The 144,179-nt window shown below is 44.1% G+C and overlaps 3 protein-coding genes and 1 pseudogene across 12 annotated transcripts; 2 read left to right on the forward strand and 2 right to left on the reverse strand.

Moving 5' to 3' along the window:
* The first annotated feature begins 6,942 nt into the window (after positions 1-6,942).
* On the forward strand, positions 6,943-17,623 carry ALKAL2 (ALK and LTK ligand 2). 3 transcript variants are annotated; one of them, XM_053201327.1, is made up of 7 exons: positions 6,943-7,221; positions 8,157-8,422; positions 9,763-9,816; positions 9,898-9,978; positions 12,718-12,783; positions 15,837-16,789; positions 17,038-17,620. In XM_053201327.1, the coding sequence occupies exons 2-5, from the start codon at positions 8,191-8,193 to the stop codon at positions 12,780-12,782; spliced, it is 432 nt and encodes a 143-aa protein (XP_053057302.1). In that variant the 5' UTR covers positions 6,943-7,221; positions 8,157-8,190; the 3' UTR covers position 12,783; positions 15,837-16,789; positions 17,038-17,620. The 3 variants fall into 3 exon arrangements, with proteins under 3 accessions (XP_053057302.1, XP_026933556.1, XP_026933557.1); XM_027077755.2 differs by lacking the exon at positions 6,943-7,221 and having other exon boundaries at positions 7,228-8,422; XM_027077756.2 differs by lacking the exons at positions 6,943-7,221; positions 9,898-9,978 and having other exon boundaries at positions 7,228-8,422; positions 17,038-17,623.
* A 420-nt stretch (positions 17,624-18,043) lies between these two features.
* Positions 18,044-33,094, reverse strand: ACP1 (acid phosphatase 1). Of its 7 annotated transcripts, none has more exons than XM_053201330.1 (9): positions 32,954-33,094; positions 32,230-32,381; positions 31,874-32,082; positions 31,379-31,448; positions 27,661-27,734; positions 27,299-27,412; positions 21,298-21,359; positions 19,158-19,263; positions 18,044-18,987 (listed from the first exon to the last, which is right to left on the reverse strand). In XM_053201330.1, the coding sequence occupies exons 2-9, from the start codon at positions 32,288-32,290 to the stop codon at positions 18,910-18,912; spliced, it is 774 nt and encodes a 257-aa protein (XP_053057305.1). In that variant the 5' UTR covers positions 32,291-32,381; positions 32,954-33,094; the 3' UTR covers positions 18,044-18,909. The 7 variants fall into 7 exon arrangements, 6 of the variants coding, with proteins under 6 accessions (XP_053057305.1, XP_053057304.1, XP_014923014.2 ...); XM_053201329.1 differs by lacking the exon at positions 27,299-27,412 and adding an exon at positions 27,460-27,573; XM_015067528.3 differs by lacking the exon at positions 31,379-31,448.
* On the forward strand, positions 32,247-72,669 carry SH3YL1 (SH3 and SYLF domain containing 1). 2 transcript variants are annotated; one of them, XM_053201328.1, is made up of 10 exons: positions 32,247-33,085; positions 45,734-45,844; positions 48,667-48,780; positions 50,504-50,568; positions 55,410-55,522; positions 56,432-56,560; positions 58,394-58,562; positions 59,223-59,301; positions 65,332-65,388; positions 71,810-72,669. In XM_053201328.1, exons 1-10 carry the CDS (start codon positions 32,902-32,904, stop codon positions 71,998-72,000), a joined length of 1,212 nt encoding a protein of 403 aa, XP_053057303.1. In that variant the 5' UTR covers positions 32,247-32,901; the 3' UTR covers positions 72,001-72,669. The 2 variants fall into 2 exon arrangements, with proteins under 2 accessions (XP_053057303.1, XP_014923011.1); XM_015067525.3 differs by having other exon boundaries at positions 32,979-33,590.
* A 53,687-nt stretch (positions 72,670-126,356) lies between these two features.
* LOC106970839 (syntenin-1-like) lies at positions 126,357-127,538 on the reverse strand (annotated as a pseudogene).
* Between the last annotated feature and the right edge of the window lie 16,641 nt (positions 127,539-144,179).

The raw sequence follows: 144,179 nt of genomic DNA on the forward strand, positions 1-144,179 counted from the left end.
TAAATTTACCAAAAAAAAATGAAGTGATTTTCCTTATGAAGTGTTTATTTGCTTTAAAAATTAGCCACAGATTCTTTAAATGACAAACATCCTCAGCATAGTTAAGATTCAAGTCAACTTAAATTTCACCCATATTCTCAGGAATATACATTAGCAATTACAAGCATATTCTCAGGGTCAGCCCCACAAAAACACTTTATAAAAAATTGAACCAGACATTCAGATGGAATTTCTGCAGATGCCAAACATTTGGAAGCATCTGAGTGATTGACTCCATTTTTCACTTTTCATCTAAATGTTTTTGCCTTTTGCAGAGTAGATATTACCATAGCATATATCAGTTTCTCAAAATTAAATGCATTTTAAAAGATGGAGGGAATTATAATCGCCAAAACCTACATGTGGGACTGTTCTTTGACAAAGCTGTTAACGTAAAGGTTCAAATAAAAGTCAAAACTGTAAAGAGCTCTTTTACTTCTTGTACATGCAGATTATACTAGAAAACAGCGGGACCCAGGCAAGGCCTTGGGATTGGCTTGTTTTGTACCCACTGTATTCCATCAGTCTGATTTCAGTGTGCTGACAATGAAACAGCGGTAACAGCAGTCATGAGGTCTAAGACCTGCCCACTGCTTCAGCATCTATATGCTAGTTTTAGCAAAACAGATCCCTTGAAACTGTGTACTGCTAACACTCCAACTAGAAATGCCTTTAAAATGACAGCAATCGAGCCCAGGAGTGGCTGTGTCAACCTAGACCTTCATTGGATCGGTTATATCTTCAGGAACATTATGGTTATTGATAACATTTGATAACATTTAGTGAGGGCCCCATCTGAAGAAAGTCAGATATCAAAGATTCTAAATAATGACAATTACATTTGCTTTCTGCTATATATACATTCAGCTTTTATTTTATAATATAAATGAGATACAATATCAATTATTAAAATGTGCAAGGTTTTGATCTTAGTAAAGTCAAAGCAATTTAAAGACCTGAAAATAAAGTGCCCTTTTTAAAGATGGGATCTCTTGTCAAACTCAAATGTTCCCACTCTGTGGGGAGAAAATAATCACCCATTGCCATCTGCCAAAATCCTGTTGTACAAGATAGTGTTTAAATTTTTGCTAGAACACTATTAGAATAGGCCCTTCTTACCCTACTCTGTTTAATGGGCGCTTTTATAAACAGGTACTAACAGTTACGTGTGAAATGACAACAGTATAACACATTGCGTTGCATACATAGCAGCAAGAGTCATTATCACAGCATTCGGCTTCTCAGTAAAACTTAGCAAGAAAGTCAGGACGCCAGTGAAAGCGCATCACGCCCAATTCATGAACCAGGCGTCCACTAAGGATGGGGGGGAAAACCTGTTGGCCTTTCGACCCTTTGGATCTTAAAACCTTCGAAAAGGATCCATCACAGGCACCGTAACTACCATCTGACTGAGGTCGTTTGTTCATACAGAGGAGAACAGGGTCTTTTCTGAACACCCGAACGCGAGCTGAGTGGGGCCACAGCACACCAGTTACCAAGATTTCGGATCCACATGACGGCAGAAGTTCCAAGGACTTAGGAAGACCTCTCTGTCTTCACTCCTCTCTGACACCCGGGTGTTGGAAACGTGCCACGTATGCCTGCCGGTCCCCTTCCCATCTGCACTGCCCTCCGCCCTGGGCTCACCGAGAGGCAGCAGCACCCACATGTTTGTCACCCCGATGACATGGAGTCTTAGAAGACACGGATTCTCCCTCTACAGCCTGCACATCTAGGAATGCAAACCAGCGGCAGCTGAATGTGTGAGCGAATCGAGGGTTCTCAGCACACTGCTTGGCAGAGAATAGAGCTGCTTCTGTTTGACGTCCATTGAAACTCGAAGTTCTGTCAGAAACAGAGCTTCACCTGTGTCTGAGGGCTGCTGAGTGTCCTGAATCCACTTTGCCCACTGGATCGCACGGCGACAGTGGCAAAAAGAGTCAAATGTTTCCATGATCGTCAGAGGTTCTTACGAGTTCACATCCCTAACCAGCCATACATATATCACTTCACCCAGAAGCAGGTTGTGTTCTGCCTCACATTCCAGCAGTAACCCCCCCCCCCTCACTGGTGTGAGCCCCCACATGCTGCTCTGAGCCCTCACACTGGTGTAACCCACTTCATTGGTGGGAGCCCTCACACTGGTGAGAATCCACACTCACTGGTGTGAACCCTTACCAGTGCTCTGAGATCTCACTACTCTGATCGCCAGGTCTGTGGAAAAGCATATTTTTCTTACTCACACTGATTCCAACCTACCTGTTGTGATAGAACGGGCTTGCTGAGGGGCACTTGGCTGGATGCTGACCAGGGGAGCACCGGTCTGGGTGACACGGGCCATCCCCAGCCTTGGCCTCCAGGCCTTAAATAATTTTAATTTAATTTAATTTAATTTAATTTAATTTAATTTAATTTAATTTAAATAACCTTCCCCCCCAGGCCAGCTGCAGAGGACCCATAGGGACCTCCAGGCTCTTAGAAAGGACAGAGCCTGAGCGACAGCACAAATAGACCCCTCACCACCACTAACTTAAGGGAAATTAAGTTTTATTTCATGAAGCCAGTAAAATGTATGAATTGGTTGATAGAGTAGTTTTCTCACCCCCAAACAACTATGACTTGCTTTGAGAATATCTTTGGAATACAGCACTTTTATGGCACTTTGAGAGTGCCTACATGACACCAGTCATTACATATGTCACTTTTGATCAGGATATTAGATGCACAGAGAAAGAATACATGGAAGTGGGTACATTGGTGTGTTCCTCAGCATATATGACTCCATTTTGGTCATATATTCCCAGAGGCCATTTGGTCATGAATTTGAGATGGGCTGTTACCAAATAGGATGCTCTGTTTTCCCATGCTGGTGTAGGGTGTGGACATTTAAATGTACTCCTGTTGTTGCCACCAGAAGGTGTGATATTGGAGCCTCAAATGGCAGGTAAGTGTCACTAAGCTTTAACACCTCTTCTCTAGCTGGGTTTTGTGACTAAACCAGCTCCAGGAACAGTCAAGGCCGTGCTCCCTTAAAGCCTCCCCGCTAATAGTCTCTTCCTCTTGGCCATGGGACAAGAAAACTGAGCAAGAGTAAGCCAGTCAAGTTATAGAGCACCCCAAGCCTTCATACAAGACCTTTGGCTCATCTCTTGTGGACTTGCACTGCAGTGTGGCTTTGCAGACGCAAAAACGTGCATCGGAAAATGAAAAGGGGGGGGTGTGCTTCCTCTAGGTACGAGGGAAAGAATTTAGTAAAGGGCTGAATTCCATTCATCCAGAATAAATTGCTAGAGAGCACACACACACAATAACTGACTAGAGATGACACTGGTTACACTTGCACCAGAAGGATAGGTCCTGTTAGAGATCTTGTCTTCCGAAATGCTTCATATGCTTTCTAGCACATTCCTAGCACACTAATAACGTATTCTATAGCAGCAATAATAGAACACATGACAGTTAAGCATTAAGTTACATTTCTTTATAGCACATAAAGTTAGCCTTTATTAAAGATAATTGTTTTTCTATCTAATAAGATCTTAGATTGTTAAATGATCAACATAATAGTTCAATTCATGTAATAGCTCATTTAAAAACATGTGGTTAATATATATCTATTTTATCAGTTTTGAAGGCAGTTAACGGTCATCTCAAATAAATTTTATACCTTTTCAGGAAGAGAGAAAAGTCATTGTGTTGAAACATTGGAGCTTTTTACTGTTTATACACTGAAAATGTAACTTGCTCCTCTCACAACATAGATCTACAATAAAAGTAGGTTAAACACAACTCTTCCCTCTCTTGTTAGTTTTCTTTCTACGATCCAACATACTTTTGTCAAAAAGGAAACAAAACTAAATCAAATGTAGCAAGAGTTACTTTGCCAATGATGCTTAGAATACAGCGTTGCTGTCTTGTCTTTTGTCTCCTTCATGATGGAAAGTTGTTCACCTGCTGAAGTAGGGAATTAAATTATTTAATATGAATATATCACCTATTCTTGCACAGAAGCAAATGATAAAACTCATAGTGAATATTTCAGTGAATTGTCTTTAACTCTTTGTAGGAACACTGAATTTTTTGTTTTCAGACTATTTTTGGTAACAATCATAGAATTTTACAGCTTCAGACTTCAGAGACCATCCAGTCTAACCACTTCATTTTACAGGAAAGAAGTAGAGAGACTAAGCCATTTTTCAAATACAACTTCATATTTTCTTCTTCTTCTTTTTTTTTTTTTTTGTAATTTTGATGTTTTTATTTTATTGTTGAGAGAGAAAGTGGATGTGCACAAGTGAGGGAGGGGCAGAGGTGGGGTACAGAGGATCTGAAGCAGGTTCTGTGCTGACCTCAGAGAGCCCAAAGTGGGGCTCAAACTCAGGAACCAGGAGATCATAACCTGAGCTCAACCAACTGAGCCACCCAGGAACCTCACAGCTTAGCATTTTTGTGTAAATCAGTTTACATGTATTTTGCCTTAAACAGCACAATTAATTTAGCCAATCAGAATGTGTTAACAATGGCTATAATACCCATAATTCTGGTGAGTGAACTCCAAGGAGTTCTTACTGACAACACCATAAATTGAACAGTTCAGTAGACCTTATAAATCAGTGCACTTTTTTATTAAGTTGAGAAAGTCTGTAGAAGTGATTTATACAAAATCAGTGGTTCCTGGAGTCATTTCAGCACAGAGCTTTGCAAAAATGAATGAATTAAAACATGATTGTCTGATTCTTAATTGCCAGATCTCATGAAACTAAACACCAACCAGGCACCAGTTCTGCTGTGGTTTATGCACGTAAGTATCTACTGAGATGGGCTGAAGTGTTGGTGCATACAGTTGGGCAGTAGAATTGAGTCATTCAGGAAATCCATTTGTCCCATTGCAAACCGCAAAGAAAAAAGGGTAATATTAATTGCTAGCAAGGCCTCCTTGGTTGGATGGTCGGTTGGGGAGGGGGAAATAATCCTAACAGGAATTATTTAGAAAAATCTTAATTTTAAAATTATTTTTTATTTCTAGAAGTGTAGTCGACATATAATATTAGTTTCAGGTGCACAACACAGTGATTTAACAATGACATACATTAGAAAATGTTCACCTTGATAAGTGTAGCCACCATCACAATATAAAATTTTTACAATATGATTGGCGGCATTTCCTGTGCTGTACCCTTTCATCCCCAGGACTTATTTATTTTATAACAGGAACTTGTACCTTTTAATTCTCTTCATCGATTTCACCTGATTTTGTAAAATAGTATTTAAAAGGAAAGACGCTGTATAAATTTAAAATAATATGTGACTGAGCTAATTTCTTGTTTTTTTTTTACCATAGCATTTTTTTTTTTCCAAAAGCAGTTTTACACCAAAATATTTTACAACAGAGGCTTCACGCGCTCCTGCTGTTAGGCGGGTCTGGGCTCCTGCACCCCGGGCCAGTGCTGAGTGCCCACAGAGGGAATTTTTGTCACTAGGCGGCGCTCCTGCAAGAGAGTCACCCCCACTCCAAGGGAAAGGCAACAAGGAAACAAAATCCCATTTTATCTGCCTAAGAACTGTTTGGTATGAGTTCTCTCTCTCTCTCTCTCTCCTCTCTCTCTCTCTCTCGTATATCTTAAAAGAAACGTTCACATTTTAGTCATAGTGCTTGCCAAAAAAACAACACCCTATTTCCTTTTAAAGAGAGAATATAAACACATCCCCCCAAGAGATGCGGGTGGGGGTGTGGGGTTTAGATGATCACATTTTAGTATCTTCTGCGTCTATTCTATTTACCCGGGGCTCACTTGCGTTCCGGAGGAAACAGAACTAGTGAAGGGAGACAGAGACAGACGGAGAGATAGAGACAGAGACACACGGAGACAGACAGAGACAGGGAGATAGTGACACAGAGACAGAGAGACAGAGACAGAGAGCCAGAGAGAGCAGAGACACAGAGAGACATGGACACAGAGAGACACAGAGACGTGCCCGGAGACCCGGACGCAGGCAGAGTTCTGGGGGGCCCGCCCCCGCGACCCCCCAGGCCGGCCAGGGGTCCGCCCCCGGTGCCCCTCCCCCCCCCCCCCCCCGCGGCATCTGTGCGCAGCACCCAGGGCGCGGCCCCGCGGGTGGTGGGGGCCCTTAATCCCTGCGCGCCCTGCCTTCGGGTTCGTGCAGAGAACACCTTCCCGGTCGCATCGCGACTTGGAGGGCGTCCAGCCCTTGCCCAGAAAGCGCCAATAAAATGGGAAAGCGCGCAATTGATTGATAATACATTTTACAAGAAAAATATTACATTGTTGAAGCCTCCCCAAAGCGCCTGCCTGTCCCCAAAGAACCCGAACTTTCGGAACGACCTGGCCTGGGGGGGGCAGTGCCCCGGGGGCTCCTGCGGGCGTGCGCAAGCGAGGGGCGCGCGGCGCGGTCCCCCGAGGGAGGGTCCCGGCAGGTGCGAGGCGGGGAGGGGGCCCCGCGCGTCCCGCCAGGTGCACCCCGAGGTTCCTTGCCCCCGGGGCTGCCCCGCCTGGGACGGCGCAGGCCTGCGGGGTCCCGAGAGCGGAGCCCCCAAAGAGGGCAGACGCTAATCGACTTATTAAATGTGAGGCGATCAGGCAGCTCGTGTTTTAAGCCCAAGACCCACATTTAGACAAAAACAGAGCCGAGTTCCTGGTAAAGGCGTTTCTTCTCATCCTGTGACAAGTGACAGGAACGGAGGGGAACAGACTGGGGAGGGAGGGGGGCCGAGGGGCGGGGGAGGGGCGAGGGAGGGGCGGGGGAGGGGGGAGAGGCGGGGAGGGAGTGCAGGGTGGAGGGAGAGGGGAGGAGAGGGGCGGGGGGGGGCCCGGACGGCGGGGGGAGACAGGAGGGGGCGGCAGGGAGGAGGGGGGGCGGGAGGGAGGGGGGGTATCTGACGAAGATCCGCACGGGGGTTCGAACACTCGAGCGGCTTCTAATTAAAGACCCGCGCGGAGCCCTCGGGGACCCGCCTGACGTCGGCGCGGGGATAAGAAGCGGCGGGTCCAGCGCCCGGGGCGGCCGAGCCACCGCGTCTGCGCCCCGCGCGTCTGTGCGCTCCGCCCGCCAGGTCTGCGCGGGGCATGGAGTAGCGGGGCGCGGGGACACACGCGGGGACAGACGCGGGGACAGGCGCGGGGACAGACGCCGGGACAGGCGCGGGGACAGACGCGGGGACAGGTAATCCGGCCGTGCTCCGACGCGCAGGTGGACTCCCGGGCGGCGCCGGCAGGTGTGGGCCGGGGGTTTCCCGAACCCGACCCTGCGGGCGGCTGGAGCGGGGGTCCCTGTCGGGGACTCCTCGTCGGGGTTCGGGGACGTCCGGCCGGGAGGAGGGGGCGACGCCACACAAAGGCGCCGCTGGGAACTCGGGCGCGGCCCCCACTCGCCGGAGGGCGCGGCGCTGCCCTGGAGGGAGGACCCCAGTCCACGGGCCGAGTCCTCCCAGGATCACCCCTCACTCCCCGCGGGCCGGGGTCCTCCCGGGGTCCTCCCGTCTCCCGTGGGCCGGGCCCTCCCGGGGACTCCTCGCTCCCCGCGGGCCGAGCCTTCCCGGGGTCCCCCCGTCTCCCGTGGGCCGAACCCTCCCGGGGTCCCCCTCGATCCCCTCGGGCCAGGCCCTCCTGGGGTCCCCCCGTCTCCCGTGGGCCGAACCCTCCCGAGGTCCCCCTCGCTCCCCGCGGGCCGGGCCTTCCCGGGGTCCCTTCGTCTCCTCGTGCGCCGAGCCCTCCCGGGGTCCCCCTCGCTCCCTGCGGGCCGAGCCCTCCGGGGTCTCCCCCCCCCCCCCCGGTCTCCCCACGGTCTCAGAGGTTAAGAAAGTTGCGCCGATGTCTCCCGCAGCCAAGTGCAAGCGGAGGTGCCATTTCTCCCGAAAGTTGGGAGGGCGGGGGCAGGACCCGGGGCGGGGGGCGGGGGCGGCGCCCCGAGTCTCAGCTCCCAGCATCTCCGCGCTGGGGCCTCCGCGGGTCCCGGGGACACCGCGTCCCAGCCGCCGCCGCGGGCTCCCATCCGCTCGGGGTCCCGGGGGGTCCGCGGCCTCGGGCTCTGCCTGCCCCCCCCCCAAACCCCCGCCGACTTTCTTTCCCGCCCCCGCCCCCCACGCCCTGCCCCTGCAGCGCGCCGATCTCCCTGCGGCCGAGCGAGCGCACGATGCGCGGGCCGGGACGCCCCCTGCTCCTGGGGCTGCTGCTGGTGCTGGGGGCGGCGGGGCCCGGGGTCGCTGCGCCCCGGGAGGCGGCCGACGGACAGACCCTGCTGCGGCTCATCGCGGAGATCCTGCAGGAGCTCCGGAAGGGCCAGGCGGGCGAGGCCAAGAGGCTGCAGCTCGCGGGCCGCAGGGAGGCCTCGGACTCCGCGGTGGACCCCGAGGAGCAGCGAGTGGGTGAGTGCGCTCCCGGGGTGTGCGCGGGGCCCGGAGGGCCCGGGGGTCCGGGGCGGGGCCCGGGGGGATCCGGGGCGGGGTCTGGGGGGGTCCCGGGAGCCCCGGGTGGGGGTGGGGACCTTCCGCACGTGTGCGGGTCCGCCGCGTCTCCGGAGACACTGAGTCGTGTTTGCTGGGAAATACGGTCCCGGAGAAAACGTGTATTTTAACAGGATAAACCCATTTCTGTTGTTTGGGGGAAAACAGCTAGACAATGTGTTTTCATAAAGAGAAGCAAACGGGACTTGGGTGACCGACAGCCCTGCTCCGCTCCGCTCCAGGCGCGGGACCTGTTGCCCAGGTCGGAGCTTGGCACAGAACTGTCATGTGTCACTTCGGAAATGGAAATACTTTCAGCAGAGCGCTTTCAACTGAGGCAGAAGTGCTGTAGAGCGCCCCCCCCCCCCCGCACCCCCGCCAGAGGCACAGCCTTCCCAGAGTGCCTGCCCCGTGGGAAATTTCCAAAGAAAGCTTGCGAGCTTTTAATGCTTTCATGACACAATTAGGTCAAGTGTGATAAGGTCAGTTTGATAGAGGCTGACGTTCAGACCAAGTGGGCAGGGTCCGCAGGGAACGTTCCCCCGACCAGGAGTATCTGTGAGAAGACAAAGTGCAACCACACGCCCTCCTAGCAAAAGTTACCACCCAGAGCGGACGAGTGAAAAAGCAGAAACCAAGCCTGGAATCAGAAAGAGTGTCAATGGGGCACTGCCTGTTCCCCCAGTGAAAACTGGCAGCTGTCTTTCCCCCGGAACTTTACCTTTTATCTTATAAACCGAGTAAACAGCTATTTCCATGCATGTACATCAGCCTTGGCAACAGGTGGTTTTGAAAGCATTTAGTCCTTTTCCTAAATAGATACCTAGAAAAAGAGAAGTTTCATGACATTGTTTTTGGTTGCTGTTTGAAGGACTGGGTTTTCGTTTTAGAACTTTGAGAGCTCGTGGGATTTGATTCCCAAGCTCTCCAAAATGAGAGTGTCTAAAGCGACTTGCTGCGGGAAACTAACCGCCACCCACACACATTTCTTCACCCTGTAACTTTGCGGTCACTGTCTTTTCCATCAGGGCAGAGACCAGACAAATAATATTGAAGCTTTGTGAACAGTTAATAGTTTATCTGGAGAAAAACATGTCCCTGATTACAAGTCTTCACACAGCAATCAAGGGGGCTCCCATCGGCTTTATCTAGTGCAGGGTAACCTGCACTTTCCAGCAACTTTCCTCAACTTTCGCTTAGATCACGTGACAAAAATGCTTCTCTCAAGCGATGCAATAATTACCTCCTTTCCCTTCAAACAGAAATCGTCCCTCGAGATCTGAGAATGAAGGACAAGTTCCTAAAACATCTCACAGGTAAGTGTCCTCACCTCTCCCCTGTGCCCCATCCCTGGCGCCCTGCGAGCCTCATGACATGCTTCTCCTTCCATGTTCCAGGTCCTCTTTATTTCAGTCCAAAGTGCAGCAAACACTTTCACAGACTGTACCACAACACCAGAGACTGCACCGTCCCTGCATGTAAGTGACGGCATCCGGACGGCTTTGGGAAAACCAGCACATGTAGATACGATTCTCATGTCCTTCTGTCTATACAGTCCCTTCCTTCTAAATCTCCTGTGTGCAAATATATTTCCCCCTATTAACTGTGGAGTTAGGGCGAGCAGACCATAGAAGAAGGTAACTGCGTTCTGCAGCAGCTAGTGCCAAATGGAAAATTATTTACATTCGCTGGAATTAATCACCTCTTGGAACCGGCTGAGCTCTTCCATTCACATTCTTGTTTTGTATATGAATTCTGGCATGATGTCTGTGTTTGTGTCTACTCAGTATGACAAACGAGCGCTAAGAACGAGTTGCTCAGATGACTAGGGTGTAGTTCTGTGCCCTGGGGCATAAAGAATGTGTGTGGGGCCCCCTACCCTGACCAGAGACTTCCTTGTTTCCGTTAGGGATTACAACCTCATTATCTAAGGAAGGACTTCATCGCTGTTTCAAACTTTTGCTCTTCTGGCTGGCCTGTCGCTAACCCACAAATGCAGAGTTCGCGCCTCAATCTAGTGCTCCGCCATAGCTTTCTGATCATTCGTCTGTAACAAAATGTATTCTGTTTCTCCCAAAGTGGCTGCTAGTGCTCCTCACAAAACATAGAGTGATGACAAGTGACTTAGGAGCTAGTGACGTCTTCGTTTGCAGGGACTGCACCTTGATTTCATGTAAGGCTCACGGGAGGGAAGTGTGCAGACACCAGGTGTCTTACTGGCTGCTTTCGGAGACTGTCCGACCAGACTTTCCCGCCCTGCCTTCAAAAGACAAAATGTAAACACATAAGCCACTTTACAGGCAGTGGAAGTTTTTTTCTGCTTAGGCAGCAAAGTTTGCCCCAACAACAGAGCTGCCAGCATGGAGGTCCCCGTCTAGGCACGCGCGACGTGGCCAGTAAGACCAGGAGCATCACCTGATGCGGGAGGCTCCCTGTTGAGGCGGCGGGTGGCGCCCGGGGCCTCACGGGCTCAGCCGAGGCAAGCAACACGTGGGCACGCAGCTCTGACTTACTTTCCAGCTCTGTCTCAGCCCACCCATCGTCCAGGCCATTTGCAGCTGGCACGTGTTCTTTTCCCAGTTCCTTCCTCTGAAACGGCATCACGTTCCGTTTGAGAGTAGTTAAGTATTCCAGGGACCAGAAAACCTTCTCGTTTTTATTGTTTAAATGTGTGTATATTTTTATATTAAATCCCATCTTAAAATCACAGGGTCACAGGTTCTAAATTTGCAGATGGCCTCTGGGGCGGTCACTCCTGATCTTTCTTTCATTTATGGACGCACAAGCAGACGACCTGCTTCAGTTGCTTGCGCCCTGACACAGAGACGCCACCGCTTGACCTGAGGACACAGTGTGTGTCCACACCCACTGCCTCCTTTGGCTCAGAGCAACTCATCCGTTCTGCGAGGTGGCCGTCAGGGTTCATCACAGCTCCTCTGGGAGGCGGGGGCGGGAGGCGCGAAGCCCACAGACGCGTGCACTGGGCGAGCAGCTGCTTGCGCCGATGTGGCTTGCACCTCTCTCTGCCCACACAGAGATGGAGAAACGAATCCTGGGAGGTCAGGACTGAAAGGAACCAGAGCCTTCTTACTCAAAGTGTGGTCCCAAGGGGGCGGGGGCTCTTTGGAAGAGCAGAACATGAAGTTTCTCCAGACTGCACCCTCATAGGACCCCCAGATTATTTTAGGGTTGGAGAACATGTGGGTTGGTGGGAGGCGGGGGTGGTGGTCAACCTCATGGCCTCTAGATGTGCTGCAAACGGGAGCCCTTACCTTGAGTGCACACAACACTGCGTGCACGTGTGCTGTATTTGGGAATACTGCACCGGAGATGACTTGGTGTGCCAGGGAAGAGGAAAAAAATGCCAGGAACCCAGATGGCCCAGCCTCCAGCTGTTAGACCTTTCTTTTTTTCCCCCTTTGAGCACAAACTATCACGTCCTCTAAATATTTAAGAGCGTATTTGTAGGGGTAGGTTAACCGCTTGTCCAACACGTTGTGTAAATTCATTGTTGTCAATTTACTTGTTTATCAGAATTTCAGTTAAGAGTATGAATTCCTCCATTTCTGAGTAGGATTTTGAGACTCTTGAGAAGTAATTTATAAACTGCTGTAGCTTTTCCACAGAACTTCAAGCTGAGGAAAGCCCTTTACGGCCATGGTCACTAAACCTCACTTGGTCCTTCTGAGGTAGCACCTATGGAATAATTTAATAGGAAATTAAGTGAGATATTGTGGAAAATCAGCCTGTACTCAGAAATTAGCTCACTGCTTCCTTCTGTTATCCAGCCCAGGTCTTTCTGCTCTGTTACTTGAGTTTTGACCCACTGTCTTTAAGTAAGAGGGTTTTGTGTATGATGAACCCAGGTGGGGACCCAGCCTGCACATGCCCTGGAAGGAAGCTGCACAAAACCAAAGCCATTTTGAGGAGCTTGGGAGCCACCGCGGGAAGAAAATGGGCAGAAGACTGCATCTGGCCTCCCACAGGCTTCCCGTTCCATTCATCTCCTGCCCTGTGATGCTAAAGCCCCTGAAATACCATAAAAGATGAAATCAATGACTTAGAGCCCATGATTTCACATGACAGTCTCCGTATCACTTCCAGGGAATTCAAAATATTTAAAGAAATGGCTTTAGCAGCGGATATTCTTGTTTAAAAAAATGTTGTAAGGGTTGTTGACGTAACTGACAAGGGTCTGTGATTTATTTTCACTACAGACTATAAAAGATGTGCCAGGCTTCTTACCCGGCTGGCTGTCAGTCCTATGTGCTTGGAGGGATAAGGTAAGCCGACCACAGAGTCACTGGCACACACACCAAGGACCGGAGTCCGGTTTGCGATGTGAGAAATTCATGGGTGTTTAGAAACACCACCCCCCCCCCCAACCTTTGGCCTAAGTAGCCTTACTTTGAGTCCAGTGACACTCAGAATATCTCCAAATAACGGCCATCAGTGTAAGGCACCCCGGCCACCTGCACACAGTACCCCAGGCAGCTGTTGTGAATTTTTCCCGTGAGGGCTCCGTTGGCAGAGTGCTAACTGGAAACAAAACCCATTAGTGGACTAGTTTCAGCACGTTAGTGCATAAAACAGGAGGCACGTCTAAAATCACGCCTGTTCACTTTTCGGCTTTCACTCATTCACTTACACTCATAAATGAGTGTATGACTAACCATATCCATGAAACTTTTATAGACATTATCTGGCAAATGTTTGAGTTGGAGTCTATCATCATGCCAGTTAGCTTATAAGGAATAGCCAAGAATAACTATTCTCTTCATATGTTTCTTTCATAGGCTCCAACGGTAAAAATATAAATGCACATCAAGAGCTTATGAACTAAATTTTTTACCTTGGCCTCTTGAGGGCTGATGTGCGACCTGTAACACCAGCGGTCAGCCACACAGATGGCTGAAAGGGCTTATTTTCCTGATGCAAATACCGTGGGTTTCAGTCGCAGAATCTTACATTCACCGTGCGTCTTGTGGGTGCTGGGCATTTCAGAAGCCAAGTCTACCCGCACCAGACATGCTTCTGGTCCTCACATGGCTGTTCCCAGACAATTTATCTGCTGTCCAGAAGCATTAATAAAAAGGGGGTAGGATGCTGTGTTTGTCCAGGGTTACCCTCATTTGTCTCGTGTGAGGGGAGAGAAGTCCTGACGCTCGCTGTGGAAAAGCCGGTGGTGATAAGTTAACGTCCAGACAGTGCGGAGTGGCTGAGCCAAACCTGGGAGCCGGGACTGGCCAGGCAGGCACAGTCAGCCCCGTCCCCAGCACCACGTTGTCCCCGCCAAACGCCCACGGTAACGAGAGGAGCAACATGGGGGTTGGGTGGAGCATGGGGTTGAGCGGGGGATTACGAGGCCACGTTTTGTGCCGGTTCACTGACACTTGTGTGGCACTCTGCACTTGGGGAGAAGGAAAAGCATGGTTTTGAATGCCAGAGCTGAGAAACGTCGTGCCCTAACTTGACCTCACCTTCACTTCCATCTGAGTCCTATCTGGTTTCTTCCACTGCCCACAAGGCACACAGAAAAGGCTTCTTTTTTAAAGCAGTGGATGGACTCTCCTGTCTCTGCAGGCGATATGCTCGGGAAGAGGATGTTGTTGTTCGTATTAGGCCTTGCTTCATAGTGAGACCACCAGTGTTTGCAGAGATGAGCCAGGCACGTCCTTGGAAAACAATTTCCGTTCACTTAGGGGGAGGGAGACCAAATGCCCTGTGGCCATCTAATCAGGAACATGCTCCCGGTCTCTACACCCATTAACTGTGCCCCCCCGCCACAGTTGGTTGCTCCTAGAGGGGCAGCAGGGTGTCCTTACTAGAGCAAGAATGACTGTCGCGAGCTAAGGAATGACATGGGTGTGGAACTAGAACCGAGCGTGGTTCGACCCCTGCATCAGTCCCGGGATGGGCACGTCAGGGCTTTGGATACTCATGGAAACACCGAAAAGGGAGGGAGTCCTGGCGGGAGGAGCTGTGGTCTCGGGAAAAGTGCTGATAGTTGGTGTACTTCCCCACCCTGACCCACCGAGTCAGGGTCCGGCTGGATGGTGGGACAAGGGAGACGAGGATGGTGTGTGCCCACAGGTGTGATGCCCAAAGGCCACTGCGCCCACTGTCACACTTGTCACGGCTGTAACTGTGTTCATTTTGGTCAAGAAATGGGTAAAGTTGGAAAAACACAGACATTTCTGCTAACTATAATAATTTCCTAATACTTTTTAAAGATTAATTTCTGCTAATTCCAGAAGTTTTAAACTGCAAGAACAACGTTGATCACAACAACGTAGACAGGCAGGGCCCTGCGGGTTGGGTGAGGACATCAGTGAGACACAGGAGGGCACTCGCAGGACACACACTCCTGGTCAACACAGCTGCTCTGGTGTGGAGGAAGCGGGGCTCAAACACCTGTCTTCTGCTGCCCTGGCAGCTGCATGGGACGGACACGGCTGCAGAACAGGGTTCCTCGTCCGGCTCCAGACTTGTCCGGCCAGACTCCGGCCTTGTCTTCTCCGAGGCTGAGCCTGGAAGCAGCCAGTGTGTATGGGGTCCGAGCACAGGGACTCTTCACGTTTGTGAGCTGAGCACAAACCCCCTTGCCTCCTTCTTTCTGAAGCTCACTAACTAACTGATCCCCTCCAGCCAAAGGGAAACCACAGGCTCCCAGCCACTCTCCCTCATAGTCAGAGACCCACTCGAGACCCTCCCACACACACTTCATCACCTGGTGCTGCAGCTCAGGGAAGCTAGAACCCAGAGCTCTGGAGTGTTTCCAAAGAAATGTAGTTCTGAGCAACAAGGACCTAGTTCAGTCTACAAAATGCAGCCTACTTTCAGTAACCCTGAAGCTTACCATTATTTTTTAAATTAACGAATGATACACCAGTGGTTCGGGTATACTGCATGGAGTGCTAGAATAAAGAGTTTATTCTTGGTTATCGGTTTTGCAAATGCTCATGAAGATGGAAGTGTGAAGGCCAATCGACCGTGTCTCAGGACTGCCACCAACTAACTGTCAATCGGAGTGGTGGCCCCAGTTACCGAGGACTTGACAACACACACATCAGGAGTAAGGACTGTCTTCAGACTTTAACAAGCGTTTGGTCGTATTTAGGGAGGTTTTCACCCCTTAGCACAGTGAGCATGTAACAACCGTAGGACCCGGTTATTTTCCACAATAAATGGACTATGCTTTTTGGAACAGCGAAATATACATACATGCAGCCCTTGATCCCTTGTGTTTATAAACACATTATGTTACATAATTCAACATCTAGGTCTTCTAGAAGCGCTAAATGTGGATGGTTATATATGAAACCATGTTTTTCAGCCGTGAGCAGAGGGCAGAGGGACGGCAGCCCGTGAACCATGAGAAGTGCCTTGGGAACCAACAGGGGACAGAACCTACTACCTTCACGAACACATCCCCTTGTGAACAAGAGATTTATTTTTGCAGACTGACTCTTCCATAATTCCTTTAACTTGAGTTGTGTATGTCGACACTGTTGGCAGATATGTATTCAGCAAATCAGCGTACCTGACGTTAATACTGGCCACTTGTGATTTTGGAGAAAAAGAAGGAAGGATCCACGTTTGATGAGCAGGGCTACAAAGTGACAGAGAAAGCGATTTCCTTTTCCTAATTAGGTGAAATCTCAAAGAATATTTCTTTAGAAACATAAACAGAATCCGAAACTATATTTTCATACAGCATATGGTATGATTTAATATTTTTATTACTTTTACAATTAAATTCCCAGAGTATTATTTGGAATTGCATGAAAACCCACAAAAAAACGTGTCACGTTTTGGAGACAGTGGAGTGTAAATCTGTGAACATACCCAGGCTCATTTCATTTGTCCTTTGTACAATAAATGTAAGATAGTATCCAGATATTGTGCAATATGTAAATACTGTAAATGCTGAAACAAGTAATAAACAGTGTTTATTATAATGAAGTCTTAAAAGTGACTCTTTACCTCTGATGAGTTCACTGGTGGGAATTCATGATTTACAGACCTATGAAGAGATTGCAACACTGGCAAGAATGTCATGGAATACAAAAACCATGAATACATGAAGTGGCAAGGCTATGGATTCTTGGAAGGGACAATTAAATTGACTTTTTTTTTAAGGAGATGCTACTATGGAACCGTGACACGTCTTAAGATAGAGCCTGATATGGTGATGAGTATTTAATAAATATTTAAATAAGAATGCATTTCCCGCGTGACATGGTAATCATGAAAACACTAAGAGGTAAGACTTCCAAGCGGCTCTAGGTTTTTTTTTTTTTTTTTAATTTTTTTTTTTTCAACGTTTATTTATTTTTGGGACAGAGAGAGACAGAGCATGAACGGGGGAGGGGCAGAGAGAGAGGGAGACACAGAATCGGAAACAGGCTCCAGGCTCTGAGCCATCAGCCCAGAGCCCGACGCGGGGCTCGAACTCACGGACCGTGAGATCGTGACCTGGCTGAAGTCGGACGCTTAACCGACTGCGCCACCCAGGCGCCCCAAAGTGGCTCTAGGTTTTTACAGGTGATCTATTTTGAACAAATGATCGCATCCAATTTAACACAACTGAAATCAGCAGGAGTTTCTCTGTTCACATGACTTCTCGCCTGGATACAGCCGTAAGGACAAAGTAGACATGAGTTGTGGGATGTGTCTGAGGTTCATATTTAAGATACGTATTCAAACGGTAAAGAAACAAACTATAGGGATTCATTCATGATCACGATGGCACAGAGTATGACATTACTTTGAGATTATTCAGCAACTACTGACTGATGAGGGCAGAGTGTAACTCTGAAGTGCTCTTTCTCATTCCTATTTTCTAATGGTGGTGAATTACCTGATCTTTCCATCTCAATTCTTTCCTTTTTAGGGTATCATCACCAATTTCTCAATACATTTAACCTTGAGAGGTTCCTACTTGTCTGAGGAAAAGTTTTCAGGTAGGACTCTCTTCGGGTGACTCCACAGGGAGGCGGACACACGTCCTGCCAGGGTGGTGGGAGAGGCGGCCTGTACATCCTCCAGGTGGGAGGACACTCCAGAACTAAATGCCCCCCGCTCCGCCCCCGGCCCCGGCCCCTCAGGGCACCCTGATGGGGCAGCTGTTCCTCTACACTCGGTTCTACTGCTGAGCAGTGATCCACTCAGACTCTGGGTGAAGACCGATCGGTGAGTGGTGTTTCTCTCAGGACTCCGGACCACCAGCTACGAATCAGGGTAGAGGCCGGCTGTAGAGCAAGCTGTCACCCGTCTAGCCATGCCACCCAGGAGGGCTCCAAGGAGCAGACGGTCTCACTCCACGGGTGGTGGGGTCAGGCAAGGACATTTATGGCTGCAGGGGCCTCCTATTTCTTTCACAAACACTTTATCATAAGTGGAAGCAATACACTTATTTTTGTCATTTTACTTCCTAACACTGAAGATAAACATGCATAGATAGCATCACAGACCATCTGAAAGGGACAATAAAAGCACTGTTTTCTAATTCTTCACTTATCAATAAAAAAGCAGGCAGACTTCTATCTTAGTTGTATTTTTATAATCTCCCCAGTTTATTTTGAAAACAATCTTTTCTGCCACAAATCCATATGAATTTTAGATTAGTTACCTCAAAGTGCACAGAAGTTACCTGTATTTGTCTATAAATCAAACAACAAAGAAAGAATACTTAACGTATCAATATTTAAGCATTCCAACATAAAAGAACTTTTCCCAACTTTTTAATAATTTTTTCCCCACCTGAGCTCATCTACATTTGACATTTGGGTCACATAGCATTTAAAAGCAAAACCAGCATACAGTGACTTTCCTTCTGGATGGAATTAAATTTCCAGAGGCAAAATGGTTCAAATGGAAAGAAGTGGACTTCCCTGTGAAGTAAACTGGACAGACAGACAGACAAAAACTAGCAAGCATTAAATATTCTAAAGATGGACACCTAACTCTCTTTCCCACTTTCTATGTCAACGGTGTGCACTGTGAGCTGGGGTGAGCTCCCACGGATGGCCCGCTGGGCTGGATGGGGGCCCTGGCGAGAAGGGGTCATGAGACAGTGGAGGGCATCGTCCCCGTCGGTGGTCCGCAAACTCAGGGAGGAAGAGGCGGAGCTCGTGTGCCCACACGGCCTGAAGGGGATGCTGGAGGTCTCTGTGCTCTGGGGGTCGTGTCCCACGATTTTTTAACTGGGGCAAAGTGGGAGTTCAACTCGTCAGGAACGCTTTGTGTACCCCACAAACTGGATGAAACATTTCTATTTATTTGCCAAATACAGTAACTGATTTCCATCTACAAGCATTTAAGAAACAGGGTCAACCGAGGAAGCAGCTGTGGCCTCACTGTGGCTCCCGTGGGGCTCGCCGGGGGCCGGGGGCACGGGTGCGACATCAGCAGGCCTTCTCCAGGAAAGCTCTGCAGCACCTCACACACTGCTGGTAGACGGTCTCAAAGTCGGACTCGTTCCCCTGGAAGCACAGGGGGAAGAAGAAGTGAAAGCCGCATGACAAAACGCCCTTAGGAGAGCCTCATCTGGTGCGGCACACGGCAGGGCACGGCAGGGCAGGGCGCGCACAGGGGCTCATCTCTGTGCCACCGCCACACAGCAGCGTTACAACGGAAGGAGAGGTGTACTTACATAATAGGGGTCTTCAATAATAAGCTGTTTCTGTGGATCATAGCTCCCAAGGAGTTCAATTTTAGCTTTGCAGTTTTTAATTTGATTACTCTTTCTATTCAAGTCTCTGTAAAATTGAAACATGAACTTAGTTTTCTGATCTACGGTTTCAAGTTAAACAGGGACATCTGCTAGGGTTTTATGAAACATCCGTATCAAACCCCAGCAAGAGTGACCTGATTTAGAAAGGAAACCAAACCCTCGGTCGACCCGAGTGACCCTCCATATGCCAGGGTTTCTGACTCAGGCGAGAGGGTTTGCAACAGCAGCACATTCTCACGAACACTCTGACGCACGATATGCGCTGCGAGCCGGGCAACAACTACATATGCCCTGTGAAACACATGTTGGAACGATTAAATCAAAAAGCTCCTACTTCAGAGACTAAACAAGGGTGGCAGAACGGACCTCAAGGAGCCACGTGAACCAAGTGCCCAAGGGCCGCAGATCCCACCTCAGGCGTCCCGACACGTGCACCGGGTCTCCCTGTCTAGCCCCTGCTGCTGCGTTTACCCCTCCAGCCTCTGCCCAAGCTGCAGACACAGCTCTCCTGCCACCGCCTCCTCTGCTCCCACCGCGGCAAGAACAGCGGCGACTTTCCAGGCTGCATCTTGATCGTTCCTCCGTTTAGTTAGCAACCCCCACTGAGCACCTAGGATGAGTCAGACCCCGTGCTAGCGAGGGGGAGGCAGACCCCTACAGCAAGCGAGCGAGCTGGCCTGAAGCGTGGGCTCCGCCAGCTCCGCCCCTGCACTGGGTGCCCACCGACCCCCGGGACTGTGCCAGGAGACAGACGGCAGGAAGTTTCGGCCGGACACCGCTGATACGGTCAGTACTGTGTCAAGTGAGAAAAATGAGAACAAATCGCCGAAAAACAAAAATAGAAACCATGTATCTCAGTGATGTTCCTGATTCACGGAGACAACAGTAAGGCTGTGAATCCTATCTGTCCGCCACACGTGGAATACCTGTGAATTCACACGGACTTAAGGCAGTAGGTCCCCGAGGCCACACTGAGGCCACGTCCCAGCCCTTCCGTGTACTGGTGAGTGCTGACGGCAGCAGGCGGCTGCGGTCTTGGTTCTCAGCGTATTAACACGAAGTCAGTAAAGCTGGCTGTGTGACGACGGTCGCAGTGCCCTGGGCTTACAACTGGGAGTTCTTCATACTCTCTTGGCTCATCTAACCTGCAGTGGCTTCAAATTTCTAATGTGCATTGTATTCACTTATTTTGGGCATGACCACATTGTATCATGTTGTTTGTTAGGTGTAATTCTGTGTTAGCACACGCAGCCCACATTAGACCCTGCGGCCCCGGGGGCAGGCGGCATGAACGTTTTCTCCTCAGCGTTCCCCAGCACCTGGCACTGTGCCAGGCGCACACATCTCAAGAAACACCGAATTCCTTGCTGCCCAAATGCATGCATGTCCCCTGGGGACACGTAAGGAGATGGGGCACCGTGGGGACTGCGGCTCACGTGAGACCCACAACAGGCTCTGTTGAGGGAAGCTGAGCTCAAACCCCCCCAGCTCGGCCTGCGCCAGCTGTGAACCCGGGACCCACCCTCTCGGTGCCTCTCCGATTCGACGCGGAACGACGATGTGCAGGGCCCACAACGCACCACATCAGTTGGCCACTGTTACCTAATACCCCAGCCTGTCTGCTTCTGCTTTTCAATCAGTTACGGCAATCAACAATTTAAACAGAGTGAAAAGTTTCCTTGTTGCTGAGTTTCCTCAGTCTTCCTTGCTGCAGGATGGGGGACAGCAGGTATGGGGAGGTTAAGAGGAGAAACACAGTGAAACACCCGTGGCCCAGGAATCACTACAGCGGTGACAGCTTTACCCCACCCTCTGGCAAAACCAGCAGTGCCTGACGCGGACCAGGCTGTCCCTTATCTGAGGGCATGTCTCTTGGTAAACATTCCAGGGAGACAATTCTCAGTTACCTTCTGGTCTCTTACTATTGTAAACAGGTAATTGTATATATTGTGACCATCATTTCTATGAAAACTTTACTAAAAAAGTCACTTTAGACAAATTATCTGACCTATTATTAAATCGACAGTTGAATAAAAATACCCTTAAAACATGAGATTACCTTAGATTGCTTTCATCCATACAAAGTATATAATCAAACGTGGCAAAGTCTTCCTTGGTAACCTAAAATTAAATAAGAAGTCAAAAAACAGTGTTTATAACAATCAAGTCTAGAGGACCCAAAGCAGTACAAAAAAATTTTGCTGTGTTTGAATTTGGTACCCAATTAAGTTAAATAATTTAGGGTACTTTAAAGTTAGAGTTAACCTATTTTGTAATATTGTATCGCAAAGAAATTTTATACTATTAAGTTCCTTGGAATAATAGTATCATAGTATAATATGTAAACAAAGTTTATACTTCATCTGCGATTTCTTAGTGACAAAGTATAATTCACTTCACATATTAAAATGTCCTACGTCCAACCCCCCTCAGTGTTTTACTCTATTTTTCCTTGTGCAGGAACGCAATATCCTAGGCCCCAGTGACAAACACCAAACTACAGAGATGGATGGCTGTCCCTGTGGGGCCCTTTGCAGGGCAGGTAACACGCCAGAGGAGATATAAACCAGGCCAGGCCAGGCAGAGAGTTCTGGGGGAGGGAGGAAGATATACGTTAAGTAACGTGTTCAGAGAAGAGTCCCTAAGAAGGAAATCTGTGAGTAACTGTATGTAGGACTCGGCTCTCCCGTGAGAACCCATGATCTGAGCAAGACACAAGAAAGGATGCCACTCGGTACTTTCACTGATTCTAACCTGAAAACTTACAAGTTTTCCAACATCACACTCTATCAACGGAAGCCCACTACGACGTAAATGGGAAAATTATTTTAAGATTTTTAACTATTATAAATAATGATGCAATAAGAAAGAAAGGAACATAAACAGGTCACAAAATGAAGGTGAAAATAATTTCTAAGAATGTAATTTCTCAATAATCTTCCTCTCTAAAAAAATCCTCTAAAATACAGGAGTACCAGGAAACTCAAAAATAAGATATCAAAACCCTGGTTAAACAGAGCAATGATGCTATTTAACAGCCAGTGTAGTGAACAAATAATAAATATGCTCCTTATTCTGTTAAAAATGTAAGTTTTGGCTGTTAGTATGCACTTGATTAGTTTCTGATACAGTGTGTTACTCAAGTGCTGAGGACTACAAGTTGTTAACATTCCCAAGGTACTATGTTATTTCAAGTTCTATTAGAACAAATACTACACGCTATTTTCACAAAACGGTTTTATGAGAAATTTAATTTAGGATCAAATATTAACATTACTTTTAATTTTAGAATTATTGCAAGTGTAGATAAGACAGTCTTAGAACTGACATCTACCTATAAAATGCATACATGTTTAGATATTAAAATACTTGAGAAAGAATAAGAATACCTATAATTAATATCTTATAAAAAGCCATTTGGGGGCGCCTGGGTGGCTTGATCAGTTAAGCGTCTGACTTCGGCTCAGGTCATGATCTCACGGTCCATGAGTTCGAGCCCCATGTCGGGCTTTGTGCTGACAGCTCAGAGCCTGGAGCCTGTTTCAGATTCTGTGTCTCCCTCTCTCTCTGCCCTCCCCTGTTCATGCTCTGTCTCTCTCTGTCTCAAAAATAAATAAACGTTAAAAAAAAAAAAAAAGCCATTTGTGTGCTCCTGTGACGAGGTTTTGAGAGGCCAGAACCCCAAAAGGAGTCCCCGCCATGGGTTATGCATGGCAATATTTACCACTGAATATTAAATATTTAATACCACTATTAAAAAATGAAAATGGTGAAGAGTGGCCTATTCTGTATTTCTGCAAATCTCTGTAATGTCTGCTTCCTGGAGGACAGACAGGTTCTCCTCTGCGCGTCTGTTACCTGATGTGCAACGTGCTGAGTGCGAGTGCACAGTGAACCCAGCCTCACACAACATAAAGGAAGTATTTTCATGGCCACTATAGATAACTGTGGATGCTCTGTGATACTAAAACTCAGTAGTGGTAGTTTCTTAAAGGTTACTTGCAATATAGAACATGGAAACATATCAGTAAATTTTTATTACTTTGTTCAAGCCTACTGGTCAGTCTGACACCTTGAATGGACTCCTTAGCATGTCCATTTTTTTTTAAGTTTACTTATTTATTTTGAGAGAGACAGAGACAGCACGAGTAGGGGAGGGGGAGAGAGAGGGGGACAGAGAATCTGAAGCAGGCTCCGCACTGTCAATGTGGAGCCCAATATGGGGCTCGAACTCACAAACTGTGAGATGGTGACCGGAACAGAATCGAGAGACAGACACTTAAGCGCCTGAGCCACCCAGGCGCCCCTACGCATGTACCATTTTGACCTCATGGACACTTTGAGAACTTGAGGGCAGGGATTCTCAAAGAGGGGGGCAGATGGCAATGTCTGTGGACATCCTGACTGTTATGATGGAGAGGAAAGGGGTGCTCCAGTATCTAGTGGGCAGAGACCAAGGACGCTGCTGAACATCCCAGACCACAGCTGTCAGTACCGCCAAGGTGGAGAGCATACTCTAGATGATGCAGAGAAGCCTGGGCAAAGGGCCACTGCTGGAAAAGAGAAGCTCCAAGGACCAGGGAGCAGAGAAAAACTGGACACAAGGGCTGACGAGACAAAGACCCCAGAGAGCAGCGAACCTGACCCTCAGAAGCTTTCTTCTCAAACCATTTGCCACATTCTTAAACGACTCACGGCAAAAAGCTAAGAAGCCCCAGGGGGAGGCTGCAGCTACTGAGGGAGGTGGCAGCTGCCAAAGAGGGGCCCTCGGTACAGTCCTGGAAGGTTCCACAGAGGAGGGACCAGTCCCTCAAAGCCCAGCCTCACAGGGGGACCGACAGTCCATCACAGCCCAGGCCTCACAGGGGGGACCAGTCTACCACAGTCCAGGCCTCACAGGGGGACCGGTCCATCACAGCACAAACCTCACAGAGCCACGACCAGCCTGTGAGAAGGGTAGAAAACGGAGAAGATGACGTAAGAAACTTATGTTCAAAATACACGTAAGCTGAATCTCTGAAGAGAAAGCCGAGAAGAAAATGTAGAAAGAAAGTAACGAGAATTTTCCAAAACTAACAGAAACCACCACGAGGCAAATTCAGGAAGCATACTTTGGCTTACCATAGTAAAAGTGCTGGAAACAAAGAATCCATAAGGAAAAACCTAAAGACAGCAGAGGAAAATAGAGCAATTTCAAAAAACAGAGACAACTGATTCGATGAATCCAGCCAAACCATTAAAGCAGAAATACTATCAATATTTGACCAACCTAGGAGAGCAGAGAAGGAAGGAACATCGCCCGGCCGGTCTCAGGAGGCTACACAACCGGGACGTGTGTGCTGCTGGGTGTGCCCCCCACCCAGGCCTTCCCCGGCAGAACCCTGTAGGTGCTCACCGTGGCATCGCCGACCTAGAAACGCCGCGAGCGCCCATCCGCGGTGGGACGGACACGACTGCGGCGACTGTGAACGGCCCCGAAGCGAGAGCAGGGGACGACCGGAGAACCTCCCAGAGAGGAAGGCCCACAGAAAGAGCACACGCTACAGGTCCCACGGCCACAGACATAAAAGGTGGCAAGAATCTGAGCGGTGACCTCTGCAGTGCGGGGAGCGGCCCAGGCCCCGAGGACCACGGCCGGCCACGCACGGTCAGGGCTCTGCTGAGAAAAATGTCTAACAAACCAAACGTCCCCACAGACTAACCAGATGTGCATTCACACACTCAAAAACAAACGAAGCACCCTAAATACATTTATTAAACCCAGGTGGAAAATATTGGGAAAACTAAAATTTTAAGCAATACGACAGAATAGTTCTCACACAGATAGTGACAACCGCTAAAAGAAAGCCTGTAAACAATCACAAGATGCTAAAAGGTAACAAAGACCTGAGGGGATGCTAATTTGCAAAGCAAATCTCACCGGTGTTACCAACCAGACAAAAAAACCAAAATCATCCTTGAGAAAATTTTCTTAAAAGCACCAGGGAAAAATAAAAAAGCAAAACAAACAAACAAACAAACAGCAGATGATGTGTGAATATTATTCCTAAAACCAGCAATTACAATTCTCCTTTCAAAATTTAAAGTTTCTAGCTTTGTTTTTTAAGACATGTGTATTTAAATTCTTCATTTGTACCCCAAATTATATACTCGTATACAAAAAATAATCCAGTCTTAAAAACAGAAAACATGAAAGTGTGACGGCCCATAATTATGAAGGACTTCGAAATCAGCAGGTTCTGTCAACCCTGGAGATTAGAGGGACATGTGATACAAAAAATGTTTTCCTGGGGCGCCTGGGTGGTTCAGTCGGTTAAGGATCCGACTTCGGCTCAGGTCACGATCTCACAGTTGACGAGTTCGAGCCCCAGGTAGGGCTCTGTGCTGATGGCTGGGAGCCTGCTTCAGATTCTGTGTCTCCCTCTCTCTCTCTCTGCCCCTCCCCTGCTCATGCTCTCTCTGTCTCAAAAATAAATGAAAAACATTAAAAAAAATGTCTCCTGTCCAATGCAAATTCCATTTAAGAAAACGTCAGGCCCTTAAGGAAGTTAATAACTTAAATAGTAAACTGTTAAACACACAATCAGCTAAAAGCCAGAAATGAGCAGTTCACAGATTCCAGAGTAAACTTATCTAAGCCAAAATAACATGCATACCCCTGGCTTCTGAGACATCACTAATGCACCAGAAGTGTTTCTATGGCACTTTTGCGAATTTTCTGGCTCACACCTCTGTATATTTTTATTAAAACAAACAAATAAGCCAATGATCAAATTCCTGTTCTACCACTTTGAAGCTGGGTGACCTTTGATAAGTATTTTCTCTCCAGAACTCAGTTTCTTTATCTGCAAAATGGGTTTACCAAAGACTCCCTTCCCTAACAAGGTAATGGAGAGGACAAAAATTGAGATGATCAAAATTAAAAATACAATGCTGTATGGCAAAGCAATTTGAAAAGCTTTAAGTAAAGACATGATTTAGTATAACAATGATTAAAGAGTCTTTGTCCTGTCTTATACAAGGTTCTCCTCCAAACGCAAAGACTAAATTACGGCTCTCACACTGCCAGCCATACTTCTAAATACGTATGTTTGACAAGTGATTTTCAAAACATTTAGTGGCTTCTCATTTTAAAGGCTGTGTACACAGCCTGTACATTTTGTTAGGTTGGATACAAAAAGAAGTTAGAAGATTTAGCCAGATGTTTTAAAAATCCAATGAATTCTCCATAAAATAATCATAGTGATAAAGTAGCTTCTCCACGTAACAATGCATGAAGCATTTTGTACCAGAAATGAAGCAGATCTCTTTAGCAACTAGTCCTTGTGGTTGTGGAAGGTTCCAGAGCACACACCTGCAGCAGCCTGCTAGCGAGGGAGCACCACGAGCCTGCCCTGAGCCCTGACGGCTCACTGATGCTGTGGCATGGAACCCTCACAGTCTCCCCTGTGGTTATGCAAGAGTCCAGAACTGTGCAGCTCAGCTAGCCGCTTACCAGTTCCAGGGGGCTACTCAAATAAGTTAACACGTCAACTCCACTTCCTCTGTCACACTGGCCGTATTTCAAAGGTACCACAGCCTTTACTGGCTTCCACACCGTCTGAGTGGACACAGGAGGGTTTACTGCCCAGCACTCCAGACTCTGAACCGAGGAGTCCAACCGCTGGGATCAGTACCACCCCACATTTCTAAGACACTTCACATAGAAAATACATTGTTGTATATGTTCTAGTACTTTATTCTAGCAACAAACTTGGAATGTAACCAGACTAGTCACCAGGAAGATCTCAGAAAATAAAAAGGAGATTCTAACTCCAGCCCTTAGGAAGGGCTCTCTCCAGTATCAATTGCGTGATGATACGTGTATTTCACTAAGTAAATTCCAAGATCATGCACATCTTTCAGAACTGTGGAGTTAGCAGCGAAACAAGAAGGACACACTGTGGCTACTTAAACGGGCCTCAAATAACTGCTCATGCACACGCCAGTGTGGTTAAGCCTCTCACGACTTCACAAGTCACGGGACACCAGTAATAGAAATTAAATGAGAGCTCTGCTACCTGTCGTGCTTTATGGGCTGTGCTAATGCCATGATTTCTGAGGCAGCTCACAGCTCTTGGATCTGGTGACCGGCCCACGTTCCAGTCAGAAACAGCGCCGCTGTCAATGACCCACTGCAACACAGAACACACATGTGCACTTTCAAGTTCCGATACGGTACCTGCCGGGCAACGTGAGTCATGGGAATACCATGCTTCCTCATGCAGTTCTGCCCTCGATAGTCAGGAGGGTTCCCTATTTCATATGTGGATGTCGCTGCACTGTCTATCCTCCACTGCAGGAGAAAAAAAGAATTTTTTTCACAATTTTCTGCCCCAAAGGCATTCGGGTTGGCCTCTTTAAGACAGAGAATGGTACTTACGTTATCTGAAAGATTTTGCTCAGTTACAAGCTTTCTGAAAACTGCTTCTGCCATGGGTGATCGGCAGATGTTACCTTGAAAAGAGGGAGCGCAGAAAGTGGGCATCAGGTCTGACGCAAGGGCAGATGCTGGATCCCCGCAAGCACTTCACCCCGACACCCAGCAACGGCACCTCCCCCAGGAGAGACCGCTGAATGGCAGGACCTCTGGGGAACAGCCGGTCACCTCCATCTGTCCAGGTGCTCAAAGTACAAATAGCCAAGATGTCAGAAAAACAATTACCGCCCAAATCATCGTTTTCCAGGTTGCTATCAGTAGCCCAGAAGTGAGTCGTGAAACCGATGAAGTGGGTTGCAAGGAGCCTACTTTAAAATGAAATACAGTAGCATTAAAGATACGGATATCCAAGTATATCACACATAAGGAGGGATCCTGTTTCATAAGATACACAAACAAGTGGATTCAGCCATAACGGTAGTTCAGCACAAGATTTCACTGCGCGGTCTGTTGCAGGGCCTGCCCCAGTGCCACGGAGCCGGCCGGCTGAAGCAAGGCCGCTGCCCTCCGGGCCAGCAAGTCTGCTCGGAACTTCCGACATCGGCTGCAAGCTCAGGGACCTCCAGGGCCACCCTCGCTTCAGAGCAGCCAGCTACAGACTCAGGGTCCCCACAAGTGCAATAATTCTCTAGAAGAACACGAAAAACTCAGGAAAATGCTAGACTTGGGATTATACGTTTATAACAAAAAGATTCAAGGCAGAACCAGCCAGAGTTAGAAAGCAGAGGGCAGATTCTGGAGGAGTTTCACATGTGAAGCTTTCTGGTCCTCGGGCACGTGTCACTTTCTCGTCATCCGTGTGGGACAATACCCAGGGCACTGGGGCTTAGCTCACCAGAGCTCCAGTGCCAAGGGCTCACTGAGTGTCATTAAGTAGTCGTGACTGATGAAACTATGGGCCTGAAGCTGAACTCATTCTCTGGCCGCCCCCCACAAGTGCTCACACCCCCAACCAGACTCCCCCTCTCAGTATAAACTGCACAGGGACCTCCTGGAGTAACAAAACACTATTACCGTAGGGAATTCCAAGAGGTTGTACGTTACCACCCAGGACCCGGGACAAAGGCCAGGGAGGGCCTAATTCCTTACTACACTGGGGGAAAAGATAAAAGACATAAGATCTACTCTCAAAATACTTCTACATGTGCCAAGCAATGTGTTACAGAAAACTCAGAGTTAGCTATAGCAAAACAAGAAAACAAATGTGGACAGACAAGCAGTATACCACCGAAGCACAGGAAATTAAAGATTCTAAAAGCATAAACAAGATAGTAAGAAATTTCTTACCAGGAAAAAAAAACAAAAGGAAGATTGGAAGGGAGGAGAAGGACCTTTCCGGGCATTTAAGTTAAGGGTTGTATGAATAAGAGAGCAGTGAATGTGTGCTGGAAGGCCTGGTTACAAGGACCTTAACTGTGCCCGGGAGGTGGGCCCAGCAGGTCCAGTGGGAAGGAACGTCCAACAAACATACTCGGCACGTGTCCCACACAGGAGCCCAGCGCTGTGCAGGGCCTGAGGACAAAGGCTCTTCTCACAGTCAGGCAGACAGCTGCAAGACACTCAGCCCACAGAGGCCAGCACGGAAACACTAGGACTAGACAGGAACTGAGTTAACAAAACACACACCACTTGACGCATATTAGAATCTTGGGGTTTGTGTTAAGCATGTAGAATTGGATCTTGTAGAGTGTTGTGAAGCACAACTAATTCCCCATTACATGAAACCGACACTGACTTCACTACAATCTTCTTCAGTTTCCACGTTGGTCTTCAATCTAATAAGGTACTTAAAATATTTTTCCCCATAAAGATTGTGGTTTCCACAGCAGTGAACAAAATCTGTCAACCACTCAACCATGAAGGGGAAGACAGGAATTGATCCCCAATGTCCTCTGTAAGCTAGTTTGTACTGTGAAGTTTTTCCTTTACACATTCTGAATTTTGTAGAGTTTTTAAAGCAAGTATCATCCCCACTATGTTAATTATTGTAAGGCTCTGATAGATGTGTAATTGTTTTACTTGTCCCCATGTACCCTGGGAATACTTCTAAAGAGCAACCACTCGACTCAATTTAAGACAACCCTTGTTATTTTGAAACTCTAGAATAGATGCTTACAATCTCACATCTAAAGACATAATTAAGACTAGTCTCACCCCTTTACAAATAATTATTAAACAGCTTAGTTTCCCCACAAGACAAAACCTAGGGTTATTTACTGCCTTAAAGTTAAGGCATATTCACCCAAAATTACTTTTTTTTCCCCAGAGAGTTCTATTTACAGCAAGGTATGAATAAGTATAGATGGGAAAAAATTACTACTACAAAAATTAGAAGTCATACTACTTATAAAATCAGCAGAATCCTGCTTCCTTGCAACTTGCTCTCTTTATTTCAAAAGTTGGTATCACCAATTATTTAAAAACAGAGCTCATGAGTAAAACACAGTAATGCAGGTTTCATCTATGGAAAAGTTCTAAAAACTTAAAATGTCATCTTCAGATTTCTTTGGAAAAAAGATCTGTGAAGTCTCAAGTTTTGTTGTTGTTTTTTTTTTTTCTCCCAAATTAGGCAGATAATTCATACTCGTACTGCACACCTTTATTTCAAGGACTGAGACTCACAAAAGAAAAAAATGAAGTTCTCCAAGGGTAGGGGCTGTGTCCCTTACCTTGAGCCACACCCCCCCACAGTGTACAGCACAAATGAAGTATCAATAAATGTCAACTAATTGTTTGGAAGAGGTAATCTGGCACCACTAATGTTATCATTTCCAACCACACTGGCGGTGGCACAAACACCAGTGCCTTCGACAGTAAGGCACCATCTCTACCGCACAAAACACGGAACGTTCAATCATCTTTCCAAACTAAGCACTGTTCTTTCTTGCCATTAGCCTTACCAATGAAAACATCTGACAGTTCTCTCTACACTTCAGTGTGAAAAGAGCCTTACAATTAAATGCTTTGAAGGAATACATTTTTACATTTCAAAAACATACCATTCTTATTGCTCTAAGTCCGGGCCATCATGGGAAAAGGCCTTCATCAGGCCCTCAAGTCTGCCCAGAACTTGACCCCTCCCCCGCCCCCACCAGTGAGGCCCTCTCTGGTCCAGCACATGCCCCTCTGCACCCCTGGTCTCACCCCTCTCCAGTGTAATCTCAACACAGCAGCTGAACACTTCTTTCTAAGTGTCCCTCTGCTCAATGGCTTAATCCTCCAGTGGCCTGTGTCCTTCAGAGTAAGCCCACGTCCTCACAGGCCTCACCAGATCTGTCCTGTGTAGGCCCTAAAACAGCATCTAAAAACTAGGATTCATTGCTCATCACCTTTATTATGTATGGCTCCCGGAGCCAAGAATAATTTTTACCTTTTTAAACAGTTAAAAAAACTCAAAAGTAGAATAATACCTTGTGACACGAGAAAATTACATGGAATTCAAATTGCAGTGTCCATAAAGTTATACTGGAACTCAGCCAAATGTTATTGCTTATGTATTGTCTAGGTCTGCTTGTGAAAAGTACCAAATATTTACTTTCTGGCTCTTCACATAAGGGGTCCACAGACTCCTGCCCCCGAGCACTCATTTTATGTAAGGAATTCGCTTTCCTATGCATCCAGAATGGTTCTAGTTATGTATTCATGGTGGCATTCAAATTACCTTCAAGAGCCTTCAGGTACAGAGGAAGGTCTGGCTGAAAAGGCTCCTGGGTCTCCAGGCCAGTGTTTCCCTGCCAATATGAACGGGACCAGCACTCTCACCGCAAAACTGTCCACCCACTTTCTCCCGGGCCCAGGACACTTTTCCAAAGATCCAAGGCTTGTGTTCTCACCTCTTCCAAGTCTTTGCCCAAATGTCACCTTACAGATGAGGCCATCCCTGACCCAGTCTTGCAGAGTGGGCCGGGCAGGTGAGAGGGGTCATGGAAGAGAAAGCACCTCGCTTGGAGAGTGGGCTGGGCACGGGAGGGGACCCGGCTAGGAGAGCGGGCCCAGCAGGTGCGCGGCGCGGAGAAACAGCCCCGGGGCGCTCCATCCCACCCTCCCCGCCCTCCTCCCGATCGCCGTCCCTGGCCCAGCGACGAACCCCAGACGACACGAGACCCACCCCGACCCTTCGGGAAAGCCAGAATGGGGCTAGATCACGTCGGCTCACCCAGACACACGAACAGCACAGACTTGGACACCGGCTCGGCCATCTTCCCGCGCTCACACCCAGGCGCCCACTGAGCGCGTAAGGACTTCTCCCGCGCAACGCAGGCGCACCTCGAGCGTCCCGCCCTCCGCGCCTGCGCAGTCCTGCCTCCCTGGGCAAGGGTCCGGGCCGTGCGCCTGCGCAGTACGGCGGCGGAGGGCGGAGCGTCACTGGAGGACGGAAGAGGTTCCGCGGTGAGGGGGCGGTGTGGGGGCGGGGCCCGGGGGGGGAGGTCAGGAGGCGGAGGAGGGACCTCAGGGAGGAGGACGGGCTTCGAGCGGAGGGGCGGAGTGGGGGGGGGCGGGGCCGTGAGTCACCTGGAAGGGGGAGGGTCCCAATGGGGGCTGATTGTGGTCCCGGGCTCTGCGCACGGATCATCTCGGGGTGGGGGAGGGCGCCCAGGGCGCATGGTGAGGGTGCGCGGACGACTGACCGATGCTAGAGGGGTCCTGAGCGGGTGCCCGAGGGTCTGCGGAGTGGAAGGGTCCCCGCGGGGCGGGTCAGGCCTCTCCCTCCTTGGCTTCAGGTGAACGACCCCCCCAGACCTGGGCTCCCTCCCCAGACCTGGTTCCACCGCTCCAGACCTGGCCCCCCAAGACCTGGCCCCCCCCAGACCTGGGCTTCCCCCAAGACCTGGGCTTCCCCCAAGACCTGGGCCTCCCCTCAGACCTGGGCCTGCCCCCAGACCTGCCCACCCCCAGACTTGGGCCCCCCCCCCCCCCAGACCTGGGCCGCGCGGCCCAAACGCAAGGCCCGCGATCAGGGGTTGAGCGGAGTCCGCTCGGGACCAGGGAGCACTCCCCGGGCCCCCGAGACACCTGCCTCGCCCTGTCCCCCAGTGCTCAGGTCACACACAACCGTCTGCCTGGCGACAGGGCCCTGGGCTGGGGGACCCAACTGTAAAAGACTGGACGCCTTAGAAGCCGCCCTGGGAGGGACGCGGTGAAGTCAGAAATCCCGTGACCGCGCCGTGCTTTCGTCGGGGGTGTATGTGGCGGGTGCTTCGTCCTGGCAAAAGTGGAGTGTTCACCTGCCCCTTACCTGTGTCAGGTGTGCACCTGGCCAGGCGGTCCCCGCCCCGGGAGGCGGGGCCGAGCCAAGGGCGCTCTTCCTCTTCCTGGGGAGGTGTCGGCCGCTCGAGGGGCGCCGGAGGACCAGGCTCTGGGGTCACAAGTGAGTACAGGTGTGGGTGACGCCGCCGAGCCGCACCTAGAGTCGGAATCCCTCCACCTCTCCCCTTTAGAAAGTTTGGCTGCAGAGCGTCAAAGGTTGGGGAAGAGGGCGGGAGAAAGGAGGGCGTCCGGGGATTTTGCTGTTGCGTATTATCAACAGGTCATCCCGCAAACTGTCAAAAATTAACCAATTCTGTAGACTCGTCCACAGGTGTTTCCGCACACAGAAAAGCTCTTGCTAAGTTTTAATTTTGGCTACTGTAATTCATTTTATGTTATTTGTAATTAATGTTTGAAAAGCACTTACTACTCTTTTTCGTCCCAATTTGTTTCAATAAGTGACTCTCTAGAGCCCTGCGGTGCTGTGGGTGTGAGGTGAGCTTGACTGGCGGGGGCAGGAAGTCAGCAGGGCGCCCTGGGTCCCCTGTGAGGTTCCGGGCCCTGCATGCGACCACTTGGCCCTCCCTGCGATCAGCCAAGCCAAGCCGTTTGGGGCACCTCCTGTGGTAAGGGGATCTCTGAGCAGAGAGGCAGTGGATAGCTCTATAGCTCTGGGGGCATCGGACGTCTGCCGGGCTCCCTGCTGCGGTGGGCTTTCCTATTTAAACAAGTGCGACAGTGCTCTGAACGGGTAGGTGACCACAGGGAAATGACATGTACCTGCTGGCCTGAAACATACCTGTTTCACTTCAACAAATGTTTCAGTGTTGTCACTGCTGCCAGAAGGGCTGAGTTGGAAAGAATGACACAGACCTGGGCCCCTTGCCCCCAGGGAGTAATCTGATGGGCCCAGACAGTTCTACTGGTAGGAGAGAAGGTTTTCAGGTTTTGTTCTGCTTACAGAACATGCACGTCCTGCATTCTTGTTCTCAGGAATGTTTTTATTGAGATGTGGGAGATGCCTAGTTAATAATAAGTTAGAAGATATGTATTACATGCACAATGGAGAAATCACAGGTCTCCGGGTGCCCTTTCCTTCCTTGTGTGGGCCTGCTCTTGGAACACCTGTGGAGTCCCTTACTTCTGAGGTGTCCGCAAATTACTATGTTGAAGGTTAGAAAAATCAAATAAGTTATAGCTTCCATCCTGTTGATCTTGTTTAAATTAAGGAGAATTGGTTGTTTGGTTTACTAACGTCCTATTTATTTTTTTAAGTTTATTTATTTTGAGAGATAGAGAGCGTGTGTGTATGTGCACCAGTGGAGGAGGGACGGAGAGAGAGAGGGAGAGAGAGAATCCCAAGCAGGACCCGAACCGCCTGATGCTGGGCTCAAACTCATGAAGCATGAGATCATGACTTGAGCAGAAACCAAGAGCTGGAGGCTTAGCCGACCTAGCCACCCAGGCGCCCCTACCGACATTCTAATTAAACAAAAGTTTCTGTAAAATGAGAAAATACTAACCTCATCTTTTGTAAGATTAAAAAATAATAATCTTTCCTCATCAAGAGTGATGTGATGCTTTTATTCCACTTAGGAAGCATTTACTCTCAGGAGAGCTCTCACTCTTTGGAAATAGGATGCGGGGCTTCAAAAGGAAAGCTGGTATGGGTCCAAGGGAAATAGGGCTGGCCGTGTTGCTGGAATGACTGCTGGTCACAGAAGTCCTTCTGCATATTGCCTTGTTTGACATCGTCGTATGCAACTTAAAACCTAAGCACGCTGAATTTTCTATTTTGGGAAGAGTCCATTTTTTTTTTCACCAAATGATCAGACCAGAGTAGCATGTGTAGTCCTGCTCTGGATGAGGATCACTTTTTAGTTTGAGAAAAGATAAAAGTGAGTGTACATCAAGGGTTTCCTAAAGCTGAAGGTTAAGTGCTCACCGCTCCCTACCCTTTGTCTCCCATCTGCAGCCTGTGGTTGGGGGAGGAGAAAGGAAGCTTAGGGTACACTAATGTTTGGGGTTCAAATGCTCAATTTGGTTTAAAGTTTGGACTGCAAGGCTGCTGATGTGAGCAGAGAGACTGGTTTTGATTTCTGGAACTGACAAGTTTTGTCCCTTGAGTCAAAGGAAGAAGTTAAACCAAGGCCACAGAAAGATAAGAATCAGTTGAAGAAACAATGACCGGCCTTAGTTGTCTGGCGGTGGCTTTCAAGACCACAGTGTTCTAACAAAGCTTCCAAGCTCAGGTCATTATGTCAAAGCCCTTTAAAAAATTACTTGGTTGTGTGAAGGTTTTTTTTTTTTTTTTTTTTTTTTTTTTTTTTTGGCAAAGATTTAATCAACTTATTCTATATATTTCCTTTGCAGCTTTCTACTTTGATTTTGGTTGGGGTTTTATCAATTCAGTGAATTAACCTTTATTTCATGTTAGTTATAAGGCTTAATAATTTGGTTAATATCTAATTAATGGACATTTGGAAAACCATTTCTAAACTTGTAAACTTTTCCTATAGGTACCTCTCTCATAGTCCAGAGTCCACTGGGGAAAATATTTTAGTGGACGCTGGCTGACATGAAGGAAAGTTGGGAAACCCTGGTCCTGAGTCCAGGGCGGGGGTGGAAATGCTTGAAAGTGATCAGTTTCTAAGTTACTCTAAGCAGGGGTCTCAGGATTCTGTTTTGCAGGGATCCAGCCCCTAGTTTATGGCCCATGATCAATATGGAAATTATTTCCACAGCTTAAGCTTGTTTCAAGCTTTTGAAGTTTCCAAAGTAAACATTTTCTCCCCAGTATCTTAGAAACTCTTAATTAAAAAAAAATTATCTTAGTATAGACATTTTCAAATATTTTAATCGCTTTTTTTAAAGCTTATTTATTTAGAAAGAGCATGTGCACAGGAGGGGCAGAGAGAGAAACAGAGACAGAGACAGAGACAGAGAGAGGGAGAGAGAAGATCCCAAGCAGACACTGTGCAGTCAGTGTGGAGCCCGACTCGGGGCTTGAACCCATGAACTGTGAGGTCGTCACCTGAGCTGAAATCAAGAGTCAGACGTTTAACCAACAAGCCACCCAGGTGCCCCTTAATCACTTTTTCAAGAACATTTTAATCTAAATTTCTTAGCTTGAGGTGTGGCAGCCAGTCACTCTTAGGAGGAAACTCAAATATTCATGGAGAGTTTGCTTTGGCTTGGGATTCAGGAGACAAGACTTTTGTGCATGTCCAGTCGAAAGGCTTCTTTAGCAACAAATGACCTGTATGGTTATACCTTTAGTGGTATAATAAGGCCAACATTCTGACCAGACCATGCTCTCTCTATACCTTATGGCACAGCAGAGGAAAAGTGGGTGAGCCATGAGTTGATGCTGAGGACAGGAACTAAGATTTATATCTAAGTTGTTATTATTATTTGTTGGCTCTGACAGAGAAATTCACTATATTTAACTATGACTAAGCAATATGATTTTATCAGCAATTTAATAGGATCTGTGCTATTAAAGCAAATTAGCCATTGTCTTCCATAGTTCAGCCGAACACGAAGGCATCCTGACCAAGACCAGGTCTGTCAACCCCTGGTTCACGGCTACGAGGGCTCACAGACCACACTGCATCTGAATTCCCAAGTCTGATAGCCCCCTTCCCGTGTTTACAAAAAAGGCTGCGACCTTTGCCCACAGCAGGATGTTTGCAATAGCAGCTCTCAACTGTGGAATTTGCTTATTTGACTGGTTTAATTCTGCTTGCTTGATAGGGTTCACAGCAGAAAGTCTTCTGGGGGTAAGATTTATGTACTATTTACTATGTTTTAGTTGCATGTGTCAGAAAATCTGATCCAAATTGGCGTTAGCAGAAAAGGAAAACATACTGGTCCATGTGACTGAACAGTCCAGAGCTGCTGTGGCTTTAGCTGTTGCCCAGTCCGACGCTCCAGCAGGGCCAGCAGAGCCCAGATTCTATCTGCAACTCTGGTCAAGTGCCCTTCTGTGTGGCTTTGCTCTCAGGCTCTCCCCTTGTGGTGATAAAATATTGTAGCAGGTCCACACGGAAGCGCCTGGGAGAGGGGAGTTCTGCAGCTACGCACAAGCACTTGGTGAGATGCAGATAGCAGATCAGCTTTGGTTTGAAGCTCTGATGTGGCAGGAGATTTGTTCTCACTTTCAGACTTGGGTCACCTGCTCAGTGCAGGATCAGTGAAACAGACAAACCGTGACGGTTCTGAAATAAGAGACATAGATGTTCAGCAGCAGAAGGATCCCATTTCTGCCACAGGTTACCGATCGATTTCAGTAAGTTGTATGGAGAATCGAGACATATGAACAAGGCACTGTAGGGTGCAGAGGTCAGTGACATATGCTGCTTCTGCCCTGGAAGGATTGTAGTTTAGTGGTGGAAAAATGAAAAGGTGAGAACATGAAGTGGGAAGAAAACCAGTTGGGTGGGCGTAAGCCTCAAATCACAAACTCGAGTGCCGAAATGGGAACATGTGTCATGAGCCTTCATTTTCTACCAGGCGTGGCTGTCTTCGTTCTCTCTGGTGGCAGTCACGTTTTAGAGTGGCCCCAGGTCTGGGCTACCACTGCCCACTCATTTAGCTTTTGGTGTTCAGTTACTACTAATCCTGAAGATGCTGCTACGCTGGCCCTTGCTGCATTCGAAAGGCTCTGACAGTCCAGTCTGCTGGAGCATTGCCCAGTTTCCTCCCGGGAGCAGAACTGCCCGCCCACGCCTTCTGGGTCAGCAGGACCTTGGTGCGGGAGCCACATCGGCCCTGTGCATGCACGGAGCTGGGGCACTCTGCCCACTGGTCTCGTGGCGTCAGCCCTCCTTGGGTTTCCTTCTCTTTTCTCATCCCCCCGTTCTTTAGAGGACCTGGAGAGGACGGACCTGGAGAGGACTGCTTTAGGGTGCTACACCATCAACCTGTCCCTTGCTTCCCTCTGGCCCCCTCTCTCATAAGGTCTGGGAAATGCTACAGAGGTTGAGAGACAGGGAAATTTTGCTATTACTTAGCACATTTTCCTCTAAACCCATTGTATTTTGTATGCAAGTGAACTGTGTCTAGTCCTCACAGGGATTTGACCTTCAGTTCCCAAAAGCCACACAAATACTTTATCATTTAACACATATTTATTGGGCACTTAGCTATATGTCATTGTGGCATGTGCTGGAGATATTACAGTTAATAAAATAAAATAGTCAATGGGCTTACCCCATGGGGCTCACATTGTAGTGAAGGATATGTACAAGAAAGATCAGATGGATAGGTGGGTGTGTAGGTAGGTAGGCAGACAGACAGACAAACAGATGGTAGATACAGACAGATAGATATAATTGATTGACAGATAAATAGAATAGATATGGATGCAGACAGATATATATGGTTAACAGACAAAGCAGTGATATAGGCCATGGTGCAGACTAAATATGATGGGAAAACTTTGAGGGGTGTAAGCAGTGGGGGACTGCTATCTTAGCTATTACTTAGACGGAACATTTTTTTTGCAGAAATTACCATAGGGGCTCAAGACTAGGAACAGAGAAAGCAGCCAGGAGACTTTGAATAGACACAAGAATTTATATTCTTTGGGCCAGGCTGCTGGTAGGGAGGAGTGAGATATAATCAGATCTTGAGCATATGTTGAAGGTTTATATTCTGATAGGGTGTGCCAACGGATTGGTGTGGCTGTGAGAGTGACAGAGAAGTCACAGTTAGGCCAGGTTTTGAGTGTGAGCTCCCGGAGGGATAAAGCCTGCCTGGAGAGAAGGCTCAGGGAGAAGGAGAGGAGAAGGGAGGGCATCACAGGCAGCTTTGTATAATTTGAACTGCTTACTTGACACTTCATGCCAAGATGGAGAAAGTAATTGATGATATCGTGAGTCTGGAATTTAGGGGAAGGTCAAAGAGTAGATAAAACCTGGAGATTGTCAGAGATAAGTGGTGCTTACAGTTACAGGACCTGAGATCTGAGTGTAAATGGAAAAGGATGGGGCCAGGGGGACAAGAGGGTCTTGGCGTCAGGGGATCAAGGCAGCGCTAACAGCCTTGGTGGCTGCTGGGTCCTTGTGAGGCCACCGAACCAGATGTGGGGGCAGGTGTGTTCCTGTGCTCTTCAGCTCATGGACTGGTTTGTGTGAGCCACAGTGGAGAGGTTCTGCCTGCCGCCTCAGGAAGGGACGGTCCCTCCAGGACAGCAGGAGATAGGAGGCTACCCTGCTGATCCAGAGCAAGCACTGTAACCCAGCTCAAATGGCATGCCCACAAGATCAGCCTGGTGACGGGTTAGTCATTCGAAGGGGTATGCAGAATGGTTTCACTTAGAAGCAGCGTTTTAAACTTGGTCTTGAAGAATGAGTTGTATTTCAAGAGGTCAGAGGTTGGCACTGTTTTTCCTTAAGGGGCCAGATAGCACATGTTATTAGGCTTTGTGGGCCAAGAAACAAAATTGAGGACATATGTAGACACTCATATAAGAGAGAAAACAAACTACCACAATTTTTTAATTGATTAAAACTGAAATAGAATAATTGAGAAGTTGTTTTGTTTTGTTTTTTTTTTTTTGTAATACAAATCTTGTGATGAGACAAATGTGATTCTCTTTATGGGAGAACATTTTGCTACTTGAGATTCGAAGTTAGTGTTACTTATCATGAAAATAAATCACAAATGTTCAACTGTTATGCTGACTATGATGTAATTTTACCTGTAGCATCTTTGAAAATGTGTTTTCACACATAATATTATTATTGTGTTTTAATTTTTTCAGCCTTTAAAAATGTAAACACTGGCAGTGCCTGGGTGGCTCGGTCGGTTAAATGTCCGACTCCTGATTTCAGCTCAGGTCATGACCTCACAGTTGAGAGGTGGAGCCCTGTGTCTGGCCCCTTACTGGGCCTTGAACCTGCTCAAGATTCTCTCTCCCGCTCTCTCTGTCCTTACCCAACTTGTGCTCACACATGCGTGAGTGCTCTCTCTCTCTCTCTCTCTCTCTCTCTCACACACACACACACACACACACAATATTAAAAATGTAAACACTGTTCTTAACTCCTAGGCCATAGGTGAACAGGTGGTGGCTGGACTTGGCCCAGGGCCATGGCTTGCCAACCCCTGCGGGGTCCCTAATGAATTTACTGCCCCTTACCTCCCAGGGTGTCCTTCAGTGTGGGCTCTGGGATCCTTAACAGAGCTCCTTAAAGTATTACTCCTTTAAAGCGGGCACAGTGATGAGCTTCCTCAGTACAGGGTGCAGGAGGAATGTGACAGGAGGGACAGGCAGGCGTCAGCCATGTGCCAAGAGGACCTGGGTGGATCCTACCCGCCCTCCCACAGGCCCAGGAGAGGACCCCTCTAGGACCAGGAAGCCTGGGCCTGGCCAGATACTCCCCCCTTGGCCCCTCCACTCAGAAACCAGATCTCCTCAGCTCTTTCTGGCAGCCAGACTCCCACGGCTGGTCCGTGCCACCAGCTGCTGACTGCTTGTACCCCAGAGGGTGGCCCAGCAGCCCCCGAACAGGCCCAGCCTGGGGGAACATGGCCCCTCTGCCACCTGCAGGCACCACATCCTCTCCAAAGAGGTGCACACCTCTTCCAAACTGGTCCTTAGTGAGGGCTGTCTCAGCCTAGGGTGCCATCCAGAATGGATAATTCTCACAGCCGACCTCCCTCTCAACCAGCTCTGCGCATTCCACCTCCTGCTTGGACCCAGGCTCTGCACCTGCTCTAGGTGAGCAGGGCGGGGGTGTTATAGCTGTGAAAGACAGCAGAGCTAGGCAAGTGACGGAAGCGCAGGATAGGACCCTAGCACCTTGAATTGTTCCAAGATGTACACTGATGGGTGTTGTCGGCATAGAGAAGATAGATCTTTTCTGTTTGAGAAAGAATGTGCATGCTCTTGAGTGGGGGATAGGGGGTGAGAGAGAGATCCTAAGCCCAGCTTGGGGGTTGATCTCAGGACCATGAGAGCATGACCTGAGCTGGTCAAGAGTTGGACGCCCTAAGCGACTGAGCCACTCAGGTGCCCCGAGAAGAGGCATCTTTTTAAAGGTTTTAACATTTCATGAAAAAGCAAAACACTGCTTTGCTTTTTTTAGAAGGACTTGCAAATAGTGTATTATAAATACTATTTAATCAAAGAAGTAAGAACGTTAACATATAGTATCGTATTTGATAGCATTTTTACCCATGTTTCCACCTCTCCGAACTACCTAAGTGATTAGAATATACGTATATAAAACAAGTCAAATCTAGTCCTAAGTTAGAAAATGAAAATTACAAATACTTCTTCCCCATCTTTCTTCTTCAAAATTTAGAATTAATTTTTAAAATGTAATAATTGGCTAATATTAGCTGCAATAAAAAGCCTCCATATCTCAATTACCTAACACAGTAAGAGCCACTTCTCCAGCACGTAATAGTCTAGTGTGGATGTTCCAGGTGGCGGACAGCTTTCCCCAGGCGGTGACCCAGCTGGTGACCCAGGGGACCCATCCTTCCCCCCTGTGGCTGTGCCATCAAAGTCCTCTTCAGCCAGCCAGTGATGGGAAAGAGAGGGTGGAGAAAGCAATACGTCTCAGCTGTCATGGCATAGAAGTGACACACGTCACCTTCTCTGGGCACCTGCTTCTCGGGGACAGTGCTCCCTGTAACACAGGAAGCACACATGTGTGTGGGCAACTAGCTGTCCAGACACAAAACCAATAAAGCCAAACCCTCTGTATGCAATTCATTCAACCCATGAAGAGTAAGGTTGTGAGGCCTCATCTTAGAAACCAGCAGAAATTAGGAGCTCAAATACTTCGTCTAGTTATAATGCAAATTACAGTCAATGCATGTACCTTATGAACAGAGGAAGTTGTATTAGTCAATTTCGTAGTTCTACTCCTGTTTGCTGACTCACATACCTTCTCCTTAGCAACCAAAATGGAAATGAAGTCACTCCTATCTCAGTATATGCTCACCAATCATGGCTTTTAAAAGCTATCAATTGCATCAATACTGTACTGGAAATTTGGAAAGTTGGAAATGCCCTTTACCATACATGTATTTTCTTGATCACTGTGGAATAAATATCAAAAAACAATTGTATGTCATTATTGTGTCGCCTGAAGTCATGGCTTATGGAACCACCTCCATAACATGTACTTTAAAGGGCCAAATGTTGGGGTGCCTGGGTGGCTCAGTTGGTTAAGCATCTGACTGTGGCTTAGGTCATGCTCTTGTGGTTTGTGAGATTGAGCCCTGCATTGGTCTTTGCACTGACAGCATGAAGCCTGCTTGGGATTCTCTCTCCCTTTCTCTCTCCACCCCCTCTGTCTCAAAATAAATTAAAAGAACACTTAAAAAATAAAATCAATAAATGAATAATTAAAAAATATTAGGTTCTTCATATTCTATACCAATATAACTTTGAGATGGGTCAAATATTTAGTATAAAATATAAGCTGTGCCTGTATAGTTCTTTTTTTTAAATTAAAGCCTTTAGTCACAATAATAGTTAAAAAGATGATAACAGTAGAAAGCCCAGAGACATGTTCCCATAGAAATAAAAACAAATGCTGAAAAATAATAATTGTTTTAAAAAGCAAGCAGAGATACAGATTTGCGGCGTGAGCACAATTATAGACTAAAGAATATGATGCCAGAAAAACAGGCAAAGAATATGGACAGAAAATGTTCAAAACAGGACATGCAAACAAACTAAAGAAAAATTCACTGGCATTCAGATAAACTCAAATGAAATTTGTCACCCTGTTTTTCTGACGTATGGCCTTTGCCTCTACCAGTGTCCCCCATGACAGTGGACGTTTTTTATGGTAATACCCAGTGATCTAAACCTGGGTGGTATTTTTCAGAGGCAATTTATAAAGTAATATAAGCTAACAAATTATGGGTTTTTTTATTCATCGATTCCCAACCCCTAAGACTCTACCCTAAGATAATGGTCATCCAACAGTGGTATCTCTAAAAGCTAAAAATGGAAATAATCTACATATTTGGCAATAGGAATCAATTGAAGCATACACTGAAATGCAGACAGTAGTATTGGGGGATATTAACAGCAGGGGTGGCTTTCCCCCCAACATTGGCATATGTATGCTTTTTCCATTATGTTTACAATGTGTTTATGCCATAATTTCTGATCATATAAAAATATAGAAGTTTTTTGTCATACTTGGTTGGGCCTTTTGTACTATGAATTTGAAAAGTAATTCTCCCATAATTTCTGGTTCTGTTATGGTTTGATTTCTGGCATTTCAAACTGTTGATGAATTTGGAGTTTATCCCCATGTAGCATGAAGCTGTGGATGAATTTTCATTGCTCACCCCCCCCCCCCCGGCAAAAGATCACTATTTATTGTGTAACACAGCTTTTCTACATTGATTTAAGATGTTATCTTTATTATACATCAAGGTATTTTATATATTTGGGTCAATTTCTGAATTTTCTATTTTGTAAAATTGGTTTTTCTGCCTATATTTGCATCTACTATCAAGTAAATTATTGACACTTTATTTTATTTTATTTTTAATTTATTTTTAACGTTGGTTTATTTTTGAGAGAGAGAGGCAGAGTGCGAGTGGGGGAGGGACAGAGAGAGAGAGGGAGACACAGAATCCGAAGCAGGTTCCAGGCTCTGAGCTGTTTGCACAGAGCCCGATGTGGGGATTGAACTCACGAACTGTGAGATCATGACCTGAGCCAAAGTCGGACGCCCAACCGACTGAGCCACCCAGGCGCCCCAATGCTTTATGATATGTTGTGGCTTTGGCAGAGCTCGTCCTCTCATTATTCTTCTTTTAAATACTTTCCCTATACTTTCTTGCTTATTTTTTCCATATGAAATCGAGCATTTCATTTAATTAAAGATACTTGTAAAACTTAGAAGATGAATTTGATTTCATTAAGACAAAAAGTAGAAAAACATAAGAAAATTCCAAAGACAAGTGCCAAACAGCGAATCAATATTTGTAACTCATGTTCCAGAAAAAGGTTAATTCCTTTACTTTATAAATGAATAAGAAACAGAGAAATACCCCCCAACAGGACACTATGGAGAAGACTTGATGGAAATGGAAAGATGTGTAACATCACTCATCACAAAAGAACAAATTAAAGTACACTGAGAGCTTCATGCCAGAGAGAGTGGTGCTGGCACTGCCACTGACTGTAAACCCTAGAAATTAGGCAAACACACAGAATGTCTGCTTTCACATATTGGGTGATGGGTGAGTGTGCCCGAGATCTCAGAGAGGAGGGGAACCCCGTGATTGCCCCTTTTCCTGCACTTTCTGTTCTCTTGCTGAATGGAGGAGACAACGGAGTTTGGGGAAGCCATGCATCGGAACTGGCAAGGCAGCCTCACGGAGGGGAGTGGGCCCGAGAGATCTGCTGGAGGACCCATGAACCCTTGGCGAGTCCCAAACCCTACGTTTACGCGTAAAACTTTCAAGATGGCGCCAAGAACAGCTACCAGGAAGCTGTGAGGTGAAGTGTTTTCAGTTCAGTGAGGGTTGTGGGATAATAGTTCCCACCGTCTGCTCATTAAGCCCTGAGCACACTGGGGAGCGAGCCCAAAGAATCACACCACACTTGGAGGGCTCACATCAAAACGACTGTGCACGCACCAAAGCAAAACACAGAAGCAGGCCTTGGAAAGATTGATATGCAGGTCAGTCCCTGCATGGCCTGCTGCTAAGGGCATCAACTCTGTTTAAGGAAGACAACAAAATCCAGACATTCAATGTGGTGATATTCACAATATCTAGCAACCATCAAATTTTACCAGAAATAGAAAACAGGAAAATCTAACCCATAGCAAGAGAAAAATCTGTCAAAAACAGATCTGGAAAGGCCAGAGATGATGCAATTATCAGATAAGGATAAAAAAAGCACCTTTTAAAATATGCTTAAGTATTTAAAGAACAACATAAACATAATGAGAACAGAAATGGAAAGAATAAAAACAACCGAATGGAACTTTCACAGCTGAAAACAATCTCTGAAATGAAAATTTCATCCGATGGCCTGAATAGCAGACTTTACATTGAAGCCTCTTGGCTTCTTTGGCTCTTCTGATTCCTTTCCCTGTGATAAAGAGATGGTCTATCCCCACATACTTCAGGTCTGAGAGGATTATCTGCACACTTGTTGGAACAAGTACATGCTTGCTTGCATGAGTGTATGAACACCCAGGAAAGCCTGACAGGTAGAATGCTGTACAAACACATTGGAGTAACCACTCAGTTCCTGAGTCTCTTAGGATTTTACTAATAAGGACAATCTATACAGACAGTTCAACATTTTTGACAAAAGTATCCAGATACAGTAAAGTTCATATTTTTTATTTTGGACAGTTGCAATAAATTATATATTTTTTATTATGCGCAGTTATAAATTACATCTTTTGTTGATTCTTTAAATTTTAATATTTTTAAATTACCATTGGGGTAAATTAAGAATTACACAGAGAAGGTGTATAATTGAGAGATTGGACCATATTTTGTTTAAGATCCTTTAGAATCCCATGATTTTATAATTTCTGGGATTTTGAGAGTTTAGGGTTTCCCAATCTCAGAATGAATTTAATTTATCAGGAAAATAGAGATGAGACAATAATTTCAGGATTTCCAATTCATTTTATTTGTCTGGAAGGATACAATTTATTAATGCTCAATTGTGCATGAGAAAAAATGAAATTATAACAATTTTCTAACTTGTATGTACTAGATTTTTTCATTAAAATCTCTTTTTTTAATCTTTCAGTGAATAATCCCATACCTTCCAATCTGAAATCGGAAGCAAAAAAGGCGGCTAAAATTCTAAGAGAATTCACAGAAATAACTTCCAGAAATGGACCTGATAAGATCATTCCTGGTAAATAAAATATATACCATTCATTTCTAAAGTTGTTTTGTCGTTTAAGTTACTTGGTGCACTTCCTGACGCCAGGCAGTGGACCCCCTAAGAGCTGCAAGCCCACAGAGTAGTGTTTCCTTCCTTCTCTGGGGGACCCCCACACCTCCCTTTGCCTTCTGCCTTTGTGGAGGCGGCCTCTCCTGCCTCCCCTTCATGGTGTCCACTTTGGTTTTCTCCCAACTCACCTGTTCTTGTCCTCAGTTTCTGAGGCCTTGTAAGTTTATCTTGCAAACTCACTAGCTAATCTCATAAATAAATTTTAATTTTGGGTTTTCTCTTTCTAGATAAGATATTTACATTTTATAGTGGTTTAACAAGACATTAATCAATAATTCCCAAACAGCTACATATCATATTCCTTGGCTCATTAAAATACAGTGCTTAAAGTTCCTGCAAACCTGCTGAATCAGACCCTGGGAGCAGTGTGGCAGGAATGCGCATTTTTAACAATGCTTCCCATGTGATTCTAGTGCGAGGCTGACCACATAAGACCTGAGTCTAGAGATGACCTTTTGGGAGCCACTACCTGCCCATTGCCACTAGCACTTATCTCTACAGGGTGTTTTGTGGACTACTTGTCTTTGCCACGAGGCAAAGAAGGTTCACATGCCGACTACCTTGGGCAGTGCTGCAGACTAATTTCCCTCTTAACCACCACGACTCTGATCCAGCATGACAAAGACTACTTGATTTTTTTAACTACTTTAACTTCTTAAGTCAGATGTTTAAAGTTATTTAGCAGAACTTTAAATATTAAAAACTTTTAAATTTGTTATAATATTATTATTATTATTATTATTATTATTTTATTATTATTATTGTTGTTATTTTGGCCCAGCCACCACTTCCATCATAGGAAAACAGTGCTTCTTAGAGCCTGGCTACTCAAAGTGCCGCTGGGCATCACCTGGGGGCACGTTAGAACCGCAGGACCTCAAGGCCCCACTTAGACCTAGTGAGTCAGAATCTGCATTTTTTACAAGATCTCCAGTGATCTATATGTACACACAGGTTTGAGAAGGACTACTTTAGGACTTGAAGAAAATTCAATCAGAAAAACTGAATTTTCAGTAGCAGTATTCTGAAGCAGGAGATAGAAGACATTTCTTGATATATATCAGCATCTGCGTATGTGGCCCGCTAGCCCGATTTATGGAAAAACTGGATTTCCTAACACAGAAACATCTGAGTATGGATTACCTCTCATGGATTTTGTGCAGTAAAATTCCATCATGACTTTCTTCTGCCTGCAAAGACCACCTGACTCCCTTTCAGTGAGTGTAGCTGGGAAAGTGAAGACCAGTTTACGTGGCAGCCTGGGTAAGAGCTGACTCCCAGGTGTGCAGGCTGTGTGTGGTGGGGAGGAGAGGGCCCCAGGGGCTGCCAGAGAGCCAAGCCTCTCCTTTCCTAGAGCCTTCCCTAGGATGGGGGGGGGGGGCATTATGTTTAAATTAACACTAGGGTGATCTATTATATAGTGGAGGATAAAATCTACAAAAAACAATTTAAAACAAAACATCTAGACTGTAGACCTTAGTGGTACGAGGTCACACTCGGGTGTGAGGGGCCTGAGATCCGTACAAGGACATTTAGAGGGTGAATCTGTACTCAGTGCATCTCTGCCATCCATGAAAAGCTACTTGGCAAATCAGTTAGGCATTACTGGTATTTTAGTGTTCCTGAATTTGGGTAGAAAATCTATAAAAACAAACCTGATACTTAAAATATGTTCATCTACTTTTGCTGTATCTAAATAGAGGCAATCCTGACCATACACACATTGAGAGTGGAGTCGAGGTGTGGACGAAGATGTTCTACCAAAGTGGGGTTGTAAAAATAAACCTATGTGATATACAATACAGCTTTCAACCGCATTACAATATACTTATAACGTTTTGAAATACAAAAAGGAGGCACTGGATGCCTGGGAGGAGCACTGGGTGTTGTATGTAACTGATGAATAACTAAATTCTCCTCCTGAAACCAATATTGCTCTGTTAAAAAAAAAACAGGGACATTGGGGTCCAAGGGTAATTTCAAATGTTGAGGCTTCCCTTGTTATTTGAAGGATATGCTGTTTTGTGAATAAATCCACAGAAAAGGGAGGCACAGTGTTTACTAGGCACATATATTAATAACTCGTTTTATGTGATGAACTTCCCTGAAATGTGAATAAACCAGTGGTTTCTAAATTGAGTTATATTCTCAGTACACTAGTAGTTATGTGTTACTTGAATACTCAAATAGATCATTTTACAAAGTTAAAAGTCTTTTAAAGTGGCAAAATCACTTGGTTTTTCTGTGTTTGAATCCAGATTTTCATATTAGTAAAAGGTGAACTAACTGTATGGATTTCAGATCAAAGTTCCACAGCTTGCAGCAAGTTTCTCCTTAGTACTTAGTACAGTATGGATCTTTATATTATGAGTTATGTTCTCAATTAATTGAAATCTCCAAATTATTTGTCCTGCTGGTAGATGTCACTGAAAAATCTCATCTGTATATCTCATTTATCACAGCGGTTGCAGGATGTTTGAGCACTTGTGACGTTAGGTGTAGCATTGGAAACATACAAGGAAGGAGGTGGGGCAGGGAGGCCCAGGTGCACGTGCTGCGTAACCGAGTTTTTTTCAGCTCATATGTCCCACTAAGGCTCATACTGAGAGCCCTGGGTCCTGCCAAGGAGACTGCTGTGTGTACTGAATCTGCTCAACCCCTGAACATCTATCCAGGAAAGTCCATTAAATATGCTCACCTGCTCGTTATCTTTAATTTTGCAGCCCATGTAATTGCTAAAGCCAAGGGCCTTGCGATATTGTCTGTGATAAAGGCTGGATTTCTAGTAACTGCTAGAGGAGGCAGTGGGGTCGTGCTGGCGCGTCTTCCCGATGGAAGTAAGTTGATTGTTTTCGCTTTGAACACAACTCACAGGAGCGTGGTAGGTTTCTTCATCCTTTTTTGTTCAGCCCTTGGCTAAGAATCAGAAACAACCAAGTTCTCTTCTCAAGCACTACCCACGTTTTCACGGGCAGACTTCCCAGCAGTACAACCAGCCCAAGTAGAAGCACATTCAAAGGCACTTCCCTTCTGTGGGCTCAAAGTCTGTGAGATGTTTCCACAGTGGTGACAGGTAGCTCTCTGTGAAGGTGGAGATCTGTCAACCTCTGGGGTCTCAGAATCTCAGGAGGACTTTTCTACTGGGCTTTTCTGCTGTTCTTATTTCCCCTGTATTTCTCACTTTTGAGTCCAGATGCTCAGTCCACAGAGGGTAATTTAAATTTTTTTTTTTAACGTTTATTTTTGAGACAGAGAATGAACGGGGGAGGGTCAGAGAGAGAGAGAGAGGGAGACACAGAATCAGAAACAGGCTCCAGGCTCTGAGCTGTCAGCACAGAGCCCGACGCGGGGCTTGAACTCACGAACCACGAGATCATGACCTGAGCCGAAGTCGGACGCTTAACCGACTGAGCCACCCAGGCGCTCCTCACAGAGCGTAATTTAAAAGCTGCCCAAATGAAATAGCAGATTCCCTGGGGCACCTGGGTGGCTCAGTCAGCTGAGTGTCTGACTTCAGCTCAGGTCATGATCTCACAGCTCTTGAGTTTGAGCCCCATGTCAGGCTCTGTGCTGTCAGCTCGAGCCTGGAGCCTGCTTCCGATTCTGTGTCTCCCTCTCTATGCCCCTCCCCTTCTCATGCTCTCTCTCCCTCTCTCTCAAAAATAAATAACATTAAAAAACAAAACAAAAACAAAAGAGAAGCAGCAAATTCCCTAGATCCTGGCCAGATGGGCAGTCTTCAAACAGCGACAGCTCCTAACATAGGAAATGGAAAACAACTTTGGGGTTATATGACGCTAATTTCTGTAATACAAACTCCCCTAAGCCTGGGTAGATTAGTTCTAAATATATTCAAGCAATATCCTGTTACCTAGAACACAAATTAGGTTAGGAAACTATAAGCATCTGCAGAAAGGACTTTATCTAGACTCTCCCACCCTCCCCCCATCAGATTAATTTTCACCCTAATTCAAATGGAATTATTGTACTAAGTTTTAAAATGTAAGGAAATTTATCTTGTTAAAATCTTAATAATCTTGAACAGATAGCCTATTTCTTGTGCTACTACGCAAAAAAAGACCAGTTTTTGCCCTCAGAGATTTACAATAGAAACGGTTTATTATTGTGTCACCCTTAGAAGTGATTATAATAAACTTTTTTGAATCCTTTCGCTCTGTTATATCTACGATAGAACTCTAACTAAAAACTAGAATTACAGCTCAATTATTTTGTAAAACGTTATACAAATGTTGAAAGTTAAAATTAGATATGTTTAGTAGGTGAGGATTCAGTAGTTTTGTGTTATGCACGTTTGTAGAGAAGGATCAGGGGGCATGAATTTGTGAGTCTGTGGGACTCAATATCTAATACCTTTCAAATATTTTTAACTTAAAATTATATAGGCTTATTAAAGAACATTTGAAAACACAGGGGGAAATACCAAAGTCTCATTATTTTAAAAGAAATGCTATCTGTTCACATTTTAGCATTTTCCTTCCCATATGTGTGTGCCAAGCAGTTTTAATGTGAGAGTAACGTTTGCTTCTTTGTGTTTGTTAGAGTGGTCTGCACCATCAGCCATCGGCATAGCTGGGCTTGGTGGAGGGTTTGAAATAGGAATTGAGGTAAGTGTGTGAAAACACAACTGCGACTTACTACGTGAAGCTTGAGAGAGTATCTACTGTTCTCATTTCACCATCGATGGAATATATTTTATTCCATGTGTTTCCCTTTCTGGATGAATCCCCACTGCTAACATTCTAATGTCTACCGGTATCTTTCATCGAGAGTGGCATTTTGCTGGGTCCATCTCTAGCATGTCTGGGGAGCAGGAATGTCTCAAAGCAGATGAACTGTACTTGGCCACTTGTGACTTGCTCATTGCGAAGCTGCTAGCCTCTGCAGCGGGTTGTCGAACAGACCAGAGCTTAGATCCTGGGCTTACCGGGCTTGATACAGTGTATCTTCATGGGTGGCAAAATCCAGTTGTGTTATATCTTCAGGTTGCTTCAGATGCTTGGAGTAAAGACTGCCTTTGCACGGTTTCATGTTGTGACTTGGTTCCTGACGACCATGGCCTCTCAGGCAGGCCCTGAGCACCCCTGTTTGCAGAGGTCTGTTACTTAGAGATTACCTTCTGCATGATGCTAATCTTTCATCCATGGCGGTATTGCTAAGTCATGGGCAGATCGAATCTCCTAATAGTCTCAAATCACTTTCTTCTCAAGTTCTGGTCAGTTTTGTCCTAAGCCATCTTTTTATGCATTTTCTCTGTGGCCACAGTTTTAAATTCCCCTGGCCTCATTAGACACGGGCCTTTCCACCACTCTTATTTCACCTTTATGGGACCTTCTTTACTCCCTGTTCCATTAATCTGTATTATAAAAAGAGATATATATTTTAGCTTTCCCTATCGTAACTGCCTTTTTGTTGGATATTCAACCAGACCAAAGCCATACAAAGCATCGCCCTGTGTGGGCAGTACATTTTCATCCCTGCCTGCACCTCCTTGCTGACAGGCGGTGCTCTCTGCATGGATGATGCTCAGCTGGTGGTGTGAGTGCCCCCCTCCCCCCCCCCCCACCTCGTCACCCCTCTCCCTCCACTGGAAGCCGGGTGGTGCTCTGGGCCTCAAACAGCATTTGTTTCCAAGCTGATGAGAGATGAAGTAAGGGTGACTGCAGGAAGTTTAGCATATGAAAAACTGAAAATGTGAAAATGGGACTCCCCGTGATGGCTCCTTGGAATATCCGGGTTTGGGCATGTTAACAGCCTTGAAAACAAGTGTAGTAACGTGTAATCCTATCATTAATATGTGAAATAGAAAGATTCAAAGTCAACATTTTATAGAGATATACTCGATTATCTTCCAAAGGCAGTGTGGGGTAGTGGTTGCGCTGTAAGAGCAGAGACTGTACCAGACCCGGGAGCACCTGCAGCCCTGTGCACTGAGCGGCCCTCTTCTCCCGGGATCTGCGATTTTTCACTTGTAAGATAGAGGCAACAGTAGCCTTCCCTCTTGGCTTATTAAGTGAGTGCATTTAGAGTGGCATAAACTATTATTATTTTTACTGTGAATGTCCTCTTTACCTTTGCAATACTTACTTGTGCTTGTGATTTATAGAAACTTTTGATCTTACCCTCATGGCATGTAGAAGAAATTAACCCTGGACTTTCATTTAACTAGCATACATGGAGGAAAATCATTAGCTTTTTAAAATGCCTATTTCAAGTAGAGATTAGAGGAATTGCCTAGGGGTTAGAAAGACTGGCTTCATACTTCTTAAACACAACCTGACTTTGCCTCCCTGAGGCCCACAGATATGTCCCAGAGGGTAATCATAATGCGCAAGCAGTCAGTTCCTTTTCAACGTTGGCAAGAAGTCTTGTGCTTCTCCACAGAGCATTCTCAGACTTTATCATGAGCACGAGTTTTCTTCTGCTGCTCTCACAGAGCTCTCCAGCCCACTTCGAGTGAGCGAGGAAGCAGAGGTTCCCTTGATACAGCAGCTCTTGTGAAGCAGGACCGTTCTTGTCAGCAGTGGCCCTGGCTTCCAGTAAAAAGGCAGCAGACCTGTGGCCAATGGCGAGCCAGATAGACACCCTCAGTTACGGAGAGAAATTAGTCCCCAACCACCTAGGGCTCATTCAGGTTCCTCTACTGGCATTCTTCTTTCCAGCAGCAGGTTCCCAACTTGACAGAATGTTCCACACAGGTGTTAGCCTGTTGGTTTTCTTATCTGGACCTTAATGTAGATTGTGAGTACCTTGAGGGCATAGATGTTCTCTCTTCATGCCTAGTCCTCAGACTGGCCAAGTATCGAGCACAAAGTAGAAACCCAGAGTGAGTCTCAATGTCTTTATCTTAAGCTTTCAAGGACACAGAGAGCACTCACATAATCAATTTATGCTAGTAAATATTTGTTGAATAATGTGATTATCTGCCATTCCGTTTTAGAATGGACGAACAATAGCAGTTAACATTTTTGTAAAACTTTTGCATATATTCTTATAGAATCAGTTCCATCCCATAGCCATGGAGAACGGTTATCACTGCTCTCATTTTGCACATGAAAGAACTGGGTGATGTGAGTTCCCCAGTAGGAGGTAGCCAGACAGTGACAGAGGGGCCATTCAAATGGAGGGTTCTGGCCCTGAAACCACTCAGCAGGCTGTTTGTGGCATTGGGTGCCGCATTCCTTAGTGGTCCTGGTGTTCAAGCCTCTGTCCATAGGTAGAAGGACTATGTGTTCTTGGTTCCATGGATAATCAGGTGAGAAGTCAGCCCTGGGTCTCGTCACTTATAGTACCCTGTCTGTTCCTGACTGTGACTTCCGTCTACATAATTTCCCATGGATTTTAGGCCAGGTAGGCAGGGCACACGTGAGTATATTCAATATACGGAGACATTAAGCATCTTGCCTAAGATCACACAGCAAGGGTATGGTTGTCCTTGGTTGGGTTCACTAGATATAGAGCCTGAGACAGGGCTTAGGGTACATGTGATTTCTTGAGCAAATGTTCTCAGGGCTGAAACCGTAAGAGACTAAGGAAGCAGGACAGAGAAAGAGTAGAGCTGGAGCAAGGGATGGTCCCAGGTAAACTCAACCTGGTCTGACAACAGGAGAAGGCAAATCACATAACAGCCTTGTTAAGCCTCGAGGCAAGCGGGGTGGCGTCTGGGCACCACCACTCTCTCCGTCCGCGGGCAGCAGGTGGTGTGCCTCTGGTACAGGGCTGAGGGAGCCAACAGCACCAACCACAGCAGGGGGAGCCAAAGCAGATCTCTTGCATCCAGGACACTCTGTGATCTCTCAGCCCACCATGCTGCCTCCTGTAGGCGATAACATCTTTAGGACATGTGAAATATGAATGTGATCTGCAGGAACTTTAGATTTATGCTCTGTTTTGGAATCCAGACCAGGTTAAGGTTCTGAAGGTATATGAAGTTAGGGACTAGGTCATCTTCTGACAGGATCTGGTGGCCTTCCTTAGCTCAGACATTAGTTAACACTAAGATTATAGTACTGATTCAATTATGTAAACTACAGAGAATTTCCAGTGTTTTATAATTCACACACAATTCATTAAAAACAAAAACGATCTGAAAGTCAATGGTCTAAGGAAAGATAATGCAAAGACTTGGTTTAAAGACTATTAGCATTTTCTTTTCAGGACAGTCGTAACAAAGCCCAAAGCTCTGAAAACACCCATATATGGATCATTCAACTGTTTGTTATAGCAAAGGCCAGAGTTCACCATGGGCCAACTCTGATCAGTCTTGCTTTCACCCAATAGTGTGATTTGAGAGAAATGATTTAGCTTTTCCAGAGAGAGTTTGGATGAGCTCTTTTACTTTAATAATGAGGAGGGTGTCCAGGTGTAAGCTAAGGAAAAATTACTGTTAGAGGCTAGGCTCAACTTCTGAGCCCACTAAAGTCAATGTGCAGAGAAGGGCCCAGTGGTGTAAGGGGTGGAAGGTGTCTTGGCATGCAGAATGTCAACACTCGGTTTGAATGTTGAGGCTGAGGGCTGTGTCCCAGAGGGCTTTGTCCCCTGAGGGCTGTGTCCCCAGAGAGCTGTGTCCCCTGAGGGCTGTGTCCCCCCCCCCAAGAGCTATGTTCCTGGAGGGCTGTGGTCCCCCCCCAGGGCTGTGTCCCCCCAGGGCTGTGTCCCCAGAGGGCTGTGTCCCCCAGGGGGCTGTTCTCCCAGAGGGCTTTGTCCCTGGAAGGCTGTGTCCCCCAAGGGCTGTGTCCCCTGAGGGCTCTCTGTATTTCTGGGCTCTCATGGGGCTTGCATATAGCTCCAGCAAACTTGAAAACCAAATGCCATCCTTGTTGGCATGTCTTGAGCCGTCTCACATTCTAATTTTTGCCCTTAGAGAACTAACTTAGTAGGAGGGACTAACTAATGGTTAACTAGTTTCCTTCTGGCATTTCGAATTCTGAGGCCAAAAAGAAAGTGGACGTGCAGTTTACTGGTGGTAGGCACGTGGCCTTGCCAGGGATTTCAGGGTGCAAACGTCATTGAGAACACTTGACCTTCTCCCCTCACTGTTAGCTGTGTGGTCTTTGCTTGGCTTTCTTGATGTGTTTAGTTTAAAAGAGTACTTTCGATCTTTCTGATCTACCTATGTTTGATGTGTTCTGGCTATCACTGTGACAGTCCTCTTAACCTTACTAGACCTTTGTCGTCACCCGCATTACCAGCTTGTCGGGTGGACCGGGGAGGTTTGTATGGAGCCCCACAGCACATGGTCGGGGGTGTCTGCCACACTGACCTGTGCAAATGTCCCTTGTGTGAATCCTCAGCTCAAAACAACAATGACCCTTCCTTCATATTCTTTCATTGTCTACATTGAAATTCTCGCTGCATTATGTGGTGTATATTTGAGTTCTAACCAACATGTATTTTAAATGATTTTTAGACAATTATTCTTAAATGAATGGGCTTTTTTAATTTTCAGGTATCAGATTTGGTAATAATTTTGAATTATGACAGAGCAGTAGAAGCTTTTGCAAAAGGTGGTAACCTGACACTTGGAGGGAATTTTACTGTGGCAGTTGGGCCCCTGGGAAGGTGAGTACTACGACATAGTTTCTGAACAGCTGTTGGAGAGCAATGGCTTAAAAACTATACAGTTTTGCATTAGGAGGAACTTTGAATTGAAATGAAACTGATTCATGATTTCCATATGTCCCAGAGGGTTTGAGGCTCTTTAGAAGCAATAGAAAACATAGGCAGTGTGATAAAATGAGAAAATTTAAAACTAGAACACACAAAAGGAAACTAAATATTTCAGAAATGAAGACCATCGTATCTACTGGAATTGAACACAAAATGTACCTTTCAGCTTTGAAGGAGCCAGGTCAAATTGAATTAACTGATAAAAGACAGTATTGATCAAGAAAGAAAACAAAACTCGTCTTCAAACTAGTGAAAACTTAAAATGAAAGGGTCTCACTGGCGTGATGTTCACAGTATATATGCCGCATTTTCCCTCTCGGTTAACAAGCAACTATTCTGGGGTCAGCTGAGCAATTTAGAAATTCTGAAAGCTCAGACTGTTTGCAAAAGCTAACACAGTACAATCCTCTGAAAACGTTTCTAAATTCCATGAAAATAGTCAGTGTAAAAAGAACCCACGGTCTTTAGGACTCTTGAAATGTACGTTGCTGTTTTAAGAAAGGAAGACAAGGTTGGTAATTATCAGCTTTCCATGGATTGGGTACAAGGCGGTCCTCTGTATATCACATCATTTTTTAATGGTTTTAAAGAACAAGTGCTTCCCCTGCCCCGTCCTTGCTCTGGACCCCTCTAAGCACATCTAGCTCAGGCCAATAGGAAGTAATGAGTGACAACAAGTGGCCCGAGATTAGGGCGATGTCACTCTTTGGAGGGAGGAGTGCAGCGCTGCTCAGAGAGTCGTCTTTAGGGTTGGTCCTCCTGCCCGTCCGGTTCGCTCCCGCAAAGCCCTGTATTTCACAGGAACTTGGAAGGAAATGTTGCCCTACGGAGCTCCGCTGCCGTCTTCACGTACTGCAAATCTAGAGGACTCTTTGCTGGCGTATCTCTGGAAGGCAGTTGTTTGATTGAAAGGAAAGAAACTAATCGAAAGTAAGTGAAAGCCAAATAATTTTAATCTGAGGAAAGTGTGATGAGAAAAATAGCACGTCACAGACTCACACAGTTCTTAGGAGTTTGCAGAGTAACCTTGTATATTCTTTTTTTAAGAACGTATTTAAGAATACGCAACATTTGACTCTAACTATTTCTTTATTTAAAGATTCAATATACAGCAATATGTACTTAGACAAAATCTAGAAAACACACACAAAAAAATGATAAGGAAGGAAAAAAATCCCATTCTACCCCTTTGAGATGAACACTGCTCAGTTTGCTTTATTGCCCGACAATGTTTTCCTAAGCATAGCTGCCCTTGTTTTGCCACATGTGATTGTAATCATAATAGATAGAATTGCAAATCCTTTTTTCCATCCAGCATTGCAAGAATCATAAGTGTAAGTTAATGGCTACATAATATCGTGTTAGTTGGCTGTATCATATTCAGTATATTTTTCAAACATCTGTAAAAGTACCTAAGTTACAACTTGTAGGTCAGTCAAAATATCCCTCATTATGAGAGGCTGTCTATTATGACTCTCTGCCTTTGTTGTTTTTCCATAAAATGGAGATCAATTTTGATTTTTAAAAAACGGATTTAGAAGTATTTTGACAGGTGGAGAAGAACTTGTACTTTAAACTGGCATCTGGCTAAGTTTTCCCCAGACTGCTTCTCTGCATCGCCACTAAAACATGTCTGGCTTCTCAGAGGAAGATAAAAGGTTGACTGACAAGAGAAACTTCCTTCAGAACGTGGCAGGCAGAGATCCCACTAGCTGGGAGCTTGGCAGGAGCCGACAGTGCTGTCTGGCTACAGCAGAGGAACCCCTGCCCCCCAACCTCATCTGCCTGCTTTCCAGGGAAAATCTGCACAAAATTTACTGCTCACTCAAGAGTTTGCTAGCACACTGGGGCACCTGGCTGGCTCAGTTGAACAGCCAACTTTGGCTCAGGTCATGATCTCGTGGTCCGTGGGTTTGAGCTCCGCGCTGGGCTCTGTGCTGACAGCTCAGAGCCTGGAGTCTGCTTTGGATTCTGTCCCTCTCTGTCTCTCTCTCTCTGTCCCTTCCCCACTTGCACTCTGTCTCTCTCTGTCTCTCAAGAAATAAACATTAAAAAAAATTTTTAAAGAGTTAATAAGCACATGTGACAATATTCAGTGTAAGCCACAGAAACTGGAAAATAGGAGGAGTGGGGAAAAATAAAGATCTGCAGAGCTCTGTGTCTTATAAAGTCAAGAGAGATGTTTCTACTTCTCGTTTTTGAAGCATTCTTTTAGAAACTTCTGATTTCAGGCCTTCAGAAGACTTTCTCACTAAAGTTCACGTAAATCTGGATAAACTAAACAAACATACTTCTTAATTAACTGCAGGGCTTCCAAACATGTAAGGCAAATCTTTATATAGTTTTGATGCAAATAAACAGTTTTAAAGAAATTAAAAAGCTGTATTTGTTGGCCCCATTTTTGTAAGAAACTTAAAAAATAAAAGCCTGTAAAAATGTATATGCTTGAAGGTATATTTGCATAAGCGTAGATGTATTTGCATACATGTGTTTATATAGATGTGTTTGTATATGTGATTTGATTTTTATATTATTGGAGAAAGAGTATGTGTATCAGACTATTTATGGTGATTGGCTCTACAGATGATCTTGGGGGAGTGAACTTAGGGGCTTAACGGGTTACAGCTTGTAGTTAGTGTTGGAAAAATAGTATATATGAAGTATTAGATGTGAGTATATCCCTACACACAGGTATGTGTCCTACTTTTAGCTCTAGGAAAGCTCTATGTCTATAAATGTTCTTAATTTGATATTCCTTATTAGGTTTTATTGTCAAGACATCCGAGCTTATGACATTTTATTTGGAGACATGCCGCGGCCTGCTCAAGCGGAAGATCTCTATGAGATTCTCGATTCCTTTACTGAAAAGTATGAAAATGAAGGACAGCGAATCAACGCAAGAAAAGCAGCAAAGCAACAGAGGAAGCCTGCTGTAATGCGTGGTTTTTTTGTGTGTCTCTTAGCAGTCGCAGGAAATAGCATATTCTGCCCTTGATATCAGGTTCCTGATAACCGACTCCACTTCCCTTATACTCTCATTTGTGTAAAGTCCTTGTGAAAATGTCATACACCTCTGATGTGTCATCTGTACAAACCTCGAGGAGAAACATAGGTTGTTTTCCATACTTGCATCTCTGAGGAGAGGACTTTGTACCAGTAGCCGTGCTAACGGTAGCTGCTGACACACAGGTCTCAGGCCTCCGAGCATCGATCGTGTGCACCAAGTTCCACGACACCCTTCGGAGTCGCTTGATCCCCATCACAGGGCACGAAAGCCGCCACAGCAAGCCTACGTTGTCACGGCCTCCCAGGGGCTGCCGAGCCAGTCACCAGGTGGCTGTGCCCGCGTAGGTTGTCAGCGGTGCCTGGATGAGGCGAGGTACAGAAGGGCACCCACTGTCAACCCCTGCATGTGGCGTCCGTTTCAACTGAGTGTGGCCCGAAGCACACTACCTGTGCTCACGTAGGGTGCTTCGTTAATAAGTGCATGGGGTAAAATAGGCCACATACATTCTCCAGAAGAAAAAAGCCTCGCATGCTCCATGGTAATAAAGTATTTTAAAATCATGTGCATTTTTTTTGTCCCTCCCAGGCTAAAGAATTACCTCCGAAACCATTGTCAAGACCACAGCAGTCATCTGCACAAGTCCCGCTGAACTCTGGCTCCCAAAGTAAATATTTTTGTCGTAATTCAAATATAATTATAATTAACAATTGTTAAACTTTAGTATCAAATAGAACTAAAATGTGTTGAAGAGAAAAACAAATGCTCAGACTCCTCTAAATACAAAGGTATTCTCATGACTGTAACTTGTGAAAGCTTCTTCTCATTCAGAAGAGGCTTTCTCTAATTTACAAAGATTTATCTTTAAAATTTTTCTCATTTATTTTGTCATTTCTTCCAAAGACTGCTATCCTGCTGATTTGAAATAGGAACAAAATAAGCCATTTTTCTTGTATACTCATAGATTTATATTCTGAATATTGATCTAAGCCATATATTCTTAGGAGCTCAGGATTTCATAAGGCTGGTTTTAAACTAGACTAAATGTTTAAAGCACCAGGCTCTGGCCTCCATCCCTCTTTCCATTCATCGTTTGTTTGACAGTCACTCTTGGAGTTCTGCTCTATGGGCACAGAGGGTAACAGTACCTAGCAATATGGTAAAGGAGGTGATGTTTCATATAGTGATCCACGATTATTCAAGAGCATTGTGCAGTGGCTTTTGCGAGTACAAAGATGAATCTACCTTACATCCTGTCCTTGAAGAACTTTCAGTCTAGTACAGGAGGTGTCCCATGGGGAGAAGTAACTGCCATCACCAGAAGGAAGCATGTGATAAGGTCTGGGAGGAGGAGTAGAAGTGTCAAAGGCTCTAGAGGGCAGGAGGATGGCCCCTCCTTCAGGCTCTGTACCCACCGCCCCTTCACCTGCGGACCCACACGCAGTCTCCGCCCTCATGCTGGCTCCTGGCTGTGCCGTTAGCTTGCCTACATGTCCCCTCCCTGGAAGACACTCAGGAACCAAACCTGTCCTTTATTACCCACTCTTACTGTGTGACCTGGCTGTTCCTTTGTCTCCTGGGATGCCGTATTCTTCTTTCAATAGGGATGGTCTATTTCTGATTCATGTTCAGGTGATTAATTTGCGTACACTCATATTTCCAGTGAGTAACAAGATGTGGGCGCTGGAGTCTATTTTTATTTTAAAGCTGAGTGATTACATAAAATTTGACCTCTGTAGTTATGTCTTAAAATACATGATGTTTCTGAAGTCTCCTCACTAGGAAAATACATGTCTGTAAGATGCATGTGTAAAAATCTTATGAGGGCACCTAGGTGGCTCCGTCAGTTAAGCCTCTGACTTGATTTCTGCCCAGGTCACGATCTTGCAGTTCTTGGGTGCAAGCCCTGCATCAGGCTCTGCACTGACAGCGTGGAGCCTGCTTGGGATTCTGTCTGTCTCCTCTGTCTCTGCCCCTCCCCTGTTCTCTCTTGCTCTCTCTCTCTCTCTCTCTCTCAAAAATAAATGACTAAACATTAAAAAAATTAAATCTCAGGGCACCTACCTGGGTGGCTCAGTCAGTTAAACATCTGACTCTTGGTTGTGGCTCAGGTCATGATCTCACAATTGGTGACTTCAAGCCCTGCATCAGGCTCTGCACTTACAGCGTGGAGCCTGCTTGGGATTCTCTCTCCTTCTCTCTGCCCCTCCCCCGCTCATGCTGTCTCTCACTCAAAAACAAATAAATATTTTTTTTAATAAAATTAAATCTGACCTATAAAAATAAGTTTTTTATTAAAAAACAGAATCTTAATTCTTAATTACATATCTTCACATATATAATTTTATACAAATGCATAATAGATGGTTTTTGATGCATTATTTTCTTTTTCTTTTATGAGTTGCTGCCTTTCCTTCATTTCACCTCTTAACTCACATGGTGCCCTCTCCCATACTCATTTCAGGAAATCTATGTTGACAACATGCGGTGTAGACATCTGTATTTCTCTCCACATGTATCTTTCTTTGATAGTCCTACTCACAGGCACATGTATAAGAACATATATACACACGGAAAGAATATTTTGTCTCGTAAAAATGCTGCCATATCATACATGTTTTACTCTATCTTGCTTGTGGGTTTTATTTATTTTGCTGAAAAACACCTCATGGAAACATCTGAATCAACTGGTGCAGCTCCAATTAATTCTTTTTAATGGCCTTTTAATATTCCATGGGGCAAAAAACGTATTTATTCAGCTGCTCTCCTACTGATAGGTATTAACATTATTTCAGTTTTTTTCCCATGCCAACCATCTCCACAATTTACATCTTTGTAAATTTGTGTGTCTACATATTGGTACTTTCATTTATTTCTTTATTTATTTTTGGAGATAATTACCAGGAATGGATATAGTAAGTCAAAGGACATATTTTTAAAATTTCAACAGATTAGGTAGATTGTTTTTTAAGTTTTTACTACTACAGAGTCTCATCAGCCATTGCCCACTGTATACACTTCCCAGCATGCACACTCCCCACTGTATACACTTCCCAGCATGCACACTCCCCACTGTGTACACTTCCCAGCATGCACTCTCCCCACTGTGTACACTTCCCAGCATGCACACTCCCCACTGTGTACACTTCCCAGCATGCACTCTCCCCACTGTGTACACTTCCCAGCATGCACACTCCCCACTGTGTACACTTCCCAGCATGCACTCTCCCCACTGTGTACACTTCCCAGCATGCACTCTCCCTACTATATACAGTGCCCACTACATATACACATACTGCCCACCATAAGCCCTCTCCCGCTTGTAGCTCTCTGCATCATACATGTTCCTCACCACTGTTAGTGTTAGAGCAGTTGCATGTGTTAGGGTTGGTTATATCTCCTTTTTATTTGGATTGTGTTGCCCCTGTCAGTTAGTGACTTAAAGGTTTCTTGATATAATTGCTGGAGTTTTGTCTTTAATCTTTTCTGAAAACTTTCTTCATTTCATTGGTCGATTTTTTTCTATTGGAGTATTTGTTGCCTTTTCCATTTGTAGAAGCACTTTGTACATTGAGGACTTTGTCATTCGGGCTACAGTTTTTTTTTTTCTACACGAATCATTTGTCTGGTGGCCTTGTTTTTCATGCAGAGTTAGTCCCCCCTTATCCGTGAGGGCTAAGTTCCATGATCCCCGTGGATGCCTGCAACCATGGATAGTACTGAACCTCATATAAACTATGTTTTTTTTTCCTATACATACATACCTGTGATCAAGTTTACCTTATAAATTAGGCCCAGTAAGAGATTAGCAATAATAAAATAGAAAAATTACAATGACGCACTATAATAAAAGTCCTATGAATGTGGTTTCTCTGTCTCTTAAAATATCTTGTACTTTTCTCCCCCTTCTTGTGATGATGGGAGGTGATGAGATGCCCACATGAGACGCAGTGAGGTGATTGACACAGTTGTGAGGTGGCATTAGGCTTCTTCTGACCTTCTGACAGTAAATCAGAAGGAGGATGAGCCACTTCTGGGCTGTGGTTAACCGCAGGCAATTGTGAAACAGGAAAACTGTGGATAAGGGGGTCTGCAGTATGCAATGTGCAATTCCAAAAAATAATGCTATGAACTTAGAGTAATTCTATGACTTGGGATATTAATCACAATAACATATAAAGTAACTAATTTGGCGTGTTTATGATAATCTTTCCATTTTATGCTTTCCATTTGCTGAGGCATTTTTCTGTCATTCCTAAGATTTCATAGTGTCTGTGGCTTTCTTGTTAAATTTATTCCTAAGTACTTTATAATTTTGGTTTGCTGGGTGAATGGAATGTACTTTCCCATTTCTATTTTGGAGTGCTTATTTTTATGTTGAGAAAGTCCTAATTTGCATGTATTTTGTCCTATATCTGATCACTACCCAAAATCTCTTATTTCTAGTCAGTTTTTAAAATTAGATTCTTTTGGAATATTTATACCCTCTTCCCCGTGCTGCCAATGTTTATTTCTATATTCTTATGTCATAAGCTTCTTAGGCCGCAGCCTGCATATTGTACTTGTATCCTCAGGGTACCCGACACTGCCTAGGGTATGAGAGCAACAGTGTGAGAGATACACTGTCCGGCTCGAGACATGTTCCTTCTGAAAGCCATTTCCGTTCACAACGGGACGTACAGGCCATCCTCCCCTGGCCTTCCTGAGGGTTTTTGTTCCACACCTGAGTAAGAAAAGTAAACCCCAAGTCATCCAAATCACACCGTGCTACATTGTCTCCAAAATGTAAGAATGGTGATGTAATCTGAAATATAGATACTGACGTAGTGAGTGAGTGACTGAGGAGTAGCAAGTCGAGTCGTTTGGACAGTGGTTCTTTGTTTCTCTGCTTTCCACAAAACTGAAGAGGGACGATGGGATTGTCGTGTTAGCTTATGTAATAACAACAGTAATTAGTGTTATCACTATATATTGCTTATTTTAAGAATCACGTAGCTATCTATCACCAAAACAGAAAGTTATAAAAGTATCTTATTATCTTATAAATATTTTATTATTATGTTTTAATTACAGATAACCATGTGATTTTTTGACCTCTCTCTCAGAAGGAACATCAAATAATTCTGTTACATTGCTGTAAAATGTATCCTTCTAGCCCTCTCTAGTTTTTATAAGAACCAGCCTTCATAGCACCTATACATTTAAAAAGGAATATTAAAATACAACTTGACGTTGAACCTCTGTCATTCTAGAAATAAGAAATAGTCATCCTGCTTAATGAGCTAAAGTCTCATCCCTCTATCGAGCTGTGTTTCAAATAAAAATTTACTTTCCTGTTTAGTAAGTTAACAAATTTATAATATATTTAAGATTTTGGTCAATTGTGTACCAGTAATGATTACAATAATAACTCAATCTGTAAGAAATTATTTAACAGTCTTGTGCTTACTTCAAATAAAATTAAAAAATAAATTTCTGTACAAATTTTTGTTGTAGAAACTGTTCTATAAAATATAATATTAATATATTAGTATAAAATCTTTGGGACAGGGTGCCTGGGTGTCTCAGTCGGTTAAGCATCCGACTTCAGCTCAGGTCATGGTCTCGCAGTTTGAGTTCGAGCCCTGCGTCAGGCTCTGTGCTGACCGCATGGAGCCTGCTTCCGATTCTGTGTCTCCCTCTCTCTCTGCCCCTCCCAGGCTCATGCTCTGTCTCTCTCTTGCCTCTCAATAGTAAATAAATGTTAAAAAAAAAAGTTAAAATCTGTGGGACAAAGGGAATGGAAATATGACTGAAAGGTTAAAATGAGCATTACGTAATTTCTGATATCTGCAAAAGCTTGGTGCTTTTTTCACCGAATTCTTAATTTTGGCTCAGGTCATGATCTCATGCTTTGTGAGATCGAGCCCCACGTTGGGCTCTGTGCTGACAGTACAGAGCCTGCTTAGGACTCTCTCTCTCCCTCTCTCTCTGCCCCTCCCCCACTCATGCTTGCTCTCTGTCTCAAATCAAATTTTTAAAAAACTTTGTTTTTTAAACTCACAATGGTGAGTACAGATACAGTATTAATGATGTGTATTTTTACTGTGATATTTATATTCTGTTATCCCAAAAAGGAGAGATGTAATTATTTAATTTAAATAATTGATATTGAAATATGCTACAAAGCATGCCCTTTAGAACTTTTATGCTTATATTGAGCAATTTTAGGTGTTAATTTAAAAATATGCAAGTGAATACATGCTGCTTAAAAATTATTTGAGTAGTCAAGCAAACAAGAATGTTTAAAATCACTGGTTTGGGGATTACAAACTTTTTTGAATTCAGGTATTTTATGATTGCTCTGGAAAACAGATGTGTGTGCATTTTCCATGAACATATATGTCCAAGGTCGTGAGTTGTAGTGCTTCTGATCATGTGCATATCACGTATTTACTCTCTGCCTATGCTCAGTGTATTTCCTGGGTTTATTCAGGCTCCTCTTGATTTAAAGGGTGATAAAATAATGAGAGTTCTATCACTGAGCAATTTAAAGTATTTGCTCTGTTGTGCTCGCTTCAGCAGCACATATACTAAAGTATTTACTTTGCAAGGGCAAGATTAGGCATTCTTGGCTATTTTATATATGCTAATATTTTATGTTATTTATCTTTTTTAATATATGTGAATAAGTTTTCTATTTTTTTTTTTTTTGCAGGTAATGGAAACAAATATAAGCTGTACCCTGAACTTTCCAGCTATCAGGAGAGAGTTGGTAAATAAAATATCTACATGTTAAAAATTACTCATATTGATCTTATAATCACAAAATTTCTAATTAATCTGGCAGGTTGTAAAAATCTCTAGGAAGGCGTACATCACTTCTTTGACTTATAGAATATGCACGTTATTCTGAAAAGTACCTCATTTAAAAAATGCTGTGGCTTTGCTCGCTTACTTGCTTGTAATCTGAGATTAGCAGCGTGGTGGGGAACCCAGGAGGGACAGTCACCTGGTATGACGCACCTGGCTCAGGAGGGAGCTGGCTCCAGGGCCCACGGGCTTGTCGGAGGCTGAACTACAGGATCTTGTAAAACCTTGTCAGGAAAGAAAGACAAAGTTTGCTCATTGTGAATTACAGCTTCGTCATCATCACATTTGCTCTGGGTTTTAGCCCCATGAATATTTTTATATTTTTAAGGATTTTTAAAATTTTTCGTGTTCAGATATTTTGCCATTATTGGGAGCTACTTCATAAAACTCATTAGGATTTGCTGTGATAAAAAATAGTCCCTCAACCTGTCTTACTTTAATCTTTAGAAAATGTTCTTTGAAAGAAGTAAGCAATTATTTAGAAATGTGAACGGGACAACATTGAAGGCAGAGGTTAACCAGCTGTAAAATAGCCTATTTTTCACATCATCTTGTATCACTGGAATCACAGAACCATATACTCCTGGGTAAGCAAACTACCTGGGCATTATCTGTGTGGTGGAAACAGATTGGCAAGGTAACTAAGTACCCATTTAACAAAAAATTATAAAGATATTTCAAAAATGTCTCTTAAGCAGAGTTCCTTGAACAGAAGTCAACCTTTTCCTGCTGGATTAGATTTTCTGACTTTCCTCTTTCTTCCAGCCTGGTTTCAGTTGTTTGGAGCCCAGTTCTGGCCATCCTCTCCCAGGTAATTCCCTTCAGGGAGTGGATGCAGAGGCCTGTGTTCAGAGCCAGTCAGATGGCCTGGGCTTGACTTTGGGAGAGTGCTGTGCTGTGGTCTCAGGCATAGTGAAAAAACCCTGACAGGTTTTAAAAAATGTATTTTGTTCTTGAAAATGTGATTTACAGCCATGGTAGAGATTACCGAGAGTGTTAAATGTGACTGTTGGACACATCCTTTGGAAGCAAAAGGGGTCAACATATAAATGTTTATGCCCAAGTAGCATAAACATCTAAGACTTTATATTGTGGTCTTTTATTTTTAAAGACTGTTAGAATTAGACCCATGCTTAGGTATCCTGCAATTAAAGGGGTTCTTACATTTGAGGTCAACAGACAAGCTGAGTTGCTTGGGGAGGGGGCCCAGCAGGGACGCTGAGAGACAAGGGATGACAGACGCTGTAGACTTAGCAAGGGGTGCTTAGTAAGGTGACAGTGGGGACTGCAGCCCTTTTCTAGGGATCTCTAGAGCTCAAGCCCATAGCCCAGGTGCCTAGAGAATGTTAGAAATACCCGCCAAAAGGCACGGAGGGAAGTGTCAAGTTATAAGAAACAAAACCCTGAGTGGGCTCTGGAAGGAGACTCAGACTTGAATTCAATACTTTCATCACTAGCTGCGTGATCCAAGGATAACGTTACCGGCCCGTGGTTGGTTGGTTGGTGGGATTTTGTTTTTATATTTGAGGGTAGGATGAGTTAAAGTGTACAAATAGTGGGCACTAGGTTAGTATTAATTTATTTTGTCCTTTCTCCAAATAAAAGATTTTGAAGAAAAAAAATGAAAGGGAAGGCTTAAAGTCTATTTTTAAAATAAAACTTACTTCACATTATTGTGTGTTTAAAAAGCAGCTGTGAAACCAGTTAAACTCTTGCCAAGGACCTTCTCACATCCTGGCAGAGCATTCCTGGAGAGAAAAGTCACAATGCACAGGCCTGAGCTGAGGTTCAAGCCCATTCACCAGGACACCCAGGCCCCATCTTAGCCTGTCCCATGCCCACCGACAAGCTGTAGTTCTGCAAGGGCTGCTGGGCATAGCAGTAGTTTCCAAGCTGCACGTACTTCTGTTTCGCACCCTTTGGAGGCTCCGGCTACGTGTTGCTTGGGCCTGTCACAGAGACAACCGGGAAGGTCCACAGTCTCTGCAACAGGCTGTGTCCTTCGACGTCAGTATCCATTGCCTGCCTCCTATCCGCCCAGTAGTTTGCAGTGACAATCTGGGCACACCCATTGCAGGGGCCACCCTGTGCTGCGTGGATGGCCAGGAGCGCCCCGGAACTAAGTCTCTGGATGCCAGTAGCACCCCCCCGAGTCGTGACAACCACAAATGCCCAGACATTACCTTTTGAGAACTGCATGTCTGGTGACCCCACCTAGTGGCCTTATCTGCCTCACTCACCACTGACTCTGACTCTTCTCCAGAGACCATGGTCCCCAAAGTGACAGACCCCACACCTGGCCTGAGGCGATGTGGGTGTGAGAGTTAAATCAGCCATGCAATTCCTCACTACATGAAATGTGTCACAAAACCAAAGATGTGTTCTCCTACTTCTGCCTGCCTTGAAATGGACCTTCCAAAGGCCGAGATTCCTCTCCTGAATTATGTCTGGGGCCAGATGTATTTATTGGCTGCATATGGGTTACATTATGCAGACTCCCATCAGAAAGCCACTGGGGGTAACTAGTGAAGTCCTGTAGACCCAGTCTTGCTAATTAGGAGCCTCAGGGCAGCTGCCAATCACTCAAGCTGATTGTAATCTGTTTCCTGTTAAGCGTAGTCCTGATTTGGGAGAGAAAAATAAGCTGTATTTGAATTAAACTTGAATTATGATGAAAATGACTAATTGTTTCAAAGAGCCTCCATATTTTTTAAACACGGGAATATAAAACTTGAAGTCATGTAACTCAGAAGAAAATGCATCCGTGAATTCCAGACATTTTAGCAATTGGTGGGGTCTGTTTCCAAGGTCCCCAGAGGGCTCTCCCTTCCTGGAAGGACATACCTCCTTTCAGAGAAAAGGCCCGCCTATTTTTAAAATAAATTATTTTGTGGGCATTAAAATTTTCCTCATGGAAATTATCCCTAATATATCAGTAAAGAAGAACTTTAAGTCATGTTGATTGAAGAAAAAACTAACGGGTTACAGCATTGAATGGCCTGTGGACAGTCACCTCCAGGGAGCACCTGCCTCCCCCCGCCCGCCATCTTGGCCCAGCCTCTGTTTGCGTGTGGAGGAATTTCCCAGCAACCGCTTGAACTGCCGACTCTCCTAGGGCACACCGTGTCTGCCTGTCCGGGGCACATTCTTCTCTAGATGTGCCAGCAATCGCAATGTACCAACCTCCTCAAACCCCACAGCACTGCCTTGTTCTCCGCTGCATCTCAGAACCACCTGCCTTGCCCTTCTACACCTGTTCCACCACCACTTTGTCTTTAGTTCATTTGGAAACTGCAGTCCAGAGGAAAGTGGACAACACCGAGTGAGAGGGCAGGGACTGAACTAAGTCCGCCGTCCTCTCTTTCGTTTAGTTCATAATATCTTTCTTCCTCTAAGTATTCGCCGTGAGATATTTTCCTAAGACTGGTAAAAATCAGTTCTGTTATCAGTGATTACCCAGGGCCATCATCCAACATTCTTATCATTTGGAGAGTCCTGATAACTCAGTGATGCAGAAAAATATGCCAATTCTCCCTGAAAATTTGCCTAACAAAAGTAAAATGCCCTGATAAATCCAAGTTCAGTCTGTTGAAAACAACTTAATACTTTTGTGGCTGCTGAGTACCTTGGGGTATGATGTCAATGGTGCTTATGAGTAGCTGGGGACAGACTTCTGGGATTCAGATCTCAGCTCCCTGGACAAATTGCCTAACACCTTCCACCTCAGTTTAATGTTCTGCAAAGTGGCTGCCTCGCTGGAGATGAGGCCTAGAGGGGCACATGTCTTGTGCTGTTACAGTGCCCGACTCTGTGAACAGGAGGCCGCTCGTATTATATACTCAGGGCTGTTGCCTGTTACCACTGTGATCCTCTTTTAGTGCATTTCTACTTTTTGTACCTAGTGCTACAAACACACACCTGTATGGCTGCTAAGATGGCTATGACTTCCAGAACATTCCTGATGTTTACTAGCACTCTTTTTGCTTGCTTCTTTGTATTATCAGATGTGTCTGACAAGGAGAAAGGAGGAATTACTTGAGGGTTTTCGTTCATTGTTTGCTTAATAGAGGTTGAGCTTTATGTATGGAGGTGATAAACACAATTATTGATAAGAAACTGATTTTCAGAATGATTTTTTTCTCCAACGTTAACCTACATTCCACTGATCTAATGACGAGGAGGCCTGACACGAGGACTTGCTGTGTGTCCCACGTCCATGCAGCCTCTCAGTCACTTGTCACTTGTCACGTAGGCGGTAATGACCAATGTGTGTTGGCTGCCGCACGCACTGGCTTTAGGAATATGCAGGTAAAATATCACCATTTTACTCTTCTGTGACATACTTTTAACTTCTTCCTTAAAGTGGACAGACGAAAAGTTAATACAGTAAGAACCTACAAATATGCAGAACATGTCTGTATTATAGAGAGAACTAATGCCAGTAATATCTGTAATGTAATTATATTAGTTGTTATTAGGGTTATTTCTCTGGGAGAACTCGAAGAACCACATGCCACATGCTTTACAGGAAGAAGTGTGGCCCCATCTTGCGTGAGCTACAAATTCAGTGTTTCAGTCAATGTGGCTTACACAAGTGCTGATTACTTTTATTTCTTACTGACAGGCCAAATTGGGTTTATTTTTTATTGTAACAGTATAGGTTGAAATAAGGAACTGGCTTGTAGAATTCGGCTATTTATGTTTTCAGTGTATCCGCACTAAGATGCACTTAACAAGCATCTAATTGCCTAATAAGTGCACAAAATACGTGAAATAGAAATATAAAAATTCCACGGAGATGACTACACAGAAAGTATGTTTCTTTTTATTTCTTATGATGCTCTACAGTTTCTAATATTTAATGTCTTTTCCTCATATTAACTCCTCAATTCTCAAGGTATTTTTTCCTAATACAAAAGATTCTACACATTGTGTCGAAGCTCTTGTGTGTGTGCAGACACACTTCTTGCTGTGCTAGTTTGAGTTTATCTCTGTTTTGAGAAAAAGGATATAGTAAGCACAGAAATGAAAACAGCCGTGAAGCCTATGGGGAAATGTGCTGAATCAGCAAAATTTGCATGTCAGCTGGAACCCTCAAAACCAAGGCTACACAGCATGATTTTTCTTCTTAACATTTTATTTTATTTTATTTTCATCATGATAAGTCTAATCTCGACCCTTTTTTCCCCCATCCCTCTACCCACATCTGCTCTGGTGACTGTCAGTTTGTTCTGTATAGTTAAGAGTCTATTTCTTGGTTCTCCCTCCCTCTCTCTCTCTCTTTTTTCTTTCTTTGCACATTTGTTTTGTTTCTTAAATTCCACATATGAGTGAGATCATATGGTATTTGTCTTTCTCTGACTTATTTCGCTTAGTATTATACTCTCTAGCTCTGTCCTGGAGTATGGTTTTCCAGTCAAATCATGAGCATAGATTTCTAACAGCTACAGTTCAAGGAAGCCATAATGGTTGCTCTGTTAAAAGGGGGGAAATGTGGGGCATCTGGGTGGCTCTTTTGCTTGAGTATCTGACTCTTGATTTTGCCTCAGGTCATGATCCCAGCGTTGTGGGATTGAACCCTGCTTGAGATTCTCTCTCTCTTTCTTCCTCTCCCTCTCCCTCTGTCCCTATCTGCAGCAGCCCCCCCCCCCCAAAATAAAAAAAAAATAAATAAAAGGGGAAAAATGTAAATACAGTTGACCTTTGAAAAATGGAGTGTCGGGGGTTAGGTGCACCAAAGCCTGTATAGTTGAAAATCCACATAAAACTTTTGACTTCCCCAAAACTTAACTATTAATAGCCTATCATCGGCCAGAAGCCTTACCAAAAGCATAAGTAGTAGATGAACACATATTTTGTATGTTATAAGTATCATATGTTGTATTCTTATAATAAACTAAGCTAGATAAAAGAAAATGTTATTAAGAAAGCAAGGAAAATACATTTACAGGGCTATGCTGTTTATCAAAAAATCCACATGTCTGTGCACCTGTGCAGTTCAAACCCGTGTTATTCCATAGTCGGCTTGTAGTGTTACCTTACAGGTTATTCAAAATGCAAACAATTATAACCACAGATATTTGCTAAATACATAGTTAACTATATAATAACATACAGTTTGACTTGTGTGGATTTAGGAAATGTTATTACCAAACATTTGCTCTTTTCAAAGAAGGAAATCATACAGACCACATGCTGTGAATTCTGCCAGAACATCAAGTCCTAAAAAAAAGTTAACTTCTATCTTAGATACACACTCTTCTCAGGGTTTCCCATTAAAAATGTGAATAATTTAAATAATTTTGTTTGTTTGTTTGTTTTAGGCAATTTGAATCAACCCATAGAAGTGACAGCACTATATTCTTTTGAAGGACAACAGCCAGGGGACTTGAATTTTCAAGCTGGAGACAGAATCATGGTTATATCAAAAACAGATTCTCATTTTGATTGGTGGGAAGGGAAGCTTCGAGGTCAAACTGGCATTTTTCCAGCCAACTATGTTACCATGAATTAAAGTTTATATTGTTTTCTTCTTTGAGAATTACAAAACATTTATTTCCACACTGATAGGATTTACTATCCAGTTAAGCAATGTTTAATATATACTTTAAAAATACTTCTCTTTATTCCATAAACTTTTATCCAGTATATAAAAGATTTTTTCTATCAATAAGTGGTTAACTTACATATCTTTAAATACTTTGTACTAATTTTATAATACACTATTTAATAGTTAATATCATCCATTCATCAAGGTCATAGCCCTTTTGTGTTAATTATCAAACATCAATAAACATATGAGCGGCTATGTATATGGTAATTGCCATTATAATTTGAGAATCTTAAAGGTCGGAGCATGAATACCAGTTCATGTTATTTCTATTTGCAAAGTGACCAGAGAAGAAGAAATTAGCTTAACGAGGGTATTAAGTAATCCTTCTAGTTGTAGATATGAACTAGATATATGAATCCTGAAAAATGATCTTTATCTCTTCAAAAATTGCATATATGTGTATTGAAAGCAGAAACCTCCTATTGCAAAGAAGTTCAGCCATTCTGCATTCCACAAAGATGACATTAACTTTTCTTCTGTGTGAGGTTATGTTTGTGCATTTCTGGAAGAAGAATCAACTTATGTTGACATGGCCCAGTTGTTCCTAAATAAATGTTTTTTAAATGACAAGTTAATGACTTGATTTTGGTTTCTTTACTTTCTCTGTGTAAAGTTAGAGGCCCTGACGTTTGTCTGAAGGTTAAATAAAACCCACCAGTGCGATTGGCTGCCTAACTTGTTTTCTTTTTGGCTTTACTAATATATACTTAACAAACACAATTATAAAATATTTAAAGGCTACAATGTGATGATACGTATACATACATATACACTAGGGAAGGGTTACCAATGAGTTAATTGGCACACTCGTCATTTCACAAGTTTTTTTGTTGTTGTTTTGTTCCTTCTTTGTTTGGTTTGGTGAGAACACTGAAGTTGCACTCTCTTAGTAAATCCCGATTATTTATGAATATAATACTGTATTGTCAAGCATGGTCGACATGCTGTACGTTAGATCCCTGGAACTTATTCCTCCCATAGCTGGGAGTTTGTAAGCTTTACCAATATCTCCTAATTTTCCCCATCTCCCAGCCCCTGGTAGCCACCTCTCTACTCTCTGTTTCTATGAGTTTGGCTTTTTTAGATTTCCATACAAGTGAGATCATGCGGTATTTGTCTTTTTCTGACTGATTTATTTCACTTAGTATAGTGCCCTCAATGTCTATCCATATTTTCGCAAATTCCAGGATTTTGTTCTATATGTGTGTCTCACATTTTCTTTATCCATTCAGCCATTAATAGACACTTAAGGTTTTCTATATATAATAACATGTCATCTGTAAACAGTGACAATTGTGTTTGCCCTTTCTAATGTGGCTGCCTTTTTATTCATTCCCTAACTGGAAGCCTGTATTTCTCACTCCCCTTCATGTCCCTTTATTTCTTTTTCTTTCCTAATTACACTTCTAGGACTTCCTATACTATGTTGAGCAGAAGTGGCAAGAGTGAGGATCCTTGTTTGTTCCTCATCCTAGAGGAAAAGCGTTTGGATTTTCACTGTTGAGTATGATGATAGCTGTTGCTGGTTACATGTGTGCATATTGTCTAATCTCCACATAGTTGTGAATTTTCCAAGTTTTTTTTTTCTTGTGATTTCTTGTGACTGTATTCAGAAAAGATTGCTTGATATAATTTCAGTCTTTTGAAATTTATTAAGATTTGCTTCGTGGCCTGACGTGTGATCTGTCCTGCAGAATGTTGCATGCACACGTGAGCACAATGTGTATCCTGCTGCCGTAGGATGGAATGTTCTGCACGTGTCTGTGGGTCCACCCGGTCTGACGTGTAGCCTGGGTCCAGGGTTTCCTCACCGATTTTCTGTCTAGATAATCCACCCACTGTTGGAAGTGGGGGATTGAAGTCTCCACCACCACCACCCATCCGGACTGTATTGCTGTCTATTTCTCCCTTTAAGTCTGTCAATGTCTGCTTTATATAAAACCCTTTTAAAAAAATTTTTGTTTGTTTATTTTTGAGAGAGTGAGAGAGGCAAAGCTTGAGCAGGGGAGGGGCAGAGAGAGAGAGGGAGACACAGAATCTGAAGCAGGTTCCAGGCTCTGAGCTATCAGCACAGAGCTGCACTCAGGGCTTGAGCCCACAGACTGCGAGATCATGACCTGAGCTGGAGTTGGCCACTTAACCGACTGAGCCACCTAGGCGCCCCTACATTTATTCATTTTTGAGAGACAGAGAGAGGTAGAGTGTGAACAGGGGAGGGGCAGAGAAAGAGAGGGAGACACAGAATCTGAAGCAAGCTCCAGGCTCCGAGTTGTCAGCACAGAATCCAACATGGGGCTCGAATTCACAGACAGTGAGATCATGACCTGAGCTGAAGTCGGACGCTCAACCGACTGAGCCACCCAGGCACCCCACTCATGTGCGTTTTTTAAAGTCTGTTCAGTCACTTATGTCTTTTGATTGATGAATTTAGTCTATTCACATTTGAAATAATGTTTTAATGTTATGGATGTACTATTACCATTTTGTTCATCATTTTGGGGCTGTTTTGTAGTTCTTTTGTTTCTTTCTCTTCTTTTGCCCTCCGCTTTAAGATGATGGTTTTATTTGGGGCTCCTGGGTGGCTCAGTCGGTTGAGTGTCTGACCCTTGGTTTCGGCTCAGGTCATGATCTTACGTTTCTTGAGTTCAAGCCCCATATTGGGCTCTACCACTGATAGTGTGGAGCCTTCTTGGGATTCTCTCTCTCCCTCTCTCTGCACCTACCCCACTGGCACTGTCTCTGTCTCTCAAAATAAATAAATAAACTTATTAAAAAAAAAGATGATGGTTTTCTTCATGGGTAGTATGTTTGGGTCCTTTCTCTTTGTCTTTGTGCATTTACTATAGGTTCTGCTCGTGGTTTACCTCAAGGCTTACACACAACTTCTTAGCATCACAACCACCCATTGTAAGCTGATAACAAATTAACTCTGAATGCATATAGAAGCTTTTTTACAACCCCCCCCATTTTGTTTTTGATGTCACAATTTACATCTTTTTACATCGCATATCCATGAAAAATTATTGTATTTATAGTTATTAATACTTTTGTCCTTTAATGCTTATACTAGAGTTCTGTGACTTTCCCCACCACTATTACAATATTAGAATATTCTGAATTTATATATTTACCTTTACCAGTGAGTTGTATTCTTTCATATGTTTTCCTGTTATTAATTAGTGCCCTTTCATTTCACGTTGAAGAACTCCCTTAAAAAATTTTTTTTAACCTTTTATTTATTTTTGAGACAGGGAGAGACAGAGCATGAACAGGGGAGGGTCAGAGAGAGGGAGACACAGAATCTGAAACAGGCTCCAGGCTCTGAGCTGTCAGCACAGAGCCCGACGCGGGGCTCGAACTCACGGACGGCGAGATCATGACCCCAGCCGAAGTCGGCCGCTCAACCGACTGAGCCACCCAGGCGCCCCATGAAGAGCTCCCTTTAATATTTCCTATTAGGCTGTTTAAATGGTGATTAATTCCTTCAGCTTTTGTCTTTCTGGAAAGGTCTTTCTCTCTCCTTCAGTTCTGAAGGACAACTTTGCCAGATACTATATTCTAGGTTAGCAGATTTTTTTTTCCTGTCAGCACCTTGAATGTATCACTCTGAAAATGCCCTTCTGGCCTACAACATTTCCGGTAGAAAATTCACTGATAATCAGGGGTTTTCCTTCTACCTAACAGTTTGCTTTTCTCTTGCTACTTTTAAGATTCTGTCCTTGCATTTAATTTCTGGCAATTTAATCAGAAAGTGTCTCAGTGTGGGACTCTAGATGCGTCGCCTTTGGAACTCTGTGTAGGTGTTTCTTTCTTCAGGTGAGGGAAGTTTTCAGCCACCATTGTTTGAATAAGCATTCTGTCCCTTTTCTTCTCTCTTCTTCCTGGAACCCTCTAATTCATCCATTGGCCTAGTTGATGGTGTCCCATAGATCCTTAATCTGTCTTCACTCTTTTTCATTCTTTTTCTTTTTCTTCTTCTGATTGGAAATTCTGTCGCCCTGCTCTCGAATTTGCTGATTCTTACTTCTGCTTTATCTAGTCTGCTATGAAACTCCTCTATTGAATTTCTCAGTTTGATTACTGTATTCTTTGATGAGGAGAACAAAGGCAAAAGAAATGTAAGTAAAATGAAAGTTCCTTACAATTTGCAGCCCTCATATGTCTTAACCGACTGAGCCACCTAGGTGCCCCAATATTACACTATATGTTAACTAACTAGAGTTTAAATAAAAACTTGAAACTACAACAACAACAAAAAAAGATAAGGTGCAGAATTTCAGCACTTTGACACTATAGGAGAAAACGAAATGGAAAACTTGGAATTGAAAAATAAACCAAGAAGACAATAGTAGAATTAATAGTAATTTTGACACAGCAAAAAGAGAATCACTCTTCTGAAGGTCAGAAACAAATATTCATCAAAAGCACAGGAGAGACCTGTCTGTGTGCTCATGTCCTGCAGCACACCAACTGGATGACAAGAATTGAGGGTTTAAATGTGACGGGACTGGCGATACTTCTCACCGCTTTCTTTGCAGGTTTTCACAGCTGGTTTTTGTTGTTCATTGTTTATTTCCACATGCAAGCTTTACAGTCAAGTTGACTGTCTTCAGAAAAAAAAGACTTGACATATTGTTTTAGTGGCATTGTGTTAAAGTCTTACATCGACACCGGAAAATTGGTACCCTTATGATGATCAGTTGCCCGAAGTGAGGGTAAAGGATGCCTCTCCATTCGTTCCAGGCTAATGTGGTTATTTTAGGGATGTTTCAAAGTGCTCTCATATGTAACTTGCAAATCTCTTGTTAATTTTACATCCTGGCCTCGATCATTACTGTGGATATTTAAATTTGTCACCTACCTACCTTAGTTATAGCACCTGCACTGCTCCTGCAAAGAGCCCTGATGGGGAGACCGAGCCTTGTCTAGCTGTCTGCTTCCAGTGCCCAGCACAGCACTCTGTTGTTGAATGAGCTTCTGTTTCTCACTGAGTAGAAAACAGAGAGAAAGCAGAGAGAATGGGAGTGTGCCAAGGTTTCCATGGTCTTACAAAGACCTAGAATCTAAAACACATTCTTCTGATTCTATAGTCTACATTCAATAGAATTAAATCAAAATCCTCCACCTCTGAACATGTTTTACATTTTAGACTTCACTAAAAGTCAACTTTTGTAAAAAGATACACATTTTTCTCATCCAAAATTCTCATGAGCATTTTTAGATTTTACCCACAATTTGGAAACTTTACCAAGGGCTTCCATTAGTATTGAAAATACTTGGGGTGCCTGGGTAGCTCAGTCGGTTAAGCAACCGACTCTTGATCTCAGCTCAGGTCTTGATCTCAGGGTTGTGAGTTTGAGCCCCACACAGGGTGTGGAACCTACTAAAAAAAACTTCGAAGACAACCCACAACAACCTAGAGACACTAAGCACCTTGCGAATTTTCCTTTGCCATCTGTGGTACAAAACATACATTTCCCACATGCTCACTCTTACATTTCAGCATTCCCAATTTCCTACTTATTTGATCACTAAAACAAGCTAAGTTCCCATTCAGCTGGTTAGGACATTTGAGAGTCAGCACTGCATGCTGTCCGTCAGAACTGCAGACATTTACAAAGATTGTAATACATCTTGGCAACTACCTCCTAAATGTTTCCAGTATCAACAGGCCAATTCTTTTTGTAGAACCGACTTAATTTTGTTTAAATGTGGTTTGCCTTACTGCTTCTAGGAAAGTTAAAACGAGGCCATAGGATTTCCTGAAAACATCTCCAACAAAGTGACGGACTCAAGCGATCAGGTGGGAGAGAGACAGCAGGCAGGTTCAAATGAGGAACCAGATGTTCTACCCTCTGCTCTGCACGAGAGCTCCAGTCAGTGATGTGTTTTCCACCCAAAGGTCAGATCACTCTGCCTAAAACCGGGCACGTTTTATATCTGACTGTCATGGAATTTATTAGATGGCTACTCTTCCCAAGAGTTTGAAGTGTGAATATTGGCCTTAGTTCAGGTCCCTCACTTCCTTTGACATGGTTCTGTGGGCAGATAGTGGACTCTGGGGAGTTAGCCCACCACATATAGGGTTTGGCAAATTACTCACTATGAAAGTTTGGAAATTCATTCTGCCTCTCCTGGAAATACCTGTTTTGCAGGATTGAATGGCGTTGCTCATGAGCAAAGAGGTCAAGTGACTGGCACTTTGTGTGTATTCAATGAGTATTAATTTCCTATTCCTCCCTGGAACACTGGACATTTCACTCAGCTATTATGGGTGCACACTGTTTTCCATGCAAAGGCAATACACAGATTTTTTAAAGTTAAATAATCCTCACGTTGTATAATGAAAAGTCTTGCACTTGCAGCCCTTGGGTGCCTCAATTGGTTCAGCATCTGACTCCTGATGCTCTCCTAGTTCGTGAGTTTGAGCCCCACATCAGGCTCTGTCCTGACAGTGCAGAGGCTGCTTGGGATTCTCTCTTTCCCCTCTCACTCTGACCCTACCCTGCTTGCTCTCTCTCTCAAAATAATAAATAAACTTAAAAAAAACCAAAAAAAACAAAAACCTTGCACTTACCAACAGAAGGTAGTGCCTCAATAAAAGCAACTCGTACCTTCCAGAACCTCCCCTGCAATCAGATTTGCCCTAATGTAATGATAAAAATATAATGCAGTCTGCAGTATCTCCTACTTGGATATAACAACTCATTTCCTGCCCCCCCCCAAAATAAATAAAAATAAACAAATTTTACAGGCTACAAAGAAAATCCAGCCCATTCCTTAAAATAAAATGAGATAGTAACAAATGTACCACACTGATGCAAGGTTTTAAAAGCAGGGAAAGTTGGGGGGCGCCTGCGTGGCTCAGTCGGTTAAGCATCTGACTTCAGCTCAGATCATGATCTCATAGTTCGTGGGATCGAACCCTGCGTCAGGCTCTGTGCTGACAACTCTGTGTCTCCCTCTCTCTCTGCCCCTCCTCTTCTCATGCTCTGTGTCTCTCTCTCTCTCAAAAATAAACATTAACAAATTTTTTTAAAAAGTAAGGAAAGCTGGTGGGAGAGATGAAGGGGGATTTGGAAACTATTAGCTTAAATTTTTCTGTAAGCCTAAAACTGCTTAAAAATAAAGTGTTAGTTAAAAAAATAAAATGAAATCAAGCCATTTGATCTTATTATTTAAACTACTTATAAATAAAATTTTAATAGTTGAAGAAAAACATAATTTCCATTTTTATAGGGCAGTATTAGCCCATGTGTTCAAGATCAAGCATCACCATATTTATGTCATGTAATTTAAACTGTTCAGGAAAAGCACAAGTTACAGACTGACGTTCTCCGGTGCCTCCCAGAGGTGCCTATAATCGCTTCCGGGAGAGAGCCAGGATCTTTCTCATCTTTTTCATGAGCAAGAGCTCCTTAAGGGGCACACAAACAAAGCATATATCTTGGAAGAATGTCCAGTTCCATGTGGGGTTGGATCACGGAACTTCTGAGTCTCAGGAAATTGTTATCATAGCCACCTGGCCAGGCTTGGGGAGGGCTAAAAGAGCTGACAAACATGAACAGTCTGGACAGCGGGAGCAGGAAAGAATTGGAAGTGCTGCTCCTTCCTCCTGGGCCTCTGTCCATCCAAACCCATGCACATGGCGTCTCCCTGGGTCACCACTTCGAAGGTCCAACCTGTACAGCTTTACAACCAATGTCATGTTGGGTCCGAGGTAGGGAAAAAGTGTTTGAAACACTTTGAAAGACTATTTCCCACAAGCACAGAGAAGATGACAATGGTGATGAGTGTCTGGTTTTCAGTCACACACATAAAGACTTTTCAACTGGAGGTTACCAGTGAAACCATCTATTAGCCAACTGATCACTACACTGGGGTTGGGGAGAAATGCACTCAGCAAACAGAGTGGCGGTTTTGGTCATTTCTGTGAAGATGGGTGGTCCAGTCTTCTTCCTAAATGATACAGTGGGTGCCTGTCCTGTGGAGATTCTTCTAGAACAAGAGAGGGACTGGTAGTTACGACTGTAAGCTTTAGGGGCTCCTGGGTGGCTCAGTCGGTTGTGGGATGAAGCCCGTGTTGGGCTCCCCACTCAGTGCAGAGCCTGCTTAAGATTTTCTCTCTTTTTCTGTCTCTCTCCCTCTGCCCTTCTCTCCTGTGCTCATGCTCCCTCCCCCCACCCCACCCCCCCAAAAAAAAGAAAGAAAAAGCAAGTTGTGGACCCAGGCTCCAAGACTGTGTGATTTTGAAGATTTTACTCAGTTTCCTCATCATTGATGATCACATAAAACACTTAGAACAGTGCCCAGCAAGTTAAGAGCTCATGGATATTAGTTCAAAGAATATTAGCAATTATTAGTCTATTTCTTTGCCTCCAGAAGAATTCCCAACGCACTGGCTTAACCAACTTTTTCAACTATTCACTTGTACTGATCGTTCAGAGAAGGTATATCAAACAGGGAAGAAGCAATTTTACTCTGTGTGTTGCCATATGTATGCAGGAGGTGGCTCAGCTTCCACAGATGCAGGCAGGGCTGTTTCCTCTCTGGTCACAACACCTCCTCAGGATACAATTCTGCAAGCCTGAGTCCTCCCGGGCTCTCTCCTGCAGGCTCCTCCCCGGACCTGTGTCCGCAGCTGCACCTGCCCGGGGACTCTGGTTGGTTACGGCTGCAAGAGGAGAGGGCTCTCATGGTGAACAGGGTGGTCGGGTTTTCTCCTCTCTTTGGCACTTTCCCTCATCAACGAGTCAAATGGAAACAAATCCCGAGGAGGACTCGCTTTGTTGGCGGAAAAACTTTTCTGAGCATTTCTGTAACTTGATATCTGGAGTCCTGGGGATACTGGAGTGAATGGAGTTATCCTAGCGGACAGAAGCATAGTTCCTAGGAGATAAAAGATGGACAACTACAACAATTTTAGATAGTAATAAATGCTACAAAGAAAAAACTGAGTTCTGGGATGGGGCAAGGGTGCTATTCAGGGGGTCCAGAGGTCTCTGTGAGGTGAAGATACTCAAGTGAGAAACAGAGAGGGAAGAGAGGTTGGTACTGGAGAGGTGCACACGAAAGGTCTCCTGAGCTGAAGCACCAGCGGACACCAAGCCCCCGAGCAGGACGAGGACGGGGAGCAGACTGCCCCGTGTGACCGTCACACAGGGCGGCTTGGGATGGGAGCGTGTTACAGAAAGAGCGCTGACCACAGGGCGTGGGCTGGTCCCACCCTCCTGCCTTCTCGTCAGAGGAAAGCCTGGGAGGATTTTAAGCAAGGTGTAAAATGACCCAATGTAACGTTCAAATAGACTATTTTGGCTATTACGTGGAAAAAAAAGTGCAAGAGGGCAGATGTGTGGCCGAGAGGCTGGAAAGGTAGAAGGAGGAGAGAGCTGGTTTCCCAGGGGCTCGGAGGAGGAGGAGATCCTGCCCCACGGGCTGTGGGCCGAACGGAGGGAGGACGTGGGATGTCCTCTGGGCTTGGCCCTGGCTGCTGCCTGACCCTTCCAGATGGGAAGGCCTGGTGAGGGACAGGGGCAGAGCCAGGACCCCCCCCCCCCCTTTACATCTGGGATGTGAGGACAGGAGCCTCCAATGAGGTGGGGAAAACTGGGGGCTAGGGGTAGATTTGGGGGCTAACTGCTGTGTAGGGTGTGAGCACCGACAAGACAATAGGCCAGGAGAGCACCTGATACGCCCTGGAGGAGAGCTTACAGGACAGGGAGTGGAGACCAAGAGGGAGAGGTCAGAGGACAAGGGTGTTTCTGGACCAGAGGGGATGGCTCAGTGGGGTGAAGGCGTTTCTCAGGCGAGGAGAAAGGTTCCAAGCGCAGGCTCCAAAGCCCTTAGCAGGGTGAGGGGGCTGGTGTGCTGGCGGGTGGGTGGGTTTGCTGAGGAGGGGCCCTGAGGGGGCAGGTGCCTGCGAACAAACACCGCAGAATCAGGCCCCCAGCCTGAGCCCCGCCCCTGCCAGGCGTCGGCTGTGCGTCAGGGCCACCCAGGTGGGCAGGTGCCCACCAGCGGGAGCGGCCGAGCAGTCCTCACCTGTGAAAATGAGGGAGAAGAAGCGACAATCTGGAAAACATCACAATACTGAATTTTAAAAATCAGAGTACCGGGCAGCGACAGTACGATTCCACTTTCCTTGAAGAAAGCACGTGTGACAGAAAAAGAACCGCTGAGGGCTTTGACCTGGACGGTTTGTTGCCCTGTGTTCGCTGGAAGTCGGTGTTATATTAACAGAGGAGTTATTTAAAGACACAAGTCTGACCAGCCGCCCACGACCACGTGTGGGGCCAGGCCTCCGGTCCCTAGGAGCGGGCACGGTGACGGGGACGCGACCTCAGCAGCCCCGGAGCTGCAGGGGCGGCAGGGTGTCCCCAGTGTGTGACCTGCGGGGCCGGGTCTGCGAGGCCTCGGGTTGGTAAGGACGCAGCCACCGGCCGCCCTTCCGGCCTCCCTGACCACCCAGACGGACGCCCCTTGGAAAAGCTGCGGGCGCCTGGGTCCTAGCCCCCAGAGCAGGCCCCAGGCCCCAGGCCCAGTCCCGATCCCTCCCCTCGGCCAGGCCCGGACCCCTGGCGTGGAGGACGGGGGCCCGGGCCTGGCTGTCCCTGAGGGCGGCACTTGTCCCCTCCAGAGCCAGCAGCCCCTCTCCCCACACTCCTACCTGTGCGGGGCGGCACCTGTCCTGCACCTGCCGCTGAGCCCCGTCCCAGCAGAGCTGCTTCCCAGGCTCGGGGAGCACCCACGGCCCGTCCCCGGCAGGAGCAGGAGGCCAGCTGTGCAGGCGGTGCAGGGTGGGGGGTGGAGGGTGGGGGGCTCTCCTCGGTCCTGTCTCAGGACCAAGGGCCCAGCGTCTTGGAAAAGGCTCCAAATTCGCGGTTGGGAAGAGCTGCTGCAGGCTGGGCAGGGGCGGGTTCCGAACATGGGTCCGTGAGAAAGAAGGTTCCGAACTCGCGTCCGTGAGGAAGGAGGTTCAAGCACTGTCGCTCTGCCCTGGCGATCTGGGGGTCTACGCCGTGCGAGGGGCAGACAGGACGCGCAGCTCAGTCAAGCCTCAGAGGCCACGCCCCACACCGGGTTTTGGGGGAAAGCGCTGTCCGCCTTCAGAACCCACCTCCCGCCTCCTTTTCCAGAGTTTTCTCCTGTCTCAGTCCTGCTTTGGCAGATCTTCTTTGCCTCCGTGCTCTTTCTGACCGCACAGGCCTGCCCTGTGACGCTCGTGTCATTGCACACCCAGCACACTCTTGCAAAGAAACGCCTTCTAAAGTGGTGAAAATGCGTGCTTAAATAATTTTGCGGGACTGCCTGGTGGCTCAGTCGGTTGAGTGTCCGACTTCGGCTCAGGTCGTGATCTCGAGGTTCATGGATTCCAGCCCTGAGTCGGGCTCTGTGCTGACAGCTCAGAGCCTGGAGCCTGCTTCGAATTCTCTGTCTCCCTCTCTCTGCCCCTCCCCTGCTCAATGCGCGCGCGCGCGCTCTCTTTCTCTCTCTCTCTCTCTCAAAAATAAACACTAAAAAATTAAAAATAAACAAAAATAATTTTACCACTGCAAGTAACAGCAAATAACAGAAGACATGGGAATATTGGATGCAATGTATCAGAATTTCTTTTTCTTGAGTGACAAGAAGTGGGGGTAGGAAATCCAGAGAGGGCGGGCATGTCACTGATGGCGTCAGAAACCCTGGAGCATTCTCTCTGGCTGCACGCGCAGAGCTTACTGTCACGGGGCATTCACGCATTCATCCCTCCATCATCAACACACATGCACTTAGTAACCACCACGTGTCAAGCACTGGTTTGGGTCCCTGGGGATACAAAGTGGACAAAGAAATTTCTTCACGGAGCTTCACTCTTCCCAGGAAAGATACACAATAAATGAACATAAAAATATTGAAATAATGTTTAAAATGGAAACTATAACATAAATAAATAAAAACAAATATAAAATAAACAAATATAAAACATACATACAATAAACAAATGTAAAACTACAACCACAGTATATCAGCTTCTGACAAGGGCTGTGGAGCAGCGGTGAGGCCGCGAGGCACAGCCCGTGGAGGGCGTCTGGCCCCTGGACACACTGTTCACATAGACGCAAGTTTCTCCCAAGTTTTCTCCTGGGTTTTGTCGTCTCTCCTCTGCCCTTTCTGACCCTCTTCCCCGGCAACTGCTCATCTGCTCTCTGTCACCACGGAAAACTTTCACATTTTCTATAATTTTAATAAACAGACTCATTAGTATGAGCACTGTTGGGTCTGGCCTCTAGAGTCAGCATAATTTCTTTCCAGATTCACCCACCAGTAGCTCCTGCTGTTTCACTGCGAGAGCTGCGTGTACCCTGCTGTGTGGTTGCCCCGAAACTCTTACCCTTTTGCCATAAACATGCTCTCCCAGTTTTTGGCTGTAACAGAACCAAACAAACGGTGCCATAGACATTTTCGTACAGGTGCTTTGCATGGGCACGTCCATTATTTCTCTTGAGTCGGCGGGCAGGGACAGAGGTGGCCACAGGGCAGCTGGTGAGGCCCCCGCACCACACGGGTCACAGTTTCCACCACCCAGAGGCTTGCAGTTTGGTGCCACGTACTTTTAACTTCATTGCTTCCGCTCCCATTGTTTCCCTAGTGACCCATCAAGTCGACCACCTTGCTTGTGTTTGTCTGCCGTCATTTATCTGCTTCAGTGAATTTTCCCACTCAATTTCCCCCATTTTTATTTTGGCTTGCCTATTGTTATTGAGTTCTGCGACATCTTTCTATGGTTTGGATAAAATCAGGTATAACATTTTCAATTATTTTCTCTCAGTCTGTGGCTTACGCTTTCGTTCTCTTCACAGTGTATTTCAGAGAGCAGATGTTTTAATTTTTATGATATGTCCACTTCATCAATTTTTCTTTTGTGAATCTGAGAAGTCCTTGCCTAACCTCAGCCTCAGAGAGTTTCTCTGATGCTTTCTTGCAGCATTTTATAGTTTTGGATTTTACATTTAGGTCGATGATCCATTTGCGAACATTTTTGTGCATAGCGAGAATGGAAGGAGCAAAATTCTTGTGGCTTTTTTGTTGGCTTGTTTGTTTTCTGTGTTGATTCTTTTCCTTGTGTTACAGCAGGAACTCACTGGGCTCCCTAGACCCAAGGGCTGCCTTTCCAACAGCTCTGATCTTCTGAGCAAACTCCCTGTGTGCATTCCCTGTCTCCCTGTCTCTTCCCCCTTGAGCTCGCAGTAAATGCCACCTCCTTGCTTGACCATACTTCTTACACTCCTTCATTTTTCCATCCTTGGTCTCATCAGACTGTAGTTTGAATAATTTATTCAGTCATATCCTTCTGTTTCTGATTCATCTTCAGTTGTGGCCAATCTGCTGCTTAATGCACCATCAAGTTTTAAATTTTAACTCTCACACTTTTTATTTATTGAAGTTTTACTGGTTTGATTTCCAAATGTGCTTCCTTTCTTTCTTATCTCATCCTTGCTTCTGCTTTATTTGTATGACCATGATTATTGTGTATCTTAATGTCTGATGACTCCTATGCCCGAAGTCCTTGCAAGTCTGGGTCTTTGCTTTGTTCAATTCCTTGCTGTTTCTTACTTGTAATGCCTTGTGTCTGTGCTGCTTTTGTGTGTGTGTGTGTGTGTGTGTGTGTGTGTGTGTGTGTGTTTTCAATAGGAAATGGATCAAATTCCTGGCAATTGTATTTATGTCTTGGCTTCAAGTGGCAGACCTCCAGAGAGAATTTGTTTCTGCTAATGGCCTGGGGGCTTTCATGGCCCAGAAGTACTTCCCACTAATCGGCCCCATTGAGGAGTTTGGACCACACAGGTACCACAAGCCTACACCCCACGCCTGTCCGTGTGACCAAAGTGCCCTTTCTCTTCTGTGTACAGACCTAATTTCCCATTTATCCTTACAGGGAATGCAGAACTTCATGGAGTTCTGAGTAATTCAGGGTCTCCTGCAAGCCTCCTGCCCCACAGGCCTGGCTGTGTCTCCCGTGTTTTGCTCGCTGTTCACCGCTCACACTGGAGTCTGACTTGGGCCCGGGTGGCCCACGTGGCCCACCCAGGAGGATCCCTCACCCTGTACTCCTCCTTTGGGCCCCGTCACCATTGCCTCCACAGCACTCCTGCTTCTCCTCTATTTTCTGGTTGACGAGGTCACCAAGAGTTTGGAGCTTGACTTACTGTTGGAAATGGAGTCTTTTAAAATGTTTTTCATTTGTTTTCATCTTTAAGTTTCCTGAGGTGCCTCACCGTGATGCTGCCTCTGGGTTTGTTACCATTTTGGAGGTGAACTTATTTTTCCTCTACTTATTTTCTGATTTCTGTACCCATTCGTGCTTCATCTTCTCTGGTATCTCACCATCTCTTACTTAAGATTTCACTTTTCTGCTTCATGACCATCTTTTACTATAGCAATTATTTCCTTGATTTTTGTGACTGATAAAATGTTTAGTTGCAATACCAACCTATCAGAAACAATTTTGGATATTACTTAGTTTTGCAGTTTCCTCCCTCCGTCCCCCCTTCCTTCCTTCCTCCTTCCTTCCTTCCTCTCTTCCTTCCTCCTTCCTTCCTTCTTTCCTTCCTCCTTCCTTCCTCCCTCCCTCCCTCCTTCCTTTTTTCCTTCCTTCCTTCCTCTTTTCCTTCCTTCCTTCTCTGCTTCCTTCCTTTGTTCCTTCCTTCCTCTTTTCCTTCTTCCTTCCTTCCTTCCTTCCTTCCTTCCTTCCTTTCTCCTTCCTTCCTTCTCTCTTTCCTTCCTTCCTTCCTTCTTCCTTCCTTCCTTCCTTCCTTCCTTTCTCCTTCCTTCCTTCTTTCCTTCCTTCCTTTCTCCTTCCTTCCTTCCTTCCTTCCTTCCTTCTTTCCTTCCTTCCTTCCTTCCTCTTTTCCTTCCTTCCTTCTCTGCTTCCTTCCTTTGTTCCTTCCTTCCTCTTTTCCTTCCTCCTTCCTCTCTTCCTTCTTCCTTCCTTCCTCCTTCCTTCCTTCCTTCCTTCCTCCTTCCTTCCTTCCTTCCTTCCTTCATCCCTCCCTTCCTTCCTTCTTTGTTATGGTTTTCCATTTTCTTCTATGTTCCTAATCACTGAATGAGTGGGATGTCATAGGCCAGTATTCTCGAGAGTTTCCTGTGAGGTGAAAGGAGCTGTTCCTTACGTGGTTTGTACTCTGCAGAGACTCACTCTTTTCTTCTGTCACAGAAAGACACTGCTTTCTGCATATGTGGTTGGTCTCTGACCCCTTGTGCACACTCATCATTTCTGCCATGTGAAATGAGCTGGTAAAGGGTTCGGTGTTCAGCAAGCCTCCCCAGTGGCCCCTGTCTAACTTTCACTCCTCACCATCAAAAAGTGGGTCTGGTGGTTCCTCCACACCTGCCTCCACGTTCTCTCTCCTCACTGTGGCTTCTCCCCACAGAGCTGTGTCTGACCTCAGTTCTGTCTGACATTCCCTAGAATTCATATGGAGAATGAAGATTACACCTGCCCCCTTGTTTGTTGAAAATGGAGTTTTCATCAGGTTTTAAAAAGGCATTGCCCTTGTGGCTTTTCAGTGATCTCCCAGGGAGAGGGGGAATCCTCACTTATTCAGTTACCTTCAATATGGAAGTCTGGACTGACATGTTCAAATGTTAAGGTGGCAGTATTTTCATTTGAAATAGAACAAATATACAAATGTTGCGTCAAACGCATTGTTTCATAAATTGTATTAGTTAGGATAAGGCAAAAGGTAGTCTTTTTGTAAAAATCTATGTTGTGCAGACTCTACAAAATATAGACATGAGCGCTTACAAATATAAATATTTCAAAACTTCAGTAACTAAATTTTGGTTAGTAGGAATAAAACCAAATAAAAAACTGTATTATTTAAGTTTCATTTCCATGCACACCCTGAGATCTGTATCATGATGTGAAGGACAAATTCTGGATGTGAGTAGTTTTCATCACAGATACTGTTTCACAATTATAAAAATCCACTAACCTTTGGATACACAGAGATGTCCTTGCCACTGGAAGTAGGCTGGATATTTGAAATGAGAGTAAACATAAGAGTTTACCAATTATGGTAAGAGCAGAGGACTACATTATCAGCTTTATAGAAAGTCACATAAAATATTTCAAATTTGGACTTCATAAATATTTTCTCAAACCAGGTGGCAGTAGTGAGTGAAAAATAGGTCTTTCCTGCTCTCTTTCCGGACTGTGTGAAATAGATGAATACAGCAAGAGAACAATCCATTGCTCTAGAAGGCTTTTAGAGATAGAAGTATTTTTTTTAATACTTTCTTGATTTTGATTATAAACTAATGAGAATTTAATAACGAGAAGAGGTAAAATAATTGTGATTTTTCAAACACATGAGTTGGTATTTGGAGAATGACTTAACATCAAAACCAAAAAAATTAAATTCTCTTCTGAAATGATTGATGTTTGAGAAATAGTACTTAGGAGATCTAGACACCCACTTTTAAGAAAATACGGCAAATATTTGTGATTCATGTGATTCTTTTTTTTTTTATTTTTTATTATTTTTTTTTTTAATTTTTTTTTCCCAACGTTTATTTATTTTTGGGACAGAGGGAGACAGAGCATGAACGGGGGAGGGGCAGAGAGAGAGGGAGACACAGAATCAGAAACAGGCTCCAGGCTCTGAGCCATCAGCCCAGAGCCTGACGCGGGGCTCGAACTCCCGGACCGCGAGATCGTGACCTGGCTGAAGTCAGACGTTTAACCAACTGCGCCACCCAGGCGCCCCATGATTCATGTGATTCTTAAAGCTAGCATTACAGGAGAAAGATGCTGTTAGTGCCACAGAGTGTTACAGAGATTCCACAAAAAATGGATTGTATAGATTGCATAGATCAATCTGGAAGTCAGGTTCAGTGTTTGACAGATCTTCTCTAGGCCACAAAACAATGCTACATACAGTCAGTAAGACATTGTTGATTTAATTTCACTTAAGTTAAATTTGGGAGGCTTATAAAATAAACACAATCTGAGAAGTGCAATGCTACCCTGTAATATAAATACTACGGAAAATTAGAATAACAATTGGCCTTCCTAGGCCTATGTCTACTCAAAATTTTCATTAGCATGTTGGGTTTCACTATAAATGTCTTGATTATCATATTCTTAGATTAAGCAAATTTGGCAGGGATCACAAATATTTAAAGTGACATTTCAGTCTTCGAATGTCTTTCCAAACTAGAGGACAAGGCCAAACCTATTATGATTTAATTCAACCAGGGGAAAAATAAGCCAGAATTTTCTCCCCTCCCCACAGCCTACTCCCCAGATTGAATAAATTGCAGCAGCAAAGGGATAGTTTAAAAAAGCAAACATGGTGGTTTAGGAATTTCCAAACCCTCAGGTCACAGTCAGTCGTCAGTAAAATATCTATTTTAGGCAAAGGAAAGAAAACGGTTTTGTGTTGGGTGGAGATTAGCAAAAGGGCAGAGTAAGACGCTCAGCATAATTTTCTCTCCAAAAAGCCATGAAGACGCTTGACAGGATGATCACAAGCGACCATTTCTGAACTCTGAAAATTAACCAAAAGCATAAGACAAGCTGAGGAGAATTTATTCAAGGAAAGCCACTGAACCTTGGTAAAAGCAGAGGATTTCTGTGTTTGCATGTAGTGATGCCCCTGCCACCCCTCCCCCCCAGCCCGAGCCTCCCCCCCTGCCGCCCCTCCCCCGACCTGCACCACTGGTGCCCACAGAAAAACCTGGAGTCCAGAGCCACACTGAAAACAGTCTGAGAAGGTTGCGCCCCAGCTGCCTGAGGCTAGGACAATGGTGGGAACAACAGACAAGTCCCAGCCACCAAAGGGAGATCTTTGGACTGACACGGGACTTGACAAGCCCCACGCATTCCTGCAGAGCCGGAAGTCTCTGTGTACCCACCCCCACAAAGTGCGCTTCTCTCCTCTTGTGCAAGCCCGTCCCTTCTGTCTCTGCAGGAGCTGGGAACGAGGGTGTTTACATGACCAAAGAGACAGACCACATGGATTAAAATGTCTGTGGTGACTTAGGTATTTCTGGGGTGCAACCAGGGAAAGGGGGGACGTGTCCAACTTGGGACGGTCTGGAGTTAGACTCTGTGCCTGAGTCTAGTCTCTGCTCAGAGTATTTTCAGAACTGCCTCCGCATCACACAAGACCCCAGAGGGACAACAGAGGTGCCAACACTCACTTCTCCAGAGCGGTTTGCACCACATTCCCCGGAGGTCTTTGGAAAGCCACCATGCAAATAAAACCTCACTTTAAACAGTACCGAAGAACATGAACGTGACTTAAAATGAGCAGAAAGCCACACAGTGCATTCACTGTCTTACGAGCGAATGGTGTATGTGAGCCGAAAGGTTGGGAGGAGAAGGAGTTGGCCGGAGAGTGCAAAGGTAACAAAGAAGTTTTAAAAATAGAATATAACACAAGTACTACATTCTAGTTGGTAAATTTCCTGTTTAATGGTGTTGGATAGCTATTAAGAAACGACTTTACGTGCATACGGAGGTTGAACAAGCAGGAAAATACACTGCGAATATGAGAGTCATGATTCTCATCCTTAAAAAAAGAAGTTACAAGTACAGGCCAGGGTACAAGAGTAAACCCAAGTCTTGGATTAAAATCAGAGGCATCAATATGAATTCATGGCTTTTAAATCTGCATAGGGATAGTTAAATGCAGGAATGTGTGTACCATGGGTTAGTCAGTCCACATACCTGATTACAAGGGGGAAAATATAACCTTAGTGTAGAGAAACCCAGCACATGGTACATTAGCAAGCGGTCAGGGCTAACACCCTCAGTGATAAGATATTGAGGGACAGTGTCCATAGGCACCCTCTTCTCATGAAAGCCGTGGAGACACTGAGGGACGGTTAACAGGGAGAGACCAGGGCGATGCGGCAACTAGAGGCCATGTGGGACCCGCACCTGGATCTTGGAACAGTGATGACAACCACAGAAAAATATGAAATCCATATAAAGTCTGTAATTCAGTTACTAGTTTAGATAAGTGTACTATGGTCACATAACATACTAACATGAGAGGAATGTGGATATACGGATATCTATGTATTATTTTTGTAAATTTCCTAGAAGCCTAAAACTATTTCAAAGTAAAAAACACAAAATTGCATTAGAATTTTTTTCCTACAGTTTTTTTTTTAAAGGTTTGCATGTTTAAGAGCTGCTTGAATATGCCTTTCAGGCCTGAGTCTCTGTCATTCTTAGGGGTCATGGCTAAATGCTATACTTGGCTGGGTCGCTGTTGTGTTTGGCTTTTCTGTATGTTTTATATGCACATTTACATTATTTCATAATTGTGTTTTTATTATCATAACAGTGAAAACAAAGCTGCCTCTCTTCAGATATACATTCTGCGGCCACGTCAAGCCAAGGATGGAAGGTGGAGACAGCAGACTTTGCTGGAGGCAAGGGGCCCTTCTCTCTGGGTTTCGCAAGGGCCACCTGAAGGTTATATGCAGCCCTTAGGCTGTTGGCTCATCAAATATTAGACAATATTTCTGGGAAATCTACCTAGACTTTGACATAAGTTTGAAGGAAAAGGAAGTTGGTCTTGAGTGATTTCTTTCTTTTCTTGACCTGGTCCAAGCCATGCTGGGAACACACTGTTCCTTGCTCAGGGGATCCTGCCGGTCCGAATCTCGAGACTTCATCTGGAGTCACATACGAGAAGTCACATATGAGAAGCTGGCATTCCTCGCTGGTCAAGGCCCACACTCATGTAAGTTCTGTGGGGCCAGTGTACGTGCTGATAGGCTGATCTCTTCGTCGGAGGCCTCAAAACTTCCTGCTGGTCACAGAGAAGGTCAATGGACTTGTGTCATGAAGAAAGTGGATTAAATAACCCAAGTGAAACAACAAACGAAAGTTTAAAACTCCTGTGATTATATTAGCTAAAAATGCAATGTTTTACCTTACCATGTAAAAATGTCTACACTTTCACATATATCAAAAGTATGACGCGTGTTTTGGGCTTCGTGGCTTACCAGGCACTTTTAAAACTGTTCCCTTCCTTAGCGCTTACAGCTGAACGAGTGCAGTGCTGTTGTGCAACTCCTGCTGGTGAGGAAGCCGTGTTCACACACCGCCTGACCTCACGCCACCAGCCAGGGCACAGCCAGAGCTGCAGGACAGGCCGCTGTGCTGTCCAGAGCCACGCGGGGGCGCAGAGAAGGGTCAGCGGGGACACGCCGGACCTGCTCTTCTCAGCAGGGATTATCAGCCATATCCCGCCAGGGGCGGGGTTACCAGATCCCTTCCGGGGCCTGCATTTCAAGTGACTGGAGTCTATGCACGTACATTGTAAATCAACATGACATACTGTCATCAGACAAATCCCACATCTGGAGCGTGAGTGCTGGGTTGCATGCCGGCCCCGCCACCTACCAGCTCCAAGATTCATCTAGACGACTGGCCATCTTTGAATCTGGTTTCTCATCTGCAAAGTAGGTACAAGACGAGACAATGAACATAAAAAAATCCCACTGAGTGCTGGGCACACAGGAAATGCTCCAAAGCATTGCTGAAGTATTATTACTATTGCCCTTGTCACAGAAAATGTCCAGCTTGCGCTGGTGATCACCTTTGCCCAACATGCTTCAACACAGCAGGTTGTTCGACTCCAGTCACCAGTGGACACGGAGTGTTTAATTCAGCTTTTCTGCCTTCCAGTGTCCCGGAACATGGAAGGGGGACCCCCTGGAACGTCACACAGAGTTGTTATTTCAGGAAACCGTGCACCCAGCATTCTAACTGCAGCTCCCGCCACACCTTTAATGAGGACAGGCCATGAGCTCAGTCCTTGGAGGGCCTCACTCTAACTTAGCTAACCTCTAATGTGCACTGCGTCTTCCGTGCCAGCTTCCGCCTCGTGTCTCCCACCAGACAGCAGTTGCTCCCTGCGGGGACGGAAGCTGTGTTGCGCTGTTCTCTAAGCTCAACGTACCAGCTGATGAGCAGTAGTGAATGCCAGTTAGTAACTGGGTGTTGGGTAAGTTTTGTAGCTCCATGTGAAGATTTTATACCTACATTATGTATTAAGACCCCTTCCTCCGAGAATTTAATACAAGAATCTGTTATGTGAAATGCAGATTCGATCATCCATCGTTCAGTCGACATGTGCTTATTGAACATCTACTGTATTCAGGACAGCATTCGAGGCAGAGAATAGAAGAGATGAGCATTCCTGCCAGTGTGTGTTGGTGTGAGGGTTACTGAGGAAATGACTGGAAGCCATATCTCTGGTGCAAAACAGAAGTTGCTTGCTTTCCTGTAATTTACCAAGGCCTAGAAAAATAGACAAGAATGCGTTAGGGGCAATATTCGGTGGAACTACCTCTTGGTGATGCCATACCATGAAATAAAAGTGAAACTCATCTTTTTTTAATCACTTAGGTCTTAGCTTCCATGAAAGACCCTCTCCTTGCTGCCCTGGACACCTGGAGGCCAGGCGTTTCCCACAGCCAAAGCGCAAACCTGCCAGATGGTGGCCTTCCTTATGTCTGTCTCTCTCCCAGGACTGGGCTCCTGGTGTCAAGGCTATGCCCATTCTCCACTCTCTCCTCAGCGCACAAGTCAGGTCAGCAACCTGCTCAACTGAACCGAACCAACTGGGTAGCTTGCTCACATCCTTGCAAAAAAGTCAACAACCAACTTAATTAAGGCTGAAAAAGACATTAACATATGGAGCATCTTTGAGCCCCTCAAAGACAACCAACAGGCTGGCAAGGCTCAATTTTACTTGGTGTTTTGGATTTTTATTTCCCTAACTATTCTAAAATGATATTGCTTTATTCCCAGAATAAGCACATGCAGAGAAAGAATCCCTTCCCCTACAGACCTCAGCTGCTCTGCGATGTACCCGTCCATGCAAACCCAGCCTCCATCTGAACTTATTTTCCTAATTACATGCATGTAGTCTAAAAAAAAAGCAAAGAATGTGGGAAAGGATAAAGTTTAAAATAAGCTTTAAACGGTAGGAATGCAGGGGACCCTGAGAATGGTGGGGGGAGTGAGTTTAACATCTCCATTTTAACGTACTAACCTGGTAGGACCCAGGCCACCGGGAGTTTATGCTGCAGACATGAAATTAAGGATGCAGCAAAGCAATGAGATAAACTGATTTTATTCTAATATAGTTAATGAACTTTATTTTTTATTTATTTTTAAAATTTTTTCCTAATGTTTGGTTATTTTTGAGAGGCAGAGAGACAGAGCACAAGTGGGGGAGGGGCAGAGAGAGAGGGAGACACAGAATCCGAAACAGGCTCCAGGCTCTGAGCTGTCAGCACAGAGCCCAACACGGGGCTCGAACTCACAGACCGCGAGATCATGACCTGAGCTGAAGTCGGACACTCAATCGACTGAGCCACCAGGAGCCCCGTTAATGAATTTTAAAGTATGTGAACTTAGAAAAATACAGCTATGTTGGCTGTACATGTAATAACATTTAACTTTTGCAAAACCTAAAGTTCAGGGTTGTATTTCTTCCATTGTGATAGTGTTATTTTGTTCACAGCCATACTAACATTTTACTTTTCAGTATTGAGAAACTGAGATATTCCTCAGCCATTAGAATTTTGATTATAACAGCAAAATAACAGCACGGAAGGGTGCCTGTGATACACTGTTCAAGTGAAGTCGAGGACCCACACCCCATGTGCACTGCGGCCAAAGCTGAGTAAGATGTGTGCATCTTCAGAAACTGGAAGGAACGTGGAGGTGAAAATATTTCGTATGTTAGGGTGCTGAGGTTGTGCAACGAGACTTTTTTTTGTCTAACATTTTATATCACGTCTTATTTTCTTAGTAACGCTAAGAACTAGTATAAGCATTCAAGTACAAATTCATTTTTTCCCAAAGAGTAAATATAAACTTAACCATGGTATCACTTCTTCTTGCTTTGCTCTGGCTTACCTTTGCCAAACTAGCTGCAATTTCTCTCCTAACACCTCCAAGGAGATTATAATTATACTGTAAATCCTGAAAAAGAGACCTTCTCATGAAATTGTACTGGTGACCCCTTAGAAACAAGGTCAGTGCATTACAGTGTGGACGGGTTAGTGTTACGTAAGTCCTACAACAAAGTTAACTTAGAAGTCCACACCTCAGTCCACACACCTAGAGAATAACTTTCCTGGAGCACGTGTTAACAGATAACCTTTTATTTTAAGTCTTTAAAAGCAGTTGTCTTTCACCCCGTAGAAGTAACAGCAAATGTCACGGGAGTTGTTTGCCTCTCCCTGGTTTTGTATGATGGACTGAAAGAGGAACTCTTGCCTGGACCCTCTTCTGAAACTAGCAACGCCCACTGCCCAGGCCAGACCTGCGGCTGCAGCACTTAGGTGGTGCCCAATGGACCAGGTTCTTCGTTTTCAACAATGTTTGAAGGGTTTCTTAAATACAGGACTTTTACAAGTTTAGTTGGAAAAGATTGAGTTCATGATATATGCCTGCAGGCACAAACCACATAATTCTAGAAACAAAGTGATTAAAATCCCTAACTTCTGCTTCCTAGGAGATTATGATGGTTTCACTAAGGTGCCTGTGTTCTGCTAAATGAAATACATTTTCAGTTTAGACCCTGAGAAGCAGCCACTGAAGAAGATGCCCTCTCCACCCACCTCCTCAGTGAGCACAGCTGACGATGCAGAGGTCACACCCCTGCCAGGTGGGTTACAGACGGGTCTTGGGCCAATTCTACTGTGGTTGGTGACAAGGGATTTGAAACAAGAACCAACAAAACCGTAGCACAGTGAAGTCCACAAAAGTCAGACTTTGGGCCCAGAAAGAAATCTACCCTGGACAAGTTATTTCTCTGCTGCTGACCATGTTGCCTTTGCTGCAGCCCAAGCTCCCGGAAAAGAGCAAAGATAAGGCACCTGCCTCGTATCCCAAGGAAGAGCTGCCTGGTCGGACTCCTTCCCCACATTCTCACGGGAGACTCAGCCCTTGTTCACCCACGACAAGGACAAACGCACATCCCCCAGGTCCTGGTTCTTTGTCCCGTGAACGTTAGGCTGAACTGCTTTCTCTCCGCTGACCTGCAGAGCCAGTGCTTGTTGAGCCAGACTTTGCCTGAGATTCTCCCTTCCCCCAGGCCCTGACCTTCCGCCCTCCTTTGAGTGTGGGAAGAGGAACAACGCCCCGACCACTTCCCTGGGGAATGGTGACCTCGAGACACAATACCCTCTGACCTCCTGCCCCCCCCCCCCCCCCATCGTCCGTGGCCCGCCCAGCTCTTCCCAGCCTGTTCCTTCCTCCTCAGGGCAGAGGAGCCCTCCTGTGCCTGACCTGAGATGTTCAAAGTCTCCGCCCCAGAGGACCTTCCCTTTTGCTGTAAAGTCTCTTTGTGAAGTAAGCTTCTCAAATTCTCAAAGCCCGTCCTTACCTGCGTTGGGGTTTGTTTTATTTTTGTTCTGTACATTTGTGACATTCTGTTTGATTAAATTGGTTGACAATCACACAAATTCCTTAACCACAATGAGGAATGCATGATGGAGGCTCACTGTCTATAAGGCGGCAGGTATGTGGACCAGGGACCCTCCCGCACAGAACTCAGAAAGACTCTGGAAACAAATAAAGCCAACAAATCATTTGAAAATGTGTGGATGATCAGGGCGCCTGGGGGCTCAGTCGGCTGAGCGTCCGACTTTGGCTCAGGTCATGATCTCGTGGTTCGTGAGTTTGAGCCCCACATCGAGCTCTGTGCTGACAGCTCGGAGCCTAGAGCCTGCTTCCGATTCTGTGTCTCCCTCTCTCTCTGTTCCTCTCTCTCTCTCAAAAATAAATAAACATTGATTTTTTTTATGGCTTAGCATATGGAAATACAGTGAGCCTTGGAAGTTTGATCTGCAAGAACAGGTAAGTCTCAACTGGCTAAACGGGAGTGCTAAATCTTGGTGCCCAGAAGTATGGATTTCATTATAGAGGCAGGGGGTGGAAATAGTTTTTGTAAATTCAGGCCCTCGAAAGGTGACGACTGTAGCACTTGGAAAGGAGACCAGCCTTGCTGAAGTGCACACCTGTCTCTGGTGGAGGGAGGCAGGCTGAAAGAGAAGAAATCCCACGATGCGTCACCCTGTGGTTTTAGTTCACTCGCCTCTGTGGCCCCCAAGCCCCAGTTCTAAGGGGCAAGCCTGGGACCAAGCACAGCAAACACACGTCCTCTTTGGGACAAAGGGCTGTAAATATGGCCTGGGTTTAGTGTCACTTAGGCCAAGGTCCAGAGCTTCAGGACTTTACACGATTCTTGGCAGAATGGTTGGGGAGTGGCGGTCGTGGAAGGGCGACGGGGCAGAGGCTGCAGTGGAAACTCCAACTCCCAGTGGATGGATCCCTGAAGGCAAGGGTGAGGGAGGGGGAAGGACCCAAGCAGCAGGAAGAAGGGGCGCATTTGCTTAAATATGGGACTTGGAGAGCAGCCCTCTCTGGGAAGTGCCGGGTGCCCATTGGCAAGGGGATCTCGAGGGGAGAGCTGGGTCTGCAAATCAAAGGCCAGGAAGACACTTGCACTGACCCGAAGTAGAGTCCAGAAGAAGAGAGAGAGGCAGGTCCTGGGGAGGGGTCTGTGCTGGACTGAGCACAGGACCGCTGTGTGAGTGGTCAGCCGAGGAGGGAAAAGCCAGGAAGATTTGGTGAAACGAAATCTAGGAGAGAAAAATAGTCAAAATGAGAGCACCAGCGGTGTGACCAGCTGCCACCGGGGTGTCAAATAAAGCGAAGACGGAGGGGAGGTCACTGGCGTGGAAGTCGTTGAGAGTCTTGCCAACTGCTGTCCCCAGGGTGAGTTGAGGGCAGGATGAGGGATCCCACAGGGGAAGCAGGGAAGAGCCAGCTCTGAAGGTGACGAAGGGAAGTCAAGAGCAGTGGGCACGGAAGCGGGAGGCCTTTCTGCAGGGGTCGAGACTGCCAGGCGGGGGGCATAATCGAGGGATGGGGGCCCTGGGGGGCGGCTCGTCTGGACAGTCCGGCTGCTGCCCCGGGAGGCAAGATGCGCAGGTGTGGAGCGTGCGAGGCGGGGGCTGTCCTCGCTACCTGACTTCTGTTCTCTCAAAAAAGAATCAGCACCATGTCTGGTGAGATGTGGGGGCTGAGAAAGAGGGGCAGCGGTTGGTCGCCGTGGAGACTGGACGGCAGTTTTAGGGAAGTGGACGCAGCTGCCAGTGGCAGTCTGAGACTGAGTCCCCAGTGGGCGGCGGGGGAGGCCCCCAGGGTGAGGGGCCTGGCAGGGCAGTGAGGCTGGGGTCCCCGCAGCCGCGAGCGCCAGTCCTGAGCCAACAGGAAGCGTCTAGGTGATAAATGTGGAGCTCTGAGGTGTGCAGCGTAGTCACGTGACCTGATCCAGTTAGGAGGTGAAGTTTGGTGAGTGGCTATTTGCTAAGCCCCCCTGCAGCCCCCCTGCAGGGGCCAGCTTCTGCTCAGAGAAACTTAGAGGTGTGCAAAGAGCAAGTGTGGGTGAGGTGCCAGGCCTGCTGTGGGGCTGGAGATAAGCCAGCCTCCCAAACGCAGGGGAGAGGAGGGAAGGGGTTAGAGAAGAGCTGCTGAGGGAGACAGAGAAGCCCCATGTTTCTCTCACCCAGCACGAGGGTGGTTCAAGTCCTCAAGCCCCAAAGGGCATTAGTTTCTAAAAGCTAATAACCATCTCGATATCCCCTGGCTAAATATAGGGATGTGAACCCCGAGAAATAATCTAGAGGGAGAGTGAAATGTAATAAAAGGTACTCATTTCAGTATGAATTCTCACACTACGACCTACGTCCAATGATGGCAGTGAGTGTAAGAGAATTGCGCAAAGTCACTCTTTGCAACGTTGAGCAATCATCCCGACGAAGCGCTAACATTGTGGGAACACATCATACCACCTATACGGAGTATCGAGTGAAGGCTTGCCCTGTCAGAGTATTTTCTCTAAGTAACGACTAAGGTGAGGCAAACATGATCTATACATATGAACAAGGACCGGATGGGGCATGGAGATACAACCAAATGTTTGGGGCAGAGAGGAGGTCGGCCAAAAGAGGAATTTTGAGTTTGGTTCTTTTTTACATTGTCGTTTCGGCATTAGATGTTGTCTCTAGTTGGTTAAAGGTGCACGTAATCAGCAGGGTGTCACAGCCGTGCTGTCCCGTGAATATCTACACAGGCATGTGTGTGTCTGTGTCTACACTGCACGGGCTTCTCCCTTTGAAAACCGATCATCGTGAATCCATTGAGACACGAGTGACAGGCTCCTGACCCTCGAGGAGCTGCTCTTCTGTCCATCTTCAGTCTCTGAACCGACAGAGAGAGAGTCACCGTCTATGCTGCCCTGTCTTTTGTTCCTGCTGTGCACCCAGAGCCAATCAAAATACCCACAGGGTCCCAGCGAAGAACTAATTTCTACTGATTCTGTTATTCGTTAAACATAGGTTATGAGCTAGTAAGTGAAAATACATTTTAAGTCTTGGGGATTTTTTCAAACCAACCTTCTCCTCAGGCTCATGGTATGTTATTAGTTATGGGAAAATGTCTATATGGGCCACAGAAGGGCCAAGACTGTGTAAAATTGGAAGGTTAAAAATACTTTCTAAAATAGTCCTCTCTTTCTTTGCCTCCCCCAAAGCTAGAAAATTTTAGGAGTCAGATGTTTTCTGAAGGGAAATAATGTCCCTGGGAGCACTGTTTATAATTCCAAGTAGTAGAGCTGAGCCTCTGTGGCCTATTTATAGTCACTCTGAGCTCTGGGTGGAGGTCGGTGTCCTGAAAGGGGCTTCTGGAGGCAGCCAGGAAGGTGTGAGCCTCCAGGCCTTGGGAGGTATGGTGAAGGCTTTAAACGTTTTGCAGAAGCAGAAAACGCTGGTGTGTCGATGTGTTGCCGTGGAACACAGTCTGGGGGGTGAGGGGCAGAGAGATCTGCTTGTGATATGGTCAAGGAAGTGAAGGTCGCTACATGAGAGCCAGACTACAGTATGAAGACCCTGGGGTCCTAGAAGTTGAGGACATGCACCCCGCCAACCCCCCCCCCCCCTGGGGGGGGGGCTCTCTCTCCAGAAAGACCACCAGGTGCCCACAGTGAACACCAGAGCTGTCCACTCTCCTGCACGGCTGGGCTGGCGAGAACAGTGCAGCCAGTTCAGGAAGTTGTACCCCCATTTCTCAAAGTGAAACGTACCAACTTAATGACCAACAGTTGACCCCTAGATATCTCCCTGGAAGATGGAAGACTGTCATCTGATACTAGGTAGGGTATGCCTGCTAGCACAGAAATACTTATCTCAGCTTTGTTCACATTGGGCCCAATTTGGAAACAACCCTGGGGGGGGGGGGGTTCCTGGATGGACACACTGTGTCATACATACATCTGATGGTAATGATGGTGTGTGGGAGAATGTTACCACCAGGGCACCCTCCCTGGTCTGAATACCAGATCTGTAACAATTTGGTTAGAATGGAAACATTGCTAACAGTGTTCAAATAGCCTGAGGCCCTTGGTGTGGGAAAAGCCCAGATACAGGATTCAGAGAGGCTGGCCAAGAAGCAGCGAGGCAGCAAGGAGGCCTTGGGAAAGACTCTTGATGGTTTTGAACACCAGGTTTCTTCACAGGTGTGTGAAGTACCTGTGTACTTTTGTATGAAGTACCCAAAAAACGTAGGTATATAATTGATACTCAATAAATACCTCTGCTTTCCTTCTTAGTTCTCTTGCTGAGAAAGCGGTGCCACGTTTCCTTTGTTTATTCCCTACCAATGACTGCAACAGTTACATTCTCTCCAACTTAATTCTCTGGATAAGGGAGCTGGTCCTTCCAGCCTGTGGCCCTGCTTCCAGAGAGGCTCACAGGGCTGGGTGCTCTCTGTACCGGCTCAAGGAGTTTGGTTCTGGTAGTTACAGACGGTTAGGGATGGGGTTTTGAGGGGAGGGAGATAGAAGCAGGTGCGAATAGAGGAGAGAAACTGGCTGCCACCTGACCATACAGGCAGTGACAGCAAATCTCCAGGTTGTGGGGAGGATGTCAGAGGACCGTTGGTCCCACTGCTGGCCTTCGACCTGCCATTGCGAAGGTTCTGCTGGTCTGGGAGATTATGCCCCATGGTGAAGTAAGCACATGCACTCTTTAAAAGCTTTACATTTTATTTTTAATTGTGATTGAACCACACGATGTGAAATTTACCACCTCAAACTTTTAAGTGCGCCGTTGAGGGTGCTAAGTACACCTCCTCTGTTCTGCAACACATCCTAGAGTTTCGTCTTACAAAACTGAAACCCAGCATTCACCAAACCCTAAGCTGCCCTCTCCTCGCCAGCCCTGGGCAATCACCTTTCTGCTCTGGGTTTGTGTGACGTTTGACTCCCTGACACTCCTCATCTGAATGGAATCACCAGCATTTGTCCTTTTGTGACGGGCTTATTTTACTTCGCAGACCATCCTTGAAGTTTATCAACGTTGTACCATGTGTCAGAACTTCCTTCTTCGTTTTTAAGCTGAACAATAGTCCGTTGTACGTTCAGACTGCGTCTTCTTTATCTATTCCTCTGTCAGTGGACCTTGAACTTGCTTCCGCCTCTTGGCTATTGTGACTTCGGCCGCAGTGAACGCATGGGAGTGCAGTGTCTTGGGGCTCCTGCTTTGCGTTCTTTTGGGTGTAAACCTGGAAGTGGGATGCTGGGTCGTGTGGTGTTTCTAGTTTTAATGACCTGAGGAACCTGCACACTGTTTTCCACAGTGGCCGGGGTAATTTACAATCCCACCAGCAGTGTAAATGGTTCTGATTTCTCCACATCTTTGCCACCATTTGTTCTTTTCTATTCTTCTCATCGTCATTACCCTAAAGAGTAGGAAATGACCTCTCGATGTGGGTTTTAGTTGCGTTTCTCTAATGATTCGTGATGTTGAGCACACTTTCCTGTAGTTATTGGCCACTGTGTATCTTCTTTGGAGAAATGTCTATCAAGTCCTGTGCTCATATTTAACCAGGTTATTTGTCTTGTTGTTGTTGCTGCTGAAGCAAAGTATTTTTGAAGACCATTAAAACCCATTTACCTTAGATGCATATGCCTATGGTCTGTCATCTGGTATTCACGAGTACACACGCGTGTAAAAAGAGAGAGAGGAACCTCATCTTGCGGTTTCATTTAATTCGGTGTTTCTCAGCCTCAGCACTGCTGGCATTTTGAACTGAGTAATTCTCTGTCGTGCAAGCTGTGCACTGCAACACGTCTGTCCTCTGCCCGCTGGAGGCCGCGTCGTGAAAAGCGTGTCTGCGGACCCTGGCACCGGCTCAGGAGTGAGGGCAGCGCACCCTGGCTGGGAGTCACTGACCCAGTCACACGAGGAGCCAGTGGCCCTGTGATAGGGGCGGTGTCACTGCCATCGCTCCTCTGAACGTTGCCTAGCACGATAGAGACTTTCTTACGCCAGCGACCCCCACTCAGAGGGGAGGCCTCGCGTGCGAAAGTCAGAAGCAAGGCAGCACCAGGGATGCTTTTGAAGGTTGTCTGTTGGCTACACTTTGGGTACAAATGGCTCGGAAGGAAAATTCTGATACTGTGGAGGAATTTAAGCTTTGTTTTTACCCAAAAAATCTTATCAGCAAATGGTTTGGAGCCAACGGGGAGATACAATTTGTTCGTAAAACAGCCGGTTTAGTATTATTTCCATTACATTTGACATGTGTACTGTATTCTAAGATTATAAAAATAAAATCTCTCTCTAGACTACCTATAAATATTCTTAGAAAAAATAAACTCTGTATGTAATTGCTCTTGAATTTTGGCACACACAAATATTCTCCAAAACTGAAAACACAAACGCTTTTTAAAATTTTTCCCTGGTGCCCACTTTAACAAATTAAGTCTATTGTTTACCAAAAAACTTTTTAACACAAATGCCATGTCTTCTTACTTGCCTTAATTATTAAAGCAAATACCAGACGAGCCATTCTCATTTGGCCTCCAAGATACCTTGGTATTATCATCGTGCATTCATTCTATAGCACATACGTGTTGTGCAGTGTGTAGCATAAGCACATGACTCTATTACTTTCATAGGTAGACTTGGAAGTATGCAATAGTGTTAACAAAAAAATAGTGTTTCTTCCAAGGCTTTATAGGAAATAACAAGAGATTGAGATTACATTGTGCATTAGTATTTTATACGTTGCTTTTTAGATTTTTAGTAGTTCCCCCTTTTTTCCCACTTTGAAATCATTTCTCATAGTTACACATATAGATTATTTCCAGGCTTTGCTGTTCGGTGCATCTAGGTCACGTACAACTGTGGGTTTATGATTTTCTTGTAACACCCCACTCGGCCAGAGAAAATGCCGAAATACTAAGAGGTTATATTTTAAAACTTCTGATAAGTATTAACCAACCATTTAACAAAGTCATACAAATGTGTTCAACATCAGCAGACACATATGTATTTCCAGTAAGATAGGTTTTCAAAAAAATGACAGAGGAATGCTGCTAATAGAATTAGGTAGGGGTGGATATAAAGGTGGGTATATTTTTGTTCATAAAATGACTCCGATAAACAAAGTAGTTGAAATAGCCAATACCCATGTGTCTCTCAGAGACTTTTTAGATTTTCCAACAGAAAGCTAATAATTTATTCATAAAATAACACTAATGCTTTTGTCTTGTACAATTTTTCTTATTCACGCAAGTGAGATTTTTTCTTAATAGCTATTATTACTGTAGACTAGAAAATAGGGCAATGTTTTCAAAATCTTGTTATCTTTGGTATGTTGGTTACAGAATTCCATATGCTGTAACATATTCTTATCTAATCAAAAATAAAAGCTCACTTGTTTTTTTAATGTAATTTCTTTAAATTTTTTTAAGTAGGTTTTATGCCCAGTGTAGAACCCAGCGTGGGGCTTGAACCCATGACCCTGAGATCAAAACCTCAGCCTAGATCAAGAGTCGGACATTTAACTGACTGAACCACCCAGATACCCCTCTTGAAATTTTTTTTAAATTAAAAACGATTATTGAGGTATAGTTGACATAACATTATATTAGTTCCAGTGGACAATTTAATGATTTGATATTTGTAAACATTGCAAATGATCTTCACAGTACATCTGGTTATTTATTACCTCACATAATCACAAAAATTTTTGTTTTCTTGTGACTTGTATTGTTTTTGTATTTAGTTTATTCACATAACTTTGTTAATCTTCATTTTTATAATTTCTAACCATTCTCTTCTTAAACTGGTCTCTTTTTTAAAACACTTTTTAATGTTTTTATTATTTATTTTTGAGAGAGAGACAGAGCATGAGCAGGGGAGGGGCAGAGAGAGAAGGAGACAAAGAATCCCAAGCAGGCTCCAGGCTCTGAGCTGTCAGCACGGAGCCTGTCATGGGGCTCAAAGCCACTAACCATGAGATCATGACCTGAGCGGAAGTCGGACACTTAACTGACTGAGCCACCCAGGCACCACTTAAGCTGGTCTTTTCTTATTGACCTCATTGGTGATTTTTTATTGTGATGGAATTGAAATAACTCTGAGAACAGTATAAGGAGCTCTCACCTACCTCTCACCCTTTTACATCAGTTGCTTACATTTTCTCCTTTTGCTTATTATTTCAGTAACTATATATTTTCATATATGTGCTTATTATTGTTTCTGAACTTTTGAGAGTAAGTTGAAGATATTGGGTCACTTCATACCTACATACTTTGGTGGATATTTTTTAAAAGTGAGAACTCAGAGTGGAGGACTATATTTGTTACCTAATGCTATATAATGGATTACTCCAAAGCTTTGTGGACTAAAACAACAAACATTTCTGTGCTTTAGGAATCCAGGGGAGACGTAGCTGGCTGCTTCTGCCCCCAACGCTTGTGCAAATCCGCAGTAGTCTCATCAGGCAGAGATGTGGTCTCATCTGAAGGCTTGGCTGTGGTCTGCTTTCATGCTCACTCTGAGGTTGCTGGCCAGGTCTGCTTCCACTGGGGCTGCTGGATTGAGGGCCTCGGTGCCTTTGGCTTTTGGCTATTGCCAGTGGCTCCTCTTGGCGTCTTGACCTACTGGCATCTCCAGAGGTTGGCTCACGGCATGATGTCTGGCCTTCATCAGAGCAAGCAAGAGAACGGGAGAGCCAAGCAACGTGGAACCCAGAACCCTGCTGTAGCCTCAGCTTGGAAGGAGCCTGCCCTCACTCGTGCGCATTCTGCTTATTAGAAGCACGGCACTGGGTTCAGCCCACTCTAATGAGAGTTTGCACAAAGGCATGAATACCAGGACCTGGGATCACCGGGGGGCCATCTCAGCGGCGGCCTGCCACAGGAAACATTCAGTCAGTTCTGACCACCCATCTCCAGTAAGCTTCTAATAAAGCTTAATAATTGCCCTTGAGAGCTGAAGGCTACCACACACCCAGGTCAGCTTGACCACGTGTGCTTACGTTACAAAAAGCAACAAAACAAAACCCAGTAATACTTTCAAGTATCTATGATAGAAACATGTTTCTACTGGTTAGTTATTTGACTGGAGTATTAGTTCTTTAGAATAGTTTGCATTCAGCTTCCTGGAGCCTCCAGAGCACAAAGCACATGCATACCAGTGTCTCTTCCAGAAACAAGAACAGTGAGGCAGTGATAAATAAGAAATAGTGAAGTAATATGCACATTTTCTTTGAAAGATGTAACATCCTGTTTGTTTTCCTGTCAAGGAAATTCCTGTTAGGAATTCTTGAGTAAGACCCGGTGGGCTGTTCTTATACCTGAATTACTCTTAGGCGAGTGAAGGAAAGGAGGAATGTTTACCCATGACCGCCCTGCAGGGTTGCAGGTGTGCACAGAGGACCACACGGAGACGGAATACAGAGGTCACAGGCATGGGTCCGGCATGCTGGGCCCCTCTGGACCTGACTCCTGCTTGCTCCTGCCACCATGCCTCTCCTCACGCACTCCTGGCACGCTGCTGTAGGGAACTATGTGTGGCTCTCAAGTTCTAGTATTTTCTGCCTTAGCCCTTACTAGCCCAGCACCCAGTTTTGAATGAATCAATGTATTGATTCTTCTTTTTGGGTCAATCATAGTTCTAGGCATCTCACCAGGCAACACATTTAATCCACGCATTGGCCCTAACAGGTAATAGTGTTATTTTCTGTTACCTAGAAGAGACTGAACTTTGGGAAAGTATGTCCAAGCTCTGGAACTGAGTGTGGGCGGAAGGGGGCTGTGATTCTTCCCATGCAAGTCCAGCTGTTTCCTGATGGACCTGCTCTGTTTTGAGCTCTCAATAAGCCAAGGGCACTGAGAGAGCACAGACCGTCGGCAAGTTTCTTCTTTGAATCAAGATCATCTTTTTGTAATTTTTATTGCAAGAGAAATATCTGAGGCCTTTGTCAGATCAAAATGTTGATGTTAAAGGTGTGTCTGTTTTTCTGGAATACACTGTATTTAGGAATTTATGACTCAGTAATGAAAACTTCATCTGGCATAGCCTGAGGCGTTTGAACTCCCAGACCAAGAAAGATTTGTTTTCCCACAGCTGACACAACCTGGCTTGATCACGGTTTAGAGGAACGCAACACCCCAAAAAAGGACCCTAGCATTTTGGAGAATTTCGTTTACATGACACTAACCCCCAAATGACCTTAAATTCTAAATAAAAGTTCCAAGGGCAATTTGTATAAGAAGCTTGTTTAAAAAAAATAAATTATGTGACAGGTTTATTATATATATTACAAACTAGACTGGTGAGCATTTTACTCAACATTTTAAAATCTTTAATTAAGACATTGCAGTACATAAAGCTTACATAACAAAATCTACCAAAAATCTTTAAAATCCAAACATGTTTCTAAAAGAAAGCATGGTGCCACATAAGTTTACACGCTGAGGCTGTCAGGGCGGTTACCCTGTGCTGGGATGCGTGATACTGTCTTTCATTGTCTCATTGTTTTGCTTACACAACAGTTGCCGCTCACAGGAACTTTCAAAGTGCCATGTCCTGTGGCGTTTGGCAAGTGAGGTCTGTTTAACAGAAGGTGTCAATAAAGCCAAGGTCATGATATCCAAAAATAACCAACACTGCATATTTTAGTTAGTGTTTTCTATGCTCTTTGCTTGAATCCACCCTCCTGGGGTCTCGAGTCTGGCAAACGGCACCCCCCTTTTTCCAAAAGAAGAAATAAGCAGACTGAGGCAGGCAACGGGTTGCTGCTCACGAGGATCAGAAGAGGAAGAGCAGAGAGCCTGTCATGCTGTTCGTTACACAAGTTGGGGAGTGCTGAGTGCGCCAGAGCATTGCATCTGAAATCATTGGCATTAACAACCCAACAGGCCCTAGGTTGCGAGGGTTGTCTGCTGACATTGAATGTTCTTTCTTGGGAATCTCAGAATTTCAGCTTGTTTTGTTTCTAGACATTTCCAAACAGATCATTTGAAAGATCAAGGAAGTTTGTATTCATTGGGAATGAAAAACCTGACTCACTTAGGCAAAGCTGGGTGTCAGAGCACAGCTTTTGTGACCATCCCTGGTAGCCTCACTGGGCCGCACGGAGGAGAAACTGCCCCGTGACCCCAGAGGGCCTGGACGGGCCTGTGCGCTGAGGCCCCTGCTGACCTTCTGCAGCGCCTGGCCAGGCGCGGGAAGAGTGGAGCCCCAGCCACCTGCTGGGGTGGAGACAAGGCAGGTGCTGGTTCCACGGCCGCGCCGAAGGCACTGCTTGGTGTCCAGTGGAGTGTCTGTCTTCTGAGCAGAGGCTTCAGCTGGGGAGGGAGCACAGAGTGGTGTAAACCTCGGTGGGGCTGCACCAACCGGGGTGAACAGCAGGCCTTCCGCTGGGCCTGCTTTCCAGTTGTAGCCATTTCTTTAACTGTTGCCTCAATATTTGCAGCAGTTGGTACTTGGGGCTTCTGAAAGTTACTCTCCAGGCACTGTGTCCATCCATCTACTGTGTACATTTTCTTTCTCTCTCTGTCTTAGAGGCTGCATGCAGAAATGGAAATGAAGTCAGGTCTGAGGGGTCACAGGTTTCCCTTGGTTCCCTGGCAAAGGATGGGACTCAGCAAGCTCACGGCCCTAGTAATGGGATTCAGCTCTAGAACGAAGAACAGGGGGGCGGGACGCAATCATCGTCTTGCCAAGGGCACACCCCCAGCCGCTCAAGTGCCTTGTTTGACCCTTTTTTGCATGGCTCACTGTGTGTGCGTGCACATGTGTGCGGGTATGTGTGTACATGCACGTAGTCAAACGTGTGCACACACAGGTGTGTACCTGTGTGTTCGTGTGAGTATGTGTGCACACACGAGCGTGCATATTTGTGTGTGCCTTGCACAAGTGTGCACACATGTGTCTGTGCTTGTACATGTGTCCACATGTGTAGGTGTGTGCATATGCACATGTCTCTGCGTGTGTATGCGTGTGATGTGTGCGTGTAAGTGTGCCGCATTTGGTGATTTGGCCTCCAGAAATCTGACAAGAGTTTGTCTTTTCTTTCCTATATTTTTATGTGGGTATGTACGTTTTAATTTCTTAACACGGACATTTTGCAGTTATCTGGGTCACTCCTTCCAGGGAGGGTTTAATTGCTTCACATCTGGAATATCTCAAGTTCGTCCTTCTTGGATTCAGTGTCGTGAGGGCTCTTCCCCAGGGTCCGTTCAAGTGTCTGGGGCCAGCATGATGCTCTCCAGTCACGTGGTTTCAGGCGAGTTCCGGCTCAGTGAACTTAAGCTCCTGTGCTTCAGGCTTTTTCTCTTACCTCTGTTTGCACGTCGTTCCCCCTACTGCCTTCCCACCACCTCTGTATCGAGGTGCCCCGAGATTCCATTTGGCTCATTTCTTTTGGGCGACGGAAATCAAGGGCATGGGGTCGGTCAGCCGGAGCTCTGGTGCCGTCTCCATTGATTATTTGCCAAATTAAAGCTGTGTTCCCGCAAGCAGCTTCCTTTATGTGGTCTTGGATTTCTCAACAGTTAAATTTTTACATATATTAATAACTGTAATTAAAGAGTAGTTTAAAGTTCAAACAAGACACCCTGTATCAGCCCATTTTGTAAACATTAAAGCTCAAATCCTGCTATTATCTGGTTATAAAACCCTCCATTCCTTGACTCTTCCTTGGTTGCTGCATTAGATATCGCATTAATTCCATCCTTTCTATTTTTTAAAAAAGTCATTATGTTGAACATGTGACATTGGTCACATTTGACTATTTTTACCTATGAGAGTGGCAATTTCATACAATTTAAAAACATATCAAAGTGATCCATTGGCTGAAACTCTAAACAGAGCCAGTAGATGAACAATAGCCCATGAATGCTATTTGTGTCGCATTTTGCTAGGGGCTTAATTACTTGATAATAATCACACCTGCTGGTTTGTGTTCATGTCTTTTTCACCAGGAGGTAGCTTCCCTTAAAAGTCTGGTGATTCTTCATTTTCTGTTCACACTTAACAGTGTCCCATCAGAGGGGCACCTGGGTGGCTCAGTCGGTTGGGCGTCCAACTTCGGCTCAGGTCATGACCTTGCGGTCTGTGAGTTCGAGCCCCGCTTCGGGCTCTATGCTGACAGCTTGGAGCCTGGAGCCTGCTTCGGATTCTGTGTCTCCCTCTCTCTCTGCCCCAACCCCACTCACGCTCTGTCTCTCTCTCAAAAATAAATAAACGCTAAAAAGAAAAAAACACACAGTGTCCCATCAGAAAGGTGAATGGAATCTTTGTAGTGACAAAGTAAGGCTTGTTCCGGGGTTTCTTTGGAGTAATTTGACAGGGAGTCAATCTTTATGCTGGAGATTTCCTGAACACTGGAAAGTGGGGTCTTTGGTCTAGACTACGTCCTTTTCTGGAAGAAAAAGCTCCTCCCCTCGCTGGATAGCAGGTGCTCGCTTGCTGGTGTTTTAAACGCCGTCTGTGTTCTCCTCTGTGCTAGGGTCCTGGAATCTCACCGCCTGGGCTTCTGTGCCTCGTCTCCACTCGCCTCTGACAGACTGTGGCTTCCTTTATTTGGTTGTTCTGTTCTATACACTGGTGGTTTCTTGAGAGGGAAGGGTGACTGACCTATGTGAGCACTGGTCTGTCATTAACTCAGAAGGCTTTTTCTTCTAATAGCAAAGCTTGAAGAAAAGGGTTAAAAATATTCAGTGACTCAACTTTCTGGGGAAATATGAACATCTTAAGGCACTAATTTACTGAGTTTCCTGAAAGTGATGATAAGGGAATAATTAATTATTTAATCTCTGCTTTGTTTTAAACATATCATGCAGGTTTGTGTGGTATTTAACATTCAAAAAGTGCAGATCACACACTTTTCAATGCCATAAAGTGCCACCGAATCTTTATTTGAGGAAAAAAAAAATGGACGCTTTTTCTCCATACAAACGAAGATATTGTACTTTGAAAAAAGTTATTTGGGAATTCTTATATCTTTCTTGGTTTTCTTGAAGTTTTTGGATAAGAGAAAATGACCAGATACTTACCATATTGTTCCTATTTAACGTCTCGCTGGGGCAGGAAAGTGATGGAGCTCTGTTAGCGGGAAACAGGAACGAGGGTAACTCTCCCTGCTGCCCTACACAGAGGAGGAAAGTGAGCTTTGGAAATATCATTCAGTGGCTAAATTGAAACCAGAACCTAATCTCCTATTTAATAATTTAATATTCTTTCTCTCATACCATGTGGTAACTCTGCGTACTGTATGGTGTGCCAGTGGCTCTGAGGGCTCTGGACAGCCACCGCCCCCAGGGGCTGGCAGACGGGTGCGCGCTGTGATTCCACTGCACTCCTGCCTGGGCCTGGGTCCTTCCCCTGCAGTCTCCAGGAGCCCCCTGGTGGCCGGGATCCCAGCGCAAAGGCAGGTACTCAAGGTTCCCAGTAGGACCCCTCCTCTTCGTCAGACTCACTCACTTCCAACAAACCGGCTCCCAGAGAAAGGTAATGTTTGGATATTTGAGAGGCTGGATGCCTCTCTCATCACCGGAGTCAGTGGTCTTCAACATGTGTTGAAGGAACTTGAAGAAGCTTCGTAAACTATTAATTTTATATTTAAATTCTGTCTAAATAGTTTAACCACTATGCCCTTCATTCTGAGGCATAGTTTTTCATGTTTCCATATTCCTGAAGTCAGGACACATCTTACAACTGATGCTCTGCACTTACTATGATGTGGTCTCTTATTGTTCTGAAAAACCTAAGTTTATCGGTGATGAAGTTTCAGTTAATAGGGTCTCAGAATCAAGAACATCCAGGTTGTAATCATTAGCCATTCCACAATGTTTAAATGCAAGAGGATTATATATTTTTTTGTAAATTAAATCGTATCTAGCAGAAGGTCCCACATATCAAGATGTGGGAAATCCCGGTTCACAGCGGTTCCTCGATTCTGTGAGAGCACTGGACGTGTGTGTGACCTTCAAGCCGGCAGGATCCACTTCTGCCAGCCTTCCTGACATTGCCCCCTTTCTTGTGCTATGCCTGCCCGGCGGTGCCTCTCTGGTTGGGTGCTGCCCCTGGTCTTGTGGGAGGGATATTCCTTGCAAGACTCCACAGCAGTCAGATGCTGGCCCTGCAGCCACGTGAACCCATCTGGGAAATGGCATTTGACAAGGGCTTAGACTGTGGGGAGCCTTGATACGAACTCCCCTCTCCTGACAAACTCCACCTCAAGACCTTCCTTTGGCTTTCCCAGTAGACGGTCCAGCGTAATGCTTTAGATTATTCCGGGTCTTCCCAGGAAGGACCTTGGTGAGAGTCATACAAGCAAATTGCTTTTTCCCACATAACTCTCCCCAAATCCGTGTGTGTGTGTGTGTGTGTGTGTGTGACAAAGAGAGAGAGAGAGAGAGAGCTCCAATCTACAGAAATATATCTTGGCCTTTAGGAAATGGGGTGGAGAATGGGAAAGGAGATGTCTTATTCTTTCCTGTGCAAATCACACACACAGCCCAATGTGAACATTGGATAAGGATAAGGGAATTAAATAATTTGCCAAGAATATCCAGTAATGGCAACTAGAATAGAGATAATAGGTAATAAAATAACCAAAGAAATAAAGAAATGTAATCTCTCAGAATGAACAATTTCAAAATTGGCGTGTCTTAGTATCCTGTGTAATGAATGAAAAGGGCAACACCAGGGCGTTATCACCAACTATCAGAATATCTGGCAAAATAAGATCACCCTAAAAGTTCAAAGAGAGAAAGAAAAGAAAAGGGGAACAAAACGTCATGTACAAACATCAGAGAGTCATCCAAATGACAAAAAAAAAAATCTCAATAGTAACATTAGAATCCAGAAGTTAGTTCAGAGTTTTAGGAGAAAGTCATTTTCAACCTAGGTTAATTACCCACATCATACTAAATTTCTAGTCAAGTGAGAAGTAAGAATAAAACCAGTTTTAAATATGTAGGGCTTTCTTAGAACGCTACTGAATTTTTTATTTCAGTGACAGTTGGAGTGAGCCACAAAACAAGCAAGACGAGATTCAGCACACAAGTGTCCAGTGCCAGAAGGAGGGGGAGGGGCTCTCGGTACCATCACTTGGGGAGCAAAAAGTCAAAGTCGTTGCTAGAACTTGCCAGCCATACTTGGGAGGCTTTTAAGGTAGGAAATAGACATATACCTTGAAGAACTGGTTTTGAACATTGAGAAATATTTTGATGGGCAAATAGATCAGTTGGAGCATTTGTGAAAGAAACTGTAGTTTAATAGAAAAGTTAGGCAATGAAAATTAAGAAAGTATTTAAGAAAAACAGTGTTATGAGAAAGTAAATGTAATCACATTACATTTGGCTTAGCAGTCAATGAGTGGTATAATAAAACAGAGTATAATTAATAGTCATAGTAATATAAACACATGTTATTGGTGCCACAAAATGGTAACTTAACAATCTTGAGAAGACATAAACAGAACAGGAGAGATGAACATCCCTCTGTTAGAAGAAAAAGACGATAGGTAATATTTAATAATGATAAATCAAGAAGGAGTACTCCAAGCATAGTATTTAAAAAGTAGGGGAAAAAAAAGCCAGAATATAATAGTAAAAATGAGGAAAGTGGTTGCCTCTCGAATGGGGGTTGGAACATGCATGTAAAGGTGGTTCAAAGGACTCCTATATATCATAATAAACCCTGTGGTTCTCTTTGATGGTTTACTGTGGACATGTAATATTTTGACTGGAAAAGATCTTTTCCTTTGGAAGAATTGTTTGAGACGGGTGAAGTACCCTTTTAAAAGTCAGATAAAGGAGTTCGGAACTATAATCTTAATTTAGCCCCAAGAGAATCTTTATTTGTTGAATATTTGGAGTTAAAAATATAATAAAGTATACACTAGTCATATCCCAATTCACAAAAAAATAATTTTTAAAATTTAGTGAAGAAACACAATTTACACAAATTAACTCAAGTGGATCAAAGACCTAAATTTAAGACCTAAAATATAAAATCTTGAGACAAAAATAGAGTGAAAGCTTCATGACATTGGATTTGGCTGTGATTTCTTAGACACCAAAGGCATAGGCAACAAAAGAAAAATAGCCAAATTGAGCTTTATGAAAATTAAAAGAAATTGTATATTAAAGAGCGCCTGGGTAGCTTGGTCCCTTGATTGTCCAACTCTTTTATTTTGGCTCAGGTCATGATCTCAGGGTCCTGGAATTGAGCCCTGCATTGGGCTCTGTGTTGAGTGTGGAGCCTGCTTAAGATTGTCTCTCTTTCCCTCTGCCCCTCTCTCCCACTCTCTCTCTCTGTCTCTCTGTCTCTCACAAAGAAAAAAAAAAGAAAAAGGAAATTGTGCATCAATAAAACTATCAACAGTAAAAAATCAACCCTCGGGATGGAAGAATATATTTGTGAATCATATATCTGATAAGGGATTGATATTTAGAACATATTCTAAAAACTCCTAAAACTCATCAACATAATAAAACTTGATTAAAAAATGGTCAGATGGCTTGAAAAGATATTTCTTTATAGAAGATATGCAGATGGTCAACAGACACATTAAACAGTAGCCAACATCACTCATCATCAGGGAAATGCAAGTCCAAGCTGCAGTGAGCTAACACGTCACACATAAGATGGCTACAGTTAAAACCAACAACACCAACAGAAAACAAAACAAGTGACGACGATGTGCAGAAATTGGAACTGGAGAAATCGTACACTGTTGGTGGAAATGTAAAATCACTCAGCTGCGTTTGGTGGCCCCTCAAAAACAATAAAAATGGAATTAGCACTCGATCCAGCAATTCCACTTCTGGGTGTAAACCCAAAATAATTGAAACCGGAGTCTCAAAGTGATGTTTGTGCGGCCACGTTCACAGCAGCGTTAAAATCGCTAACATGGGGAAGCAGCCCAGGTGTCCACCGGCAGATGCGTGGATAAGCAAAACATGCTACATACATATGATGGAATATTCTTTAGTCATCGAAAGGACAAAATTTGATGCCTGCTACAACATGGATGTACTTTGAGGATGTTACCCTCAGTGAAATAAGCCAGTCACAAGAAGACAAATATGTATGATTTTGCACTATGAGGTACCTAGAACGATTAAATTCATAGAGATAGCAAGCAGAACAGTGGTTGCCAGGGGGTGGCAGAGGGAAAGAATAGTGAGTTATTGCCTATTAGGGACAGAGTTTCCGTTTTGTAAGATGAGAACAGTTCTGGAGATGGATATAGTTATTCTCGGAAAGAACAGACATGAGAGGTTTAGAGCTAATGTACACTGTACAGGATTACTCTCACTGCTATTGATTTAGAATTCCTGTGAAGATTAAATTCAGAAATAAGATTGATGGCGATGTTCCATTTGTTGAAGTGTCTGCTTTTTTAGGCTGTGGCTGGGCTTACAAAAACTCTTGTTTTCTATTTAAGTCTGTAATATCTATGTTATTACTTAAAAATTTGAAGTTCAGTAGCCAAGAAGCAATTATTTCTTCTTATGCTCTTTATAGTTAATAGTCACACAATATAGCAACTCAGGAGTAACCCTTAGCTTGGATTTCACAGCTAAGATAACACATGCTATGTGCTAACCTGTTCTTTGTGTCTTACAGATATTATCTCATTTTGTCCTCATTGTAACCCGTTTACTTGTTATTCTTCTTTTACAGATGAAGGTGGGCTTATAGTATTCCAAGTAATTTAGCATTGAGTGAAAGAGGTGGAGTTTAAACCCAGTTTAGATAGTTTAACCTAGACTAAAACCTGACCCTGAACTCCATATTCTCCACGTCAATTCTCATCTTTCGAACCCAGGGCTTTGAGGTGCTGACTTGACTAAGGTGTGATATTAGCAAAGCGCCAACCATGTGCAGAGGCTGCGAGAACTTTCCATGTGCTGAATGGAGGGAACTGGAGACGCTGATTTAAATGGCATGCAAAATCCCTGTCACCAGCAAGAGCTGGAGCTGGCATGTGGAGGCCAGAGACGTGGTGCTAGAGCTGGCACACATGGCCGCAGGCTCACCGGCATTCAGACTGTCATACTTATATCTTGTGGGCTTTGGTCCAAAATACACTTGAGTGAGAATTCACCTGGGTAAGACGGAGCCATGATCCTGCACTTTTTTACACTTAAATGGTAGGACCAAGATCATCTCAAATTAATCGACAGACTTTCCGTGTGTGCGAGGTAATGTGCACTGTGTGGGGCAAGGACGCGTTGGCATTTACATGTCTGTCCCCAGAATTTAGTGTGCTCCTCATTAGTATTAGTTCATGAAAACCAGCTAAAGAGAATTAAAGCAAATAGGTCACCATTCCATATTCACAAAAGGAAAAGGTTTCCAAGACAAAAAAGTCAACCAAAAATTGATCTAGAAGGAAAAGATGGGTGGCACTTTTCTTCTTCAACCATGACCAGCATTAGATTTGGAGTTCTGTGTTTGCATGCAGGTGGTCTTTCTGTGTCTGGTTCTTACTCTGGGACTCATGGCCTTGACTCCATTGCAGCAATAGCCTTGCTTCTGGGGATCATTCTGGATATTGGCCTCCTTGAAAAGTTCACTCCTGTGTAAGAACCAATAGAAAGTAATTAGCTAGATTGTAAGTTGTATTTTGTGTGGCTATTTAATTGTTATAGCCTATTTATTCTTCAGTTTGGCCAACCAAAATAATCCTGGTCCATGGAATAAACACCGAAATAATCCCAGTCCATGGAATAAAACACTGAACATTTTAGCAGGTATTGGGTTAGTTTTATGACTTTTCTGATACAGGTTGAACTTTCATTATTTACCTTCCGCACCTGCTTTTATGTAATGTCTGCTTCTCTAATTAATAACCCCTGATGGTTAACTTTACGTGCCAACTTGATTAGGCCAAGAGGCACCCAGTTAAACATTATTCCTGGGTGTGTCTGTGAGGGTGTTTCCGGATGAGATTGGCACTCAAATCTGTGAACTAAGTAAAGCAGAAAGCTCTCTCCAGTGGGTATAATCCAATGTGTTAGGGGCCTGGATAGAAGGGAAAGCAGAGGAAGGAGGAATTTTCCATTTTGCTTCCTGACCTCCCAGATGTGGCAGGGCAGGGATTCCCCTTGAACAGGGACCCCCATCTGAAAAGTAATTACCATCAGCATTTGGCAGGATTTCTTCCAGACTACACTTTGTATTCTATTTTGTCTCTTGCTTTCTTGCTTCACATTATGTTATGAACACTTCCTATACATCAAAAATATTAACACTATTTATTGGCTAAATCAAATATCATTTAATAAGAACATAATTTATTTAAGCCACTTCTTTATTTGGGGGGAGCCTTTAATAACTTTGCTTCTTCACTTTCTTTTTGCTATATATCTTCATATAAATATGTGTAAGCAAATCTGATCATTTAATTTGGATTGATATTGTGGGGTGGATTTAGTAACCCAAAGAACATAAACATTTTAATAGTTCATATTTATGTTGCTGCTTTGTTTTCAGATGCATCACACAAGTGGACAGTTCATCATTAAACTGTTGACAGTATTGCTTTCTAATTTTTAAAAACTCATAAATATTATTCTCATTTTTATTAATTTTTGATAAGTAGATAGGTTCTATATATCTGCTTAGATTTATAACATTTAAGGATTATTCTTAATTATAAGTACCTGACTTGGAGGTTACTGTCTGGAACATTTAACCTGGAGATACTTAAAGGGAATTATAGCCACTTGTGCCAAGTTGTGTGTCTCCTTCACTTTGGTGTTCATGTGAGTTATCAGCACCATCTAGTAGGGTTTATCTTATCCAGCCTGTCACTGGAGCCACTGTGTGTAACCTGGCTCTCCCAGCCATCTCCGGGGGGAGACTTCCCAGCATTTGGCCAAGTGATGGCCTCGAGAGTTATGGAAACAAGCAGACTTGTAGTATATGATCACAAGTGTCTTCCCTTGTATCAGGTAAGGAGTATACTTAAATTCTGAATTCATAGATCTCCAAACATTGACTCAGAGGGAAAGTAGCTTGCTAGAAGGAGCGAGTGTATTTTTATAGACCCAATAGCAACACCCTGGGCCACCATTAAGTCATTGGCTTGACATTCATTAATGAAAGAATTCTTTAGGGTATATGATTTAATCTGTCCAACTGTCCAGATCCTGGAGATGATACGGGGTATGGTAAGTTATAGGTATCTTTAGGGCTTTAGAGAGCCCCTAAATTACCATAGAAACAAAATTACTCCTGCTATTGGATTCTAGGTAATTAGAATGATACAGTCATCCCCCTTATCTGAGGGACAATGGTTCTATCTAATACACTCAGTGGATTCCTGAAACCATGGCTAGTAGCAAACCTTATGCATATTCTGTTTTCCCTACACATACACATTTATGGTAAAGTTATTATTTATAAATCAGGCACAGTAAGAGATTACCTCCTGAATTACTTTGACCCTATTACAAGTGTGGTAAGATTCCAAGATTTCCAGTATATTCTTTTGTATGAATGAGTTTGTTGGTTGTTGGTGTGAAAAAAACCACAAAGCATTCAACAGCTGGGAGGCAGGACTAATCCCATCGGGTAATTCCTGTTTTCCTCTGGTGTCCACCGCTCCCCTCAGTTTCCACCTTTCTAACTCCGGGATGGTTGCACGTTGCTGAAGCTGATGTAGAGTGCCTGAGCAGAGGTAACGGGGCCTCAGTTTCCCCAGTTCAAACCTTTTTGGGCCCTTTACGGCTTGCTCTGCAAATCCACTTCCTTTAGCTTCTTGTCTTCTCTCCAGCATGCATTATGCAAATCTCTTTGGGAAATTGCAATGACTCTAATAAATCAGTAATTTCCTAAGTAGTATTTTAGTTCCCACCAACATCAGAAAGTCTATCCTTCCAAATTTGGCTCATGGCGTGACAGTTCCCAAACATATTAACCATCCTTGTAGGTTTTCACTGTAAGACCAGTGGCTAATGTAGTGGCTTTCATAACAGCTGGGAATTCTAGCCCTTGTGCTGATTTTATGTCGAGGAGTGCATAGCCCCCTAAAGCCTCATGGAGACTGACTACTGCACTATGTCCCTCTTTCCCTGTGTTTCTCACAAAAGACCCACCACTGAACACTGTCAAGTCAGTGCTGGGACCAGGAATGTCAGGGGAGCCAGACCAAGGGCTCGGATCTCCCTTCAGGGCTACGAGGGTGTCAGGATCTGGCAATATCACGCTGGGTTCAAAAGGAAGCACCAGGCTGACTGCAGACCGGTTCATAGCTGGTCCGGAGATGCATGACGAGTGTTGTCTCATGAACATGTCAATTAGAAGTAGCCCCCTGTGGCATGGGTAAGTTAAACATCCCAGGGCTGAAGCTGGAGGCTTTGTGGGCAGAGGGACAGCTGCCTTCGGCCCCTGAGCACCCAACAGAATCTAGTCACACAGAGAAGTGAGCTGTGGTTGTGCACACACCTGCAGCCTGAGAGGGTTAGTGGCTCTCTTGTCCTTGTGGCGGGAGAGAGGTTTACCAGAGTCAGGCACTCCCAGCACAGGGGGAGCAATTACACATTTCCACCCACTGTTTACTTCACATTCCAGGTATGTTTATCTATCAGCTCCAAAACTACGTAAGGTGTTACATACAACAACTTGTCAAATATTGTTTGTGTTCCTGACCCAAGAGGCAATCCTAGACCCTAGAATGTAGCATGGGGAAGTGAAAATGCTCAATCTGGAAAAGCATCCTAACACCATCTCCTGGCAGCTGCTACCTGGCCTGGAGGAAAGCTTGCCCAAATCATTAGGGCCCCAGTGTTCTTGGTGCAGGACGGGGATAACTTGTACCCCTGCTGTGGGGTTGCTGTGAGGCAACAAAGGTATCAGCACAGAGCACATCCCGAAATGTGTATTAGTTTTTCAACAAGTAGGGGCTGTCGTTAGAGCGGAGTAAGTGAACAGAAGCTAGATTTAACAATTCCACTGAGTCAAGACTGTGACCGTCTTCTGCAGGCACATTTGAAATTTAAATATCACTGGCAACATCATATCAAGAGTTTTCAATAATTTCTGTTGCAAAAGAATGTTTTAAATGTGAGAAACAACCCTCTCACCCAAACACAAAACCAAATGAAGCTGTCAAGGATTTCTCGTGCAGTAAGAGTTTGAAGCACTGAATTCATAAACTGCACTATTTTATATGTTTTCCTTTTGTACTTCAGTCTGTCTACTATGGACAAAAATGGAATAGCAATGTTTTAAGAAATCCACTAGATGTAGTTACTGAGTAACCTTGCTATGCAGTGAATATAAAATGAGATTTGTCTTTAAGAAAGACAACCCCTGCTGTTGGACTTATTTTTAGCAAAACAGAAGACACAGGAACTTGATGAACTAGAAATAGAACTCTAATGAGTAATGTAGATAATACTCAAATTCTGATTGTATCCAGCTCATATCTAGAAGAAGAGTTTTGTAGAATCAGAGCCATGAAAAGAACAAAACTGTTTTCATCCAACACCATCTAGAAGAGACACGTTTGTGGGAAAGCACAGAAGAGTGCTGTGGAGTTCAGAATTGCCAGCTCACTATTTCTGACCTTTCAACGTCCAGAGTCAAGCATGCTTTTCGAAGTCCTCTTAGCCATTTTTTTTAAATTTAAGTTTATTTATTTATTTTGAGAGAGACAGAGACAGTGTGAGTGGGGAAGGGGCAGAGAGAGAGGGAGAGAGAGAGAGAATCCCAAGCAGGCTCCATGCTGTCAGTGCAGAGCCCAATGGGGTCTTGAATTCCTGAAACCGTGAGATCATGACCTGAACTGAAACGGACAGTTGGACACTTAACCAACTGAGCCACCCAGGCGCCCCTCAAAGTCCTCTTAGCCATTTTAATAGATATCCTTTATACTCGTCAGTCAAATAATTCTAGAAATTTTAGGTAGGAAGACTTGTGAGGAAAGTCTTTCAACTCTTTCCTTTAACAGAAGGCCAAGGGATTTGCCAAAGTCCTATAATTATTTAGAGACAAAGCTTGGTCTGCAATCCAGGTGAGTTTGCCCTCAGTCTATTGTTCCCTGAGAAGTACAATCCTTCACGCAACTCTTTAGCAGAGGTCTCTCTTCTCATTCTCTAAGTTCTAGGCCATTAATGATGTTAACCAAAACTCAGTTAGAAGGACTCTTATTTATATAAGAGCAAAGAAGAGAAGGATAAGTAAATACTCTAACTTTCTGCTGAAAGAGACGATCTCTGGGGACTCTGGCACAGTCTCCCTTCAGTTAAGAAATCTCTTTCACACACGGCAAGTCACAGCAACCTGTGCTCATTTGATATTTTCTGGCTCTTGGTTACACTTGGGCACAGTCTGTGTGAGTCGGCCCAGAGTCGAAACTCCTTCCAGAATTGTGTCTTGTTTTCCTGTCTACGTCCTGTAAGATCCACAGTCTCTCATCTCTCCCACACCTGACTCTACAATAGGCTCAGGATATGAATGTAAGTAAGACGTGGTCCCTGACCTCACAGGGGTTAGAATTCCACGCACTCAGTGAACAGTTATTGGCTTGAAGTAATTTAATTTCATCTTTGGACATTTTCTCACAAGACAGTAGAGTGGTTGAGAGAGACTTCTCTGGAGTTGGACCTCCTGGGGCTTAAATTTTGGTTCTTCCCCTTCCTGTCAGTGTTACTTTGGGCATGTCCTGTATGGTCTCAGCTTCAGGTGTCTAGTAGCTTTCAACAGCTTGTGGGCATTTTCCAAGTGCTGTACTTCTGCTTACTCACTTCATCTTTGTATCAGCTCTTTGAGGTAGGGAGTATTGTTATCCCTACCTTACAGATGAAGAAACTGAGACTCCAAGGTTTTGAGCAGATAAAAGGGGCAGAATCTGAATGCTCTATACTTCTAACCACTGTTACACAGCCTTGAAGTAGAGAGCAGAAAGCAGCAACAGGTGACTGTGGGCATGAAGTGAAATGACTCACAGTAAACGTTCAGTGATACTTGTGCTGAGAGTAATTGTCAGATGTCGATGCTTCTCAGTCACTGGAAATTTCCTACGAAATCCTTCATCCATCCTGCAGGAGGCTTAGATCCTAACAGTTCACCTTGGTTTGGACCATCTTTCTTCAGAATGCTTCCTCTCTGCTCATTGCCTAATCTCGTGGTGTCCTATTTCTGTCATAGTGCTAAATGGCATGGAAAGTTCCCGGACATTCTCCAAAGGGAACTGTCAGAGTTGACACTTGCTAAATGATATATTTCTGCTCAGAACAAAATAAGGGCTGGGCTTCTTACTCACGATGCATTGCAATCACAAATGTTGCTGGCAGAGGCAGGAGGGGCCTGTGTGCTCACAAAGGCACATTTTTGTGGCTCATTGAAACAGGATATTTCATTTCATACTAAAATTGCCTATTCTCCAAAGAAGCATCACACAGACTTTTTCTTTCTTACTGCAGTAGGCACCTGTTTTCACACTTCCTTGGCCTGTGGTAAAACTGTTTTGTACTATGAGTGCTCAGGCTTTGATCTGCTGGGATGGCCTTCTCTGAGGCACCTCACTTCACCCACCTATGCTCCAGGTGTCCTGGTCTTGGTGGCCCAAGCAGGCTGTGTCCCTGGTGGCTGTAAGTCCTGCTGATTTCTGGCCACAGTCAACCTTGTGAAACTAAAGGCAAAACAAGGTGTTTTCCCCACAGCAATTGTTTTTAAGTTTGTTTTTCAGAAGTGGCAATAGTTACAAAATATTGCTCAGGGCTAGTGCCTAGCAATTTGTCAAGCAAATGCCACCAGACCTGTGCCGTTAGAGAACAACTTGCCCTGGAAAGCAATAATGAATGTGGCCAATGTCTTTCTCTGAATTTATTCACTGAAATAATGGTAACTGTGTGAAAGCAGAGCTGATGTGCATCATTAGCTACAACTAAAAGGTACTACTATGTGGCAAGCCCTATGCTAAGCAGCTTTCAGCCCACACCTCATTCGGTCTGAAAAACAACCCGATCTTTCACTTCACCAGTGAGAGCTGAGAGGGTCTCTGGCGCTTACCTAGGTCCACCCAAGAGAGGCACAGCCATGCCAGCAAAGCCTGTGTTAACCACCTCTGCCCTGGAAAAAGCAAACATAGAGAACCAACAGGACCTGGGCAGTGCTAGGACCAGAGAATGGGGAAAAAAGAAAATGATCCTCTCTTCTCCTTCTGGAGTTCTCTATCACCAGGTATTTTAGAGAAGTTTTAATAAAACTGGCAGAGGTATGGAGGGACAATAAAAAAAAAAAAGCAGCCTTATCCCTCCCCCCCCACCCCTACCCAGGCTGCTGACCATGTAGATTCTTCAGATTGGCTTTCCATGACTTTTTAAAAACCTGTTTATATGCTTTTCGCCTTTGGAGGTTTATGTCCCAACATGCGAACACCAGTTCTGATCATGTATTCAACCATCCATTTAGTTATTCATTCCGCCATTCATTTCTCAAACTTTTCTTGTGTTCCACGCCAAATGGAGTCCTGGGTGTGGGCATCGCAGACGTGAGCGAGCAGTGGACGTCCCCCGTCTGAGCCACCATTGCCTGGGCCACCTCCTGATTCTGCACATCTTCCCTCCTGCAGCTCCCTACTGGGGTCACCCTGTTGACAGCTCTAGACTCTGGTGGTCTACTTCCTTGACTGCGCTTTCTTCTGTCTTCTACTGGATAACTTTTACTTATTTTATCTCCTTCTTCTCAACTGGGGGTTCCCTTAGGAAACTGTCCATGACTGCCTCCTCACTCTTACCTCAGTTTACATGTGTACCTTTCTTGGAACCAACCTTCACCACAACACACCCCAAATGAGGCTGTGATTGCCTCCCTGGTTGACTGTCCCCACTGCAGACACTGTGCCTTCTTGAGCAGACAGAGCCTGAGAACTTAGCGGAGCTCATGGAATATAGTGAAAACCAAATACCTGGTTATTGAATGAATGTTTAGGTTCTCATCTCTGCCCTGATTGCTGGCCTTCCTGAAGCTTGCTTGTTCAACTCTAATTTCTGTGACCTATTAAATTTCCCTCCAATCTCTTTTCCTGCACTCTACCTCTCTTTCTTTCTCTTTCTCCAATCCTTCCCATCCAAATCCTGACTTTATCACTTACCAGATCTGTGATGTAAGGCAAGTTGCTTCTCTGAGCCTCCTATGCTCACTTATGAGATGGGAATCATAGGAGGACCTAACTCATAAGCATCACTGTCAGGGTGAATGAGGCCAGGCACATGGAACACTCACCAAGTAGCCTAAGGCAGGCACTAGTACATGTTAGCTCCAATTATAAGGCTACTATCTTGGAAGAATCCAAATTAAGAACTATTTGGGGATTCCAGTTGAGGAATGTAGCTCTAGTGAACTACATTTACTTTCTACTGAAAAGCAGTCCTCCAAACTTCAGAAAATGGTCTTCAGAAAACCGAAGCCCATGACTCCAGAGGAATTTGCATGGAGCAAGAGACCCAGAGAAGCCCCTCCTTGTTCAGTCCTGTTACCAAATGAATCCTTGCACCGGTGGGGTGAAGCTGCTATGGCCTGGATCACCTTGCTTCTGCTGGAACGTCTTTTACCCACAGACCTCTCAATGGTGCTGAATATTTTGAAATCTACAAAATACTTTAGGAATAGCGTGACCAAATAATTTGTTGTCTAAACCAGGAGACTTTAGAAAGTGAAAGAGCCCACATGAATAATTACACTTAAGACAACAGATATAAATGGGGACTCTCTGGGCAAACCAGCTTGTATGATCTTACCTTCAGCTGCCAGCTTTCTGTTTTGGTGATAAGACGTCATACCTCCTAATGCCCAAGTGATTTCTCCTCAAGCGAACTACGCTCAGCTGTTAGATTTTTTTCTCTTCTCACTAATTTTCCAGTTTACAAGACACACCAATCAGGATTACCAAATTTAATTATTGGGAGTGATAAAGGCGAGATAATGCTTTGCCAACACATTAATTAGCTATTCATAAGCACAAGCAAAATTTGTTCTGGTCACCAGGTAGCAAGCAAACAGAACTTTGCAGGGAAAGTAGCGTCCACTTCCATATAATGAATACTCACCACTGCATTCATGGCAGGGATACCTGAGCGCTAATTCAACTCTACCACTTTGTCACTGCAAAATGTTAATATATTTGAAAAATGTTTAAGTTTATTTCTTTATTTTGAGGGAGAGAGAGAGAGAGAGAGAGACCATGCATGTGCACGCCAGTGGGGGAGGGGCAGAGAGAGAAGGAGAGAGTCCCAAGCAGTCTCTGTGCTGTCAGCTCAGAGTCTGATGCAGGGCTTGATCTCCCAAACTGTGAGATCATGACCTGAGCCAAAATCAACAGTCAGATGCTTAACCAACGGAGCCACCTAGGCTCTCCTGTATTTGAAATTTTTTGCAGCCTTGGGCACTAGCCTTCAGGGTAAACACAAGCTGTCTGTTGGCCAATGGGGGGAGATGCTGGTCCTAAATTGCAGCAGACCTTGCCGTGTGTCTCCCAGTCTGTCCCAGCAGGGTTCAGAGCTGAATGACCATGGTGTTTCAGTTTCCTGACTCTAAGTGGCAGGATTGTCCTGTGTTGGTGACTCTCAAACCTGGGTGCTTATTTGAATCTATTGGGGGAGTTTCAAAGAACATGCTGAATCAGAAACCCAGATCTGGAATTTGTTTTTTAAAAAATAAACTCATTGGTAATTAATGATTAGCTTATTTTGGAATCATCAACTAGACAATATCAGAGTTCTGATTCAGTCCTAAAGTGTTGGAGTTCCTAACAGGACAAGTAAGTAATAGAGAAAATATCAGGATATCTGAGGTAGAAATAGATATTCTTCCCCTTTACAGTGTTATAAATAAGTAGAAATTGTTCCCAGAAGCCTGACTTGTACCAGATACTTCAGGACTTAAAATTACCTCTCAGGTTTGAAGTAATTCCATGGCAGCAAATTTTAAAGATGGTGGCATCCAGTGGAAAGTATGGGCGAGAAGAGGAGACTTTTGCTGCCCAGTAAGGCTCTACCAAGGTTATGTGAACCATGACAATTCACATCTAAACTATCATATAAACAAAACAGTTTAGGGAAGGTATAGTGAACAGAAGATTGGGATTTCAGATTTTTGGAAATCCTTGTCTGACACTCCAACAATTCCTTAGACACCATGTTCTTACCTTCAGTCTAACAGCAATTAGGTCGTTAGACTGGCTAAGAATGTGTTCCAATACTTTGAGGACTTTGCTGTTGACTACTCTTATGGTAGGAGAAACATGCACATAAAGTAGCTTCTTTGCAAGAAAACCATTAGTTAATACTAAGAAGAAGTTTTCTTGGTTGTGTTAGTTTTAGCAATTTCAAAAGTATGTGAATGACAGAACGATAGAACCCTAGACTAGTTTATACCAGGAACGTGTGTGTGTGTGTGTGTGTGTGTGTGTGTGTGTGTATGAAATATGGAAGCACATGCTGGGAAAGTAGCTCAAAGTAGCTCAAAGTAGAATAGTGGATCAGGAAAAGCTAAGTTATTTTTTTTTAAACTTTATTTATACATATTTGATTAAAATGGAATAGGCATAAACCAAAAAGAAAAAAAATTAGGATAAAGAGTCACTACCATTTTGTTTGCTTCCATTGTGCCATGATTTTTTTTAAGTTTATTTAATTTTGAGAGAGAGAGAGAGCACGCATGAGCGGGGGAGGGGCAGAGAGGCAGGCAGAGAATCTGAAGTAGGCTCCAGGCTCTGAGCTGTCCACACAGAGACTGACTCAGAGCTCAAACCCATGATCCATGAGACCTGAGCCAAAGTTGGACACTAACCAACTGAGCTACCCAGGCACCCTTTCTCGACTGTGCCATGACTTTTAAACCTCAGGAATGGTGTGATCCATCAGGCTTTTCATAATGCTTGGTGCCATCCATTTAATAATATAAAATGGATATTGTATTTGAATAATATATTCAAAGATAAAAGTAGGCATGGTTGTAATAGTAACTATAGTCTCAGATGTTGACCATGTTTGCAGTTTGAGAGTCCTTCAACTCAATGACATTGTGCCCACTAACTTCACAGATGCTGTGTTCTGTGAGAAGACCGATTCTGGCTGCCGAACTATCTTTCACTATGGGTGTTATCTTTCCATTTTTATTTTTATTATTTTTTTAATTTTTTTAATGTTTATTTATTTTTGAGAGACAGAGCACAAGCAGGGGAGGGGCAGAGAGAGAAGGAGATACAGAATCCGAAGCAGGTTCCAGGCTCTGAGCTGTCAGCACAGAGCTCGACATGGAGCTCGAACTCACGAACCCTGAGACAGTGACCCGAACCAAAGTCAGATGCTTAACAGACTGAGCCACCCAGATGCTCCATCTTTCCATTTTTAAAGATAAATCCAACATGTCCAGTACTACCTTCACACAAGGTGATTGTCCGTTCAGAGGGCCTGTCCTGGAATCTGTTCGGAGGGCCTGCCCTGGAACATCCTGGACAGTCAGTAATCTTCTCTCAAAGGCCTTGTGCTTCATCGCGCTCCAGCCTCTGCGCAGTTTTCCAAGCTGATCTGGAGTACGTGGTCTCCAAATTTCAGACCAACCAATCAGGCAGGAGATTTTGCCTGGACCAGCTGAACAAATACACCATTACTATTGATATTATTACTGATTTAAGCCTGAGCCTAATTTCTCCATCTTGGTCCTTACACAAAATGACTTCCCCAAACCCATGCTTAACTTATGCTCCACAAAGTCCAACATCGTTGCCAGTTATGGGAGCCACCACATTCCTGCTGGAAGGTCTTGCTACCAGCTGCCCCTGATCCGATGCTCCAGGGACCAAGGCTCTATTTGCAGGGATTTCTTCTTCATTAAAACTCAGGCCCACGTACCAAGAGAGCTCCAGATGCGTTCGGTAAAGAGACTTCCCTCTTGGAGATGGGAGCAGAAGCTTCAGATGAAATTGCTGGCTTGGCAGCATTTGCAGAAAAGGCAGCTTGAGCCCGAATTACTTTGCCTACTTTCGGGTCTTCAAGAGATGGCTACAGAGACATTTTTGCAGGACTTTTCTAGGCCCCAAGGACCTGCTCTCTGCCACCACCTCCCAGTAGCTGGTGCAGACTTCCACGAGCAGATGAGAGAAGAGCCACACCTATTGTTGGTTTTGAAAAAATCTTTCGAACTTACTGGAAGTAATTCGAGAAAACCAGAACTTGAAGACATTAATTACAGGTATACACTGTGTGAGTCCAAATGTTCAGGTTTTGGAATTTAAAATAATTCACTACATTTACAATTAAATTAATTAATTAAATAATTAATAATAATTAAGTCTATATGTATTAAGTGTTAAATGAATATTTGATATTTTTAAAAAGTGCACCATAGTTTATTTCAATTGTGTGGATATAGCATAAACATGGCAATAACCTAAATGTTTATTAGAAGGTTGGGTGGTAAACATGGGGCAAATCCTTAGTAGAATGGAGTACATCCATTAAAATACAACAAAATAGATTTATATTTATTTATAATAGAAACATTTAAATAACATACTTTAAGTTAAAAATCAGGTTACAGAACATCTTTTATGGTATAATCTCATTTTTATTCAATTATACATTCTATCTAAGCTCATAAAGAGATCTAGAAATTTATTCTCTAAAATGTTTGTGATGTTTGCCCCTGGAGAAAAATCACCACTGCATCCGAATAAATTGACTGTCTCAAACTTTACAGTATGTTACAATGGGCACATGTTTCATAAACACACTCAAGGGTCTGATCTCATGCACAAAAGACTGTGACACAGGTTGTGCCTCTCTGCTGAGGCCACGGCCACAGGAGCTGAGTTTACATGTATGCTTGCAAGATGATGCTGGCTGTCACGGAGAGCTGTACAATGGGATGTCTACTGATTCAGCTGTTTTTAGGTAGCATCTCCTGGGTCTGGAATAACTCAGGGAGTCAGCACAAGGAGTGGACTAGTATATAACCCATGAACCTGTATCCAGGTTGGCAGCCTGGGAAAGGGAAGACAGCACCAAGGCTCCCTTTCGTGTCACCAGAGCTGCCTGACTGCCTTCTTATGGCTTGTAAAGCAGCTGTTACTTCCTATTTTAAAGTGAGCCAGAGAGAAGAAAGGAAGACAGATTCAGAGGCTCATGTGGAAAGCATCCTTGGCCCATGTATGTTGGACTAGTGTGAACAGGGTCTCTGAGATGAACAGGTATCTTCTGACATTTGAGGTGAGTCACCTGCATATAGGTATATGCAGGTACATAGGTCATATCTTGCCTTATGTGCTTGAGTATTTTGACTTAAAATTCCCATAGTGTGACCCACCAAAGACTTAATTTACAGAGCGTTTCAAAACCACATTGTTACAGTTGTCTGTTAGGATACTTTCAATGAAAATGACCACTTAGCATTTATTTTATGGGAAATTACACTTTCATGCTTATAAATGCAAGTATCTTAAATGATAGTTCTCATGGTTGCAAATCCTCACAGGAAAGATATGTGCTGTAGGAGTGAAAACTTTACAAGCTGACTTGAAAATAGTTTGGCAGCTGGTATACAATTTCAACATAGCTTTAATCAAGAAATATGTTCTAACAAATTGGCAGGAAAACTTGGAGAGAGTAAGTCCCACAAACACGACGATCTGACCACAGTGCTTCAGTTCCCGTTGCTGGGAATTTCCCTCAAAGAAACAAGCAACAGTGTCAGAAGTCCTTTTGTCCACCTGAAGAAACAGGATAGCACAGTTTATGAGGCTTTGTTAGTTTGGCTTTCCTGGATTCAGCCATTTTATGGTCTCCAGCATTTCTATGTGCTGTTTTTATGTTGCGTTAAATGGAATTTTTAAAAAAATTTTTTTTAACATTTTATTTATTTTTGAGACAGAGAGAGACAGAGCATGAACGGGGGAGGGGCAGAGAGAGATGGAGACACAGAATCGGAAGCAGGCTCCAGGCTCTGAGCCATCAGCCCAGAGCCCGACGCGGGGCTCGAACTCCCGGACCGCAAGATCGTGACCTGAGCCGAAGTTGGACGCTCAACCGACTGAGCCACCCAGGCGCCCCTAAATGGAATTTTTTCCATGCTTTTATTCATGTTTTTGTTTATATAGGAGTGGACATACCACACCTCTGACTCCAGGGTTGCTGGCTCAGAGATTCTCCACCTACCTGGAAATGAGTTCATTCTTCTGGCAACTCTGTACTTCCCAAACCTATAATTACACAACTTAGAGTCATGTACAACCTTGGACCTGTAAGGGATGACCTATGTATTCTATTCTCATCCCAGCTTGTCACAGATACATGAAATAGGGCCCCAGAAAAGTCCGGAGTGTGCTCAGGTTTCCAGACCCAAATCAGCAGTAGGGAAAACCAGAGACTGGGTTTTGGCTCCCAAGCCTGCAGTTTTCTTGGGTGGTTTCTTTTGTCATTGTTAGATCTCATTTTGACAGCTCATGTTTTTTTCTCCGTTCACCCAGTACAGCCGGAGGCTATTTAAAATGGATTCGTAGTAAATCAGAAAGACCTTTTAAGTCATTCGAGATGATGCAAAATGAGAGAGACAAACGTGTACCCTGCTAAAGGGTTTTTTCCAAAACACTTCTAGCCCTATAACGATATTTGAAGTCTTGGTCTCCGCTTCTCTTCTCTATGTCCATCCACCATGTTTGTCCTTTAGAGGCATAGCTGGGGGATGAAGAGCCCAAACTCTATACACCTCTGCCTTCCCTTCACATGGGCAGTTGATTTGTACTAATCAAAAAAAACATGCACATATATATTTATCTCTTTTGAGTTTACAACATTATGGTAATTTCTCTTCATTAGACCAATGTTTATATGATTTACAGCAATTGCCTTTAGCTCTGAGAACACTTCTCAGACACCCAAGCAAACATCAAAGAATCTGACTGTAATTCTACACTCAGTCAGCAGTAAATGCCTGTTCCTATGTGTCCACAATGATGTATTTTGATGAGAATAAAGGTACACCATTTCAGATATCTTTCAGTTTCCAAATCACCACTGACCTACATTTAAGTGACTATGGCTGCTCTTTCTTCTGTTAATAAGCTTCCTATCCTTATGTGTTAGATATAGAATGGGGGAAATTAGAAGTGGTAAACAGATTTAACAACTGTGATACTGGATGAAGCGGACCAGATTTCAAATCCTGGAAGTATTTCCCTGAACTGATGGTTGATAACCTCCAGAAACCAAACACTGGGTTCAGAGTAAGTCTACCATTGATTAACTCTTCATCCACATGTGACAGGCGGGGTGGTTCATTCTGCCACTTTTTAAAATGCTCCAATAGGGCACACCTCTGCATGTCTTTACTTTAGAGCCTCCAATACACTCAGGAATACATGTCTGATTCGCTTATGGGCTCATTAGGATACTTCTCCCCAAAGAAACTGGGACATAACTCTCCGCTCCTTAGATGTGGGCTGTGTATGATGACCTTTTTCAACAACTGTGTGAAAAGGGGGAAAAGATTAACTTTACAGTGAAGAAACCTGAAAAACATGACCTCATCCAGGTGATACAGGTTAACACCAACACAATGTCATGTTGATCGAATGCACATGTGATGAAAATGGCACTTTACCCAACCACATAATCCCAGTCTAGTAATGAAAACTAGGCAGATGGATTCCAAGTAAGTGACATTGTACAAAATACCTGACCATCATCCTCAAAACCACTGAGGTCATAAAAACAAGAAAAGTCTGAGAAACAGTCACAGCCAAGAGGAACTTAGGAAGACATTAGTACTGTGTAAGTTGATACTCTGAAGCCATCTTGGAACCGAATGAGGACTTTAACGAAAAAATAAGCAAATCTGAATAAAATATGAATGTTAATTAATAATAATGTATCAACATTAGTTCATTAATTGTGATAAATATACCACACTGATGTAAGATTTTATAATAAAGACAAACTGGATATTGGGTATACGAAAACGTTCTGCATTATTTGCACAGTCATCTATAAATCTAAAATTGTTCCACAATAAAGATTTTGTTAAAAGTTCATCACACGCATTTATTGACCATAATACACTTATTCGAAAAGCAACTTTGGGGGTGACAGCAGGCAGACACTAGAGCCTTTGCTACCAAGGGTGCCGTAGTCTTCCCCAACATGGTCTCTAGTCAAAGGAGCAGCCCAGAGTCCCCGGGACTGGAGCCCTTGCCATAGTGAGACCTGCCCTTGGGTCCCGACTTGCTGTCACCCCACACTTTCTGGAATTGGGATGCCACGGCTCCTCACCACCCACAGAACTGTGCTGATGCTGTGCTGCTGCCCTACCCCTCGGCCCTAAGTCAGGCTTTTGACCTGCCATCCCTGGGGCCACACTGTGGCTGCACTTTGCACTCTGGGCCCAAGTCACTGCCGTGTCCTCATTCCTAGGCCCATGCTACTGCTACATCTCACCCCCAGCCCCAGACCTGAGCCCAGCTGGTGAGCCCCAGAGGCTCAGTGGTGGTCTACACACTCTCGAACCTCACACAACAGCTCCACCACTGCAGCTGCTGTTCCTGTGTCCCTTGTCCCAGATGCCACAGCAGCTAAACGTACCCCTTTCTCTAGCTCCGCTGCCCCTCTGAGTGCTGCATGCCTGACCCGATGCCAAGAGGGCTCCCCTCAGCTTAGCTCTTGCTCCCTTGGAGAAAAAGGAGGATAAGAGGACCTCAGAAGCCTTTGCCACCAAAGACCCCAATGGCCTTTGCCACTGAATGTCCAGCACACTCCCCTAGGACCCCTGCAGTGGTCCCCAGCACTGACCTCAGTTCACAGAGCTGTACAAACACCCTACTGCCATGCCCTCCCCAGAACTAGAGATTCTGCCCCCTACCCTCCCCCTCTGCCACCCCTCCAAGCTGGTGTAGTGCAAAAGGCCAGGAGAGGTGCTGCTCCCTCCACTGCACAGACATGAGATAACTTTTGTTTCTAGGGACAAAGAGGACTAGATGTAACTAGCATTAGTTACAGCTAATGCTGTAACTCCTACATGATGACTTGGGTATGTTCTGATGACAGGCCCTTCCATCCATGAAATGATGGAATTCAGAGAGTGAGTCCTACCAGCATTCTTCTTAATATGTCAGCAGCAATGCAATAATGGAAATTCAGGAACACCTCAAGAGTTACAGCAGAAAGAGGCAGGGAGATTATCTTGTTCCATAAATTGCAGAAATGAAACCAGATCAATGTAAGCCTTCATCATAACTCATTCTCATTGGGAAATTCAGCCATTGGCACTATCTTCCTGGCAGAGGGAAGGAGACACACATCTGCTATCAGTAAATATTCTGTCTGACAATAGAGGACTCTCCTTGCCTGAGTGTAAATAGTACAACTGGTTTAGGCCCACTAAGCTGTTCTAGATTTCAAACAAAAACAGCTGGGTATGTATATCCTGAACCAGAAAATAGCCTCACTCTAGCAGTTGGAAGATAAATACCAAGCCAGAGGGCCTGAAAGAGACTGGGCATTAAATAGAGACAAGACAGCATTAAATATACTTGTGTGGGAGCCAACATTTCGAAATGTGAGACATTAGGAATCTATTGACAACCTATTAAATGTAAATGTCTATTAACAGACTGTTAGCAGGGGGTGATAAAGAGAATATTTATACTTCAGTGCCATGGTATAAAAATGAAACCTGGGGCACCTGGGTGGCTCAGTTAAGCATCTGACTTTGGCTCAGGTCATGATCTCATGGTTTGTGAGCTTGAGCCCCACATTGGGCTCTCTGCTGACGGCTCAGAGCCTGGAGCCTGCTTTGGATTCTGTGTCTCCCCCTCTTTTTGTCCCTCCCCCACTGATGCTCTGTCTCTCTCTCTCAAAAATAAATTAAAAAATTAAAAAAATAAAAAATGAAAATAAAAATGGAACCTGGCATGATTGTTCGTACACTGACGAGCTGTACCCTAGGCAGCTGCCACATGCTGTCTCACAGGGAGAGCCTGTCTCCTTTCCTGCCATCTCACTTGATATTTGTCTGGAATAGGGGCCTGTAGCAGTGTGACTGGCATCCCCTGTGGCCCCCTAGCCAGAGTTTGCAAGTGATCGCAGCCTACCACAGCCGACAAGCTCATCACAGAAGCGTTTTGAGTCCTACTTATTGACTTTAGGGTTTCATGTGCATATACACGAGAAAGATACACACAGGGCTGATTGGGGAAAACTGTATCTACTACCAGAGATTTCATCAACTATCTACAGTAGTACCTGGAGTCCTTCCTTCTCAAGAGGAAGACTCTTTATCTGAACAGTGTGAAATAAGAGCTCCAGAATCTTCCAGATTTGGTTGGGATTCTAGCTCACCATTTAATGGACTGTGTGATTTCAGTTACATTAAAAAAAAAAAAAAACTCGTGAAAATCCCACTGTTACTTTTAGGGAAACCATACTAAAAATAAATCAATAATGCTTGGGGAAAAGGAAAGCAAATTTCACCTTAAGTTACGGTATCAGAAGTTTAGTTACCAGATTATTAAACTAACAAATAATGAGTGTTTATTGCCTCTGTATTGGTTACCATACTAGCCACAATATAGCAAGTATGAACAAAATCAATTATGATCCCTTCCCTCACACATTTTACTGTCTAGTGGGAAAAATATGTACTGATCAAATAATCACAACTGCAAATAACTAAATTTTCTATGACGACAAGTGTAATAAAAAGATAAGTACAGGGAGCCATGAAGTGTATAAGGGGGCTTGAATTAATCCTGATTACTGAAGGGTCCCCAGAGAAAACCCTGAACTACATACAGGAAGAGGGCAAGGAGGAGAGTATTCCTGGCAGAGAGAGTATTAGCATAGAGAAAAGGGAGAGGACCAGAGCAAATGGGGGAAAAACAAACAAACAAACACACACAAATAGATCCACTTATATCTAGAGTTCTGGGGCCTCCAGCTCTAAACTTTATGCAGGATATTAATGACCTGGTCTATCCTGAGGGTGACAACCAGGGTGGTGGGGGTGCTAGGAGCCATACCATTCTAGGAGTGGTTGAGGAACCCTGGAAACAGTCTGGAGAAAAGTAGAATGACACTAAATTGTTTAAACTCTCTATGAAAGCAAATAAAGATTTATCTGCATTGCTTCCATTGGCAGCTAACAAAATCACAGGCAGAACATGAATGCAGGTAGGTTTCAGTTCTACACAGGATTCCAGTTAGGATAAATCTGGTTGAAATTTCTCAGTGTTCCCATATGTAGAATTCTACATAATGCCATGAAGTATGTTTTTCATTTACTATAATTTTTAGATTTTTTTATTATTTCAAAATTTGATATGAGGGTTATGTTGCACGGAACACATAATCATTTCTCTGAAATCCTTATCTACTTTTTTTCCTATACCTTTTCTCAAACAGGTAGAATCTCAAGGTCCTATTCTTAGGAGCAAAATTTAAATGAAGTCATTCATTGAAGCCATTTATTTGTTTATTTATTCATTAATTATTTTTAAAAAATAGTTTGGGAGTGCCTACTATGTGCCAAGTATTATGCCAAATGTTGGGGATAGAGTAGTAATCAAGGCTGATATCCTTGATAATAATTCTGGATCTGCGTGCCATTTCTCAGACTTGAGGGTCAAGACTCAGCTCTCGTCCAGTTACTATGCTTTTCTCTAAGCAACTAGAACTTATCTCTTCCAAGTTGTATTACATTTGATGTGATACGGCCTCTTAATTTAATTAGCTCTCTGGAGAGTAAGTCAGTCTGTACCCACTGTAATATGACCAGTCATTGCCCACAAGTCAACACCGGGCCACCATTTTACCCTGGTGAGTTCCTCAGCCTCACTACCAGCTTGGAGGATGCCTTAGTGCAGACAGCACCTAGAAACTAAGAATTGTTTACTGCCTTTGATAGGGAAAGAGAAACTCAAGTTCTGATGTATTCTAAATTCTGATCTTTGGGTTATCTTTGTCTATATTAGTATCTCAAAAGTGAAAAAAAAATCTTGCTGACCAAACTTTATAATTTTTCTATGTAATAAAATGACAAAGAATATTTTTTATACTTTATTTCACTCACTCAACAAATATAATTTTTTTAAATGTCTATTATTTATTTTTCAGAGAGAGAGCACAAGCAGAGGAGGGGCAGAGGCAAAGGGGGGACAGAGGATCCAAAGCAGAGTGGTCTCTGAGCTGACAGCAGAGAGCCTGACGTGGGACTCAAACTCACAAACTGCGAGATCATGACCTAAGCTGAGGTCAGACACTCAACTGACTGAGCCACCCAGACGCCCTCAACAGATATAATTCTAATCCAACTCACACCGGATGGTGATCTTAATTCTAATTTACTGCCTTTCCCTGAGAACATCACAAAAGAATAGTTTTGCTGGTTAGCATAATATACTACAGTCTGGAGTGTTAAGAGTTACATTTTTCTTGGTTTTCTATTAGAAAGTCAAAGTTAAAGCCTTGTCTAAAACAGAAAATTGATTTATGCTGTAATTCTCTTTGACCTGGTGAATATCAGTTGTTTTAATGTCAAGAATGAAAAAGTGAACAAAGTAGTCTTGCAATTATGTGAATGAACTAGCACAATGGCACCTTGCTCTCCTCCTACAGCCCTGGGATTTATCTTCCTTGTAGGGCAGGCTTTTTAAAGCTCTGATGCCACCATCTGGGCTCTGTAGTGAAGGAAATAAATCACAAATGACTTTTTAAAAAGATAACACATTCATTTCAAATATAATACTTAGCTGTGAGTTATAGTCAGAAAAAAATACCTTCATTGACATTTTTATCTATTTTGCATATTCTACCAAGATCCTTGGGCAAATGGTGTCACAGTGACATGAGTTCTGGTTCTGCAATCAGAACTGAGTCTCCATGCTTGCACTTACTACTGTGAGACCACAGACAAGTAACACTCTCTTTGTTTGCTTCCTTATCTGCAAAATACAGTGCCTAATAAATCACTGTTTCAGGATTGAATGAGATAAAATATGTAAACTATCTGGCACATAGTAAGTGCTCAATAAATGGCATATTAATTCCATTGATATTGGCACATTTTAGCATTTTTTTTTATCCTGCATAGTGTTGATTATATCTAATTTATGTTTATCAAAAGTTACATCTTAGGTTGTTATTACTATTTCTATCCTAGGAATAAATATAAAATAAAATTTGTCTCAAACTGCCTCTTCTTTGTTTTATAAGGACTAAATATGATAATGAATTTAACAGAAAAAAATAGTTCTTGAATATTATTGGCCCAAATCAAAGTAACTTATATGAAATAATATCTAATATTTTATTTAGAGGAATCAAGGTTATATGTCAACTCTTAAACCTGACTTATTAAAGCTAATAAGCAGGTGAGGAGGTTTAAATCCTTAAACAGGTCACAGTGCTCTAAGATTAGATAACAAGATACAAATGAACAAAGGGTTCCAACTCTTGGAACCTTTAATGGGGTTTCCAAGTTGGGCAAATAATGAATTATGCAATGCCAGTACAGGAAAACACATGCCAGCAGCTTAGTGAAGATGTCTAAACTGGAAATACAAAATAAAATATCCTCAAAAATAGAGAAACATACAGAATACAAAATACATTCCATATAATCCCACCCATGAAACAACTGTTCTAAATTTGTTTTGTAAATCACAGAATTGATATATGGACATGAATGGAGAGACAGACTATTACCAGAAATAACACGAGCCTGGATATACTGCTTCACATCTTGCTATGTTACTCACACTGTATTATGGATGTGGTTCCTAACATGAAATGAAATCTACCAAAATGCTACAATCAGCTGAATTTCATATTTATTCCTGGTACATTTTTTTAGTGCAACGTCTCTTTCAATAAGATTAAAGGATAAACCATTTACAATCCGGGACTTAAAAAAAAATGCTGTGTACCTAACACAAATACAGGGTTGAAACGCTTTTCAAGCCAGATGTCCAGATGTTTTGTCTATATAAATCTGAACAGGTAACAATTTAGAAATGTTTGCATGTCTGTGGGAATTTATCTTTTCATTATTTTATTTTTTTCTATGTTTTAGTTTTCAGGCTCTATTTAATTATTTAGATTAATGTGGAAATTATAAATTATTAATATCAATAAAGAATATTTTAAATTTTGTCCTGCCTTACCAGGTGGTGCTAATTTTTGTAGCACATTTGATTTGCTTTCAGGAAACCATAAAAAATATCAATTTTGCTAATTTCTTAGCTGTTCCAAACTAAGCCTAAAAGTCAAGATAAATTAAGAATGAAGAGTCTTTCAGTATTTGGATAAGTTGACAGTCAACCTGTAAGTCATTACTTTAAAGTACACACCAATTACGTGTGCATATAACCAGCTTTTCAAACAAACATAGCCTCTACCATTTACACAAATTGTAAGAATTTCTGTTAGTGTAACATCTTGGCACAGGCAGCATTGGTTTTTGTCAGCTCATAAGTATTCTTTACCTTGAAAAGTTTATACTATTCCTCTGTGGACACTCTCTTACCAAAAGAAAAGAAAACAAAACTTCTTAAAATGTTACATGCCCAATCAAATCACCAAGCAGAAAGCTTACAATAGTTTTCCTAAGAAATTGTGGCCAGGTGATTCAAGTCACCAACGTAATAGGGTCATAAAAATGTCAGAATTATGCAAATACTTTGCAAAAGAAGTTAAACAGTATACATTTTATGGTTAGCTCACAAATTTCCAACTCGTTACACCACTGTGTGAGCACAAGGATCAGAGGACAATAAAAGAAAAAGTCATCCTGCAGAAAGTAAATTCTAGATTAAGAATTAAATATTGTATTTCTCTCTTCCTTTTTTTTTAGATCAGTTTCCTTCTCCTTTGGGGCTCACTGACTAATATTTATTTGAACTATTCATTAGTAATGAAATGTAGCACAAGCTGCCTACAGTTCCCAACCACAACGAAATCAGTTTAACAATTAGGGAGTATTTTGTTTTAAAATTTCCTAAAAAAGTGTCATATAATTTACATGGCAGTATGGGTCTTGTAGTTTAGTTTATAAGGACACTTTACTCTCAGTACTAAACAAAACATGATATACAAGATTTGTATAAACAAGTGCTCAGATATGCTTTTTTTCATTTAATTTAGAAACAATCATCAGGCAAAGACCAATGGAGATAACCCTAATAAATCTGGCTGTATGGTTAATGGCATACCTACTATAATATAGCAACCAGGCTAAATGATATGCAGGTAAGATCTCATTTCACCCTCCTAACAACAATAGAGTTGTTTCAAATATGGAAACTGAGGCACAGAAAATTTAGTAGCTTGACTCCAGAGGCAGCATCTTCAATATCTCTAATCTCTATATGGACCAAGGGAAAATAAATCCTGCTCTTTAGTTATTTCTCTTTATTCTTAATACTTGCATCCTCAGTGCCATACCAGGAGTGGTTTTTCAGGGAAAGAATTAAAACTGTTATGTTGGAAACTGATAAGTTAGAGCTGGCAGTTTTGGTGCGAGAACAGCGATTTCCTCCTGCCTGAGAACGCTGCTAATACACACTGTTATTAAGAAGAAATTGAATCCCGGGGGAGGGCTCCGTGGTCTAAACCTTAGGAATCAGATTTAAAATAAAGAATTCTCCATGTACTTAAACAAATTAATAAAATTTTATAAAAAATTGCTTTTAAACAGAAGCAGTACTATCAAATAGTATATTTAAACGAACAATATTTAACCTTTTCTGTGTAATCTTGAACTAGTGATTCAAGATACGTCTAACCTTGTCCTGGTCATTGAAACCCCCCTTGAATTGTTTTGGAGTTGTAACTGTGCCTCTGGCTCCCATATGCTCCTGGGATTCATGTCATCTAATCAAAACACGTGTTTTGGCAATATGTCGTTTCCTTCAACATATGAATTCAGCTGCTTAAAATTGATGTTTAGGGATACTTTAGCTTAAGAAATCATTCATGTAACAGTGGCCTTTTACAATCTCCTCCCCAAGCCATATAGGAACAACCATCCACAGGTTTAAGGCTGCACAAAAGAAAAAATCAGCTTGGTAGGGAAGAAGTGGAGGTGGACAGGAGGGTAGGTTAAAAGGAGAGGGGAGAGGAAGGAAGGAAGGAAAAGTGAGAACCTGAGAAAAGCAAAACAGGAAAATGAAGTTGGTGTGGCCTTCCCATCCCAGGCTTGAGTCTAGGGCAGCACAGTAATGAGAAGAACCAACTGTCTGATCTGCCCTCCCAAGTCTCAACCAGAGATGCTGAGGACACCTTCAGCCTGTCCCTAAGTTCTACCACCCAGTGACCATGTATCTACCTCTACTGTGATCATTATTTCTCAATATGTTTTCAAGTGACTGTCTAGGGTGCTACAGAACTCCTTTGAGCATTTTTTGCAGATCTAGTGGTCTTGAACTCCCTCAGCTTTTGTTTATCTGAGAAGTCTTAACTTCTCCATTACTTTTAAGGGTAAACTTGCTGTATATAGGATTTGGGGTTGCCTTTTTTTCTTTTAGCACTTTGAATATACCAGCCCACTACCTTCTGGTCTCCAAGGTTTCTGATGAGAAATCTATGATAATCTTATTGAGGATACCTTGTATGTGACAAATCACTTCTCTCTGGCTGCTTTCAAGATTCTCTCTTTCTCTTTCAACAGTATGTCTCCATGTGACTCTCTTTGAGTTCATCCTAATAGAATTAGTTGAGCTTCTTTCATATTTATATTCATATCTTTCATCAATTTGGGGAAGTTTTCAGCCATTATTTCTTCAAATATTCTCGCTTCTCCTTCTGGGACTCCCACGACACACATATTGGTCTGGCTGATGTTCTCCCACGGGTCCCTAAGTTCTATTTGCTTTTCGGCAGTCTTTTTTTTATGTTCCTCAGACTTGGTGTTTCCCACTGTCTTATCTATAAGTTTGTTGATTCTTTCTTCTGTCCGTTCAAATCTGTCCTTGAATCCCTCTAAAGAATTTTTCATTTCAGTTATTGTAATTTTCAACTTCAAAATTTATTATAGGTTGCTTTTCCAGTTTTCTGCCTCTTTATTGATATTTCCATTGTGTTCATACACTGTTATCTCAACTTTCTCCATGTCTTCTTTTAGTACTTTGAGATTTTGAGACGGTAGTTTTAAAGTCTTTCTCAAGTATGTCTTCCAGCTGGTCTTTCTCAGAGATAGTTTCTATTGTTGTTTTTTCTTTTGTATGAACACACTTTTCAGTTTTTTGTGTGTGCTTTGTACTTTTGTCATTGTTTTTGTTGGAAATTGAGTGTTTCAATCTAATCATATCATAACGTTGGAAATCAGATTCTCTCCCATCCCCAGTGTTTGCTGTATTTTTCTATTTGCTACCATGATGTGGGGTACTTCATTGAAGCAAATGGCTTTTGAACTGGATAACAGATTAAGCCTGGAGGATTTTTGAGATTTATACAAGAAAAAAACCTATATATTGCCATGAAGAGACAGTAGAAATATGGATGTTGAAGACAATTCTTCGACACCTCAGAAGGTAAAAGAGAGCTGGAGAGAAAGCGTCCATGTTCTTGGAGAACATATAAGTAATCATGAACAGAATGTTGCTGAAAGTAGGAACATTAAAGGGCATTCTGATGAGTCTCAGATGTAAATCAGGAATGGCTATTGGGAAATGGAGAAAGGTAATCCTTGTGATTAAAGTGGCAAAGAACTTGGCTAAATTATGTTCTGCTTTTGGTGGGGGTAGTGGAAGATAGAATTTGTGAATGGTAAAATTGAATATTTAGCTGAGAAGTTTTCTAAGCAAAATGTTGAAGGTGTGTTGTAGGTCCTTCTGACCACTTACAGTAAATGCAAAGGGAAAGACATGAATTAAAGGAATTATTAAGCAAAAAGGAACCAGAATTTGGAGATGTAGAATATTCTCAACTTATCTGTATTGCAGAAAAAGACACACACACACACACACACACACACACACACACAGAGAGAGAGAGAGAGAGAGAGAGAGAGAGAGAGAGAGAGAAATTGTGTTCTAAAGAGAACATTAAGGGTATGATTGAACCACAAATGTAATCAGCTACATAAGCAGAAATCTGGAATGAAAATGGGATTATATGAGCAGAAATAGTGCCAGTTTTAACTGAAGAAAACGAAGATGGGACAAAATGAAGGAAGGCTGTTGGACTTCTTAGATTCTGCAGGACAGGGCAATAAAGCTATTCAGCTGTGAATATGTGCTAATATTTAAGAAAATAGAAGAGGGGCGCCTAGGTGGCGCAGTCGGTTAAGCGTCCGACTTCAGCCAGGTCACGATCTCGCGGTCAGTGAGTTCGAGCCGCGCGTCGGGCTCTGGGCTGATGGCTCAGAGCCTGGAGCCTGTTTCCGATTCTGTGTCTCCCTCTCTCTCTGCCCCTCCTCCGTTCATGCTCTGTCTCTCTCTGTCCCCCAAAAAATAAATAAACGTTGAAAAAAATTAAGAAAATAGAAGAATAACCCTGAAGTTGACTCAGAGTTCATCAGGCTACTTCCTGGGCTTCAAAGGCTGTGGCCACTGCTGGAACCACCTGAAATTTGAGAGTGAAACTGTCCAGAGCCTTAAGGGTAGGATCCCTGCCTGGCAAATCCATGGGTGTAAGACCCACACCTCACAGAACTATAAGGGTATAACCCCTGCCCCAGTGGATCCAGAAGGCAGGATCACCACCGCAGGGAGTCACAAAAGTAGGGAATCAACCAAACAGGATTGTTCTCAAGAGTTGAGATATAATGCAATTTTCCTTGCTATGTTTTGAACTTGCTTGAGACCTATCACACTTGTATTTCTCCATTTTCTCCTTTTTATAATGGGAATATCTAACCTCTGTCTGATCCCCCCACTATTATATTTTAGAAGTACGTAATTCTCTGATTTTACAGGTTCACAGCTGGAGAGACATTTTGCCTCAGGATAAATCATACCTCAAGTCTTACCCATATCTGAATTAGATGACATTTGCTGAGACTTAGACTTTATACTTTAAGGTTGATACAGCAATTGCACTACTAGGTATTTACCCAAAGAATACAAAAATGCTAATTCAAAGGGATACATGCACCTCAATGTTTAAAGCAGTATTATATACAATAGCCAAATTATGGAAATGGCCCCCAAGTGTTCATTGACTGATGAATGGATAAAGACACAATTATCTATATCTATATCTATCTCAGCCTTTAAAAAGAATGAAACATTACCATTTGCAACAATGTGGATGGAGCTAGAGAGTATTATCCCAAGCAAAATAAATCGGTCAGAGAAAGACAAATACCATATGATTTCACTTATATGTGGAATTTAATAAACAAAACAGAAGAGCAGAGGGGAAAAAAGAGAGAGAGAGAGGGAGGCAAACCAAGAAACAGACTCTTAAGTGTAGAGAACATCCTGATGGTTACCAGAGAGGAGGTGTGGGTGATGGGGGTAGAGGAGAGTACATGTTGTGATGAGCACCAGGTATTACATGTAAATGTTGAATCACTAAATTGTACACCTGAAACTAGTACTACACTGTATGTTAACTAAATGGAATTTAAATAAAAACTTAAAGTTGATGGTAGAATGAGGTAAGACTTTGGGGCTGTTGGAGTGAATAAATGTATTTTGCATGCAATAAAGATATTGATTTGGAGGGGCAGGAGCACAATGTTATAGACTGAATGTATGTGTCACCCCAAATTCATATGTTGGAATCTTAATCCCCAGTGTGACTGTATGTGGATATGAGGGCCTGTGATGAAGTAATTAAAGTTAAATGAGGTCGTAAGGGTGGGGGCCCAGATCTGATAGGATTAGTGTCCCTATAAGAAGAGACACTGGCCCACTCTCTCTCCACCATGGGAGGACACAGTGAGAGGTGGATGTGTACAAGCCAGAAAGAGAGCCCTCACCAGAAACTGACCATGCTGCACCCTCCTCTCACACTTGCAGCCTCTGGACCTGTGAAAAAATGAAACTCTATTATTTAAGTCACTCGGTCTATGACATTTTGTCATGGCTGCCCAAGCAAATTAATACAGTGCCAACTAAGTTACTTCAGAGCATAGAAGATGTTTGATGTTTGTTAAGGGATTCAAGTCTGTAGAAAGGAACCAAAAAGACAAATATATCCCACTATATAAAAGCACCAATATGTATAGGCCTAAATGAGGGAGTTGGCATGAACATCTAATTATAGAAAATGGTCATGCTTCAAATACGAATTAGAAAATGATTCATCCTTTTGTGCTAAAGGAAGTGTCATTGTCTCAACAAGATTATCTCTTAAAAACTCCTATAGCGTAAGCATAATTCTTAATTTACTTCAGACTTAAAAGGGAACTAAAGAGCAATGCTTTTTGATAAAAGACATTTCCTAACTAACAATAATAATAATGAAAATAATTAGGGTAACAATAGCACTTGCCTTTCTGTTTTATTTCTTTGTTGGAAGGAAAACATTCATACATTTACACAAATCGGTATTCAGCATCTGTTTTGCACCAACAGGTGTATAAACACTGCAAGTAAAGTGAAATTAAATGTGGTACTTGCCTCATGAAGTATATTTCATAGCAAGAAATAAGATAGAAACACACATAGTTTGCTCCAACGTAATGGGAAACAGCCACTAAATGAGTACGGCCAGTTCTGT

Source organism: Acinonyx jubatus, chromosome A3, assembly GCF_027475565.1.
Source record: "Acinonyx jubatus isolate Ajub_Pintada_27869175 chromosome A3, VMU_Ajub_asm_v1.0, whole genome shotgun sequence".
Taxonomy (NCBI): Eukaryota; Metazoa; Chordata; class Mammalia; order Carnivora; family Felidae; genus Acinonyx; species Acinonyx jubatus.

Coding starts and splice junctions, on each gene's coding strand:
- ALKAL2 (XM_053201327.1), top strand. CDS start 8,191: ATGCGCGGGCCGGGACGCCCCCTGCTCCTGGGGCTGCTGCTGGTGCTG. Junction 8,423..9,762: donor CCCCGAGGAGCAGCGAGTGG/GTGAGTGCGCTC, acceptor CCCTTCAAACAG/AAATCGTCCCTCGAGATCTG. Junction 9,817..9,897: donor GTTCCTAAAACATCTCACAG/GTAAGTGTCCTC, acceptor TCCATGTTCCAG/GTCCTCTTTATTTCAGTCCA.
- ACP1 (XM_053201330.1), bottom strand. CDS start 32,290: ATGATCCGTGCGCAGAGCCCGGGACCACAATCAGCCCCCATTGGGACC. Junction 32,083..32,229: donor TGGGACCCTCCCCCTTCCAG/GTGACTCACGGC, acceptor TCCGTCCTCCAG/TGACGCTCCGCCCTCCGCCG. Junction 31,449..31,873: donor TGTGCTGTTCGTGTGTCTGG/GTGAGCCGACGT, acceptor TCATATTGGCAG/GGAAACACTGGCCTGGAGAC.
- SH3YL1 (XM_053201328.1), top strand. CDS start 32,902: ATGTGGCGGGTGCTTCGTCCTGGCAAAAGTGGAGTGTTCACCTGCCCC. Junction 45,845..48,666: donor ACCTGATAAGATCATTCCTG/GTAAATAAAATA, acceptor TTAATTTTGCAG/CCCATGTAATTGCTAAAGCC. Junction 48,781..50,503: donor GGCGCGTCTTCCCGATGGAA/GTAAGTTGATTG, acceptor TGTGTTTGTTAG/AGTGGTCTGCACCATCAGCC.